Source organism: Myripristis murdjan, chromosome 24, assembly GCF_902150065.1.
Source record: "Myripristis murdjan chromosome 24, fMyrMur1.1, whole genome shotgun sequence".
NCBI lineage: Eukaryota > Metazoa > Chordata > Actinopteri > Holocentriformes > Holocentridae > Myripristis > Myripristis murdjan.
This window is the reverse complement of record NC_044003.1, coordinates 25,818,372-25,947,446: the sequence shown is the minus strand read 5'-3', so window position 1 is coordinate 25,947,446 and position 129,075 is coordinate 25,818,372. Positions and strand designations below refer to the sequence as shown.

The 129,075-nt window shown below is 40.9% G+C and overlaps 5 protein-coding genes across 6 annotated transcripts; 4 read left to right on the top strand and 1 right to left on the bottom strand.

Annotated features, from left to right (window-relative positions):
* Nucleotides 1-25,595: 25,595 nt before the first annotated feature.
* Nucleotides 25,596-47,234, bottom strand: med23 (mediator complex subunit 23). Of its 2 annotated transcripts, XM_030047173.1 has the most exons (31): nt 47,093-47,234; nt 46,046-46,077; nt 45,539-45,626; nt 45,327-45,451; nt 44,698-44,809; nt 43,699-43,797; nt 43,491-43,592; nt 43,274-43,343; nt 42,841-42,953; nt 42,103-42,198; nt 41,068-41,085; nt 36,288-36,494; nt 35,216-35,359; nt 34,881-35,026; nt 33,943-34,188; nt 33,613-33,755; nt 33,041-33,215; nt 32,610-32,773; nt 32,243-32,367; nt 31,842-32,047; nt 31,371-31,551; nt 31,076-31,246; nt 30,635-30,851; nt 30,363-30,472; nt 29,870-29,996; nt 29,314-29,479; nt 28,664-28,736; nt 28,340-28,554; nt 27,597-27,717; nt 27,234-27,365; nt 25,596-26,640 (listed from the first exon to the last, which is right to left on the bottom strand). In XM_030047173.1, the coding sequence occupies exons 1-31, from the start codon at nt 47,141-47,143 to the stop codon at nt 26,440-26,442; spliced, it is 4,176 nt and encodes a 1,391-aa protein (XP_029903033.1). In that variant the 5' UTR covers nt 47,144-47,234; the 3' UTR covers nt 25,596-26,439. The 2 variants fall into 2 exon arrangements, with proteins under 2 accessions (XP_029903033.1, XP_029903034.1); XM_030047174.1 differs by lacking the exon at nt 41,068-41,085.
* A 1,699-nt stretch (nt 47,235-48,933) lies between these two features.
* On the top strand, nt 48,934-56,998 carry il20ra (interleukin 20 receptor, alpha). The gene is made up of 7 exons (XM_030046541.1): nt 48,934-49,266; nt 51,749-51,872; nt 51,977-52,182; nt 52,927-53,102; nt 53,262-53,406; nt 53,927-54,063; nt 55,093-56,998. The coding sequence occupies exons 1-7, from the start codon at nt 49,218-49,220 to the stop codon at nt 56,224-56,226; spliced, it is 1,971 nt and encodes a 656-aa protein (XP_029902401.1). The 5' UTR covers nt 48,934-49,217; the 3' UTR covers nt 56,227-56,998.
* A 2,656-nt stretch (nt 56,999-59,654) lies between these two features.
* Nucleotides 59,655-82,741, top strand: ehd3 (EH-domain containing 3). Its single transcript, XM_030047056.1, has 8 exons — nt 59,655-61,036; nt 66,409-66,585; nt 68,107-68,204; nt 75,570-75,711; nt 76,966-77,065; nt 77,258-77,428; nt 79,568-79,732; nt 79,857-82,741. Exons 1-8 carry the CDS (start codon nt 60,810-60,812, stop codon nt 80,382-80,384), a joined length of 1,608 nt encoding a protein of 535 aa, XP_029902916.1. The 5' UTR covers nt 59,655-60,809; the 3' UTR covers nt 80,385-82,741.
* Nucleotides 82,742-96,156: 13,415 nt separating this feature from the next.
* LOC115356338 (C-C motif chemokine 4-like) lies at nt 96,157-98,151 on the top strand. The gene is made up of 3 exons (XM_030047456.1): nt 96,157-96,330; nt 96,898-97,009; nt 97,771-98,151. The coding sequence occupies exons 1-3, from the start codon at nt 96,228-96,230 to the stop codon at nt 97,907-97,909; spliced, it is 354 nt and encodes a 117-aa protein (XP_029903316.1). The 5' UTR covers nt 96,157-96,227; the 3' UTR covers nt 97,910-98,151.
* Nucleotides 98,152-103,647: 5,496 nt separating this feature from the next.
* Nucleotides 103,648-123,700, top strand: stum (stum, mechanosensory transduction mediator homolog). Its single transcript, XM_030047343.1, has 4 exons — nt 103,648-104,834; nt 117,701-117,883; nt 121,208-121,216; nt 123,021-123,700. Exons 1-4 carry the CDS (start codon nt 104,624-104,626, stop codon nt 123,053-123,055), a joined length of 438 nt encoding a protein of 145 aa, XP_029903203.1. The 5' UTR covers nt 103,648-104,623; the 3' UTR covers nt 123,056-123,700.
* Nucleotides 123,701-129,075: the final 5,375 nt, after the last annotated feature.

Genomic DNA, 129,075 nt, shown 5'->3' with positions numbered 1-129,075 from the left:
ATCTTGGAAACAATGTTTAACAGTAACTGTTTTTTGTTTTTGTTTTTTTTTCATAGTGAACATTGAATATATTGATATTCTTGAATACTTTATTTAAACAAGTCACTGCTAAAATTTTGTAAAATGAGTGACAAGTCAGGTCAGTGTAGTTAGGAACTACAGTTTCCACATAACCACTGATACGGGTTGGAGGTCTCCTTGTGCGTCTGATCGCCAAAGCAGTGGCAGTGATGTAAAAGGTCTTTTGCAGTGCCCCTATTATTAATGATCCATTAAAAGTAATGTCCTGCTCAGACAGTTGGGCTACAATCGCAAGGAGAATTGCCCTCTGGGCTTCCATACTTGTAACGCTTGCGTAATGCAACAGGTTGTTCAGAGCTTTATCGTTTCTGTTAGCTTGACGTTATGTACCAGTACGTCTGTATTGAATACCGCCTAGATCTGTGCACGCTCACATAAAAAGGGCGGTGTTTGCTGCATACGACCAATTGCAGACATGGAAAAATCCACCTGAGCCGCATAGCTACTTTACGACGGAGGAGCAGACAGTAATCTTAAATAAATACGAGGAATATAAATCCATCATCCAGGCAAAAAGCAACACAGCTGAATCCGCAAGAAATGCTGGCAAAAAAATCGCCGACTTTGACAGCACGAGTAGATCTGACTATAGTAACATTTGTGTGTTCCATAAATTTATGTGTTTATGAAATTTGTCGTTATGGCATGTGATTTTAGCCTTATTATTTCAGATGCAACCCCAGTGGAGCAAAAAGAACATGGGAGCAAATAAAAAATAAGTATAAAAACATACATCAAAGTGGTCAGAACGCTTATTATATATTACACATGTAGCATATGTATATGTACATGTTGTAGGCTATATAACCTACAACATGTACAAGGCTTTACCTCTTCACACTGTCTCATCAAATGGGCAGGCCATTTTCCAAGAGAGCTGATTGGTCAGCAGGTGGGGCTTTTATACCTGCTGAGCTCTTATCCTGAACTTAACCTGCTCTGAACTTAACCTGCTCCTCAAGCGACTTCTAAACCTCCTGACAGCTTGTGCTTGATTTCTGTCTGACCACTCCCCGTTTCTGCTGAATTTAACAACTGAGCAGAGCGGGCAACAAATTAAGCCTAACAAGTCTGCAACGAGGGATGGACCAGATCCAGATCCATAGTTTTAAGAATCTGTCTGGATCCACATCCTCAGTTTTAAAAGCAACTAAACCCCAAACTCAAATCTGTGTGGGTAATCCAGCCCTTCCTTTTATTTTAATCTGGCCGAGGTTATGTCTGTCAGTAAACTGCAGTCCAGTCCAACAGCAGCACTAACTATGAGCTCAATGCCAAACATAGAAGTGAATGAACACCTCTATTACTGTGACAACAAGAAAAGCTGGAAAGGAAGCTTTATAGCACAACAACTGGATTAGATTAGATTAGATTAGATTGTGCAGGTGGACCTAATACAGTGGTCGCTGAGTGTATATTCATATGTAACCTGCAAACATAAGCATCCAAACATATGCAAAACTCTATAAAAACAACATAACCTGTAATTGTGAAGTTATGTTTTTCCACGTTATCCACATTATCTGCTCAGCTTCCTTCAACCTTTATTTAAGGCCAGAGAGATGTGAGAGAACACAAACAGACTGCCAAATGGGAGAGGTACATTTTTTCTTTTGTGATTTAAAAAAAAAACAACAAACAACTGTGCATCAAGGGGAAAATTTGGAAGAAATTTGGAGACTGGAAATTGGCAAAAATATTTCAATCTAAAATTCAAGACAGCCATTAGAATTTGGACCAGGCTTGGACCCACTGATGTTAAATATATTTTACAGCTGAGAAAGCATACATACATACATACACATACATATGCCATATATATTATATGTTATATATATTATTACATTTAAATATTTTTGAAAATAAAGTTTCTTCCTTTGAGGTCTCCAGAATTCCCGTCACAGAGGAGCATCGGAACGCCGTCACAAAGCTTGGACGTCGGCGACACACAGCAGACATCTGGACCTGCGAGTGTGTCCGCACTTTCATTTCCAAACCGATCACCTGCAGAAGCATGTCACTGAAGGAGGTGAACGACCAGAGGAGGACAGGCTCCTCACAGCTCCGTCCGGCTCCACAAAGCCTCCAGCAGACTCCCAGTCTGCTGGAGGCTCAGAGGAAGCTGGCCTCGCTGGAGGAGAGACACCGGGCCAGAGAGACAGAGATGCTGGGCCTCAAGGACAAGCTGGAGCTCAGCAGCCACAAGATCGCTGAGCTGCAGAAAACCATCGAATGAGACACTTCATCCAGGAGCTCCAGGCTCCCATCGCCCACGTTCACACCAGGTATGGACATTTTCCCTGCTGTTTACACAACTTTCTAACGGACTTTCTGACTCTCTCTCTCGGGTCACATCTTGCTAAGTTGCTCATTGCCTTTGTTTCCATTTTTTGGAATAAATCAAGCCAGGTTGCTCAGGTTGCAAAGGGTTAATTAAATTTAAACACAGGAAACGTGATGCTCATCCAGGTTTCAGATGGTTAGATTTGATTTGAGGGCTGCAACTGAATCCCAGCCGTGCTGATGTTCAGAGTGACAGCGCTCGCTTTCCTGTGATGCTGCTTTTATACAACACTTCCACAAATAGCTTCCATCAAATAACGGAAACAAGACACAACAGATTATGATTTACTCATTTAGTGATAATAACAGTAAAACAGCAGAATGCTGTTATTCTGTATATCAGCACTCACTGAGCGCCTTTTGTCCAATCAGACTGAGCCACTAACAAACTGTTGTATCATGTCTGACATGTATGGTGGTATATTATATTTGTTCTTTTGCTCTAATTATGTTGTTGCTCTAGTTTGTGATGTTTGACCAGCTGTTGATGTATGACTCTTGACCTTCAACTTCACCAGAGCTGAGGAGACGCTGAGGGAGCAGCGTCAAACTTCCCAGGAGCCACAACAAACTCCTGAAAAGCTCCAAAGCTCCTTCGCCTCTCCGGAGCAGAAACAAAAAGAGAGGGAGGTCAAAAAACAAACTGAGGAGGACAAGAAGAAGGATGGTGATGATGAAGCTCCCAAACCAACCTTCATCCATGCTGACCCCCAGCTCTCCAAGGGAAGATTCAGCCGCCAAAGAGGGCTGTTCAGAGCCAACCTCAATAAAAGGAGGGAGTGGATGCTCGAGCCTACTCCTGAAGTCAAAAAGGCCCAGGAGAGGAAGGCGAGGGAGGAACAGCTCTGCAAGGAGAGACAGAGGAAGGAGGAGGAGGCCCAAGAGAGAGAGGCCAGAGAGAGAGATGCCCAAGAGAGAGAGGCCAGAGAGAGAGAGGCCCAAGAAAGAGAGGCCCGAAAGAGAGAGGCCCGAGAGAGAGATCCCCAAGAGAAGGAGGTGGAGGAGGCGGCGTCCACAGCAGCAGGACTCCCAGAAGAGGAGCTGAAACTTGGCTTCTGGGCGAAGCCCCAGGCCTGGACCTTCAGGCAGCAGAAAGAACGCAACCTGAAGAAGATCGCCAGGTCTCTGAAGAAGGAGCACGGCATCTGCTGCAGCTGTGAAGGTAAGTCAGTGCGCTCACTCAGCAGGAGGTGTGACGGCAGCGTGGCCTCCTTCAGAGCCGCTGCAGCTCCTTCACACTCCAACACTAACCTGTCCACCTGTCCCCCTCCTCCTGCAGTGGACGGCTGCCCGGAGGTCACTGAGCGGCAGCAGAGGAAAAGACGGGAGCTGCTGCGAAAGGAAGAGGAGAGACAGAAGAGAGAAGAAGAGTGGAGAGCAAAGCAGCAGGAGAAGGCCCGCAGAAAAGAGGAGAAGAAGAAGGAGGACTTCTCGGGCCGATCCTAATTTTTTTTTTTTTTTTTTCATTCATCTTGAAAAAAAAATCTCCTCATGATGAGACCTTTTGTCCTAAACTGAGGACAGGATCCTGGGGTTGAAGTCGGTTTGTGTTTGCAAACCAACTTCACCTTCAGCATCCTTTCTCATTTTAACACACAAACACACACACACACACACACACCACCACCCTACCCTTCACTCCTCTCCATCTCCACTTCCCTTAAATCCTATACACACACACACACACAAACACACCCACACACCATAAGGTCTCATCATGATTGGCAGATTAGTTTTTTTTTTTTTTTTTTTCAAGATGATTGTGCACTCTTAAAAAGGACGTCATCAGTTCCTCATCATCTTGGGGACGTTTATTTTCCAGCGCTCCACATGTCCCGGCCTGGGAGCCAAGACATCTTGAAAAGTGCCATGTCCTTTTTAAGAGTGCACCGCGGGCGGCACGGTGGCTCAGTGGATACACTGCAGTCTCACAGCGAGGGGGGCGGGGCTTGGACTCGCGGCCCCGCCCTCTCTGTGTGGAGTTTTCGTGGTTCTCCCCGTGTCTGTGTGGGTTTCCTCCGGGTGCTCCGGTTTCCTCCCACACTCCAAAAACACGACTTGATTTCCCCCCCATCAGTAAAATAATCTGTCTCTCCCTCAGCTGATGCTCCCTGATCGCTGCTTTTTAGTGAATAAGTCTCTTTACTGTCATTTCTTGGGTAGATGGTGTTATTTAATATTTATTTATTTAATATTTATTGATTTATTGATTTATCTATCTATCTATCTATCTATTTATCTATTCATTCATTTATTTATTTATTATTATGTTAATGTTATTAAATTTTGCTCAGACAAGGAAGGAGCACATTATTTCAAGAATCACACATGAAGTGCAATTATAAGGAAGAGCATTTGGGCCAACCAAACAGTAAATACATAAATAAATACATAATAAACTGAGTTCTGAGATTTATCTCAGAAAAAAAGTCAGAATTTTGACTTCTTTTTCTTCTGATGTGTGCACATCAGAATTTGATCAATAAATATACACATTCAGAGTGACTCTGCCTTATATTCTACCTTTAAAGAAACTTTATAATGTTCAGTTTGTGTTCACATTGTGGAGAATGTGTCACTTTAATTCTGTGTTTATCACTGAGGTTGTAGTTTGCAGAGGTCTTGTACTGGACTACATTATACTGAGAGGTGTTTCTAATCTTTTGTCCTCGCCTATTTAATTTACATGAGGTTGGACAGAATATTGGAAACAGCTGTCAGTAAACTGCAGTCCAGTACAACAGCAGCACTAACTATGAGCTCAATGCCAAACATTGAAGTGAATGAACACCTCTATTACTGTGACAACAAGAAAAGCTGAGCATTATAGGCAGCAGGAGAGGAAACTTTATGGCACAACAGCTGGATTAGACTGGATTAGACTGTGCAGGTGGAGCTGATGAAGTGGCCGCTGAGTGTGTGTCTTCATTTCCATAGATGTGAGATTATAGACCTTGTTCAGACTGCATGCAGAGCTGATCAAACCACGGGCCTGTACCATAAAGCTGGATTAAGCGATGAGCAATACAGAGCAATACCTTCTTGTGTGTTTGCTTGTGCGTAAGTTAATTTTCTTCCGTATTTAGATACTTTCCTTCTTGTTGACAATTATTTCTGTTGTTTGTCCATGAATGATGTTGCATTCACCATCTCAGAGTTAATTGGTCCTGCCTTGTTAAGCACCGCACGGTGGTCGCTTTGGCTTAACAGTGCTGACACTGTTGCTCTTGCTAGTGCGGAGCCAGTTTGTTTATTTACGGCGTTTACTGTGTGGTTGCTCTGTGGTGCTTAGACCTTATTTATGTTGTTGCAATAAGTGTGTGGATGTTCTTGTTCCCTTTTATGCCCAAGTGTTAGTTGCTGCTTGTTGTGAATTGCTGTTATATGTTGATATAGGAGACAGGTGTGTATAATTGGACTAGATTTTATCAGCCTTTGCCTTGTCTTTGTGCATATATCTATAGGTATATAGATATCAATAGAGATATATAGGTATATGTTCCAATCTACCCATTTTGTATCATTCCTTTCATCATCCTCTCTGACATATTCTCTGGCTGATATATCATCCATATCTGCCAACCCAAATCAGACACATTCTCCTGAGGCCCAAACCTCTAGTATAACTATATTGTAGTCTATATACCCTACAGAGTTGTGCCACCTTGATGACACAAGTAGCAACTTGTAAGTGTGGCAGTGCAAGAGGATCACAGAGATACACTGCTGCCTGCAGTATTCCTAGAATATTCCTTTAATATTTCTAGGATCATCCAGTAAAGTCTGTGCTGTTGAAAATACACCCCAGATCAAGATGGAGCAGGTAGTGTGACGGAGGAAATTAAGTTGCCCTGGCTGCACGGCACTCAGCTGCTACAGTTACTGAATTCGAGGTAAAGTAACTTTGAAACTACGGTGTGCTTTGTGTTTGCTCCTGTTGGGCCTGTTAAAAAATAACAAATCACCTGCTGTGTAAAAGTGTTCAGGTGACACACAGGACACGCAGGTTCAAATATTCACAGCACAGCTCTCAAGCAAGTGTGACATAATTTACAGCCTCTGACTCCTCACCATGGCCAACAACCATATGTTAACCATATGTTAAGCAAACAGTTCAATGACTGTTCTACTCCATTCAACTTCTGGGTCTTATTCCTTCCTCTTTTCAATCTGGAAATCTATTTTTTGATTTTCTCTCACACATCCCCTCTGCTGACATCCGGCTCCTTCACCTTTTTGCTGCTCTGTTTGGTGTTTTGCCAGTGGACTCCACGCTGCCCACCCGGTTTTAACAATTCGGTAACTTTTCTGAACTCTGTTGGCAAGACGTCTCATTTTGTCTGCCTGGAAAAGCCCCCACCCACCCTCTCACACCTCCGTGCATAAAGGATGGCCTGCTGGATAAGAAATGCTCCCTGTGTGGGTCAATACAGAAAATGTAAAGCATGGCTGCCTCTTGTTGAGACTAACAGCCTTCATCTTGAATTTACCTCCTGCTGAGTGTCTCCCCTCCCTGTGCTGCACTTTGGCATTATATTTGTACAGTATATATCAAACATCAGCAGCACACACTGTTTACTGTGTGTTTCTGTTCTTTGCACATCTTCTGTGTGCTTCCTGTTGCTAACATCACCCTGTTTGATGCCAGCTGTGCATATTTCTGCATTCTGTTTTTGTTTCACTTAATCCTGTGAAATACCAGATGAATCATAAATAAAACACTATCACCGACACCAACATAATGACATAATCGACGAACCTCCTCCTGCTGACATTTAGAAGGACTCAGGCAGCAGCAGTGAAGAAGTCCTTCTACCTGATTTTCTTGGCAGTAGTAAGACTTGAACGGATGGCCGGAGGCGAGTACAGTACCTCAACACAAATTGTAAGCGATGGGGGCAGTCAGTGATAATGACATTTACCTTGTTTCCCTCCTGCCTGCTGCGCGCAAGGCTGCTGAGCGGTGCCACGGCTGCTTTCTGTTTGACGCCACAGCCTTCTTCTGAAAGTCAAGATCATTAAAATAATGAGCCGGGACTGAACCAGGGTCACCGGTGGAACCTGGTCGCATTCCCTCAGACAAAAGGGTCCGTGTTGCCCTTTTATTTCACAGCTTTCATCGTGTGCGAGAGTGTGTTGAATTGCACTGCATAATGCTGTGTAGGTGGCGTGTTGATACTGTGATCCAGTCATCAGCCGACCTCTGCGACACTGCTGTGGTGGGTGCAGATTCAGCGTGATTAATTAATACTTGCACAGAGCGAACAGCTTGCCAACCGTGATTCTCAAAGGCATCATGATTTACCAAGAGACGGGGCTTGGACAGGGTGACAGGGCGGTGGGTGTTTTTTAGAATCAGCAGGCTGTCCAGACGTATTATAGCAAACGGCCAGACTGCAAATAAAGCTGTACTTAGGAGAATTTCCTCTTAGTAAAACTGGATGCTTCTTATTATGCCATACCTGGGAAAGATGGCAGATAGATACAAAGATGCCAACTTGAAAATCATGTCAGGTTTCTGTCTTTCTGCTTGGAAACTTGGGGTTTGATAATGGACTCAACTTTGACATCTCCATCGAGGAAGTATCTGCAGTCCATTGTGGAGAAAGCATGTGTTCATTACCTCTGCCAAAAAGGTTATGTTTTTGTCTGTTTGTTTGAATGTCAGCAGGAAATCTCGAAAACCTACTGGCATCCATGAAATGTGGTGAACAGATAAACATTGTGCCAAGGAACAATTGATTCGATTTTGGTGGTGTTTCATATTTAGGATATTCACCTTCAGAGTCTTTTTTCACTGCAAAAACGCAAAATCTTACCAAGATTATTTGTCTTATTTCAAGTCAAAAATGTCTTATTACTAGTCAAAATATCTCATTACACTTAAAATAAGACATGATCACCTCAGAAGTAACTTGTTTTTGGACAATTGTCTCTTGTTTCAAGTGAAAATCTACTTGAAACAAGTGAAAATTTGCTTGTTTCATTGGCAAAATTTGTTTCTTGTTTCTAGCTAATTTTCACTTATTTCAAGTGAATTTTCACTTTTTCCACTGGCAAATTTTGCCAATGAAACAAGCAAATTTTCACTTGTTTCAAGTGAATTTTTACTTGAAACAACTGAAAATTGTCTAAAAACAATTTACTTCTGAGGTGATCATGTCTTATTTTAAGTGTAATGAGATATTTTGACTAGAAATAAGACATTTTTGACTTGAAATGAGACAAATAATCTTGGTAAGATTTTGTGTTTTTGCAGTGTTGTCTTTGTTTTTTAGCCATGACTGTCAACCTAACAGATACGAAGACTTGTTTTCCAAATCTTTAGAGTGTTGTAGGGTCAAGAAATCGTTTAAATTATAATTCAAGTTATCGATAATAATGTGTACAGTCACCTAATCAGGTCACTTAAAAAAAAAGTAGCATTTTATGACTTTTCTGTTGTTTTTTTTCCAAGTCAGTTCTTTGTTCACCCTTTTCCCCCATATTTTCACAAGTTAATTTCATGTTTCAAAGGCTTTTTTTAAAAAAAAAAAAAAAAGAAAGTGAACTTTCTATCGTGCCTGAGTGCCTATGTTGAAATTTAAAAAAAATTCATAAATAAATAAAGAAGGTTATCACAACCATTCACCCACAACATTTAGACCTATTGTTGAATGCTAGATGTGTTTATGATCCATTTTTCCTTTAATGCTCTGAACTGCAGCTGAAACTGAGCTTCTCAGCACTCATGTACAGTAAATCAGCGGTGTGAAATCAGTCATCACAGCAGACAGCTGCCTGATGTTTTTCATGGTTCGCTCCAGTGAGGCTGCCATGGAAGCCTTCCAACTCGAGGAAAAAAAAGGAAGAAATAAAAAGACACAAAAAGAGCAAACATGCTGCAGACATAAACAATGATATACAGGTGGTGTTACATATAAAGTGTCAGTATGGTGTGTATATAATATATACTGTGGATGAGAGCAAAACAAGGCCCAACAAACCTGACACACTTCCCTCCTCGATGCCTGTGCACTGTCAAACAAGCAAGTGAACACCTGACTAATGTTCACACGTTTTTGCATGCGCTGTGTATGTGTGTGTGTGTGTGTGTGTGTGTGTGTGTGTATGATGCCTGAGGACTGCAGCATTGTTCTGTGCTTCACTCTGGAAGACAAAACATTTTCCTCTTTTTCCCTTTTCCCCTCTTTTCTCGTTCTGCTATTTTAGTCTCAGCTCTTGGCACCATCTGCTTCACTGAACACAGAATAATACTGTCCTGCATGTGTGTGTGCATCCATGTGTCTGTGTGTATGTGTGTGTGAAGAGAGTGTATGAGAAAAAGTGTGTGTGTGTGTGTGTGTGTGTGTGTGTGAGAGAGAGAGTATGTATGTTTGTGTGTGTCTGGCCGGTGTATTGTAGTTATCATGTCTGAGATCTCACTTCTTTCTCTGCCTTCAAATTCAGTCGATGCAACCCGAATGCCAAATCTACACCACAACACACACACACACACACACACACACACACACAATAATGCAATTAATCAATAGAAACTGTCTCACACAAATGGCTCTGCATTTTACAAAGACAGCGCGAGAGAGAGAGAGAGAGAGGGAGAGAGAACATTTATTTGTGTTGAACAGCATGTGCTGCAAGGGGATTCCAACATGACTGGAATATGAACAAGCCCCCTCCTTTTATTAACACCCACCCCCACCCCCACCCAAATACATAGAGACACATAACCGAGGTCTCTCAGAAAAAAACTGCTTCTCTCTCTCTCTCTCTCTCTCTCTCTCTCTCTCTCTCTGTCCATCTCGCTCCAGGAAGCACACAAGTTAAAATGACAAGTGTTGTTCTTATCAAGTAAGGATCCACAGCATTTTCACATAAGTAGATATCCAGATTTTATATTTGATGATCTAAACTCCTGTTTTTTTGTTTTGTTTTGTTTTGTTTTTTTCCCATGGGAGCATAATCTTCCCTGGAAGAAAGATCAGGCACACAGGAAATGATCCGGTCTACGTGCGTTCTACAGAAGGGGAAGAAGAACAACAGCCGTTCAAAAGTTCATCTTCATCAGAATCCATGGTGCAAAAGTGCAGTGCAAAAACTTAAAAAACACACACACACACACACACACAAAAAAACTCCATCGGATTATGCCTTTTAGAATTTAAAAAAGTGAGCAGATGCTGAAGAAACTGCAAGTCAGAGGGTTTCCCTGCAAACAAGATCTTGGATTTAAACACCAGTTCCTCCATCGCACTTGTCATTCTGGATTTTGTCTTGATCAGCGCCTCGCATTAAAATGCATCTCCTGCATATGAACTGAGGTCAGATTTCTCGGTCCCCCACAACATCCCTCTCCTCCCCTAACGCTACTTTCAAAGCTCCTGTTTAATTTGTGCACTCCTGGTTTGAATTGTAAAAATGATCTCCATTCACAGAGCTACAGGATGTGCATTTGTAGCACAATTTGACCTGCACTCTGCTAGCAGGGAGACCAAATCCATCGCCGGCCACCTCTGGAAGTCGTTTAGGCTTTCAGACCCATCCCACTGTGTGAATGTTTACCCTTGGATTTAATGCGATTAACTTTAAACACGATCTGATCACCCAGGATGCGTGTTGATGTTGGATGGAACAGAAATCCTGATCCTGAGCTGATCTTTTCATGACTCTGAGCAGGGAGTCCGTAAGTTTATTCTCTGTTTAGCCAAGCAGAAGATCAGTTTTTACGCACGCAGAACTGCAGAAGCTTGCTGTGAACAATACTGACTAACAGTCTGAGGGAACACAATTTCCCCCAATAACCCTGGATTAAATGGATTCATTCGCTAATTGGATGGGTTTACTCAGGCATATTTTATCAGAATGCACTTGATATGGCTTCAAAACAGGGCATATCTGCTGTTTTGTAGTTTTAGGTTGTAAGTCCATTCCTCTGTTGGTAAAATCAGCAGACGAGGCGCACACAGAGCAGCAGCAGCTACAGTGGAGCTTAATGAGAGAAAGACGTGAGCTCTCCTTCCTCTATGCTGGATTTCTCCCTGCATATTTGTTCGGCATCACTGCAAATCAGCGAGAGAAGCTCTTACTCCCACTTATTTTTACGGGCCGACGCTGAAGTTGTCATTGTCACCATGCTGCCTTTAAACACTACAAATGTCATCTGCCTTTAAAGGAATATTCCAACGTTTTCGGGATAAATACTCTTTTTCTGACTTAGGCCAGACAAAACTAATTTCTGGGTTCCGGTTCCCGACCGAGTGTCCCATTTAACCCCCGAGTCAGGTTATTTTATTGGCCTCTGTGTAAAAATAAAATTAAAAAAATAAAATAAAGGCACTATGCGACCAAGTGTGACCTTGTTGGCATTGGTCAAAAGTTAAGCAGGGCTTTTATTTTGATGTATGTTGCACTCGCCTTATTTGTGATGTTCTTGCGTAACTTCGGAAAATAACTTCATGGAATCACGCGCCACTGACAGCACTGGCTGGAAAGAATGGACTTCCGCACGGTGTGTGTGTGTGATTTGTCCTCGCAAACCACCAGCGAAAATAATCCGACTACAAGAGAAAACCTTTGCAGATGTAGTGAAAGAGGTGAAACAGTGCCATTGTAGATTTGCAAGGACACCCACCGTGGAGCTTGGCTCTATGGCGGTGGGCGTGATGGGTGTATTCGACTTCAGGTACCTAACACTGCGATGCGAGCCGGAGACACCTCCCTCTGCTAGTAATAACGCTGCTACATCCGTTAAAAAGGTGGTAACTTATGCAAATATTGAATTAATTATATTTAAAAAGCAACCCACGCATCGCTTCCGAAAATAAAAAAAGAATAAAGTAAAATAAAATCCCTACCTACCCATCCTTCCCATGAATAATAAAAAAAAATAAATAAAATAAATTCCCCACTTATTCATTCATTAAATGACAAGGAACCGGAACCCAAGGTATTTTTTTGTTTGGCCTTATCCAGACTGAGACAAGATGTTTGATACTACTGTCACCTGTGTACATCCAGTGTTTCGGTTCCTATGGGTAGCATTTCCTGTTAGCTTAGCATAAAGACTTCAAGTTTATAGGAGTCATTCACTTTGCCTATCAAAGCAGAAAAAAATAAACCTTACAGCAACTCCAAAGCTTTTTTTTTTTTTTTTTGGTGCAAATACACCAGAGCTGAATGAAAAAAGAAGTTGGTTAGCCTACATGATCAATGAAAACGAAAGACAGAGGTCGAGTTGTGCTATCCCTGTTCTGCTTACAAATGATCACCTGTTTATGACTGAGACAAGATGAGGGTGCTTGCATGACATTCATTATAATTGGATTTTTTGCTTTAATCGGGCTACGATCAGATCTTAGTGCATGTAAAACTTGACCAGCAAAAATCAGAGCTCTTGTGGTTTCACAGCTGTGGGAAGGAGAGGGCATCAGTGGGACACAAATCAGGGTTTTGTGTGTGTGGCTTACCGGTGGACAAAGTCATTACAATAACTGACAAGGAAAGAGGAAGTTGAGGATTTATGGATGGTTCACTTTTCCGTCAAAGAGTGTTGGTCAATAAATTGTCCCTCCCTTCAGTTTGTGCGTCTCCGTCTCTCCTGTCCAACTCTTATCTCTCTCTTTGTGTGTGTGATTGAGAGGCTCATATCTTATTTTCTAGCTCCAGGGATAACGTAGCTCTCTGTTGACTCAGTGTTAATAACCAGTGACACTTACACTGCGGTTAAATGTCACCAGCAAATGTTCTCTGAGAGTCCTACAGTACGTGTGTGTGCTCTGATGTGAGAGTGTGTACACCAGAGTACATGAGCGGCTCGGAACGGAAGAAATAGTCGCACCAAACTTGCGCAGTGACGGCAAGTCGCTCACACCACCCCGCTCCAACCATCCCTGCGGCTCGCACCTCACACCGAATCGCTCACCCCAATTCCTCTAAATACCGCTCCACAATCGATCTGCTCATATTACTATTAATGATGATTCTGGATTACAGTACAATAGGTGAACAGGCAGTCAACAATAGGCTAACCCAAAGCTAACTTAGCTTGCCCAGACAAGCTGCACAACAACATAAAACAAGTGACGTCTACGTTAACGTTAGCTAACGTTACCATGGTTAAAATAAGGCTAACAGTTACCGGTATTCCAACAAGACCATCAGATAACGTTAGCGTGACAACACATAACTTACCTGTTCCGCAGGCGAATGTGTGATGTGTCATCCAGATGCTTAAGTAATCCACTAAGGTCACAAGTCAGCAAGTGACGGCAACTGTTTTCCAAGTCTGTTCATAAATCCAGAGTGCACTGTAGCCTAGCTGGCTAGCTAGCTAGGTAGCTAGTGCTAACGTTAAGTTAGCTGGATTTTTTTTGCAAAATTATTATAGGCTGTAAATACGATCATTAACCTGGAAACATTGTACAGTACAGTGTAGTGCAGTGGCTCGGTTTTCATTTTATTAGTGGTGGAGAAGACTGGACATCAACCCTGGTTGAAGGAATTCGGCATGAGAGTAAAATTACCAGCAGGAGGGACCCCTTAGCTTAGGCTACTTTAAATGTTTGCTGCTAGACTAGTCTTAGACTAGACCTATCAGTACAACACTATAACGCCGGTATCTTGGGAATTTATTGGGGTAGCCTAGCGTTACAGACTTGGAACACAATTGCTGACTTGACAGTGGATTATAAAGCTTTTGGATGGCATTACCACCTATTCGCCAAACAGAACAGTCAGGTAAGTTTCAATTGTCTAACATTAGATGTTCAAGTTATTGAAAAGAATGACGTCGACTCTTGCTCTGTTGTGGATCAATATCCATAGATGCCGTGGTGGCTGGTAGCAGGGGCGCCACCAGGAATTTTGGGCCCCATGAAAAAAAAATATAAATGTATTTACTAGTTGATGGTTTAATAATTTTATATTAGTTTTTACCTATTTTTTGGGGCCCCTGTCAGGCAAGGGCCCTTGGCGCCCCCTGGCTGGTTGCCTGCTACAGTAGGCCTTCTTCTTGACAGATAGCTCTGGCAGAGAAACACTAGGCCCAGCGTTCAGGAAGGTAGGCAGTAGGGCTGGGCGATATGGCCTCAAATCAATATCACGATATATTTGAGCACCTCACCTCGATAACGATAAGTGGACGATAATTCCCGGGGGAAGGGGGGTATTGACGGTGACATTGACAGTATGCCTGGAAGGAAAGGTTTTCCCGTTCGCCACTAGATGGGGCAATGGCAGCATAATTTCTTGCTCCACAGGCAGTTTTATTGACAGTATGCCTCCTACTTGCTATAACTGCTGTATTTACAGAAGTCAGACATGTAAACTCCTCACAGTAAAAAAAGTGACAGTGTCACGGGGGTCCCCTCCTACAACGGGAGTTGCTAGTTAGCTGGAAGGTTAGGCCCTTACATAGCAAGCATATGTTTTGAGCTAAATGGCTAACGTTAGTTAGCAAGACAAGCAGACCATGCTGGAATTAACATTAGAACTAGCTAACGTTAGTCTAATTTAACGTAAGGCGGTTCCTTCAAACTAAAGTTAAAACTTTCCATCGGACTCGGAAGCCAGGCGTCTCTTCCAAACTACGCGATTCATGTGAATGACCCAACTGACAAAAAAAAAAAAAAAAAAACGGCGATTGTAGCCGAAAGGTGACAAGTTTCCGTGCCTGAGAAATGCGACTCTAACTCTGTGCTGTCTGAGAATAACTCAAGAAAATACATATTAAATACTTTTAGTTAAATTTATTGAACAACTGACAATCAAACCAAGTTTAAAAGTATAAAATACGACAAGCAAGTCCTCCTCGACTAAATCTACTTCAGCTACCTCAGCTGCAGCAGCAGCCGCTTCTACATTTGAGCCTTCCTCCGTTTCCTCATCTCTCTTTCCCTTCTTGTTGCAGACATAGACATAGAAAGAGGCTAGATTGGCCCCTCCCCCTTTTTCCACGGCAGAGTTGGCGGCCATCTTGAAGCGGTCGACTGCCCAAATGCACAGAGTGGGACCACAGCATTGTAGATGGAAAATGCCTCCACATTGTGCAGCCTACGATTGTAAAAACCGGCGTACTGCACAATCCAGACAACAGGGAATTACCTTTCACAGGTAAGACACATGTTTAGTTTAATTTGGTCATTATAACTTACCCATAGACATCTATAACGTTACTACTAGCCCCAAAGTGACTGGAGTCTCCTCTGTAGGCTGATTGTGTTGTGTTCGCTCGCTTGCCAACAATCTAACTAGTTAAGGCTGAATCAAGTCTGTTTTAAAAAATAATCAGTAGAACTAGGCACTCAAATGAGCTACGTGTCTGACTTTACGTGTGCTACAAGCGGAGGAAAACAGGCAATATTAGCTACTGGTTTGGGTTGGTTTGTGTGGAGCTAGCCAACAGGTTGTGGTTAACTGTTAGCTAGCTAATTTTCTTGCTAACGTTACTTTTCCCACTCCCTGAAGGTTTCCCAAAGAGCAGAACCTTAGGAAGAAATGGGAGGTCGCCCTCAAAAGAAAAGATTTTAGAGCCACGGATGAGTCTGTGCTCTGTTGCTAACACTTCAAGCCAGAGGATTTCAACAGGACTGTCGGGCTTAGATCTGATGTCATACCATCCATTTTCAACTTCCCAGCTCATCTCCAAACAGCAGGTGTGTCATTTAGGCTTTCTGTATTCTGTATATCAAATATGCTTATGACTATAATGTAAACACAAGGGCCTATTTGGCTTCATTCACATTGGCAATTTCAACCTGCCTTAGCCTGTTGTGAGTATCTGTACTTGATATATGTCCTAATCAGCTGTAAGCATCATGGCCTTGATCAATTGAAATCCTATCTCACTTGCTTTCTGACTCTCATTTTAGACATGTACACACCCACACTGCACACATGCACACTTCCTTCATTGAAACATGTTAGAATATGTGTCCCTGCCACAAACACTCTCATACTCATGGTGCTGGCAGTTGGATGCATAGATGAGATTAAGAATGACGGCCAGCCATAACCTATTCATCCCTTCTGCTAGGACCACACCTTTGCACTGCCCAGCTGTCCAGTTGCTCTAAAGAAGAGACTGATTCAGGCTACAGACAATGTGATCACACTGGAGCAGGAGAAGAGTAACGCAAGGAAGCGTGAACTGAGGGCAAAGAGTCATATGAAGGATGTCCTCCAAGAGCTGAGGGAGAAAAACTTGATTAATGAAGAACTGTATGTTTGTTTGTTTTGTACAAAAATGTTCATAAAGGCTGAAGTGTTTCGACCATAGTTGTCAGTGTCTGTTTTGTGCTGTAATTAAAATGACATGTATGTAGGCATATACTGCAGGTTTTTCCCAGCATGTATTTGACACAGGGGGTCTACCTAAGAGTCTTCACCCGCCACCTAAGCCAAATTAACATCTTAAGGCTTTTTAAGGGCATTTTAATTACTGTTAAGGACCAGGGACCACCTGAGCCCCCCAAAAAGCCAGGGAAAACCCTGTACTCCGTGTGCATTTTAAACAAATTCCCTCAAGCCGTTCCCACAGCATAGACTGTTTAATGTATATTTTGGGTCTAATGTTAATGCTTGACTTTCTGCTGAGCCATCATTTGAATAATAATGTGCGTGTGATCCTTGGTGGTCTGGCAGAGTGTTCATAGGTACAATAACTACATGAGAACCTCAGACGAAGAACCATTTTTTCACATGTTACATATCATCAATATTACACTATTTAGATTATCACATTAATGTGTATATATTTACCTTGATAATTTGATTATATCAGAAAGAAAATGATCAAATGAGGCCCTCTGACAAAGAACTATACATGCATGTTTTCACATTTTAGATAATCATCAACATTACACTATTTAGACTAGTATGCCTATCGTGCATGTATTTACCTTGAAAATTGATAGTGTCCTTATTCTACTGACAAAATATATTTCTTACATAGGCCTAATCTTAATATATGGCCATGAGAAATCGAAATTGATAACAAATGGACTGACAGGCATCTTAAATTTCGCCATGTCTAATGATAAAGTATGCTTTCTGGTGGGCATCTGAGGGGAAAAAACATGCTTCTAGCGAGAATTCAGCCCGGGTCTATAAATAATAAGTCTTGTGTGATAACAACTATACCACTACAACTTCAAAATATTCAAGGGAAATAGCTATTTATTTCCGAAAGCTTGTATTGGTAATGTACAGTGAATCGCGGGGTTGACCGTTTCAAGATGGCGCCGCCGTCGGACGTCAGTCTACTGGGATTCCACCGGAAGGCGTCCAGTCTACCTCTGTATGTCTGTGGTTGCAGACTGGAGGGGGTGGAGTCACGTGACTACACACACAGTACAGTGTCTTAAAGGGACATGAACAGGCCTACCTACACAGCCAAAAAAGACAAAAATGACTTTTATTTTGTTTTTTTTTAAATACCGAACATACCGACATGAGCAAAGTGACGTCGGTTATCGTCATAAATTTCGGTATCGGTAAATTTTCGGTATATCGCCCAGCCCTAGTAGGCAGCTAAGTTTATAGATTTCTAGCAACTTGGCAGTTTGAAGTGGATGATAAAAAGCGCTTACAAAACTTGCAAGGAAATATATATATATATATATATATATATATATATATATATATAAAAGCTGGGAGCGGGGGGTAATTCACCACTCACTCCGCACCGGAGCAATGGAACGGCAATAAAGAAACCCGCACCACCGCACCGCGTTAAATAACGACGCACCGCTCCTCCCTCACTCCAGCTCCGAACCGTTCACGAACACTGGTGTACACTCATAAAAGGCAGCATTACAAGCAACACAAGCCGTGTTGGCTGTCAGAAACTAGACACAAACAATTATGCGCGTTAATGATGTGTGAAGAATCCATCCCCATGTGGTTTGTCCCTGTTAAGAGTTAAAAGTCTGACCTTTTTTTCGGTGGAAATGCAGCCTCAAAAGCAGTTGGAGGTAGGCGGTTGATTTTGGCTTAATTTACAGAGACAAAACAGATCCGATTTCCTGTTTGTGGATCAGATCTGAAACGACACATCAAATCCCTCCTGGCTTGTGTTGTCGGGGAAATCTAGTTTGCAAAGGGAGACTCAATCACGCAGAAGGCTCCGGGACCCAAAGTTGCGGATTTATAAAAGCGGCTCAGAGTTTTTGTCCTTATTAGTAAGACACACACAGCCCTCGCACTACACTCACACACACGCGTGCAAATATCAGCTGCTGTCTAACTGCTGACTCTGTGGCAGAAATCCCCAAAGCCACAAATAAGCAGAGTGCAACCCCACTGAAGTGTTTATCTGAGTCGAGGCTGTTTCACACACAGGCGTCCAAAACACCCCCACCCCTTCTAAAGCTGTCATACACACCCCATCCAATTTTGTGGACCGTTTTCGAGCCAGTTGCTTTGTTTGGACAGATAACACATCAGCATCACAGAGGATGAGAACCACTGGCCAGCAGAGAATGGCCGATTTGACCATCATGATCAGCGGCACTTTATTTGATGTTTCTTCCTGTAATCTTGTTCTCGCTGATTTTGTCCTATTGACAAATCTCTGCTGAAAGCAATTTCACTATTGATCAAAATCTGTTCAATGGTAAGGGCGAATAATATGGATAATTTAAAAAAAAAAAAAAAAAAAAAAATCAAATTTCAGCTATTTTGACATTTCGGAGTTGTATTCCTTTAAGCATTGAGTGGCCTTAATCATTTGCTACCACATCATAACAAGGTAGGGTGCCCTCCCCTTTGAAACCGCACAGTCCGCCTTTAACCAAGAAAAACCTCAAGAAGAAAGAACAAAGTATTTCCACACACACAGGAAGAAACTCATCTTTGTTGTGTCACTTTCACTGTCAGCGTTTCACTCCTCTGACCTTATTTCACTCTTACAGTAATAGAATCTCTGTATGTTTGTGCTTTGATTTTCACCGACTGTTCATCAGAACAGCTTCAGACTTGCTGGGGGGAAAGGTTGTATTTTGCTTATGTTGGTAATATGATCAAATCCAGGATAATTGTATTTGAATTTGGAGAAATATTTTGTTTGGCCTGGCGGGAGTTTTGTGCATTCTTAGGAAAATTCTTGTGCAAATTTGCGGTGGTTGGAAAGTTGAAGAATTTGATGAAGTCCTGCTGTGTTTTTCCAGATCACAAGCTGTTCAAAATAACTCATCAATAGATTGACTCCATTACGAACCTGTGGTAATCTAAGCAGAGATCCAAAGCTGTCTCAGGGCTCCTGTCCCTGCAGTGGTGAAATGTTGAGTTCATCTGTGTGCAGCCTGCACCTCTGCCATGATGCGAAAATAGGTTGAGGGTCTTATTTTATTTTATGTTATTTATATTTTTATTTTGTGCTCATGTGGTTCTACGTTCAGGACAGAATGTGACCCTTGACCTGCTGTGTACATGCAGCTATGTTGTGATGTTTTCACCTCAAAAGATGCCAGGCAGATGCACTAATGAATTCCTTTCACTGGTTTCTTTTGTCACAGCTGCAGAAATATACAGTAAGAAAATTAATAAAATCAAACCTGAAAACAATTTGCATTAAATACATTTCTCCTCCTCTGTATGGCTTTTTATTTTGTTGTTTTCCAGCGATGCCCGACAGACATGATTTATTTCAAAAGAGGCGTGTTGGCACAGCTCACAGGTTCACTAAATGACATGCAGAGCCAGGTTCTTATGAACTTGGATTTCACCCTCAGCTCAGTAGTTGGCCTATAATCTTTGTCCGGTTCACCCAAACGAACCAAAGACTCCAGCTGCAGTTTGGCTTGAAGTCTATTCCAGGTAGAAGGAGCTGCGCACCTCAAGGCCCTCCTGCCAAGCAGAGACTTCAGATACAGAGAGTGAGAACAGGTCACAGGAACGTGAGCTGGAACTGCTCTGCTGCTGCTGTTGTTGATATTTATGTGCAGAGATGGAAGCGAGGTATGCCAGGAATCACCTTCAAATGAATGTGAGCCAGTGTGTTTGCCTCCATTAGATAATAAAGGCCAGTTAGTCTTGGCTTACAGAGCACAGTGATGCATGAGAGCTTTACAGCCACTCACAAGCCCAGATCTAACATATTCATAAATGATGATGTCATTTTTTGCTGAGATCTGTACCAAACAAACATGCATTTTTTTTTTTTTTTTTTTTTTTTTAGTATGATTTATAAGACAAGGCATCTCAGCCAAGGCATTTCTGTAGCTCCACAACCCTTTATTTATAAAAAAGTTATTTTGCCAACATTTTACTTTTAAAAAATAAATAAAATTGTGTCTCCTGTGATCTGGACACTGCACTTTGCCATACTATGATTTCAAGACTGCTTTGATCTCTCGTCCTGTGTACCTAGACCTTTAGGCAGTCAACTAAAGGTCAGACAGCACATCATGTTGTCCACTAGATTAATCATCACACTACAGATCACCATCTGGAAAGAAACACACACATACACACATGCACTCACCGCTGAGCAGGTGCAGCTGTAGCAAACTCCTTGAAAGTGAATTTAAAATTTATTACTCCCAGAGATATTAGTCGCTGGCACTCCCCTGAGTTTCTCTCTGAGTGTAACACATTTTAAATTCACTTTCAAGGAGACTGCAACAATCCCACCTGCTCGACAGTGTACAGTATGTGTCAGTGTGTGTGTGTGTGTGTGTGTGTGTGTGTGTGTGTGTGTGTGTGTGTGTGTGTAAAGATGGTAATGTGATCTGTAGATGAAGGTAGCGGTCATTGCATCAGTCCAAAAACAGTTTCCACTTGTTCTCCAGTCACCCTGGCTCAGAGTTGGGAAGTTATTGAGCTACTGATGGTTTAGCAGGCAGTTTAAATCCGGCATCAGTGCACTGAAAAAGAAACAGTGTTACACCCTGTATTGGCTTTGGAAGCTGTTTTTTGGAGACAGCAGCCCTAATTAGCTGGAGTCGAGCTGCTGGCAGTCGGCTGTCTGCACTCTGCACGGCACAACACGGCTCCGAGTAAACTAGCATGCATCTGCAACATGGATCTGTGCATAAATTATCTGCTCTCTCTCTCTGTTCTCCATGTGTGCACACCCCCAGATAATGGAACCTGAGACAATCCTGTAAATCGATTTATATCTGATAAATAGGCCATTTAAAGCTGAAAAAAACAACAACATTGAAACAAGAAAATCAAAGAGCAGAATGTAAAATGTCACATAGAGCTCTTTTGGCATGAAACTTAGTTTAACCCTTTCATTTAACCCTCATTATTACTGTTATTATTATTATTGTTACTATTATTATTATTATTGTAGTAGTAGTAGTAGTAGTAGTAGTACAAATAAATACATACATACATAGATAAATTCATTTATTTTTCAAATTTTCCATTTTTTTTTTCGTAATGTTATAGTAATTTTCTTGTTGCTTTGATTTTAAATATACCTAGCGCAGTATTTATAAATGTAGTTTCCTTATTTTTATTTATTTATTTATTATTTATTCTGATAATTTCTGGCTAATTAAGTAAGTAATTTTCTGGATTTTTAAAGCAGTTTGTGGTATTTTTATTTATTTCTAATTTGCTCATTTTTGCTACTGGAATCAAGTGAATTTGCTCAGGTGTCAAAGGGTTATAATGTATTAAACAACAAAACACAAAAAAATTAGGGTGTCTTGGTGGCTGAAAGGTCAGATACTTGTGACAAAATGCAGAGCTGCATACGTACACCCTCTCTCCAGTGTCTCCTGTTTGTCTCCACTCTAATTTATCAGACGCAGAAATGCCTTAAAATGTTAATAAGAATAATATGAAATAAATATACTGCTGGTGAATCAGTCCCTCGACTGTATAAAATCATTCTCTGGTAACCTGTCTTTCTCCATAGCTTTGTAAACGTCCCTCCTGCGATTAATTCCACTGATTGGTCTCGCTCAGTTGTTGTATTATGTATTGATCTAGTCTGCGCTCATATGCAAGGCTCCTGCATTAGTAACCCCGTTGGGCTAAAAGGAAGGAATAAAACATTAAAGGTTTCCATTCCGAGTTCGACTTCCATGGCTGCACATGCTATTTTCTAATGGCGTAACATTTGAGATCGATTTGTTAAGTGCAGTTAGGTGAAGACGTATGAGTGTTGTGTTGGCTGGGATGGCTCATTTCAGATGCAATGGGTCTGTTCAGGAAAATATGTTCTCTCCAAGGATGCTATCAGGTCTCTTATACTTTATTGTGTGTAGTTAAACAGATGTTGAACTGATGTTATTCTCCCCAGACAGCCTCTGATTGGACGAACTGTCTCTCTCTCTCCCTTGGTGTCCTTCCACAGTAATCCTAATTACTGCGGGGTTAAAGATTATAATGATGTTAATTGCTTCCTCTCTGGAACAATCACTCCATTCCACATAGTCCAAACACACACACGCACACATGTACACGTACACTTAACGACTGTCTTGCATGTGAATGTTCTTTTACTGATTCGTGGTAATAGTTTCTCAGACGAGTCCAATCCTAACCTGATTTCTGCTCTGATTAAAATCTTGGAACAGGTGCGTTTGTCACTGTGCGCAAGGACAAAACGCTCGCCCTCTCTCTCCGTTTCTTTGTCTGCCCCCTCTCTCTCTCTGCCACAGCTGTCCTCTCCATCCTCTCCTTCCTCTTCCTTGTGAAAGAAATGAGGCGGCTGAGCAAGATTCAGAATGATAGGGTGAAGAGATCACACACACACACACACACAAACACACACACACATGCGCTTCCAGCTCGAAAGGCAGGCAAATGCTGGGGACCACGCTCACTTCCCCCCCAGATGCACCCGGTTACCATGGCAACCCCAGATGACTTGGAAATGGAGCACTCTGTGTGCATGTGTGCCTGTGTGTTTAGCACACAGCAGCTCTCCATTTAGACATAATTGAATATGAGGGAAGGATTATGGGAGGGCAGCATGTGTGACTGTGGGAAAGCGATATTGTGTTTACAGGGGACACAAAGTGTGTGTGTGTATGTATGTTGGCTTGCACGGGCCTCTGTGTGTGTGTGAGAGAAAGATATCGAAAGAGCAATGAGCCAATCTCTCCAGAGCAAAACCTTCAGTGAGCCTAAGTTCAACATGAAACCAACAAACAAACCGATCCTTTATTAACGGCAAAGTAATTCAGAGCAGTTTCAGTATCGCAGCTTGAATGGAATCAGCACTACAACATATGGTGGTAAATCCTAAATGACCACCTCTACTACCAAAAATGACAAATTATTTGCTATGCTAAATTCACACCAGGATTTGCAGCACCAAACTAGGAATGAGGCATAACTGATTCAAATGTGAGTGTGCACTTATCCAGAATCAATGCAGCGTGACACATTCCCTCTATATACCAGTCTATTCACAGCTTAAAACCCAATATGTGCTGCCAGGCTATATTTAAACCTGGGTTTCCCACACAGAACCAGTAAGGCAGATACAAACACACATATATAAATATATATCGACACACTGACTATGCATGCTGTGATATGTAAATCCCCTGGCCAATCCTGAGCCCACAGGCCTACATGTTGCCACACTAAATTTAGGCCAGGGTTTGATAGGTTAGCTAGAGGCACAACAGTACACAACCTGACCTACATCTCTGTCATGCCTTTTAAGAGGAACATGTGATGACTCACACACACACATACAAAGCGGAACGGGAGTTACCACACCAAGAGCATGTGTGTATGAGTTGATTCCCAGTAAGCCTCTGATGTGAATTATCTCACGGTTGACCTAGCATGCATGTGATGTTAATAAAGAATAAGGCGAACCGTACGAGCTGGTATTTATTCCTCCAAAGATCAATATTTCTCAACACGAAGCGCTCTTTGCTAAAGCCACATGTGACAACACTACGAGGTGAATCTGCACTGTCATCATGGTGGAAATCACTGCAGGTTCTCAAGGCTGCAGTGTAATTAGCTAACAGCTTGCATAAAGCACATGTAATTAAGTTATGCTTGACCGTGTGTTGATGGAAAGTAATTGAGCGTGGGTAAGCAGCGTGGTTGTTCATCAGTTTTAACCTCGTTTCTTTTCCTCTGTGCAAACATTACAGCTTTACTGGGATTTAAATGACGGGAAAACGCATGAGAGGGTTCTTTGCTGAAAGTGGGTAGACCCCAGCAGAGCTTTCTTTCCACAAAATGTTAACTTTCGTACTTTGAGGAACCACCAGAAACAGACCCCCTACTGAGCTTGGGTTCAAAGTCATAGTTTTGGTGTTCAAACAATTTCTTTGAGGAGTGATGTTTTAAAAATTAATTTCCATGGAATATAAGCCCTCATTTTAGATGCTGCTCAAGACAAATTTAACATTCTTAAAGGTAGTATCTGACAGCATTTTACTGAGTGTCTTTCCCATAAGAAATACTTAGGAGAGGCTTTGGAAACGTTATCAGTAGCTTTGGATAACACGTCCTTCTGGACAATTCATGGGCCTTGTTTTAAATGTCCAAAGACTAAACTAGAAGACACTGAAAGGAAGCAAGCCTCTCACAAGTCAGGTCTCCAAATTACTGTTAAATCCACTCATTGTTCTTACAACTAAAATTCAGTACATTTGATTTCTTGACCTCAAACATAAATTTAAGCTTTGAAATCAAATTTCTATCTTCATAAGTTCTGTAGAAAACTGTCTAATAGCATAAATCCCATCTTAAATCCAACTCTGATCAGGTGTTCCTTAGTCCAAGGACAATCCGCACCATGTAGCCGACACACCAGCCATCAAAGTGTTATACAGCCTTGTGTTGAGATCATCCGAACGGCTATGACTCGCCTTGTTGCCTCCAGTTGTAGATGCTGCACTCCCCCTAGTGGCTCCACGCTAACATTACAGCCTCCCTGGAGAGGTATGGGCTAGAGGTTGTCAGACAGCAGACAGTGCAACCAAAGGATGACCAATGAGCATGACTGACCCTCTGCAATATCATGGCGAAGAAAAAAACAACAACCCATAGGTTAATCTATATTCTAGGCAGACAGGCTTGTCCTTTCAGTGACCAAAGTCAGTGAAACTCCACTTGTTACTGATGGACTCCCTGTAACACAATCCATGTCTCATTTGTCTCGGCAGAAACAGGTTTTCAAACTCTACTTATGTTCTCAGACACACTGTTCAAAAGCAACAACAGACAACCATCACAAAATATGAAAATCATTTTATTGAAGAAATAATAATCTACAAATACAATACGAAAATTGAACAGAAACAACTAAAAACTAAAAAAAAAAAAAAAAAAAGACACGTCATGACAGCCATGAAGAAATACTTTGTGATGGTGCTCTGCCTGAAGGCACCGGACAGAAAGTTTGTACTGATACAGACAATAGTTCTGCTACTTCTTAGTCACTTCAGAGACACTTTACAGGAATAACAGCTGCCTCCTGTTTAATTAAAACCACCTTTCAGGACTGAAAACCATCGAAATGAGACATCCATTTTAAATATGCAGTTAAAACATCACATTCATATATCAGACATGGTCATTTCTTTAAAAACATGCGGCATCCTTGGTATCGTGTTTATGTCAGTCTTAGGCAATGTTTCAGCATCTTGTGTTTTGGACAAATAGTTGTAGCTCCCCGGTGAATACCTCTTCGGCCAAAAAAATTGCATAATTCTCTTTATGCTGAGTTCACCTCATTACTTTAAGGCCCAGGAAACTTATTCAAAACAAAAACAGTCCATGAAACTACCTGTTTTGGATGCAGGAGGTTTACATTATCAGTGGGAAGACAACCCCCTCTCTGAGGTTTTGTTAATAAAAAAAAAAAACACAATATACTTTATTTTGTACTTGCAAAAAAAAAACTTCAAGAAGAAACATTAATTTGTTCCTTTTTAAGAAAAGAAAAACCAATTGATCCCCTCGCGATCTTGAATCTTAGAGCCTAACGTGAAAGCGTGACCAGTGTGTATAAGCGAATGTCTACAGGCCACCATCACTTCTTTGTACGTGTGTGTACACGTGGGTGTTTACCTTGGCCACCTACATGGGTGTGTGTGTGTGCTGTGTGGAGGGCGAGGAGGCGGAGGAGGAGAGGGAGGAGGAAGGCGGCTGAGAGGAGGAGGACGACGACGATGAGGCAGCGGCAGCAGCTGATGTTGAAGTCTCGATCTTGCTGCTGTGTGTGATGAAGCGCAGACGGAGCTTCATGGCCGGACGTAAGGTCATGATGATCTTCTCCACCTACAGAGACATCGACAGAGACAGACAGATGAATGAAGATACAGACAGACAACAAGCAGGGGCAGAAATATGGAGGGATAATTATTACTATTACTAGTGCCCTGATGATATTATCGGCTGATATTGGCCTATCACAGATGTACTAGTATCACTGAGCAATAGCGACCAATATATTTTTTACAGATCGTCATTCAGAAAAAGATGCTTTGGACAATTTAGAAATTAATATTTGATCCTTTTTATTAATTCAAGTTTAATTTACAAAATATCTAGTAAAAATATCTAATATAGATGCACAAGAGGAGGACGGACAGGTTGAAGAGTCAAGAGAAAAAGAATCACAAAATAACTTAAAAATATTCCTTCAGGTGTCTGTTCTAATGCATTTTTCAGAAAACATTTAACACAAAGCCACACTGACTGTCACTATATAAGAACCTTATGAAACACATTTATTAACTTTACCATTTATAGTTGTGTTCTGCAAAGAACCAGGTCACTTTTCTCCCAGGTCACTTTTCCTTCTCATCACAAACTACTGCTTGTTTTTCTTTTTTCCGCTGAAGTGCGCTCTATTGTATTGTACCACCTACCTGCTCCTTCACACTGTCTCCTGTGTACATGTACTTGATGTGATAAAGGAAGTCACAGATGGGGTCCATGTAGTGGAGGTGTTGGCAGTGTTGGTCCACAGCTTGGAGCATCTCATAGAAGGCCACACCAATCTGAAACACACATTTGACATTCATGAGAAAATGTATGTACATTTACATAAAAAAAAAAAAAAACTTCTAAAATTTCTAAAACATGAAGCTTGAAAGAATTATCTATTATATTAGTTATCTCTCAAAACATAACAGGACTTGTCACTAGAGCAGTCTACAGTACCATAAAACGAAAGGCTTATTTATTGTTTTGAAGAGTATTTATAATTATGTCACAGTGTGTGTGTGTACCTCCAACATGCATCTTGTCCTCTCCTGCTGGAAGCGCTGTAGGAACGGACCGACCAGGTGATACACATAGAGCAACTGGAACTCTGTTTGGACGATGGGCTTCAGTGTCTCTGACAGGAATCTACACACACACACAGTTGACAGTTTCAGTAATGTACACTGATCTCATTTAGTAGCAAAGTCCACTTTTGAAGCAGGTCATACAGTGTACATACAGTGTAATTATTAACTTTTCATTAATCTTTAATAATTTATGAATGACTAACGGGTGCACACTAACGTATCTAGGGCTATAACCTCACATGCCTGTGACGTGTTTTCATGTTGATTATGAACAGAGTGGCTTCAACACTCTCCAGTTAATGAATCCAATTACTTGTGCATATACCAGTTCTAAAACAATATAAAAACCAATCCTTACTGCACTATATTGCCAGTGCATTTTTAATCGAATATGTTTTTTGTTATTGTTATATTGCAATGCCCAGTATCTATACTAAAAAGAAATACATACATATATACATGTATGAATACATAAAATGACTGCTGGACTTAAAAAATCTCAAGTTGACTGTGGGATTTCCGATGGATGATTTGACTCACTGGCTTTCAGGGGGCAATTCTAAATGTATCCAATATCAGTGTGTCTGTGTTGTATGTGTGTGAGAGTGAGTGTGTGTGAGAGACAGACAGTGACAGAGAGAGTGAGAGAGCGAGACAGAGAGAGAGAAATAGGCCCTTACTTGGGAATCAGAGAAAGCTGTCCAATGGATGAGTGATGCCAGACAGCGTGTGCTAATGCTAGCACATAACTGCAGTTCATTTCACTGTAGCTCTGGTGGCAGGCTGTGAAGTCCAACAAGGCGAAGGGATAGCCTGCCCACTCTGTCTCTGACGTCAGTGCCGGAGAGCCAATCACGGACACGATGCGGTCGTGGAGAACGATCCAGTAAGGTTCCTAGAAGAGAAGAGGGGAAGGCAGTTAAAGTGAGCAAGTACGTGAAAGGAAATTTGTCATACAGTACAGGAATGTGATGTGCACGTGTGTGTGTGTCTGTCCGTCTTACAGGCAGCGCAGTGATCACAAGTCCAATGGCATTCATCCAGGCTGTGATATTCTCTCTCGGAACCAGAGGTTGGCTAAAAGTGGAAAAGAGCACATGGTTTGTTTCCTATATATTCTTGTGCATTTGTATGCCTTCATCTATGCATGCTGTGCAACCCAACATCACCACATGCAAGATTTACTCTTAATACTGAACTTGCAAAAAACAACAAAGCTACAAATTTGGTGCTTCAGTGAGGAAACAATCAGTATGAAGTCATCTGCGCACACACATACACACACAAAAAAACAGGAGAGCCAGGAATCTCCAAAATGATCCTGACAATGAAATCAATTATCTTTTAAATTTATCAAGGTTAGCAAGGTTAAAAAAAAGGACTTTCAGACTGTGTTACAAGAGTCCAAATGTCCTGAATGAGAGAAAAGTTTTGATTGTTTAATCTAGGTCATTTTTAGGCACCTGACCCTCGTGTTTGTTTGCAATTTTTAGCAGTTGTTTCCAAATTATCAAACAAGGTGACACTGTCCAAGCACTTAAATTATCTCTATTCTTCCCATCTTTAGCATTAAAACATAGCACTGCAGGCATTTTGCCAGATACAGCCTAAACTGGGAGCTCATCACAGAAGATGTGTTGTGTGTTTACTGTACCTCTTCAACACGACATTGAGCAGGGCATTGCCGACATCTTTTCCTGGGACGGCCAAGGCCATCAGCTCCACACAGGTGACGTGCAGAGCATGGGCTGCAGGGTTGGGGAACTCGTTGAACCTCCAATCACAGTTGGGGAAAGGACCGGGGGATTTTCCTGCCATGGGTGGAAGGAGTTAAGGGAGGGGGCAAATGTCACTAGAGGGGGAAGTGTGGTCTCTTGGATGTGTGTGATTGTGTCCCCATTTTATTTACATATATACATACTCCGTGTGTAAGCAGGACTTGATATAGTGCTGGGAAATGTCCAAGTATGAGTAAATGTATTAATAAATGGCTGGCGAGCCTGTCCACCCGATGAGGCACTTAAACAGGAGGCAGGCTTGTTTTCAATTAGTCTTTTCATTCATTTGCTCTTTTCATCTGCTTTGGCAGCAAAAAAAACTGGAATTTAAAAGAATAAATACAGCATGGATACACAGAATTAATACATATTTAATACCAACAGGCATTAACAAAGTCCATCTACCACTACTGTGAGATTAATAAAGGATATTGTCAACCAGGCGTCCAATCAGCTTGCAGTAGTAGGTGTCATCAGGGATCCAGACGTTGTCTTCTCTGGCATTCATGCCACACTTCAGATAGGTTTCACTGAGGCACCAACCTGGGGTGCGGTTTTCCTATAGGAAATATTTAACAGTCAATATTAGTGCTGGTGCTAATATTGATAAATAACAGGCCTTATAATAGCACAATAGCACATTAAAGCACTTCATCAACTGTCTCAAAAAGATGAAATGCAGAATAGTTGTTAATTAAAATATATACAATGGTATAAAACATTTAATGTTCCAGCTAGAAACTGACATTTCTGATGTGTCTTAATAAGACACCAACCAGGAGCATGACTTCCTAATCACATGTTGTATAATATATTATAAGTGATACATGAACACTAAACTGAAAAGTTGTTATAAGATCATGTATTTTCTGCTGTTGGTGTGCTCTCTGCTTGTCCAGCAGTGCAGGTTCCTCTTTCTACCTACCTTCAGTGAAGACATGATTGCGTGCACCAGCTTCCTCTTCAGGTTGGTTCTCTCTCTCAGATGTCGTTCATAATAGTGGAGGGTGTTGTAAAGGTAGGTCACTGGGCGGTCTGCTCACAAACAACATCAGACAGGGAAGTTTTTAGTGTTTTTAAAGCGCTGGTATGCAAAAATATTGGCTCATATATTACATTTATATTCCATATGACGGCTTTAGTCTCATATTCAGACACAAACAAACAGAGCTCTCGTAGCCTCTGCCCCCCTCTCACCATGAAACTTGTATAGTCCTCCCAGATGATCCAGAAGTGTTTCCAGGGACTTGGAGACAGGAAGTAGCTCCAGGAAGCGGTGGATGACAATGTCAAAGACAGGCAGGAAGCGCAGGCATACGTTGCCGAAGTAGATGGGCAGGTACTGAGACTGGAGCTGCATGGGAGGGTTGACCTGGTCTGCAAGACCCTCGAAATACAACTTCTCTGGGTATTTCTGGTAGGGGAACAACAAGTATCTGTTCAATATCACAATGATTTGATTTTTACCACCACGATTTGGAAATAATGCATTTCTTTAATAGATTACTAGTCTTATAAAAACTGCAATATGGATAAGCCTTTATAAATATGTTGTCCAGAACTGAAAGAAGTTTCTTTCTTTCTTTTCCAGAAGTTTCCTGTAACATTTCAACTTAAAAAGACAAAATAGTTATGTACTTTGTGGTAGCTCATGTGCTTGGTGTGCCAGTCACTCTGAAGCCAGTGCTCGGGGCCGTTCTCCTTGACGAAGTCGTTGACTCGGTTCCTGAAGTCGTTGGGCTTCAGCAGCAGCAGCTGGATGATGAAGTAGCAAACCTGAGCCTCATTCCCCTCATGGCTACGCATCGCCTGGAGGAGGCAGGGGAGAGGGGGAAAAGGAGGATACCAATATAAGAATGTACTGGCCTCTGACAGGAGAAGTAGTGAAGAGCTGTGCCTCATATGTCTCTGTTATGTTTGTATGAATCCTCACCAGACACAGAATGAGTCTGTCCAGTGTGACTATGTTGTACTTCCAGACCATGTCGTTGAGGATTTCAATGCACTTGTTGAGTTGCTGTCCACCAGCTGACGTTGAGAACTCATACACCAGGAAGTCTGCAAATGTGCGCACGTGGGCCACCAGCGCACGAGCCCCAATACGCTCCAAGACTCTGCAGGAAGAAAAGGCAACGATAAAAATGTCAATCCTCACATAAACAGTAGCAGTCCCCTCTGGGCCAGCTGGAAACAAATATGTTACTTTGTTTTGACTTGGAATTATAGCGCCACCATTTCAGCCAATTAGTATAATATTGTTCCCAAGTTTTGTCAAGATGCAATCACTGGTTTCTGAAAATCAAGGTAGTGAAGTACATCCTCTGTGTGTGCGAATGTGGGTCCGTCTATATATAATGTGTTTGTCTGAGTGTATAATCTAATTTAGTGCTGCAAAATGGCAGACCTGAAGCCTATCTGGTTGATGTGGTCGGTCTCCAGCAGCATCTTCCACAGCAGACAGAGGAAGAGGGGAGGCGAGCCCTGCATGGAGAAGTGTGTGATGATGTCATTTTCATTGGACATGGATTTCCACTTCCTGTATTCTTCCTCCACGTTCTTTTTCAGGTTGAAACGAGATTCCTGGGGAACGTTGTTCTGCTTGAAGAACGCCTGAGAAAAAGAGACAGAGAGAAAGAGTCAGAAAAGTAGTGCTGAGGAATCATGTTAAAGGAAGTATGAAACTTAAAAGGACAATGTTTTTTTTCCAGCCTGCACCTTACAGAATAAAATAAGTGGAAAATAACTAGAATTATCCTTTCACAGTTTTAAATTGAATTCATGTTAATTTAAGTGTGTGCATGACACCTGTAGTGGAGCAGGGAAGCAGGACAGTGTGTGTGAGGCCCAGTTATGAGGGGTGAAGGTCATGATGGTCTGGAGAATGTCTTTACACCAAGTCCCGTGGATGGAGTCAGACCCTGTGAAAAAATCTAGAGAAAGACGACGCAGGGTAGAAGTGGGAAAAAGAGTGTGTACACAAACTAGGTCAGAACATGCAAGGAAAAAATACTCAAGGTATAGAGACAGTTAATAATTTAGACTAAACAAAAGGATATAAATAAAGGAAAGAATGAATCAAACCAACAAAGACAAGACATTATGACAAAGAAGAAAAGAAAAAAAGAGAAGGAGAAGGAAAGACTTAAATAAAAGTAAATACAGTATGAGTTACCAGTAACATGCGTGGCTCTGGCCAGGGTGAGGATCAAGGCTCGGTTCAGCTCTTCAGACTCAGCAGACAGAACTGTCTTTGGATCGTTGAGAAAGCGAGTGAACTGGGGCTGGACCTCCGAACTACCCAACGCTGTGATCAACCGCAATGCTGTGCTTTCAACGCTGGGATACAGAGACAAACAAACACAGACAGAATTAGCAGCCTTATCCTTTCTCTGAATGCTTTTTTAAATAATGTTCATAAATTTAAATCAATGCTGAACTTCTCTGGCAATACTTTTTATTTTTGAGTTAGTCAGTTGTATCAGTAACTCTGAATATGATGCAAGAAATGAATCAACATCAGTATTATAATCTTTGGTACTCAGTACTATGGGCAGTAATGTACTATTAGTAGTAAAATAGTTTACATTTATGTGTCTACATTACCATAAATGGAGCTGATTCTGGTTAGTCTGAGGTACGGCAGCCAGACTGTGTAGATGACTCAGCAGCTGGACCCTGTAATGAGGCTGGATGTGGTGCATCCTGTAGCTGAACATCTCCAGCAAAGTGTGCAGGATCCCCCAAGCGTGAGACTTAAACACATTAGGCAACAACTGGCCTAAATGGACAGACAGAGTCAAATTATTTTTCATTTATTTGCTGGCCTTAGGAGACACAAATGTAATAAGTCACAAAAGTAATGTTAAACACAAAAGTCCTGGGCTTGTCTACCCAAAATGGGACCCAGCAGACAAGCAGTGATTGCTGAATACAAATAAGGCTGGGGACTAGACCAGTGAGTCATGCTCATGATCACACTAGATGATACAGCAAAGAGAGGGCATCACATACTTGAGGACTTACTCATTACAAATCAAATTTGTGCTTGTGTGCTACTGCTAAATGTTGCGATAATGACAATGACAACTATTAATCTTTGAGGAACTTAGTTAGTGATGATAGCCATCTAGACTATTATCCACAGCAGAGTGAAATAAAAAGTTGCAGGAACTCACTGATGAATCCTTTGATGCCCAGTGACTCTATCTCCATGTAGACCAACAGTCTGCTGTAGGTTTCTACCAGGGCAGGGGCCAGGGCGATGCTGGACTTGGCATGGGCCAACTTTATCACCCGAGTTGCTATACTGTGGATCAGACTGGAGACAAATGGAGGCAGGGAGAAAGTATGCTAGTCAGGACAGATAAAGAGGGAAATCCATTTTTTTTTTTTTTAGTACCTTTGTATTAATATCATTATTTCTATCTGTCTATACATAATCTCTAATTTTTTGTCTGTACTTCTAATTCTCTCTAACTCTCTCTTCATCCTATGCTCTGCCCCACCTCATCTTGGCATGTACAGTGAGAGAATCCAGCAGGTTCATGGGCAGTGGGGTGACAGATCCTGAGGCCATGCAATTGGTGCCAGGTAAGCTGATCCTCATCGATCCATTTCCGTAGATGGTCTCTACTAGAACACCCATTGGCAGAGTGAAACACTCTGAGTTGGTGCTGTAGGCGTTACACAGCAGGGCAATCTTGTAATCCGTCATACCTAATGTCTTATTACGCAGCGACTGCTGGAGGAACCTAGGAGGGAAGGAGGGAGGGAGAAAAGAGCGAGGGAGGTTGGGAGTTTTGCACAGCAGATCAAATCACACTTTGGCACATCAGTGTTATGAATATTAGCATCCGTCATTCAAAAAGATCGATATGCCAATTCAAAAGCTAGCCGGATAGCTTGATAGAAATAGTGGGTGGATTGGCTCTTTTTCTTAGCTCTCTTAATCCTTTCAAGGCTGTGAGATGCTGGAGCTTACCCAACATCTCACAGCCAGCTTTCTACCATTTTATCAATGAAGGTTACCTTTATCTTTCAAAATGTAACACCTGTTGCAGTAACTTTTTCTCCAAATGATGGACATCTCATTTTGGAATAAAACTTAAAAAATAGTTTTGGGTTTTGGGTGGAATGGTTGGTTCTGGGATTTTTCCAGGACGTTTTCAGTGACCTACAAACCTCAAAATCAATGAAGTGGTCAGATATCTCAAAGCTGTGAGAAACTGAAATCCCAACATGCTGCCAACACATTTTTGCATTGTACAGCATGTTGTTTTAGTTTAAGACACATACTAACAACAAGCTAACGACATACAAATGTGTTGATTTTGCAGACATGCCGTGTTTGAAATTTTCAAGATGTTTTCCATGACTGGGAAACTTAAATTTCTAGGATTTTTGTTGGGTTGAGGTATTTTCCAGGTACAGCAAAGATACGCACTCATGGTGTAGTTTCAGAGAGTGAGGGATGGGGATCTGTAGTTTGGAGTTGTCATTTTGGGCCTTGCGATTCAGATGGATCCAGATGCAGGTCATGGCAAAGGAATGAGTCGACTGGGGCTTGTTAATGTCTGGGACTGGAATGCACTGGAGAGGGAAGAGAGACGTGGATGATACTACTACAAGTACAACAACTACTATCAATAAAGCATTTAATCATGAAGTATTGTGAAATTAAAAAGATGCAGAAAGAAACGACACAAAAGTACAGTGATGATTAATAATAAAGCATTTAATAATCAATCAACTTTGTTTATTTTTTCAAACTCAGTGTACCTCTTTCTCTGGGTAAAGCAGGTCAAAGAGCTTCATGACAGGCAGGAAGTCAGCCAAGGCGTTCTTCTGAATGCTTCCCGATATAAACTGCAGCAAGACCCACATCAGGTGGTCCCTACCTTTAATGAGACCTCTACCTGCAAGCTGGAGAAAGACAGAAGGAGCAGGAGATTGAGAGAGGGAGAGAAACTCAGAACCTGTTCCTTTTAGCTGTGGGTTGCACAAGACTGGAGCTTGATAATAGATATTCTGTGGCTATACTTCATGTTATTAAAACAATCTGCAAGTTGGTATTCCTCCTCCATTATTAAAAAAAGAGATTGATCAGTGTTTGTTTTACTTGGCTGCTACATGAAAAAGGAAAAATTAACTACCTAAACAGATGAAATAACTGATGTTCTTTTTTTCTTTAGGAGGAAAAAAAAGTTGAGATGTTAAGGGTAGATTGCTTCCTTTGAGCCCCATGCTATACCGGGGGCCATGCCAAACTTCAAACCACTCATTACCATATCCTAAGCTTTTTAAGATCTAGTGCCCCTTATCAGATGAGGTTGCTTTATTCATGAACAAAGACAGCTGGCATTAATGTCTGGTATTCAGATTATCTGTTGATAAAATCTAGCTTCATTACATGTACCTAAGACATTAAAATGTGTCTCTGATATTCACACTGAAGTTGTATTTCTTTTCTTGGATCTTTGTGTCACCTGCATTTATACTCAGACATGGTGTGTTTTTGCTCTATAAGAACGAAGGCCGATTTATGATCTGTGTCAAAGTATCACCATTAGAACATCACAGCTGTCTACAACAACTCGAACATTTTTAGTTGTGTGAATGCTGATAAAATGCTGAATGGGAGAGTTGATTGTGATTGTGTTTACACTCTGTTTACATTCCCTGAAACAGAGAGTGCTTACTGTTCAACACATTCAGTGTTATCCAAACCAATATTCTGGTTCACTATGAATTCAGTAACAATGTGGGAACTACAGACACCTATGGCAGCATTTTGATGCAGAACCATAAATGAGCTTTAAGTCTCCCTGCCTCCTCTTCTACCTTCCCTTACCTTCTGGTGCAACGACAGCACCATGTGTGGGAAGCTGGCAAACTGAAACAACACAAAGAAGATGAGCTGAGAGGAGAGGTGCTGCCACAGCAGTTGGCTGGTTCCTCCAATGTCAGCGTCAAAGTGTTCCTCCGTCTCGGAGCGCTCCATGGCGTACACCACCAGATCCACCAGCTGCTCCTCTAGCACTGGACAACGCTGCTTATGCTGAGAGGGAGGAAGGGGGTGTTAAAGGGAAAATGAAGGAGAGACAGAGGAATGATGGGCAGGAGAAAGTGGCAGTTAAAAAGAGGGGAGGGAAAGGGGTTCAAGGACAAAAAGACAGAGAGAAACAAGTTTGAAGAAAGAGGGAGGGAGAAGAACAAGAAAAAACAGAATCATGTTTAAAATAGGTCACATACAAAGTTTCAAAGTAATTCATTTCCCTGCCACAAAAGTCATTTTATTTTGACAATATGAACTTTTTTCCACTTCTCAACAAGACTGTATCTCTCCTCTGCCTGTCCATTTGACAGAACTTACTGTGATGAACAACAGGAGGAGAAAAAGAGAAGGATGGATTGGAGTGAGAGGAGGGAATCAAGTGACAACTAGGAAGGTGGGTGAGGCAGGGTAATGGAGACAGATGAAGAGGAGGGAGGAGAGGATAGAGAGGGAGGAGGGAAGAGTGATGGGAAAGCAGGTTAAAAGGCATTCAACTATTTGCCTGAACTATTGATCTACATAATGTCACAAAGTGTCATTATATCTTGTTATCACTTAAAAACAATCAAATATTGCTAACTACACAGACATATCAATACAATTTCATGCAAAAATGATACATTAGTCTTCCATTTGTTTACCTTTCACAGAAATTAGTCAGCTAAAAAAATTCCATTCAGACAACTGTTTTAATTTTACTTCACTGCGGATGTTGTTGACACCGGCGTCATTTCTCAGGGTGGGAAACTAACTTCACTCACCGGTGACACTGGCAAACCTTTGAAAACCCACTTACCACGTCAGTTATTTACTAACCAATTAATAGAAAAGAGGCTCCAAAAGCTGGTTCGTTAGCTGAGCAAAGCCTAACCGAGTGCACAAATTCACCAGGCACAGCCAAAATGCACCAGCATTTTCCTAGTGTTAATTTCCCACTCTGTGAGTAATCATATTTTGAGCGAAGCATAGAACTTATTGTTCCACACTAGAGAGCCAAACCCCAGCACTACATGATCTAAGACATAAGGGCAGAAATACAGATGTAGCCAGTGTAGAAGTCAGAATTTTACACTAGGTTTTTACTCAAGGCTAGAGAGGGATTCTTTAGAAAATCCTCAACAGTATTGCAACATAGATGCAGGGTGGGAATCTCTACATTGGCTACCACTGTGGAATTTATGTGAGCCCTCATCACACAGCTGGGACTCAGCTCACACACCAGAAACACATCACAGATCACAGCACAGCAAGGAACTAAACAGCACCGAGCAGAGCAACATGGCACAGAACGGCACGGCATGGCACACAGCAGAGTAACATAGAACAGCACGACACAGCACCAGAGTCTACCATAATACCAAACAACGCAGCACATACAGACATGCAGGCCAACTGGGGTTTGGGTACGTGAGAACGGGGTGCGACTGGGAAGGGAAGAGGAGTTGTGGGGCTGAGCACTTTTCATTCCTCTCAGTACAGCCTCCTCTCCCTTGGTCCCAAACACACAAAGAGAGAGTGAGAAGAAGAGAGAGAGAAGCAGTGGAAGAGTAAAAGAAGCAAAGTTGCCCCCTACAAAGAAAAGGGCTCAGTAGCCTACCTACCTGTAGGGCCAAACCAATGCCCTACCAACAGTGAAACCATAACAGTGGCTGACTACCGACAGAGAAACCATACCAGTGTTTGTTCTGACAACATACTCAGCTGACATGGAATATCTAGTGATACCCTGAAAAGACCCTGCTGTCTTCAAACGATGTGCTTTGTAATTCAGAAACCAGACTATCAGCAAAAAGTAAACTTCATTATGCAGCACAATTACACCAGAAACTGGTAACCATGTATGAGTACCAAACTGTCTACCATTTATAATTCATTTATACAGATAATATTCAATCCAGCTTGATGGCTCTGACTGTCTGATGGATCAATAAATAAATTATGCTTGCATTTGCATTTGTTTTCAGTTAATGCTGATTGCTAATTTTCACTTGCTCCAAACTCCATACTTATTAATATCTCTAAAAGTAGAAAATTAAAGCCTGGATTATTTTTGATATTTTTGGTCATTTAATTAATAGCATGAAATCATTACAAAAATTTCAATAAAGGTAAACAGACTACCTGACATTTTCCCACACCGTGCGGGCAGAATGCACTTTATAATTTATTAAGGACTGCATCTCTGTAATACATGTCAATGATGCCAAACTGGGATAGTTACGTATAAATGTGTAAAATAATGACCAAAAACAAGTAAACAAAACCTCATGGCCAATTTTTGGAAATATTTCTCAGAAAGAATTTTGTGCATCATCAACCAACATCACACAACACAGGTCAAAGTTCACTCATCCAGTCAGACAGCCAATCAGAATCACTCATCTGCCGACCTGGGCAAAACACTAATCAAATACTTCCCAAAGACAAAAGAAGTGTACTTTGTCAAGCCTTATATTTCTGAAGCTGCTCATGCACCACATTTTTAATGCTAACATCTAAGGTTTTTACAATTCCATTTTTAATATATACAAAATTTGCTCTCTGAAGTACAGGGCAAATAAAAATGTAAAGGAGAGTAAACATATTACAATAACATTTTGTTTTTTTGGCAAATGCATATAGTTGACTGTCCGCCACATGCACCAGTTCACTGATGTACAGCAGCACACAAGCATAAAAGCTTTCACTTTCAGTTAAACATTACAGGTAAGCCGCTGAAACTTCTGAAAGAAGCTTTTTCACTTTGACTCAAGAAATTATGAGTTCGCTTAACATCTGAGCGCTTGCAAAGTCATTCCCTCTATTTACAAACCAGTAAACTACAATCAATGACTGACACGAATGACAAAAAGTAATTTTGAAACAGTTCCATCCTATCTAGGGCCTTACACCCTGACAGTCATCCACTGACTTCCTTCCATTTCTCTCAGTTAATCTAACGTCTTGTTTATTTGCAAGGTTATGTAGTTGTTTTATCTTTTTGCTTCTTGATATTTTGACTATACTGCATTATTGCAACTTTTCATTTCAATTTAAAGGATGTGCTCAGTTGACTTATAAAGATTAAGTATATTGTTGCCTTTGTCAGGGCTCACAGGTTGAGGATCCTGTTTAGTCAAACTATTATAGTTTTGCCCGGGTCAGCGCAACAAAAAGCAGGATAAGATCAGACACATGAGGACCTCGCTAACACCAGGCAAGGACCAGACTACATCCATGCATGCAGTGCATCAGGGCTTGAAATGCCAACAGCAGGGTTTAATGTTAAGAATACTTAATATCAAGTACATGTCTTGCTAGCCCTAAACAAATGCATTCAGCTTTCTGGTGACAAACAAACATAGTACACTTTGCATTCTGACAGAAGTTATAGTCATTTAGTTTCCTCAATATTAGCAGAGGTAAGATGAAACTTCAATGACCTCATTGTAAGAATAAATAAGGATGTCACATATGACACGTATTACAAATAAAGCAATCATCACACATTGCAACATACTGAGCAGAATGCATGAAAGTTTCATAACTGGGGCGGTAACAATTACACTCTTGTTTAATTAGTATTAATGAGGGCCACCTTGACCTTATCAAGAATCTGGTTTAATTTATTGTCAGCTTGAGACAGTATAATTGGCCAAGAGGTCTTAAATAGGGGCCAAACATCATAAATTTAGTCATTGCTGGGTTCAGACTTCATCAAACCATCAAACTGTTTGATCACATAACTAAGACATCTAAACAGTATCATCATCATTACCATATCATTAATTGTAGTAGTAGTAGCAGTAGTAGTATGGCATAAAGTTTTACTGGAAGATTATTTTATTCATTCATTTATTTATGTATTTAATACTGGACTGTCAGTGTAATCCACCTCCAGTCTGGGAGATATGTTGTATTTTTTATGCATTTATTTGTTATATTGACTGTGTAGTTGCTCTAATGTAAAAGACAAGTCAGACAAGTATTCATCAATCTTATGTTTTTCCTCATCTATTATTGTTAAAATGTTATTAAAATTAAATTTGATGTTTAGGAATATCAACTAAAAATACTGGCAATAGTAAATTCAAACTGCTGGTTTGCCCTTCAAAAAGTGTCAGTGTAACTGTCACTGTTATTAGTATCATGTTTTGAGATGTGTTGCTGTATTAAGACACTGTGAAAGCTGAAACTGAGATGTGAGGGAAGATTACACCCCTTTGTTAAAAAATGCAAGGAAAGCTAGTATGCTCTCATAAGTATTGATGTCGGTGAAAACAATTAATCTGCCCCCTACACTGGCAGATGAGGCCTATCAGCTCCAGTCAACCTATCATGTGTCTTGTCTCATCCACCATCCTGTCCATTTGTCTCTCTCTCTCTCTCTCTCTCTCTCTCTATTCAACCATATCTATAAACCCCTGCTGTGACCATTTCAAGCTCTGTGGTGTTTCCCTTTTCTCCCCCATTTTCTCTTCTTCCAGTTTTCCATTTCAAGAATGTGATGACATCATCAGCGTGCCTAAAAAGCCAAGCGTCCAATGGGCTGGTTAGTTGGTAGGTCAGGTGACCAGGAAGAGGAACAACGACATACCTGGGCAATGTTCAGAGTCTAGAGAGCGCATGGCAGAAAGACAGACAATACAACACAAAACCAGAGGACAAAAGAGAGAAAGAGGGGAAAAAAGAGAGAAAAACAGACAGAAAGAAAGAGAGAAAAAGAAAAAAGAAAGAGAGAGAGAGAGAGAGAGAAAGAGAGAGGGAGAGAAAGTAGTGACTAAGGAGCTATGTTGTTCACCAATGCCCTTTCAGCACAGTTAGTGTCAACTCAGCCGCCAATTCAATCAATAAACTTATTATTACTTATTATTTGCTCACAATTTGAACAAAAGGAATATATATGTATATATAATATATATGGCTATGGTTCTAGTCGGCATTGTATTCTGGTCACAAAATGGCGTGTGGCCCACACAAAGTTGGCCAAAGTCTACATCAGCGTGGTTTTAACTCTGGGCTGAGCTGAAACTGAGTGAACCCAAAAGGGCAAACTAACACCACTGCATTATGGGTCAGCTCACAGCACTGGCTGGCTTTGCATCATGGTCTATCATAGCTGTGTTACCAGGCCAACAATCTAGATGGAAATATAGAGGCACTGGATGAGGAGAGAAGAAATTAGGGTGGGGGAGCAAAGGATGGGGCAAGGGGAGGGCAGAGAGAAGTGTGAGGGAAGGAAGAAAGGAAAACAGAAAAGAGGAGGTGAAGGGAGAGAAATGGGGGAAAATGTGGATGCGGACATTAACTACAAAGGAGGAGGAGGAAAAAAACAGAATATAATTAAAAGATTAGGAGGGGAAGAGGCGGAGGGAAAAGGGCAAACTTAGAGAAAGAGGAACAAGGAAGGTAGAAATAAATAAATCTGGTATGCGTGAGGACAAGACCAGAGGGAAGAAAAACAGGAGGAGAGATGGAAGGAGCAAAGGAACAAAGGATGGGAGGAAAAATGAAGAATGAGGGGGAAAAAACTGAGGAGTCAGTAAACAGGAAGGGACAGGATTGATGGGGGCAGGGGAAGGTATTGGTAAAGAAGAGGAGAGGGAGTAAAAGAAGAATAGATGGGTGTTACCTGTTTGTTGAGTCCTAACATGTTGCAGACCATCTCCCGCGAGTACGGCTGCTCCAAAACATAGCGCAACAAGCCTGTCTGCGGCTCAAATAAGTCCTAAATACAAAAGACACACATATATATTCAATATTCAGGATTCACACAGGATTTGTCAAATGTAAAGGTTCCTGACTTTTCCATGACTTTCAAATGACTAAAATGTTGAATTTCCATGTCATATACAAACATAATAACATTTTTTTTTTGCCTTGAACAAAATTATAAACATAATCGGATTCAGAGGTTTATTCTTCTGTTTCATTCTGCTTGAACAAAAAAAGTTACTACATTTTCAATGTCTTGTTTTCAGAAGCAGATGTTCAGGATCAGAGGACAGGAAGAAAAATGAGGACTGAGGGAAGGTATGAAGGGACAAGATAATGTCAACACCATTGAGAATAAATGCTGCATTCAGTGAATAGCTAAATACTGATTTTTAAAAACTGATTTCTTTATTTAAGCTAAGTGTGATGATACTCCATGACTTGTTGCAAAAATGTATTAAATTACTTGATTTTCCAAGTCCGAAACACCCTTTTCAAATTTCGATGACTTCCCAGAAATTCCATAATTCGTGGGGACCTTGAATATAAACTAATACTGCCTAAGTTGTGTGTACAAAACTGTTCAAACATGTAATGTAACAGGTCTGTCTGAGGCCCTAAATGCAGCGTGTGTGTATGTGTGTGTGTGTGTTACCTTATCAAATGGCAGCATGCCCCTCAGTGGGAAGCGAAGAGTGGTTGGATCTAGCTTCCAGGAGTTGCAGATGGCCCCACTGTTATTCACTACAGGCAAAAGGCTGCACCTGCCTGTGAACACACACATCCACACAGGAAAGGGCAAGTTATGTATGCGTGCACACACACACACACACACACACATAAACACACACACTTCAATTTACATTATTTATGACATACACATCACAAAATCAGAATCCACTTCAATTAAGTATGATTTCCCCAGTGGTGAGGAATGACCAGAATTAAATAATAGCAGCACTTATGGAATGAAGACTGTATAATTATCAGTTTTGTTAATAAAGAAGTATACTTTTTTTCATTTTAACAATAACAGACAGACCTCATGATAGAGAGACTGGCAGTATGTTTGTTTAAGTGTCTCTTACCACAGATGGAGTTGATTCTGGCTGTGGGTCTGAAACTGTCGACAAAGTCTGATATCAAACTGCCAAGGAGCTAGAGACAGAAGAGCCGATGAGAGAGGAAGAGAGGGAGAGAGGAAGAGAGAGAGAGAAAAAAACAGGAAACACAAACTCAAGTGTGAGTGTCAAGAGCACAGCTTCATCAACAAATACACACAAACATGCTCACACATACACATACCCAGTGTGATAGTTGTCCCTCTGGATACAGTTTTCTGATTTCTGTGATGGCGAAGTAGGCTGGCAGGAGGCAGGCGTTTCTGTCTAGAATATACTCCACTACCTGGAATATAGACACACATCAGAACAGGGCAATAACACATTAAAACTGGCAGAGCTGGTGTGACAGCAGCAGGTATAGAGAGCAAGAAGGATAGATAGATAAATACCTCTCTGGCAGCTAGTAGCTGTTGGACTACAGCTGAGCTGACAATGGTCGGGATGGTCTGAATTTTATCGAGCACCGCTTTCAAAAGGTCTCGAACCCCCTGAGAGACACGCACAGGACAACAGTTACATGGTTTATCTGCACATGAAGACCTTTTTCACAGCAGCTATTTTGACATTTTTAAATAGCAGGATAAACACAGGAATTACTAATACACTTAATCAGTTATTTGAGTACTGTGCTTAAGTACATTTTTTGAGTATCTGTACTTTACTTGAATATTTGTTGCTGGGTTTTTGGAAAACTTATGACTTTTACTTCACAGACGAATATTGTACTTTTGACTCCACTACTTTTCTATGAAGGTTGTCATTACTTGTGACTTTTGAACACAGCTTTGAAGACAGCTGTTGGATTTTTTTCTTTTCTAAAATCTGATTGGCAACATGCTGTGTTCCTCACAGGAGAAAAACCAATCACAGGACCCGCGCTCCACTGGGTTAGGTTAAAGTAAAAAGAATCAATTCCATTTTGCCTGCAAACACAAATGACTAATCCAGCAGTGGTAAGTACATCTGTGTAGCATTGTTGTTTTACAAACAAGTCAGTGCATTCATTAGGTGGTTTCGGAGTTATGAGGTTCTGTAAATGCACTGTGAAAACAATACAGTAAGGCACTGATATTATAAAGTCAACAAACATGTCCTTCAAGTGAACTGTGAAATGACAGAGGTGGCTACTGCTGTCATGGTGTGAGCACTAGCAAACAATAATGAAGCTGATACCCTATCTTGAATTTTGTGCTCCTCTCAGCACGGACAGGAACACACATCTTTTTAATTAATGAAGCCAGTGCTGTACAAACAGGTCTCAACGTGCACTTGCTTAGTAATCAGATAAGGACTCCAGGAGGGACAGTGAAATCAAGGTTACAGAGCTTGTGACTGAGTAGTATTGTTTCAGTTGTGCAAGTATGGGTGTGAGTGTGTGTGTCAGAAACCTTATAGTCGACCCCTCCGATGATCTTGCGGATCAATTTGAAAGTTAACGCCCACAGCTGAGTCCTCTCCCACTCCAGACTATCTGAACTTATCAGTGCTACACACACCATCCTAGACAGAGACATATTCATTTAATGGATGTACACAATATACAGGTACCTAAATAGGCAAAATATTAAGATAAAAGAGTAGTGGGATAAAATAGTAGTGAGACACATGCAAAGTCTCTCTTGTAGAGCAGTTAGCTTGTGTGCACACCCTATATTCCAGCTTTCACAGATGTAGTTGAGGCTGCATTTTTATGCCCATAAACATTAGCTATGAAAGAAAAACTAACAACAAAATGCTCTTATGAATGATGATTACCATTTGATAACATGACTTCATGTTTTCTATAAATGAATGCTACAAATACAAATCAAGATTAAAAATCAAATATTTTAATCACTGAGTTATTACAACCCACAAACACAAATATCTTTGGGTATGATCTGATACTGATATTAGGTAAACACAAATATTTTGGATAAACAATCTCCTGATATATCTGTATGCTCCTAGTGTGTACAATTGTGCATACCAGTATGTCTATGTATGTATGTGTGTGTGTGTGTGTGTGTGTGTGTACCTGGGTGGTAGTAAGCTGGTCTCCACAGCCATGGCAAGGCAATCGTAAAGGAAGGAAATTCGCTTGGGACTGTGTTGGCTGTGAATAAATCGCACTATCCACTGCACACACTGGTCATGAGACTCCTACAGAGGCACAGAGACACAGTTACACACACAGATCACTGGAGAAACACAGTCAATCCCTCATCAACACCGTATTTGTGTAAGTACCTGTGGCAGTGTTCCCCAGAACTGTCTGAAGGCTCCCAGACAGCTGATCAGTTTCGTCCTCTCATCCTCTGGAGTGTCCATAAACATCCTGAAACACACAGAGCAAGAGAACGAGAGAGAGAGAGAGAGAGAGAGAGAGAGAGAAATCTGAAGTTTGCTCTCTTAATATCATATTGACTTTTCACAGAACCTTCCAGTAAGTATCCACACTATATAACTGTTCACACAGTTGTGTAAACAACACTCAGCCTTACACAGCCAAGAGACTTCCTTCAGCTGTAGATTTTCATAGTAGTATTCACATGACGTACATACTTAAATCAGGGTAGAGTACAAAATTCTTTTCGATGATCAAATACTGCTACGTTTTAATCTTTCAGTATACTTTCCTCTCAGAAGTTACAAACACAAAACATATCAGATAATAAAAGCATGTCTCCTCCTAGTCAACAGTGTCTTTAACAAGATAAGAAAGTAGGGCTGTATGTGTATTTTGAGACATCTTACCCAGCAAAGGCCTCTTCAATCATTTCAGTTTTCTGAGAAAACAGCAGAGGTGAGGTGAGGTCATGATAAAAATGGAGGCAAGAAAAAATACATAACATAAAGTAAAGCAAGACACTACAAAACCTCTACACTTCTCTTACACTCTCTTTTCTTTTGATATGCCACCACTGGCATTACTACAAATTATAGAATACAAGATTGTTTCTTGCCCAAGGACACTTGATCAGAGTAAATGTTACCAACAAGGAAGCTTAGTACATTGATGCCCCAGCTGACAGTCTTTCTAACTGTCACCCTGCCACCACAAACTAATTATATTTGCTCAGATAATTGCTAAGATAAAAACTGTTTACATTGGTGAAGTGGCGAGACATGCAAACTAACTCAGTCACAGGGAATTAATATTTGACATGTAGTATTTTAATAACTGGTAATGCCAATTTTGAATGAAAATGGTTACAGTTTACCCAATAAGTAAACATGAGGATGAAAATAACAGAATGCAATAGATACAAGCGTTTGTAATGGTCTGTCTGACTGAGGTGGTTTCTCAGAGGGAAAAGTTCAAGTTTATGTATAACTGTTAGCCCCTAATCAGTGTTTCCACAGTCTCACTGGGCTTTAGAGACTCAGGGCATTTACAGGAAAACGAAACTTTAAGTGATGTTAGTTCTTTAGTTTCCGCTCCCAGAAACCTTACTAATGGTGTATGCTGCAGATAATATAAAGAGTGTATTTAACCGTTTTGATCCAATTCAAGGCCTTGAGTTGGTACTCATATTCAAGGACCCGCAGACTGTGCAGAAAGCCTGCAACAGTTTGCGCTGTAAACATCGTAACATTCATGTTAATGTATATGATACTTAACTTGGCTTGTTACATCAGCCACGAAATGAATCTAACAATTAGCTACCTCTGTTGATGACATCCACCGGCAAGAATAAAATTATGAGCGGGCGACTTCACGTTAATTGAATAACGTTACGCTATCCAAGATGCTAACGTAAATGTGTGTTCACTTAAACAGTTAACCGAGGAGTAACTTACCACAACATCCTCAAAGATGCTCTGCAGCTGCGTTTCCATTGAAAGCGCCATGTTTTCAAACTCAAACACAATTTGTCAGCCAACCATCACACAAATAATCACGTTACTCCTGTCTGTAGCCGCCGCTGCAGCTACCAACAAGCTAAATGCTAATAACCGCCGGAAAAACGCGCAACCGCAAAAACAATCCGCTGACTCACTGAGGACACGAGCTGTATGGTTCCGCATCAGTTAGTTGTTTCATGTATTTTGTCTGTTGCCATTGGGATAAATGGGGTTGGAGTTGCTTTTTTCCACCTTTCATGTTTGAAAATGAAGATTAAAAATGTTTTCCACTTAAATGAGGGAGACAGGAATCTATAAAACGCTGAGTAGAAACATCAATTACATTTTAAATCACAAAAAGGGATGCCCTAGCAGACCTACTGGGTTCTTTTGTCAACAATGGTGTGATCTCTGACCATTTTGTACATTGTACAGCAAGACTGTCTCTTGTCTTTTGTAGCTAATAGTGAAAATATCCTGAAAGTGATTAAATTAAGGCACTGTCAATACGTGACAGGTAACAACAGGTAAAACAAAAGTAACTTAACCCAGAGCACCCAGGCCTACGTGTCCTATGTGCCCAGTGTCCCATATGTGTTTTTGAGTCAGCCGTGGGTCTGGGGACGTGAAATTTTTAGGACAAACGTTGGCCATCTTAATATTTAACAAAAAATATTAATAGTTGTTGCAGTTCAGGACCCCAGTGAAGTCCGAGATAGGCACGATCAGGTATTTGCATTCAACTTTATGCAGCGTTTTAAGTACAACTGTGGTCAGACAACTGTGGTCGCTCCAGCCTGTGTGTGGCGTGTTTATCACTGCAAGTGACAATAGGCCATATCAACAAGCAATGTCAAAGATGAGATAAGTGCACGTGTATATTGTAGGTATGCACGTGATTGCACTATTGTGTGTGTGTGTGTGTGTGTGTGTGTGTGTGTGTGTGTGTGTGTGTGTGTGAGAGAGAGAGAGAGAGAGAGAGAGAGAGAGAGAGAGAGAGAGAGAGAGAGAGAGAGAGAGAGGGAAGTGAGCGTTTGATATGAGCAGAATGATCAAAACACATACTTCAAATTCATGTCCAAGTCACTGTTCCAAGGCATTTCCACATGCACGTCCAAAATGTCTTGATGTCTTGCTTATGCGATGCTGCCACTTTCCTCCTTTTTTTTTTTTTTTTTTTTTGAATTTGTTTTAAACAGAGTATAATTACTATTATATGCATGTCTCAATAGCCTACGACAAAAACCAGTAGGCCTGTGGCAGCAGAAATTGACTGTCCTGAAGCAGCCTTCACCTGAGGGTTCAGAGTGACGCAGAGGCGCGTTGGCAGGGGGCTTCAGCTTCTTTTTCAACAGCTTGTGCAGAATGAACCTGCAGCCATAGGTTTGTCTTTGTGTATATCCCCCACCCCCCTCCAGATGAAAAATGTCAAAGAAAATGGCCCTGCTTTCTATAATTCTCTTGCATTTTGTCAAATTAATTAATTCATTAATTATTAATTAATTTGTTGCATTGAGAATCGGCTGCGGTCTGGCTTTTCAAACAACTGTTAAGCTCCCCTAATAATGTTTTACTTCATGCAGCCTAGTATTACAGTGACATATATGAACATGCATTTTTATTTTAGGCTATGTAAGCTACTATTGTAGCCCTATGTTCATTCACTGTACTTCAAGACGCAGCCTCGGCCTTGCCTCTGGGTAACACCCTCCCTCCCTGTTGTCAAGGTGTAAAGGTGCTGTAATGTGAACAAACAAGTGCGGTGACATTCCTTCCACCCGCACGGAAGCTTGTGAACTTGGTGTAGTTTTCCCCTTGATAAATTATTTACCGCACCGTTTTCCTGATAGACTGCACCTGAGCACTTTGCCTCCTCCAGCCCGTCAGAGGAAAGTTAAGTATTTTAAGTCGCCTTCTCACTCTGGGAAGCAGCAGAAATGCACAGACCTGAAAGGCGAGTAGGTGCTTAGAAAATGTGACAAAGCCCGCAGAGGCGAAAGCCCCCTGGAGGATTAGAGGAACTGCCGTGGTCTCGGGTGGAAATGTTGCTGTTTATGGAGAAACTGTGAGCAGACCGGAGATGCGGATTACTATAACCATTCTGTACCTCGGAGCTCTAAACTACACAGGCAAGCTGCATAAAACTCTCATCACTATTACTGTTATTAATGATTTTTGTCACTGTTACTCTCACTACCATGTCAGAACTATTGCCTTAAAACTAATGTTCTTACCGTCATTTACGTTTACTATTACCAATACTGTTGTTCTTATTTTATTAATTTTCCATAAACTTATTTCTCCAAAAGACTGTATGTATTTGTGTACATATAAATATATAAATACATGCGAGGAACTTTAAGTACAGCCTTGTATGTGTTGGTGTGTGTTTCGATGTGTAGCCCATGTGTGTGTCCCTGTACCTGGGAGAGGGGGTAGCCTCACACGTGTTTGATTGAGGTTTTTATTGCAGACCAAGGCAAATGCATGTGTTATGAGCTGCACCTGTTTCATTATGGCATGAAGTGATGTACTGCATGTTCATGAACTGACTCATGCATATTGTCAAAAGCAGGATTTACAGACTTACAGGCGACACTGATGCGAATTTCACTGTGGTTCAGATTTGACCTTTTCATGGTAATCTGAAACAGAGAGCACGTGTAATCTCTTCTTGTCTACTCAGAGTTTGGATGTTAATCACAATGAAAAGTGCAGTGTTATCATCAGGATTATAACCAGAAGTTGGACTGAAACAGGTATTCTGAACCTCGTAAGCCGCTCCCACAGGTGGTCATTGTTGCACAGCCAAGCTTTGTTCAAACCCACATAACTTTTATCTAAATTCTAGTGGGGATCTATTTCCAAAGATATCAAATATGTCCTGCTGGATTATGGGGAAGTGTGTACAAAACATCGAAATAGTTTCCTTTTAATGTAATGCTTCAGCCATAAGACAATGGCCTCTTTGGTTTAAATGTCTCGCTCAGTGTAAGTGTAATGTAGCCTCAAAGAAGCGCTGCAGCCAGAAGATACACAATATGAATGTGAAATTGTCCTACAGTGTGTGGGGAAAAATGTTTTTTGAAACTTTGACTCAACTTAACGACAGTACAAACAATCTATTGGCACATGCTGTGTGATGTAGCCACTTTAATAAAGGCTTTTTAACTATTTTTGCAAGAGGAGTTGCCTTGCAAGTTTGTTTAATTTGTGGCTTTGGGGATATCCGAGTTATAGGGGTTAATAAAGTATCAGTCTAATGAGCTGCAGCAGTTATAGATAACCTACTGTGTTGTCCCCTGTGTACAGCTCGATCTGACGCACCAGTGTGTTGGTGTGTTATCGTTCTTGTTCTTGATCTGAAATAGGCCGCATGGGAAACCCTATAACGCACAAAAACAAACCAATAAAGTAATATCTGATGCCGTCTGAACACGCACACCAAGTTTGAAGCACATTGCAACTTTGTTTCCCTCCTGTTCTATTTCATTTCCTCTACTTCATATGGGACCTGTTTTTTTCCACTGTCCACTGTAAGGATTAGTTGAGACCAAAAATGGGTCACAGGGCTATGTCTTTTGAGTCCCAATGTGATAAGAATAATGCGTGGAGCACTAATACCCAGTGAACCTGCTTCCCAAGATTCACTTTGTGTCTTCAGTTTGTGTCCCAAGCCAGAAATGGTTAATTAACACTACTCCTCTACACTGTTTTGTGCACACATGCCTTGAATTACATCAATTCAGATGTTTTGGTTGTATGATATTGTGTTGTAATGTATTTATTTGCTTGCCATGGCCCTCAGAGACTTGTTTTTTTTATGTAGGAACCCATAAAGAGGACATTGTTTGATCCTGGGTCCTCCTGAGCCACAGTTTAACAAACAGTGGTGTATAGAGGCAGCAGCTGCCAGTCAATTAGGTATTTATATATACCTAAACGGTCCCACAATTCCATCTCTGCTGTAATCCGGAAGCCAAGCAACGACATTTCGTTGCCAAAATCTCACTGCTGTGTTTTTTTGTGCAATGACAATAAAAGAAGTCTAAGTCTAAGTCTAAGTCTAAGTCTAAAAACAGAAATGTTTATGAGTGGCAGAAAACAAAGTTCATATGCTAGATGCTGTAAAAATTGACTCCCTGGTCAGTAATACTCTCAGTAAACCAGTCAGATAGTCTATGAATTACCCAGCCTGATGATCAGTAAATCACTCAAGTACTTTATATTGCTGTTCATCTGAAATGTCAACAAGATACTCCTCAAATAATACACGGAAAAAAACAGTCTGCAAACAGAAAACAGAGAAGTCCCCACATAGCGTGACCACACATTCTGGCCCAGTCCCAACTATCTGTCATAACCAGGAAAAAAAACTCCCAACAGAAACCAAAAAACTTCCCACATAGTGTCATCAGACAAGTCTGTCATCCAACCAGCCAGCCAATAAGTCATCAGTGAGTGTGTGAGTGTCTCCACTTGAGTTCAGCTGTTTATACATTAGCAATGAGCATCTTATCTCTCTCCCCTTTCGTCCTCTATTTGTCCGTCTCTCGCTTTTTTGTTTCTGTTCCCAGCTCATTCTCTCTCTCTCTCTCTCTCTCTTTCCAGTCTTCTCCTCTCCTCCAAGCCCAGTCAATGTCATCTTCTCCTCCCTGAACCTGAGGAATGTGCTGCACTGGCATCCTGGCAATGACACGTCACAAAACACACACTACACAGTGCAGTATGCCATGTAAGTGATGATGATAGATAGATAAATATATAGCCCTAATTTCCCCCCGCTTGTGCAGGGATTCAATCCATTTATTTGTGTGCATTCACTTTTTCTTTCCCCAGCTACGGGGACAGGGTGGAGGACGGAGGGAGACGGGTGCGCTGGAGACCTGTGCTGCATTGTACAGATACGACGCGGAGCTCGTGCGATCTGACCAATGAGACGTGGGATCTGGAGCAGGGCTACTACGCCAGGGTTCGAGCCAGAGGGAGCAGAGGATCCTCCAAATGGACGGTGACACAGAGAAGATTCGAACCGAAGGCTGACAGTAAGTTAGCAGGGCATTCTGCATAAAACTGAGATTTCACTGGCTGATCCATAAAGACTGACAGACACAGAGGAGGAATCAACCAAAGACAGACACTTAAGATGTCTCATTAACCTTCAAATACACCAATGTTTTCCCTACTAAAACTTTTTGACAATTTCCATTTACACTTACAGTTAGGTTACTGCCTGCAGTGCTGTGGTGCTTGTGCTTTGCCCACGTTTGTCCTGTTTGAAAATGACCTAAAAATGACTATAAATTCACTAAAGACACCAATCAATAGCATTATTTCACAAAGTATTACTAGTTTTACACACCCGCATTTCCACTACATCTAGCACCTGTTTTGCTGTATCCTTCCTGTTAACAACGGAGCAGTGCAATGCCTCACCCTAAATTTTGCTCATGGGCTTTGTGCTGGTGGACATTCTGATATTATAGAACAAACGACATTTTTTGCCATGTTTTCATAAGTGATTTTTACAGTATACAAATTATTAACATGCCAAAAGTATCCATGCTCACAGTCATAACATGGTAATGATAATAATGTAACAAATGATATATTCTGTAATTCTTGACCTTATATATGTAATGTACATCCAAATTTAACCTGATGTTGAGACCTGGTCATATAGACTGATGATAAGTATTCATTCATGCCAGTTTACAGCCCAAATAATTCATAAATTGTGCAAAATTGTCTTATTCAATGTAATTGTGTGTCAATATCCATCCCTATAGCGAGTTTTGGCCCTCCGCTGGTTTCTGTGGTGATCGAGGAGGACAGCGCCATCATCAGTCTGAAGGGGCCCTTGAGATATCAGCCTGACAACCATACCCCAGAGGTTTCCATGGCAACGCTTTACCCCCAGATGACCTATAACCTTTCTGTCCACAACGCCCGTCAAAACCAGACAGTGAGTAGAAATCCTGACTTGTCTCGCCCTCCCAGCATCTATAAACTGTTATAATCAGCTTATTTCAAAGTGTGACACCAAGTTAAGTGAATCTCAGTTATCTTGCCACACCATTGAACTAAAGTTTGTCTAATCTGTAATTTGTCTGTGCATGTGTAGCGTTATTTCCCAGTGGATTCCAGTCAGTTCAGGTATCGTCTGTTGGAGTATGACACAGAGTATTGCTTCTCTGCCAAGGCAAGATTCCTCTCCATGCCCGCTTCATGCCACCGCTCAGCTTGGCACTGCATCACCACGGCACCAGGTACAGCCACAGTGTGCATGTGTGTGTGTGTGTGTGTGTGTGTGTGTGTGTGTGCGTGCGTTTGTATGCGTGTCTTTCAAAGGAGAGGAATGTGCCTAAACACGAAACAGAGGAGCAAGAGATACAGCGAGAATTTGTGTGCCTGAGACACCTTTCTTGTGTGTGTATTGTGTTGTGCACACAGTTGTTACTAAATGGGTATGTCATAGTTTAATCTTTCATGAAAAAACGCTTTGTGTTTAGCTTCATGGCATTGCATTTAGACGTTGTTCAGTGGGTTCCCTAAAAGAGTTTCGATGCAGGAGGGCTCATGAAACCGTTTTCTCCACCCAAATTAAACACGAAAAACTCCAAAATTAGATTTACTGGCTTGTCACACAACATCTATAACTGCAGCATCTGATAATTTACAATTTAGCCTCTGCATTTGTTGTTTTGATGTTAGCACATTTTACATAGATGTATGTATCAACACATACTGTATCTTTGACTGAATCCTCACTCTTCTCTCTTCCTCCAGACCCTGTGGTTGGCCAGCTGCAGAGGGTGATTTTGGGTATTGTGATTCCGTCAGTGTGCATGTGTATGCTGGTGGTGGCCGGCTACCTGCTGTGTCACTCACTGAGGGGGAACGGACACAAAAGGCCGCATATACTGGTAACACATACACGATATAAATACACATTTCTATTTGTGCACATACATATTTGTCATTCTTCAGCTTAGTTTACACGAGCACAGAGAAAATGTGCACAAAAGTTCATAAATAACCACATACTGAGAAAACAAGGGTAGTTCAGTTATTTTTCATTAAATGCTTGTACTCTTTGTGAGAATATCTGATTTATTCTAATTTTGTCCAAACTTGGGATAATGCATTTTTGTACAAAAACAAATACATTAATTGGCCTAATGGGGGTGTAACTCAAAAATGATATCTTAGACACTCCTGGTCCGGTTTTGATGGAAGTTGGAAGAGCGGTGCATTGTGGTTCTGTGTTCTGGCTTTGAAAAACTCAAACTCAGTAACAGACACGAAACTTCCTACACAAATCCAGCTATCCTCACAGTCACACAAACTGGCCTAATGGGAGAATTATAACTTCAACAATTCTGGTAACACTTTACAATAAGAGTACAACAATTAACGTCAGTTAATGCCGTAATAAACATTAAGTAACAGGTAATAAACATTAAGTAACAGTTAACTAACCGTTAATTAATGTGTCTAAGAATCATGTACTAATGCTGTTCATGCTAAGTTATTAATTTATATGTTATTTAAGGGTTATTGTAGATATTAACATTAGTAAACGCCATAATAATCATTAACTAACAGTTAATTAACCATTACGGCATTAACTAACGTTAATTGTTGTACTGTTATTGTAAAGTGTTACCACAATTTTAAACTCAAACATATTTTCTCAGATGCTGGTGATGTTACTTTAGATATGCCTTAAGTGTTTGCACTGTATATTTGTGGTTTTACTTTGAAAGTGCATAACACAGTTTTGTCCAGTTTTGATTTGTTTTGTATGAGAAGTATGAGGTGCCTGTTTATCCATGAGGATGTACATGTTTCACTTGCTTTTTTTGTCTTCTTCTTTTGAGTTTTGTTGATGGAACTGTTTGAAAAGCTAACAGTTGCTCTGTTTTTTCTGCCATTCATCATCAACCTCTTAGGACCTGTCTCCAATCCACTCGACTCCTTTGACTTTCTGTCCGGAGAATCTCAACATCATCCTCATCCCTGTTATCAACAGCAAGCTCTCATCAGTCACCAAAAATAATCACACATGTCCCAAGCCACAGGAGCCAATCCCAGTTCTCCCACACTTTCCGAGCTATGCCCGCCAGATGCCCATCTTCCCGGAGCCTGAGGAACTCTGGGAAAACGAGTCTTTGGACTATGGATTTGCTGCAGCAGCTTCTGAGCTTAACGAGGAAGGAGGGAGAACACAGATGAGTGATGGAGGGGGAGACAGGGATCATTTGGTTAGTGGAGAACGCAGGGAAGATGAAGTGAGAGACAGCTGTGAGAGAGGGGAGAGTGATCACTCCACTAAAGCTGATGCTCCCTCCCTAAACCCATACAAAAGACAAAAGACGGCGCACACATTTGTACAAGCACACTCATGGTCGCATGTACAAACATTTATTCCACCTCAAACCCCTTTTCAAGGGCGGATAGAGGGACAGACAGAGGGAGGGGAGGACGATTCAGTGAATGCACGTTTAAGTATAAAGATAGACCCCCATACCGGCCTCCTCCATTTTCCTTTGCATTCACAAACACAGAAGGAGGGAGGGACGAAGGGGAGAACAGACGGGGTGATAGTTGAAAAGGTGGAAGAAGAAATGGAAAGAGAGCAGGTACCCCTCCTTTCTCCTCAGGACCAACAGCACACTGAGGCCCTGCCCCCCTCCTGCGCAGGCCAGTTGAGGTACTTTTCCAATGACTGTGCTTTTCTGAGAGTGGCTACAGAGCAGGATACGGAGGAAATGGAGCTGGAGGGAAGCAGCTTTGTTAATTGGGATCCCGAGACCAGGAAGCTTGTGTTGCCAGAAATGGAGAGAGAGATAATGAGGGAGGGAGGGTTGATACAGGGAGAGGAGATGCAGGAGTGTGGGATGAATGGAGGGGAGGAAGAGGAGGAGGAGGAGCAGCAGGGGCCGAGGCTGGAGAGTGTGCTCGTGAGGCAGGTTTCCGCGGAAGTGGAAGAGGCACAGAGAGGAATGGAGACAAAGAGGGAAACCGGGTGGCAGGCAGGCAACATGCTGACCAGCTGGGAGGTAGTGATCAAGATGGACCAGTAGGCGACATCAACTGACATTTTCTACATTAAGAAAAGACAGAAAATGCTCTCCCTCCAAAGTCATCCACCTTTGTGTTTTCTAAGAAATGCATAATGACCAGATATGTAGATGACATACAACACGCTGTGATCATGGACCCCTAGGGGAAGAAGTTGTGATAAAGTGATAGCTACTCACATGACAATTACAAAGACAACAGGATTACATTCATACCTCTGAATTTTGTTTCTTTATTACTATTTTTGAATTATAGTTTATGTGTACATTACCAAATCACACTGTAAGGATTAAATCACACCACTAGAAACTCTGAAGGAAATTATCTGAAGTTAGAGCAATAGGAAAAGTGTTCACTGCCCTATATGCAGTATATTGACATTAGATTGATGCATTAATGTGTATTTGTATAGCACTTATCAAAACCAGTGTTACAAAGACTACATAAAACAATATAACACACAAAAAATAAAGATCAAGTAACAAGAATAAAATGGGCAGGCAGATGAATTAAAATACTGGGAATAAAATATACATGAGAGACGAGCGAAACTAAAAACAGACCGCAAGGTTTTAAGTGCAGAGTCAAAACAAAAATGAGTACAATGCACTGAAATTCAAAAGTAAAAATTACTTTTAAAAAGCCTCTCAATAAAAATAAGATTTGAAAAGTGATTTTAAAAAAATGTCAGTAAAACTAAAAAAGTAAGTTTGTGCTTGATATGAAGTAAAGGTGTTCTGAGAGAGCATCCTATGACAAGTATTTGTACTGGTGACGGTGGGACCCACTATGGGCGCTCCACCTGTCAGATTTTAAACCCAACTTTGCACTTAGGAGATATGATAGGGCACTTTCTGACACGGTTTGCCAAAGCCATCATCAAAACACCAAATATTGGAGCTTTTTGTGGAAGTTTCAGACATCTACTTATTCTTCCTGTAGTTATTCTGCTGATCAGAATAACTTGAGCTGTGGCTGATCAACACCCTGATGAGACACGTTATTCTGGGTATTTCTTTTATGTCAAGTCAAGTCACTTTACTAATATAGCACAGTTAAAAACAACAGGAGTTGACCCAAAGCACTTTACAAATGTGGCAGAAGGGTTTACAATACAAATGCACAAGATTAAAATACATGAAAGCCAAGCCGAAAAAGAAGAACAAGCACAAAAAAAACAAAGCATGTGATGATTCATGACTGCATGTACGGTGTTTACCTGATGATGTTATGTGGGAGGCATGGGGATGTTTTGGTTTTGGTTCTATTAAGTGCCATTTTTTTTCTAATTCAGGTTGTAGCTCAGGACACTGGGCCAGTAGTTGTTTGCATACTGGGCGCAAACTGAATTATAGTGTCTTTCAATCAGTATAATCCTCTTAATTAATGCAGAAGGGAAGAAACTTTGTTGTGTTTACACTGCTGAAAATATAAATCGAAGAAATGCTGGTGCTCCAAGATATGAAGGATTTCTATGTGATTCATGTGTTAATATTAGATGAAGAAAAGGCTATAGCACTCTATATTGTGTAACTAATGTAAAGATGTTCTTGATTTTATGAAGTTGCCTGATCCAAAAATGAGGAGGATCATTTAAAATTTTAACATATGCTATCTTTTGTTTATTTTTTGTAAAATTGTGAACAAGCTACCATCTGTTGCGTGAAATGATTACTAGTAGCAATTTTGCCTATTTTTTAGATTTTGCCTATTTTAGACTATCTCATTAATATGTCACATCTATTCTTTCAGTGTTGTCATCACATGTGTCTTTTGTTTAGAGGGAAATCAATATTTCCCAGGTATTTTTATACATTGTTCTTATGTATTCTCTTGTTTTGCTATTATTTTTGTCACCATAAAGATACAACTGTACTCAAAATGTTATGTAGGAACATTGTGCTGACATTATAACCATGGCAGAATATTTATCTTTGAACATCCCATGTTTGGGAGTTTCATGTATTACTGAGATGGGACTCTTTAGACTGGAAACTCTTCACCTAACCACCAGTCATCTGCTCTGTGCCTTTGTTTTGGGGCTGTTTGGGAATTCCTCTGACTGCATCACACTAAAATCTCTTACTTTACCCTGGTGGGTGTGTAAAGCAGCAGGAAGGGAGTCACTGAGACTGTTTCACATTCATAGATTTATCCTACTTGGGTTTTCTTAAATGTCAAATCTGTCAGTGAAATTTTTAAAGCTGTTTGTGACGTCCTCAGGTGGTGTCCAGTTTACTAGTTCTGCAAATTGCAAACCAGAATTGTTACACGTGCAAGTTCAAATAAACAATAAAGAATAGTAAAACTCAACAAATTAACTGATTCTATTATTTTCTTTAGTAACTGCTAACTGAACGCTACATTATTAATGCTACTTCCCAGTTTTTTATTATTATTATTATTATTATTATTATTGTTGTTCCCTTCAAAAGTGTGGTCTCTAATAAGATTTTCAGCTTCAGACTCTATTCCAAGAGCACCTTTAACTGGAAAATGAATATTCATGGTTTCTCCTCACTTAAAATTATGGTGAAAGATAAACAGTGACACCTGGTGGTGAAATTGAGCACCTTTCAAATATTGACCATGATAAATTCAGCCTCCAAACCTTTCCAAGGAGCAGCAAGGACACTTCCATCTGCTTCCAGTTAGCCCACACAGCTTATCAGGAGAGATCAGCTTAAAAGTATGCAGGCCTAGTCCTTGCATCTAATTTATTGTGCCAACAAAACTTTCCCACCCGCTTAGATGGGCTTTGTGGGGAAATTACTGATGACTGGCAATATGTTATTATCTGATAGCTGTGATACATCATCACCCAGATATCATCAACCTGAACTCGTGAACTTGTGAAACGGCTTTTAATTTAATTACTGGCATCACTGCCTTTACTTTTTCCTCTTCATTAAAAAACAATAACTACAAGTCCAAATTTGGATTCACTAATGCAGTGGTTCTCAAACGGGTAGTCGGGATCCCCAGGTGGTCATGAGATAATTTTGGGGGGGTGGAAAGATGATTAAGACTTAGGTCAAAGACACAAAAAAAAAACATTTTTAATTATAATTACCTTTTTTTCTGTTTTCTTAGTACTTCTAAAACGCCTCCTCTGGTAAATAAGCAAATGAAACAACCTGAACTCATTCTTTAGGCGGACTGTTCACCACTGTGCACATGCAGCCTGCGACACGGGATCGTGACAAGTTAGTTTTAAACGGTCAAAAAGAGCCAAAACATCGAGAAGCACTGCATTGTTGGACACTAGATCGGTGACCGCTAGGTGGCGCGCTGTCATTCAGCCGCTGGTCCTCCACCACGTCCAGACTCTTTTCTCCCCTCATCCAACATGGCGTTGCCCTCGCCGGCTTCACGCTGCATCACTGGGTGGGGCTTGCCAGCAGTTGGGCACTTCCGGCCGGCTCGGGTTTCCATCATTTAAATTGAGCTGCAGATGATCAGCTGCGACTACATTCAGCACCTCGCACTTGGCGAAAACACCACACAACGCATTTTTATGTTTTTTTGGTCTCGATAACGACATAATTGTTGCTTGCGGTAAATTAGTCGGGGCCTGGCTGTTGTGTGGCCTGAAGCGGGAGCGGCTGAACAATAACGGCGGCGGCGGTGTGACAGCGGCTCGGCGCATCGTCTCCGGGATTCCTCCGCTCGCTTTTGGACTGAATTCCGGCTGGACGGCGGTAACGTGATGTTGTGCATGAGCAGAATGATCTAGGCTCGCCTCTGCGGTGTCTGTTTGCTGAAAAGAGCTGGGGAGCAGGGACCAAACTCTTCTTGAATGCATTATTTCTTTGGCCCAGAGCTGCTAAGTGGCCCGGTCAGACAATTGATGAGAGCTGAATGAGAGGGACACCTTTGAAGAACCGTCTTTGAGTTTTAATAGAAATACGGTTTGGATTCAGCTCTCGTCTGTAGACAGTATTGCTGATAAATTATTCTGCAATAGCTTTCAACAAGGCTCACTGAATTTAAAAGTCCAGCTAAGCCTCATTGTCATCATCAGGACCAACAACAACCACCCACAGAAGTGTAGCAGGACGGACAGACTCTGACCACAGTGTTACTTAGGTTTTATCTGGGATGGTTGTGTGATCAAACAACCGTTCATTTGAAAGATAAACAAAATTTTATCTCTATGCTTTGATTTCCACACTTTTAAAGCACACTATTAAGATCTTTTCTCATTTTCAAGAGAGTTTCCCTCAACTCAACTCAACCCCTTGCTTGGCTTAAGAAGCTGTGGGGTTTTCTCAATGACTTGCATAACTAATAATAAAGAGCAGTTTTTTTCTGTACTTTTCAAGTCAGACTGATCAGGTTATTATGATTTTGATTTAAAGATCTTAACTAGATCTGCCCTTGACACAGCAGATCCTCTAAATTTGAATTTATTAGTTAGGTTACCGGTTATTGTTATCATTGTATTACTGCTAGGACAGAGTAGGATTCAATCTATTAACCAGAGATTAAGCTAATCCAAGTATTCAGTTGATCAGCAAGCAGTGTTTTTGGTCGGTCACACCTATCGGAGGCTAGACTACTCTCCAATCAGCCCCCAACAACCATGTTCAGCTGGCTGGGAACCGACGACAGGAGGAAGAAAGAGCCAGAGGTCTTCCAGACTGTCAGCGATGGGCTCAAGAAACTCTACAAGACCAAACTGCTGCCGCTGGAGGAGAGCTACAAGTTCCACGAGTTCCACTCCCCGGCCCTGGAGGACGCCGACTTCGACAACAAGCCCATGGTGCTGCTGGTGGGACAGTACTCCACCGGCAAGACCAGCTTCATACGGTGAGCGAGCAGCACACACCCTCACACATACACACATAGACACACACACTATCTAACTAGTTTAGTATGGAAAGAGAATTAATCACACATGCAGACAAGCACGGAAAGCACATCAGTATGCATGTATGCACACCGAGTGAGGCAGGCGTACAAGCACACACACGCACACACACGCGCACACACATGCAAGAGGGAGAGAACACGAGAAAGAGAGAGTGAAACTGAGACACAGGGAGATAGAGAGAGATAGACAGAGATAGAGGCTGACACACCCAAACAGACATTGTCCTCTCTCAGCCTCAGCAGTAAAGCAGCAATAGACACAGCAATAGAATAGAATAGAATAGAATAGAATAGAATAGAATAGAATAAATCAGCATAGAAGCCTAAAGAGAAGAGGAGCACTGAATACAGTGGGATTGAAAATAATACATTTGCACAGCCATGTTGTGTTTTGTTTAGTCACATTTATTTCCCATTGTGTCCACATTATAGTCATATCTCCTGCAAAATACAATTACAGTTATAAACTTTAATAAGACCTCTGAATCTCTAGAACGTATAACATTTTGTTCAAAAAGAAAAAAAAAAACAGTTTGCGCTTAAACGTGTCAAAAAGTCAACATTATAGTCATGGAAAGTCATGCAAAAGTAATGGAAGTTGAATGTGGGAGTGGGAGCCCGGACACACAAACACACAAACACACAAACACATATGGGGGTGGAAATGCCTTTTCCTTTTCAGTGGGGAATCCAAACTAAATAAATAAATGTATTCTCTCCCCTTGGGACTGGCATTATGAAAACTTTTCCCGTCCCCACCCCAAACAGGCCCATTCTGGGTCCAGAGCCAGAGTTTTAAATCCCAGCCTGAGGACAACTTGTTGTTGCAGTTAAAAATTAGATAGAAAGCAGCGGATGTTGCTCTTATGCCTTGTTTAAATCACTGGCTCGAGTGGCACTTTATTACCAGAGCAGCCGTTATGACTGGCGGTCCAGCTGTCAAACGGTCAGTAATACTTTCCAGACAGACAGACGGAGTTATAGACAGGTACAGAGGGGACACAGGAGCCTGGCGTCTGACCTCATGCAGAGCTGTCGGGCCCTAAGGTGCAGGAAGTGCTGGGGACCCTGTCGCAGCAGGCAGTGACAAGCCCCTCTTAGCCCTGCGGTGGAAAAGCACCAGAGGCCACGTCAGGTTTACATGGACATCATCCAGCAGGAGGAGGTGGCTCGCCTGAGGGAAAATTATAATGTTTTGCAGTTTGTTTTCGCTTTTGTTTGATGTGACCTGACATTAGTGAGCCTTTTTCCATTCAGGTACAATCAAGGAGAGTTATTCTCTTCTTCACCTCCACCCATTTTCCTCCGATGGGACAAACCTAGACGCCTTGTCTACTTTTGAACTTATAATCTTGTCGTCTGCAGAGACTATTTAGAATATTTTTTCCCTTGGTTTCTTCCTCTCATTTCCGCCATCCTTTTTAAACTCTCATAAATAGCACTGAATCTTGTTTTCATCTAGTAATGAGCCTTTTTCTGTCTGGCATTCATTTTGTCACCTATATCTTCGCTATCATCCGTACATTTTTTTAGGGCCCATACAGCATTGTGTTGCTTGTATAGTCTCAGCACTTCTTCTTGTTTTCTTGTATTGCTGGTGATCCAGTAATTGTGAGTCAGTCTCTTATATGTCAGTTTCGTTATAGACTCTACTCTCTCTGTAGGCTGCTTGCCGTTCTGGGAGTCAGCTTATTATCCAGTTATTTTAAGCCATTCCAGATGAGGCGGTGGGATAATCTCCTGAAATGTAATTGTAACAAAAATTCACTCACAGGATGGACCAAAATATGCAAGTAACCATTATGCTGTGTATTTAGAGTTTTGTCAGAGCTAATGGAAAGAGCCGGGTGTTTGAGCGGGGTGTTTCTGGTGTGCGCGTGCATTTGTGTGGGTGAGTGGGTGTGTGCGTGCGCGCTTGTGTGTGAGATAGGGAGACATTAGCAACTGGGTGTCGGGCCTCTTTTGAACTGCATGGATAGTGCTAATGACTTGTGTCTCACACACACGCACACACGCACACACACACACACACACACACACACACACACACACACACACACACACACACACACACCATTGTATGTAGGCAATTAGTGGTTTAGGCCTTTGAAAGCTAGATAGATGCTGAAAGAGCATGCTGTTTGTGACTTCCTGCTGTAAGACAAGACAGTACACAGACATCTCTGCCCTCTCTCTCTCTCTGTCTCCCCCCCGTCTCTCCTCTCTCTCTCTCTCTCTCTCTCTCTCTCTCTCTCTTTCCATCCTGACCCCACAGCTCCGACATTGTAACAGGGAGATGCAGAATGTACAAAGTGCTGAGTAACCCTCGGTCAGAGCTACTGCAGACAGAAATACTTTAAGTTCTGTCAGTGTCTCTCTAACTCGAGGTGATGGAGCAGTGCAAGTGTTTGGGATGTTGCTCCATGCACATTATCCTTGTCATTTATATGCAAAACTAAGGTTTACGTTTCAGGCATTTTCTGCTGTAATTGTGATTGTAAACAGATATTAGTTGTAATGGAGCAACAAATGTTGCTCTGGGCTTACTGGTTGGTGACAGAATGGGGCTGCTGAAGGACAAAATTAAAATACTGTTAATTAGATACTTTTTTTTAGATACTTTTTTTAATACTTTAATTAGATTAAGATTTAGAGCTTTTTCCCCTTATTTTTGCATTTTGATGCATAGTGATGTTTACATAAGCAATAGGTGTGACTGACCAAAAACATAAGATATTAATTTTTTTTCAGATCTAGAAAAGGATTTTGAAGCCGATCTAGATCATGCAGCCATTTTACAAATACCTTTGAGGTTATATTTTTGTTAAATTTTTTATAAGTATTCTTATACAAGCAGTTGATCACATACTAATATAAATAAATAGAATTTCCAGTGTTGTTTTTTACTGTTACACCCAAGTTTAGCTTTAATACAGCAGACTCAGTTTTAGTTTCAACAGAAAACACAGCATGTTTAGTGCCAGTAGGTCAGCCATAGGTGTGTTTGGACACACTAATATTTGGCAGTTTATTGAATAACAAAGATGGTGTTAATTCCAAGTAGAGTGACGGTTGTTTATAGTCACTTTGTGTTTTCTTGCTGCATATTCAGCTTGGGCTGAGTCGTCATGAAACGAAAACAAATATTTGTCCAGGAAGTAGAAGACAGACAGACGTAGAAGGACAGAAAGGCAGATGCTGACGGAGAGTAATCCGGCCTCTGCGGCCCGGCGGTGTTCGTCCTCAGGACAGTCTCCGTGATGTAATGCGAGCACATCTTCCTGATTTTATCCACCTTCCTCTTTGGTATCTTTTTTTGACTTTTACACGGCATTTTGAGATTCTAACAAAAAAGCAACAAATCAATTAGTTTTTTGTTCTAGATGACAGGATTCCTCTGCTTGCCTCACAAAACAGCAAACAGCTGTTGTGACAAATGCTTTTCACGGGGAGGCTGCACTCTCCCATCCCTCCACTCATGATTTGACTTTTAAAGATACTTCATATCTCATAAAGTTGAGCTTTAAGGTTGTGGGTTTGCTTGATGCTGATGAAGCCGGTTTATTGAATGTTGGAGTGATCATTTTTGCATCATATTTTTCAATTTATCTGGAACAAAAAACATAAAATTAGAAATATGCGTTTCTTGCTGGGATCTGGGATTTGTTTATTTGTTTGCTTATTTGTTTGTTTTGTTTTTTTTTAACACCTTGAGATGTTTTGTAAGCCAAAAAGCTGCAAAGAAGTGAAGCTGCTTCAATTTGGATACTTCACTCATCCGGATATCTTGCAATTTCAATATGATTTCGATGAATTGTGCAGCCATATTATAAAGTCAGTGGTATAACATTATAGGATGGTTATGCTCATGCACTGCATACACACACACACACACACACACACACACACACACACACACACAGACACATACACACGATTTATGGGCACAGAAACACACACATACATGATCATTCACACTTATCTATGCATATGAAAACACTTGCTCACACTCCCTTTTGTAGTTTCACAGTTCATGTTTGATGATATATGTTGTGAATAATCTGTTACACAACTCCCATCTGTAGGAGTGAACACACACACACACACACACACACACACACACTACGCATGGATGTTAGCAGATGCACGTGGTTGTGCATATGTATTGCACAACCTCCCTAGAAAAATGCTCATGTGCAGCGAGATAGCTGTGCCAGGCACTGCTGCCTCTGTTGACAAGGTGTGTGTGTGTGCGTGCGTGTGTGTGAAGATGTATAGGAGGATGACCCTTACATCTGGTAGTAGTTTAAACACATGCACATACCACACTCACATTTATAATATATAGTCTATCATCAGATGTAAGGGTCATTTAGCTGTAAATCTCTTGCTCAAGTCTGTTTTATGTTCTTTGCTCACATTTGGCCTTCTATAGATAACACACACACACACACACACACACACACACACACACACACACACACACACACACACACACAGACACACACACAAATCTTAATTTATAACATGTAATGTCACTGAATAAACAAACTAAATGTAACCTTTCACTCTTATACAGATGAGTTTAAATTAACACAGTACGTGTAGCCTATTGATGTGTTCATGGCTGATTTATTGCCATCGTTGAATTGGAGCAGTGAGACGTGATGAAGAGTCATTTTTAAGGCTTTAATTGCAGGGCACAGCTCCATGTTATAACACTGTCACCGGCCAAATGTATGTTATAAGATCTTGGAATCATTTTAGTTAACTCTACTCATTTATCATCCAAGCTATCAGTCTGTGTCAGTTCAAACTTTGTTTGGTATAAAACTCAATACAATCATGTAATGGCATAAATGTTGTCTTTTCCTTGTTTTAAAGGCTGCATTATAGTAAAAAGATGCAAATTTCTGAACTTATTAGACTGTTTAGCTGTTCTATTATTTGCCTCTACCTGCTTGGTCATCATATTCATATTACTAATGACTGTTTATCAGATTTCTTGTGTGTAAAATTCATATAAAAGCTCCAATAGTCCACCCTACTATATCATCACAATATCAATATGAGAGTATTTGGTCATAAATACTGTGATATTTTTGTCCATATTGTTCCTGACGTTGACTTTTAAGAGTATGTGTATCTGATATCTGGATGGCCAAATAACTCATGCCTTCACACTACTGTTTTTAAAATCTTGTAATCTCTGCAGGGCTCCTCGGTAGCTGGAGAAGGATTTTTCCCCTCGCACCGTATCACATATCAGAGTCTGGCATTAATGGAATGTGCTGCTATCTCACCTACAGCTACCTGTTGGAGCAGGACTTTCCTGGCATGCGGATCGGACCTGAACCCACCACAGATTCCTTCATAGCTGTGATGCACGGCGACACAGAGGGCATCATCCCCGGCAACGCTCTGGTGGTTGACCCCAAGAAGCCCTTCAGGAAGCTTAACGCATTCGGAAATGCCTTCCTCAACAGGTAGACACACACACACACACAGAGCAGAAAGCGAGGGGGAGATGGAGAGGAAAAGAAAGAGAGCAAGAGTAAGAGAGCACAAGAGAGAATCCACACCGAAGCTCTACATTCCAGTCTGATTGAATTTCCCTCTGCTCACTGGGCAGGCTTCCCTTCGTTAATGGTGTGTGTGTGTGTGTGTGTGTGTGTGTGTGTGTGTGTGTGTGTGAGTTTGAGAGAGAGAGAGAGAGAGAGAGTGATTGAGACAGCCGGTCATCTTTGCAGAGTCATCCCTCTCCTGGCAGCTAAAATTCTTCTTCGTGGTTCTTTTTTCTGCAGTGTCCTCACGGCGGCGGCCCACCACTGCTGAAAGGACAAAGATGAAACACTGGTTTTCTATGGGGGGAGTCGTTTGGGGGGGGGTGATGCATTTAGGACAGCTAACCTGTTAGTATTTATACAGCTGGAGAAGGACAGAGAGGAGGGCAAGGAGACAGAGAGGGGGAAAGAGAGACAGAGGTCTGGCGTGGGAAGATGTTTGTTGTTAGAAGTTTTTGCACTTCTGTCCTGCTTCCTTTAGGCCTCGTCTCCTCTGCACTTTCCTGTGATTTCCTCTCCTCCTTTCCCCTTTCCTTCCTTTTCGTCTCTTCTGCCCTCTCCTTTGATATCTTCCTCTCACATACTCTCTTTTCCTTTTCCTCTCATCTTAAAGGATCAAACCAGCGATTGAACGTTTGGCCCATTTACTCCAGTTTCCCCGTATTTTACATTGCAACAAACCATTTTGCAAATCACGTGGGAGCACCAAAGATTTCACAACATATAATCAGAAACATGAGTTTTTTGGTTGAAACACCCACCTTATAATGTTCTGCCTCTGTGGCTAACAAAGGTGTCACCGTTCATAAACCACACAACTGATTATTGGCTATGTAAAGCAAAGGTTTCCGTGGGGACTATTTTCTGGTGAAGGCAGCATTTCACTCCACCCAATTTCAAGTCATCAAAGCACAACAGCGCTGTTGGTTTTGGGAAAACTAATGTAGATGACTTGATTGCAGTGATTTAATAAGTCTCTGAAAGTTCATTTTCATATCGTAGTGGAGTGAATGGAAACCAATGGCTGGATAAGAGGGAGGAAAAATGATATCAGTTCTAAAATATGACTGCAACATGAAGAATATACATTTTATAGACATTAGAATAAATGTACAAAATCACTGGTATGGTCCTTTGGATATATGAAACTGTCACATTAAAGGACAGTTTCACCCAAGGTCAACGTGGGCTTCGTTTTTCCATGTTTTCTAACCGTAGCAGACCAGAGTGATCGTTTTGACGCTTGCCCCATGTGAATACATTGTAGACTATGGGGGAGGCGAGCTACAGATGTCAGCAGTCTTGCATGTGGCGTTTGATTACACTTTGGTCACAACGGATCGCTGTAGTTGGAAAACATGGAGAAATGAGACACAGGTTGAATTTCAGTGGACTTGTCCTTTTAACCATTCTGTTTGTGTGTGTGTGTGTGTATGTCTGTAGGTTTGTGTGTGCCCAGCTGCCCAACCCAGTGTTGGAAAGCATCAGCGTGATCGACACACCGGGGATTTTATCAGGAGAGAAACAGAGAATCAGTCGAGGTAGGACATGCAAACACATACACACACATTGGTGTGTGTTTGTCATACTGTATTGTTGGTGTATGTGTGTGTGTGTGTGTGTGTGTGTGTGTGTGTGTGTGTGTAAAGTTTATGCTGGGTCAGTGTTCATTCAGTGTACCTATTCAGCTGCATCCCCTGCTCATACTCTGAACTCTGAACTACAGTGTCAGCATTTCCTTTGGTGTGCATGTGTTTGTGTGTGTGTGTGTGTGTGTGTGTGTGTGTGTGTGTGTGTGTGTGTCTGTGTGTGTGTCTGTGTCTGTGTCTGTGCTTGTTTTAGTTATGAGGATTATCCTGCATTTCACAGAGGAGGGAGCAGTGATAAAAGGATGACTTCTCGAGTACACGATTTCCCTAATAATTCAAAACTAACACTGTAAACAAATGTGTTTTGCAGTGCGGTGACCGCACAGTAATGAAAACAAATGACACAAAGCTCACTTGAACTCTCATGCATTGAACTTGTAATGAAATGTCAACAAACAAGGCCACGCATTTTGGTTTGGTCTCAGATAGTTAATTGAGTTTTTGGGTAAGTCCTTAAAAAGAATTTCCCAAAACCATCAAAGGCACCGTTATGTTTTCCATTGTTTCCAGTTGATCCTCTGTGTGACCACATGTAGCTGCTGCCGGGGGAAACTTTTAATTGCGAATGTTCAATAAAACCTTCTCTTTTTTTTGTTTCCGGTTAAATGAGAACTCAGGGATTATAACACAAACTTGTTTTTGACTGCGAAGACCTTTTAGTGAATGTTCAGACCGAACCTCCCCTGAGGCGCGGGAATGACTAAACTGACTTAACTTCAGTGGTATTCCCTCATGCATATTTTGTGCTCTAGCTCAGTTTTGGTAAGACTTGTGAATACACACACTCAAATCTTATCTCGACACAAATATTCTGTGGCACCTAATATCCACAAGCCATATGTTCTCCACATAGTGCAGACCACATTTTGGAGACATGTCAACGTCACTGTTTTTGTGAGAAGAGTTAACAGAGATAATCTATCTAGCTCTTGTTGAGATCATAGTAAAGACCTGTTTTTCCATGATGTGAAGGCAACAGCTGTACAGTAAGAATGTCAAAGACGTCTTCAGCTGTGCAAGTCTCCAGTTTTTGCACTTACATATGAAAGTGTTTGAGAAAGAGTGTTTGAGAAAAATCTAGCTCAACAGTTTTCATTATTTACTTGGTCCTGCCATTTCAGTACATCATGGTATGCAGGACAAGACAGAAATTTCATAATTACGCCTTTGGTTTGTTTCCCATTTAGAGCCGGTGATCTCTCATGAAAAAGTCCCCAAAAATCTCTGTGACTCTTGAATTCCCCCTCTGTCTGAGGGAACTGAAAGTGGAAGGGCCCCGGCCCTGTTGGGGAGGGATGACGAGATGTTTAGGTGTGAGAAGGCTTTTGTAAGCAACAGTTCTTCCCTTTTGTCTCAAAGCCTGGTGTGACTGTGACTGTGGGCATTCCCAAAGCTAATAGCCAACATCGCCATATCAACCGCTAACATTAACAAAAGAGCCGGGGTAATTAAAGTCAGCCGTATTTCTCCCACTCCCTCATTCACTCTTTCTTTCTCTCTCTGTCTCTGAATTTCTGTCCATGTCCCTCTCCCTTTCCCCTTTCCTCTTTGCCTTGTCTCTAACTTTCTCTCCCTCTTTCTGTTTGTTTTTCTTTTATACCAGCAGTCATAGCCAGTGCCAGTTTTGCATGTTGTGCTTGTTTTTATTCCCATGATTGTCTCCTTTTTGCCAAAACTCTATTGACATCAAAAATATTGACCCTCACAACAGAGGGGCATTGAATTCACCTCACTGTATCGGGATAAAGGATGCAGGTGTGATATGGGCATGATCTGGAGAAGTTATGAGCAATTTCTTTTTTTTTTAATGCACTTATTAGTTTGGATTGTAGTATTTTTGTGTTTGACTCCAAAGCAAAATGTTTAATCTCTCTTGTAATTGTCATTTAATTACTATCAGCAGATGAGTGCTTGGTGCCAGCTCTAGTCCACCAGGCCACTCAAAGCAGCTGTTAATTCAACTGTTACATCAACATTTTATCATGATACTGTTGTTCCATTATATAATTGAAACTGAGTTGTGTTCCACTCGACCAATCCTTTTCCCATGCTCGAGGCAATATTTTTCATCTCCATTGTCTCCAAAAAACAATTCTGCAATTCTCAGGACTAAAAAGCATGAAGAACAAGCCCTGGTCATGCAGTCCAGCACATTGCTGTTCTTAATTTGAGAGCTGGATTTCTTTGTTTGTCATGAGAAAGTTGTTGCGTCCACCCTGTTGAGAAACAACTGAGAAGACGGACTTTATCATTACCAGATGACCTGCACTTTCTGTTTTACATATTGAACTGGTTACGTTGAGCCTGAGCTGACCCTTAGCAGCCCTGCTCCATCGTCCATTTGGTAGGTCAGAGTGTCCTGTGTGTGTGTGTGTGTTGTCAAACCAAATAAACAGCACAGTGTAGAATGACCCTACCATTGTCCATATATGAAAAAATACAGGCTAAACTTAACCTCTACTGAGTCAGCACAGCTGTGTTTTCTCTAGGGACAAAGGCTGTGTGCGTGCATGTGTGTGTGTGTGTGTGTGTGAGTCTAGTTTTGTGTGGTACTTTTCAAAAGTGAAGTACTACCTGTGAAGTTTAGCAGAAACTCACTCAAACTTGGAGGATAATGGTTAATGATAGGTGCGCTCCATTTGGACATGCCGGTGTGCCGTTTCTTACATAGGAGGCTGAGGGCGGAGCTGTAGTAGTTGACATGAATTGTGTAACTGTAGCTGTGAGATATGGGACACTTCACCACGCCATACCTTAAAACAACATGTAGATGTAGATCACACAGATAATTTTTAACCACCAAAGTCCAAGTAAAAAGCATGTAATCCATGGAATCGAATTTTTCTGAATTTACTGAGTGAACTCCTGGGAGGGGTGAGCTCCTGGACGTTTTTTGGGCAAACAGCTGTTTTGTACTTTCAGGCGGAGCACGTCCCCAGTCACCGGTCAGCCTTCAGCAGGGCGGAGGCCGAAGATGAGTGTGCTTGACCAAGTTGTTCAGCGCAAGGCTGTATGATTATTTGAGTGTTAAGGATTCTAAAACCTGGATGCACACCCAAAATCTTACAATCTAATAAAATCAGATTTTTTTTTCAGCTTCAGAGCAAGTCATGAAAAGTAAACGTTTTGTGAGATTACAAAGCCATGGGGTTACCATGCACTAATGTTCAATTCAATGTCATTGTGGTTGCATAGGCAAAAAAACATTGAAGCATAATTCCATAAAGCCGGGACAGAAGCACCAAGGCGAGCGTAAAGAGATTAGTTTTAATGTTAAATAAAAAAGTGAAGGGTTCACAGTAGTGCTCAGGTGCAGTGTAAATGTTTCAGTTCTAGGATCATGTTCGGTGCATAAACATCACATCAAGCAAAAGGAACTATATGCTGTAGATTTTTTTTCACAGTAACTACTTTGAAATGAAATATCAGGGTAAACAATATTAATATTAATTAAGGTTCGGTTCCACTGAAGTGTAGCAGTTTCCAATGACTCGGCATGAATAACACCAGGACCCTGGCTCTGTTAGACCTAAATGGAGCAGGACCATAATTAATGTATATTAGTATATTATATTAGTGTGTTTACCCTGATATTTCATGTCAAAATGGCTGCTGTGAAAAAGTTCTATTCTCATGACGTTGCTGGGCCAGACATTAAAGTCACATGACAAAAATCATCGATAGAGACAACATGAACAAAACACAGCAATAGCCAGAATTGAACTGGCCCAAGTTATGTATGTTTATATTACAGAATATCAAGACTTCCAAATATTCAAATTTTAAGCCTCAAGGAGTACATTAATCACTCAAAAAAGCATATTGATAAATCCCACAGTGAAATAACATGACAACATCAATTAATCCAAACAGGCTGAGTACATACACAAGCAACACGCACAGGCCCCTGTTTGTCCTGGGCAAACCTGGGAACTCTTTGAACGCGCCCTGATTTTGGGCGGGATATCCTCAAAGAGTCAGGATAAATCCTGCCCTCAAGTGCTATGCTGGAAGCCCGTATTCCCAATATCAGATATCTTGGCCGGAAATATTGGGTAACCACAGCAACCTCGGAAAAACAGAAGCCATTACAAACCATTTTTACATGCATCATTGCCGTTGCAAAGAACCGTGGCCCTTGCTCACTCACTCACGAGATCATGTGGACTTAATAAGTGTGTGTGTCCTTGTTTGGTTACATCCATTTCCTTTCTCATCCCCACTTGTGTGTTGTGTTTTGGTTATATATATGCATCTCCTTGGATATTTCATGTGTGTGTTCATATATTTGTGTTGTCTCTGTGTGTGTATTCATCATTTTTATTTCCCCCTTTTCCATTCCTCTACCCATGTGTCTGTATTTATGTATGTGTATGTGTACATGTGTGTGCCCAGATGCGACAGAGGAGTTTTCAGGCTATAGCTGTCGACATAGATGTCCGTATGGAGGTATTGTTGATTAAAAATCTGGCCATCTGTCAGCTGTAAAAAGGCATAATAAAGCGATATTTTAGTAGTTATTTTTCTTCACCAGACATTTGCCACATGGTTGGGGAAAAACGTATATATTTGTTTACCAAGCTAGCTAGTTGGTTATTATTTTTGCTAAAGTTGCTTGCAAAGGATTGTTGGAGAACTTTACGTAATTTGATGGTCCAGTCTTCATGGCTGTCCCATTTTGCACAGTGAACCTTAAGATGTGTATATGCAGTTTTACCCCACACCATGTGAAAAGTGCAGCGTGGAAGAATAACCCACTGAAATTCAAAATATCTGTCACTTAACCCTCTGCAGCTTCGGCCAAGCAGCAGTGCACTCTCTCTCCGCTCTCGGTTCTGCTAGGCCTGTTCATACATGACCTACAGATACAGTCAAAGCATTTTACATCCTCTCTAGTGCTGCTGCTGCTGCTGTGGAACCGAAACTCTGCGCCTGTGAAGAATTACTGAGAAATTCCCACAGTCCTAAATACGGCTGCTAGACGAAAACCTGTTTTTGTGAGAAATAGCTTTACTTGAAGGTCGATGCCCGTGAAACCCGTGAAACTGCAGTAAATTTTAATGGGCTGCGTTGGACCTGTGGTGGTCAAAGATTTTGAACTGGAATGTGTACCTTGAAAAAGCCACAGAAACTCAAAACAGCCACTGCTAAACATACCCAGTCTTTTTATAGAAGTTGCATGTAACCAGGATCTTCCAAACTATTCCTCTTCTGGTTGGAGCAACAGTGTAGTGAGTATGTAAAATTTAGGATATGTATGACTTCTACGTATTGTAACAGTGATAATTGCCTCCCTGGCCCACACACGGACAATGTGACCCTGCTTGCCTCGTTAAATCAAACCACATTGTTTTGCAGAGTCTGGGTTTGACATCAGATTTAGGGCATATAAATATTAAAATGGGTCCCGTATTTATTGTTAGAAAGTCATTTGTTATGGTATGATGCCAGTGGTTGCCAGGCTGAATAAAAAAGTGAGTTCTTGCAGAAAAAAAGTAAATCTTTTTAGGGTAACTTTTGCACAAGTCTGGAATTTAGATTCGCAGCTCTCCAGAGAATTTGTTTGACTGCATTAACATAAAACTATTACTCACTACCAAACTTACAGCTATTTTTCCCTGGTTGCTGACCCATAGTAATCACCACTGTAACCAGTTCACCACTGCCTGTCTGCCGTTCTCTCTTCCTCTCTCATATATTCCTCAGTGTGGGTTGGAAACTTTAACTCACTAATCCTTCCATCCCTCTATTGTTCTTTGTTCTCCTCTCATATCCTGCTGACCCAAGCCAGGTAAGAGTGAAATGTGTCCTTAAGCAGCACAGAAAGTCAAAGGAGTCAGACAAGGGCTCCTGCTCACAGATTCAATCATTTATTCATAACCTCCATTTACTGTGAACGCCTTGTTTTCCCACACATGTAATTGTCTGAACCACCAAAGCAATTTGAAAGACCATGACCCAGCTTTTATTGTAACATTACATCAAACTGAGATGCAGAGTGGAATCACAAACTAAAATTCTTCTGCATAAAGACTCCTATTTAATAATTTAACCCTGCAATACCATGTATTCTCCAATATAACACAGTAGTAGTGCAGTGTGTTTTGAAGTTTTTTCAGTTTTTTTTTCATTTACATATGGAAAAAAATGGTAACGATTATTATCTGATTTTGGTATCTGATCAGATTTCAGGGAACCAGCGATATTTTTCTGTCCTATGTAAATGCAGTGTTCATGAGCATAACTTTTTTTTTTTTTTTTAAACAAGACACTTATTTTGAATCATTGCAGTGCCTTTTCACTTTGTAAATAGGCATTCTTTTTTGACCATATTTCATATATTTAGTTACACAAGTATCTGGACGACACTTAACTCCTATCGTCACATCCATCAGTTATCTAGACGTCTTGTGACTAGATGCTAGTGACCTCCTCACTGAGTGTAATCATAATCTGTCCAAATAGCTCTGGCAGCCTGAAACGGAGAAGACTTCAAACAAAAACGGCTGTAATCCTTTAACTGTTCAAATAAAATAACGCCGGATGAGAAAGGTTTACACTTTATATTTAGTTCACACACAAAGATTGAAGCTAAAATATCTTTGTTTTGCTGTCTGCTTTTGGAGGTTGTGGTATGTGCCCTTGTGTGTGTCTGTTTTTTTTTTTTTTTGAAAGCCACTTGGTTTAGATCTTGGCAACACCATCTCTCTTTATAAACCGACATTCTTTTCTCTCAACATGTTGTAATCTGGGCGTCCTTCATATTGACTCCTCGATTGACCTGCGGCAATAGATTGGTCTCGGGGGTTTTGCAACATCATAGCTCCGGGTCGTAATTCAGTTCTGTGGATTCTGGCTTTGGAAGAGAGCTGGGGACAGTGATTATAAACACAGTAGGGATGGCCGACATGATGAAAGTAGTATAAAGTGTGTGAACTTTTAAAATGAGCACTGGGCTATTTTTGAGAAGAGCAAAGAAATGTGTTACTGTATTTCTCCAGCAATCCAAATGCCTCTCCTCTATCTGGTATTTTGACAGGATTTATACAGGAAGTCATGAGGGATGAGGTGATACATAAATGACAATTCATTTTAATCTCCCTTGAATTCCTTCTGTGCCCTCCCAACACCTCCTCATCATCTCACCTTTGATTTCACACCCCAACACCTTCTTTCACTCTTGTCTTCCCCCCTTATTTGTCTTCCTCCCTTCTACACACCCTGTTAATTCTTCCCCACTCTCCTCTCCTCTTCCAGGCTATGACTTTGCAGCTGTCTTGGAGTGGTTTGCGGAGCGAGTGGACAGAATCATTTTGTTGTTTGACGCCCACAAGCTGGACATCTCCGACGAGTTCTCAGAAGTGATCAAGGCCCTGAAGAACCACGAAGACAAGATCAGGTGCTGTGAGAACATCGGCGTCTTGTAGATTCAGCACCAAATCCTTCATAATTAGCCGCACGGCAAAAACATATAAATACTCGCTCTTTTTTTGTATCTCAGCCTTCATTTGGTGTTCATGCAGTAGGGCTGTCACAATACCAGAATTTGGTAGAGTAAGAGATTGGGACTGCTGCACTGCGTCAAAAATAAAGAAGATGGTAAAGGAAACCGTGAAAACAATCGGGTGCACGTCCAGCATAGGGCCAAACAACATAAGACAATAAAAATGACTGTTAATCTGCCTCATGAATTAAATACGCAATGTAAGAAGCAATCTAAAAATCCAAGGTATTCTGATTGTAAAAAAGTATATATCCTGTATTCCACATGGAAGAGCAAACAAATGTGTTTTGATGTGAAAACCATGCAGACAAGTAAAATCACGTGACCAGGAAGTAAATAGATGGATAGATACAGAGATACAGATATAGAGATATACAGTAATTACCAGAAACCATAATTTGTTAGTTGACCAGCATCAACTCGTGAAATTCCACAATTCTCATTAACATAACTTCTCTGGAATTCTCAGTATCTCAATTCGATAGCATGGCAAAAGAGAAATCCCATTTAGCACACACTCTTTTATTGAACGGTTTTAACATTTAACATTAACAAGAAAGCAGAAATAGTATTTGTTTAAACATATACTGTAGTCTACATTAGAATAAGGACACTGAGTTACAAGTGTAACATTAGCCTGTAGCCTTCAAGTAGAAAACAAAGCAGCCCAAAAAAAATACACATTTCAAATTATAAGAACAGTATGAACTGTCCTGCTGTTACAATAAATAACAACTGTATGATTATGTGCTCCCATTTCCATTTACAGCCCTGAAAGCATGACATTTGAAGTGTTTCGTACAGGCTAAAGCCGCATTAGTGTAACAACACTGAGTTACACGGTCAGAGATCAAGTTGCGTCAATACTACAGTACTGAAATTTTGGTATTGACACAGAACCTAAATATAGACTCTTGAGACATCTCTGTCATGCAGTCGTGATGCTGTCTGTGCCACTGGCCAGCTGCAAGAGAAAACCTGCTGCTGCTTTGACACACAGCAGCGTGGAGTCTGACAGAAATGTGAAATGTAGAAGAAGATTGATGGATTGACAGGTTGATGCAGTGATTTCGGTACTTTATGTCAGCTGTTTTTAGTGTTTGAAAGCATCATGAAAAATGTCAGCATCTGTTCCATTCTGTTGTTCAGGGTTGTGTTGAACAAGGCAGACCAGATAGAGACCCAGCAGCTGATGAGAGTGTACGGCGCCCTGATGTGGTCACTCGGGAAAATAGTCAACACCCCGGAGGTAACCTGCCAGGCACACTGGTCAAACGACTAAAAAATAACATTCAGACCCTCTTAATGACTTGTTGGCTGACAGTTACTGAGCTAGTTTACCGACTGGTCTACTTGTTTAGTTCATTCATTTTGTAATTTGTGTACATTGTTTTATTGCGGCCCACTGTTGATTCCCTTTCCATCTCTCCCTGGCCGCCAGGTGATCCGGGTGTACATCGGCTCTTTCTGGTCCCACCCTCTGCTGATTCCAGATAACCGGAAGCTTTTCGAAGCAGAGGAGCAGGATTTATTTAAGGACATTCAGTCTTTACCGAGGAACGCAGCGCTGAGGAAGCTGAACGATCTGATCAAGAGGGCTCGGCTGGCCAAGGTGAGGCAAAGAGGAAACAACAGAAACACAAGTTCACTGATACAGGCTCTGGGCACTGCAGGAATTATGGTGGCTATTTTGCTCCACATGTAATTAACTTGTGACTCTGTGGCAGGTAATGTTATGAATGTAGGAGGGTACAGACAGTACAAAAGACAAAGACCGCACTATCTTATGTCTTGAGCCAGGAATTAGTCATAGAGAAGGAGTTGAAACAATGTCACTACTGTCCAACCTGATCAAGCACCTTGGAGTTTTATTGCCAGTTTCAGTGTTTGGGAGTAAATAACTTCCAGTAACTATATTATGGTGAATATTTCTCATGAATTAAAGCTGCAGTAAGTGATTTCTGACCACTAGAGGGTGTTGAGAGCTCAAACTCCATTTGTAAACAAACAGAGTCAGGCCTGCTTCCAGTTCCACAGTAGATTGCTTGTACAAAACTGAAAGTTAAAGTGAAGTGTGTTTTGGGGATGGAAATGAGGGATACAGTTCACTCTCACAAGGCTCCTGTTGGATTACTTGGATTGTTTAGTCTCTGGCCTCCAAGTTGAAAATGTGGTGAAGCTGCAGACCATAAATTATCTCAAGTACTTTTCTATTGCAGTTTGTGCTGTCTTTTTATTTACACTGGCTAACAAATACATGAGCACTGATTTGTTTGTGATGAGCCATCTAATATTTATGTTATTCCAATATTAGCTCCCAAGATTATGGCTGTGAAAACTATTAAGTGTTTGAATTCCACAAATGATTAAATTGAACTGAACCATTGGCCTTTAAAGCAAAAGCCAATTAGTGTTCATTGTCATGTTTTTAGTATATAAAGAAAAATAAAATTTTAAATAATGTCATCGTTCAGTATGGCATTTTGACTGAGACTAATGAGACTGATACTGGTTATTTAGCAGAGAAACGTTTGTGTTGTCTCCACAGGTGTGTGTGTGTGTGTGTGTGTGTGTGTGTGTGTGTGTGTGTGCGTGTGCGTGTGTGTGTGTTCCCTGTTCATTCTCACCCCCCATCATTCATTCACCTCCCCCGGTCCGTCCAGCTGTTAACCTTGACAGAGCAGACCCGCCCCGTCTCCTCCACAGAGCAAATAGGGTCTGACAAATTAGGTTGTCCCCCTCTGTGTCGATTGTTTCCTGTTTCCTGTTTGGACAGGAAGTCAAGTATGACAGGAGAGAGTCCACTTCCTGCGATAGTTCCAGGAAACACTAAAAAAAGGACGTGAACGTATATGCACACACACACAACACCCCTTCCCCTCAACATATATGCATAGATTTCTCAGTGTTTTCCTGTTCGATAGCTCATAGGACTTAGGGTGTGTGTGTGTGTGTGTGTATGTATTTTATGGTTTTATGATGACAGCTTCAAGGACAGGAGGCAGATTGAGGGAAACACACACACAGATTAACATAACAACTGCTGAACAGAACAAATAGGACTTTTCCTGTGACTTCCTCAGTGTCCCAGTGGGATTTAAAAAAAATGTCCCTGAAAGAAGTTTATCTGTGAGGCAGCTGGTGTACCACCTGTCAGGTTCAAAGAGGGTTAAAAGTGTCTTTATTTCTGTTCCCAGGGGTTTATGCTTGGAAAAGTTTGCTGATGGTGATATGACAAATTAGCAGATGCTATTACCCACAGTACATAATTTTTTAGTGCACTTAAAAAAATCGAAGGTCCAGTAATACGATGCAAAAAACATAAAGCTTGAGGGGGTAATTTGATCATTTTTTTGTCATGTGTTCATCATTGTTAGACACACCCTGATGATAGAAATGGCGTTTGAAGAAAATTAGTTTTTAACTTTGGTTAAAAGATCATTAAACAAACACCTACAGTTCTTTTCTCTTACATTCAGTTTCAAACATCATAAATGATTTAGGCACCCAGTTTAATCTTCCCATATCCAAGTAGCTAGTCTACCTGGCCATGGGTGCTCACAAACGCTCACACATTTTCGCAGTATTATTTCGCAGTGTTTAACTCTAAGTACCAATTGCAGACTTCAGCTCACTGCTCAAAAAAACCAGCTTTAATCACTGTCCTAGTGAATTTGTTGAATTTATCAAATTTATTGAATTTATTTCCGCTGAATTGCATGTGCATGTTTTGTTCGGTTTCCATATGCAGGTCCATGCTTACATCATCAGCTCACTGAAGAAAGAGATGCCCTCTGTGTTTGGGAAGGAGAACAAGAAAAAAGAACTGATCGGCAGTCTGGGAGAAATCTACAGCCGCATAGAGAGAGAGCATCAGATATCACCTGGAGACTTTCCTAACCTGAAGAAGATGCAGGTAAAGAGGAAGAGAGGAGGAATAAATATTTATAGAAAGAAACTTCTCATTGACTGTCAGACACCAGAACTAATTCAAACATGATTTGGCTGACTTGTCTTTCCACCCCCTCTGCCTGTCCCAGGACCAGCTCCAAGCTCAGGATCTCACAAAGTTCCAGCCTCTGAAACCCAAACTCCTGGAGGCAGTCGATGACATGCTGGCCAACGACATCGCTGGCTTAATGGTCCTGGTCCGCCAAGAGGAAACCCAGCGGCCCAACCCAGTCGTGAAGGGCGGCGCTTTCGATGGCACGTTGGATGGCCCGTTCGGCCACGGATACGGCGAAGGAGCTGGCGAAGGCATTGACGAAGCCGAATGGGTCGTCTCACGCGATAAACCTGCTTACGACGAAATTTTCTACACGTTATCCCCCGTCAACGGGAAGGTGACAGGGGCCAACGCCAAGAAGGAGATGGTGAAATCAAAACTGCCCAATACAGTGCTGGGAAAGATCTGGAAGCTGGCAGATATCGATAAGGATGGGATGCTTGATGATGAGGAGTTTGCGCTGGCCAATCACCTGATAAAGGTGAAACTGGAGGGACATGAACTGCCATCAGATTTGCCACCACACTTGGTGCCCCCGTCTAAGAGAAAAATACCTGAATAAATGTGAGATTAAAAGCTGACCCTGCACAGTTTCCATCCCTCAAGCAAAAAAAACCCTTTAAAAGAGTAATTGACCACAGTAGCATTCAAGCAAAAAATGTCATTGATGGGAGAAATAAAGAAAATACCAGAACAGATTAACAAGAATACCCCCAAACCAAGAGCGTAAACCCTTCTCTCTTCTCTACATCTGCTGCCCCATTTAAAAAAAAAATACTAAAATAGAGCAGAAACTTAAATTTGAGTTAAAAGTTACATTTTTCAGTGGAATTCTATTGAAGTCAAAGCAGCCTTTTCAGATATTTCAGATGTTCACATTTCCACAGTGCAACATTTCACCTGGGCCAAAAAGCTGGATCTAGATTAATTCCACTACTAACATGCCAAAAAAAAAAAAAAAAAAAAAGCTTTGAAAATCTTTGCCAATAGCTCCCTGTCCTGCTTCCTATTCTGCATAAGGTGATAAGGAGGGTTAGTGATGGGAGGAATGGGTATCTAGGGGTGGGGGACAGTTAGTGGGGTGATTAATCAAGATGGAAAAAGGCCTAAAACAAGAAACACTGGAACACAGACATAAAAGTTAGTCTAAACTACTGGAAGAAAATGGATGAGGAGGAAGAGGGGACACCGAGGAGAAAGAAAATTTGGGAGAATGGGGACTGGGATTTAAAGGTGCATATAAACACTGTGAACAAAGAAGGAGCAATTCCGAATAGCACATTAGATCAATGAAGTAAATCCATGTTTGACTGCGGTATACCATAATACCTTTCACATCCCTTTCAGGTGTAGACTATGGCTTCATTTTTATGTCCCAGCACCACTCAGCACTCTGGCTTTTGTGTCATGGCGTCATACAGAAGAGTTAGAAAGACTTTTTAGTGGGCACACAAAGAACACACAAAATGGACAAAATGAGCATTTGATGGAAACGTTGATTATGGAAGGATCTCAGTGATGAAGAGCGACGAGTCTGTCCCGCTCAACTTTCAAACAGCATCAAATATGATTACCTTGTTTAGAGATACTGTGACTATAATATAAAGCTATATTATGGGTATTGTTTGGATATGGGAGTGTGTGCTTGGAAAGTCCAAATATTATTGTATTGTATGGGAATTTGAGTGTGAATGTTGAATGCGCATGGTTCATGGTTCTGTGTGGGCTCGTAATTGTCACAAATATTGTATTGTATGTACACATTTGACCACACGTATTAGCGTTATTAGTTGTAACATGTACATGTATCGTTACGTTAACAAGTCTTAATTATTATATATGCTACTGATTTGGGAGGATTTTAGCGGTTATTGGTTAAAATTTAATGAGTTGTTCATCTTTAATAGATTACCTTTTGACAGTATATTAGAGCTTTCCTAACCTGACAGAAAGTGCAGACAGTGAATGCATATTCCTTGCATATTTTATGAGAATAAAACACTAATTCTAAGCATTCTTAAAACGTTTGTTTTTGTTTTGGTTGGAAATCTGGCTCAGTTATTAATGTATGTAAAATGATATACAATGAATGCAAATCTTTACAGTATGTGTCTAATATGCTACTGACACAATTAAATATTGTTTAGCTGACTGGAAGGGCTAGGAGCAATGCCAGTATTTTATTGTTTGTTTGTTTGTTTGTTTCTTTTGACTATGATTTGGGACCTTGTTTCTGATTGGTCCTCTGATGACTCCTATAATAACTAATGAGCCTTGATCACAAGAGGAGAGTCAACATGTATAGTTTGGACACCAGTGTGACAAAGGAGAAAGTATGTTTTAATAAAACTGGGTTTTATAGGGGGAGAGTTTGGGTTACTGGTGGACAAAGAGTCCTCGTTATGAGCCACAGAACCGATTTATTTTACATTTTCATTTTCATGCAAAAGATGCTCTTTATGGACATTCTGCTGCCTCCATTGTGTCGCCTCCCTGTCAGCATTGACTTTGTATGTGCTCTTACAGTGTATCTAATGTACATAACAAGACTATATGTCTTGTATCTGTTGCATTTTATGAATATATGACAGATTGGGAAATCATCATCATCTGACACAGATTGGGAAATGGCTCGAGTGTTTTCAGCAACATCAGCTCACTTTTTATAGACGAGCCAGGACAGACTCAGCGACACCGATGTGAAAATCACGTGGTTGCTATAAAGTGTTGAATTTGTTGAGTGCTGCCATTCCATGAAACAAAGATGAGGAAATACGTCTACAAGTCTGCAATACCAAGTCCTATGTGTTGTTAAAATTCAGTGCTTTTAGATGGTGCCACTGCTCAAGCTGTACTTGACTGCTCTTCTGTCAACATAAACAGTGCTAACATATAATAAAAATCCATTTATTCAGCTGTCTACTGCCTTACTTAGTGTTGCTTTAGAATGCAGAAAGGAAAATGTCCAATTAAAGTATTTGTGTATATACAGTATTTTCAGTCATTTACCTTTCGTCATTCGCATGGAAGATGATAAAATCCTAAGCACCATTGCATGCACTTCTCTCCACTATCATCACCATATGCATTATCAGTGTTATTAGTTAATGTAATTAATATTACTACCAATGGCCAGATTATGTGTGTGCGTGTGTGTGTGTGTGTGTGAGAGAGAGAGTGCTTCAGGGCTTCAGTGTCCAGGGTCCAGGACCCCTCCCTGGGTGTGAAGTCAGACAGAATGAAAAAGCACAAAGGAACGGAGGGAGAGAGAGAGAGAGAGAGAGAGAGAGAGAGTACCAACTGATTGCGAGAGCAGCTGAGATGTGCCTGTCTCTACTTATGGCTGGAGTCTTATCAGCTGGACTTGTCAGTGGTTAACAATGCAGGCAACTGTCAACAGTGATATATGACTGTTTGTGTGTGTGTGTGTGTGTGTGTGTGTGTGGTTACATGCAACGACATATTGTAGCCTAATGGATGTGTGTGTTTGCTGAGGAGGCACACATGTGGAAACTATACATCAGGATAAAACATACACACAGACACAAGGAAGTTATTATTTTTAACAAGTGTACACACATACATACACACACACACACACACAGGGTGAGAGAGAGAGAGAGAGAGAGAGAGAGAGAGAGAGAGAGAGAGTACCAACTGATTGCAAAAAATGTTACGAACATACTAGTGTTATGGGTAACATATAATTTTAAAGACTGCAAATGTATCACCGGAAACGACTCGTTTACATATATTTGATCTTGAGCCTCACATTAACATGGTAACTGTAACACAAAAGGGGAAAAAATTACTGACTAAGAACGTAGGCTTATTGATTGATTGATTGATTGATTGATTGATTGATGTTTTGACAGCCACAGAGCGCCAAAAGGAATGAAGGAGGGATTTACACTCAGGGTTGGATGAGATCCTTGCACCTGATTTAATGAAAGAAAAACACATCATTTAACGCAGTTTACCGCCGAGCGGAAGTAAGTTTAAAAATTTGCCATGGCTTTAAATGCATGTGTGTAATGTGTTAGATTCCATACAATTGTAATGTGTTGGACAAAGACTGTGGCCGAAAAATACACTGGCTACCTTTCAATTGCATTTGCGGATAACAGGTCTATAGTGTCATAACGGCCCGACAGGCCGCGCTCAAGTAGGCAAAATACGCCGCGGCAGGGCGCTCTTCCGTATAGCTCACCTGGTAGCGCGCCTGCCACTTCTCCAGGTTCTCCAGGCTGAGTCCTGAGCTCAGAGACCCGGGTTCGAGTCCAGCCGCAGGCGTTTGCTTCATGTCGCCTCTACTACTTGGAGGTGTGCAGTAGCCCAGAACGAGGGGCCTAAAGTTCAAAAAAGTTACCTAACTCATAGCTTGTCTTGAATTTGCTTTTATTTTGAGATGTGTTGCTCTCATCCGCCTTTTGCTAGTGCGGACTGCGGGGCCTGACAGCTGGAATTCCTGACATGCACAGCAACCGTTGCCAAGCGGGCTGCCTGCATAGCCTAGGCCTACAAGCTTTTTCAAAGACTTGTCATCGCTGCCAATGACTTTGTCAGCAAGGGAAAGCAATCACACAGTCTTAGGGTCCTTCTTCTAACGCCACAAGAGCCCATCAATAGCCATCCTGCCATCAATCGTGGTCAGTCAAGTTGAAATATTGCAAAACGGAACGTTGCAGGCATTACCCACAATGCTAGGGGGCAGCAGATCGGCCAGACAAGGCTGCCATGTCCAAACACAGCTCATTTGAAAAGGGAAAAATGTAGGATATCTGTGTCCTCGTTCTGTTTTTGTTGCTGGTGCTGATGATATAGGCCAATATTGCATGGGAAGGAAACGAGCTGAAACCATGAGTGTGTCTGTCCTGCAGAACCGCATCTTTAAATAGAACTCAACCGAACTTTATTACCGTGGGAGACGGATCTCAGCGAGGGGAGCGACCGCTCGCCGTGGTATGTACAGGTAAAGTTGACTTGGCAGCCGCCTACTCCCCTGGCTGATATCCGGCTCAGTGGCCTTGAGCAAGCCACTGTACCACAGCTTGTTTTTTTCTCTTTACACCTTGTTTTCTTGCTTTCTCATCGTGTGTGTCTGCGTCTCACATAGGCAGAGGCAGAGAGACAGAGGGCTGGATTTTTCTTTTTTCTTTCTTTCTTTCTTTTTTCTTTTCTTTTCTTTTCTTTTTTTTTTTTTAAGGAATAACCTAGCCCAAATCATTCAATATTCAAACTATTTTCCCATCCACAGCCGACATGATTCACATGCAATGTCAGCTGTACACTGGATTTTAAATCATCTCCTACTAATAAAATCAAATCAAAGCCCTTGTGATAGGGGCGCTAGCGCTGATTGATGGGGAAATGCCTTGTACTGCACTCGCTTGACGTCAGTTGACTTGGGAAAAACAAGCAGATTTTGAAAACACTTGGCATGCTTGCTGCTACTTTCAAACTTGCTTCAAAGCGTGTTAAATGATGTGTTTCTCTTTTAGTAAATCAGGTGCAAGGAGCTCATCTAAGCCTGAGTGTAAAGCCCTCCTTCATTCATTTTGGCGCTGTGTGGCTGACAAAACTTCAAATACGCCTAGTCATCGCCTCTAAGGCACTTCATCCCCCCCCGATGTCCACCTTCAGTTGTACTCGCAAAAACCATGCCACAGGCAAATCCTGCCTGTCATATTCACAGAAAATCCTGAGCAAACACCGCCCCACACTCACCAAGCTGGCGGCCTAATTGACTCTGGGCAGCAGCTCGTCAGCACCCCGGACAGCGCCCGGCATATAACCAGCGGCGGATTCCCATGTGCTGAAGGTGCGCTAACACCTCTGCAAGTCACCGGTCGGCCTGATGCCTCAAAGTCTGCATGCAGAACACAATTAGACCAAGAGCCGATCATCATCCGAGCTGACCAAGGAACCGTCCAAACTCTGACAAGCCAAGGTTACAGCTACTCCGAGTTTCACCCCCCCCCCCCCCCCCCCCCCCCTTTTTTTTCTTTTTTTTTTTTTTCCTTCCTCCCCTTAATAAAATCAACTTCATTTCTTCATATCCATGAGTCCTGCATGATCATTTTCCAGCTCATATTTTAAATGACTATTTTGGTTATTGCACCTTTTAATTGTCAAGCTAAAACGCATTTCTATTTGTCGAGGAAAACCTCCAAACATTTGTCACCGGGTCAATCAATCAATCAATCAATCAGTCAATCAATCAGTCAGTCAATCAATCAATCAATCAATCAATCAATCAATCAATCAATCAATCTTTATTTATATAGCGCCAAATCAAAACAGAAATTATCTCATGACGCTTTACGGGTAGAGCAGGTAAAGACCACGCTCTACAAATTACAGTAGAAAAAACAAACAAACACAAAACAAAACAAAACAAAACAAAACAAAACAAAAAAAAAATCAAGAAACCCAACAGATTCATGTGATTGAGTATTTGGTCGAAGGCTGGCATGTCCAAACACATGCCAATGTATTTCACAAATGATGCTTCTCTGGTGTGGAATCCATTTTCCAGACATGAAATATATCCTGCCATGGCTGTAAATACATGTGTGGAATGTGTTTTGAAGATTCCATACAATTGTAATGTGTTGGACAACATGAAATGCCTTAGAGGCGATGACTAAGTGTATTTGAAAATTCACAACAAATCAACCATATGTGCCACAATTTTTGCTCAAATGTCACCAAACTTGCCACAGTGCAGATTTTGGATTTATCAAAAATTGAGCCTACAGTGCATCAAAATGTAAACATACACTTGCAAATTCTTGGTAAATAAATCTTCAATGTTCATGAAAAAAATTTACAAAATTTTGGAGTCATGGTAGATGATGTGAGGCAAATTTCAGAATTTTATCTTAAAAACTCAATTTTTGACACCACTTTGAATTTTGCTCTCGTGAACAGTTGGAGCCAATGCAAGAATGGCATTTTTAAACATGCAGCAAATCAATCATTGTTAAAAACAAATGATCAACACCTCCATGCTGTCTAGATGCAATATGTGTATTTTCAGATTTTTGTCTTAATAGCTGAATTTTTGACAGCTTTTTAAAATCTGCCTTTCCATGTATGGATGGCTGCTGTCCTGCATGTCAGTGATTGGCTTAGTCCATTTGTGAAGCTACAAGTGACATTTTAGCTCAGTGAGATAGAGGCTGTTCCTTGGTGTCAAAGACTGTGAGTTCAAGCCTCAGCTTGGGCAACATTCCCATGTGCGAAAACTCACCAAACTTTGCACAAAGGTCCAGTCCCATGCCAGATTTCCTCAGCTGCAAACACAAGTCAATAGTTCTGATGGTGGTACTACAACAAGCCTCTAAATTTCAAAACTTTGAAAATGTATAATAAATCAACCATATGTACTACAGCTTTGCAACTTTCATCAAAATGTAGCGCCAATACCGAAGAAACGATTGTACACTTAAACATCAGTTTTTCACTTATGGAGCAAATCAGTCATTGTTAAAAAAAAAAAAAAGATCAACATCTCCATGTTGTCTAGATGCAATATGGGTATTTTTAGATTTTTGTCTTGATGACTGATTTCTTTTTTTTTTATTATTTCTTTTTTTTTTTTTTTTTTAACAGTGATTTGAAATCTGCCTTTCCATGCATAGGCGGCTGCTATCATGTGACTGGCTTAGTCAATTTGTGAAGCCTCACATGAATTGATGCTTACCAATTAGCTCAGTGAGCTAGAGCATCGTCCTTTATGCCAGAAAGTGAGTTCAAGTCTCAACTGATGCAAAATGCACATTAGAATGCTACCTTGCTTTTTATTTTCCTATTCTCCACTTGTTGCTCAGAATTGCCTAAAATTGCCCGGCCCTGAGAATTGCTGTGCAGCAGCTATAATTCCTCTTGTTCTGCATGTGTTTGGACCGCGGGAGGAAATCCACACAAACAAACCAACCCCACACAGAAAGCGCCAGGCTGAGATTGTTGTTTTGCAGCGATAGCCACCCACTGAACCGCCACTGCCACTTGTGACTCTGAGTCACACTGAGTCACAACTCACTGCTTCTGAGCATTTGTGTGTGGTGTGTTTGCATTTGCAGGGTTAACACCCACCCTGTTGTGTTTTAAGTCAGGTGTGTAATTGCTCACTATGTATAAAATCACCTTTGTGGGTGCTTGTGGATGTATGCCACACTTTTTTACGTGTGCCTTTTCATGCATGTGCGTATATGTTTGCATTCCCATGTGAAAGTGTGCGTCTGTGTGTGTGTGTTTGTGTTCAAGCTGGGTGCAGCAGTCACAAGACAGGTCTTGTGGTGCTGAAATCTAACACCCAACTGTTAATTAGCCTGTGTATCTCCATGGAAACAGAAAGCGTTAGAGGAGGACCTCTCTTCCTGTCAAAGTACCAATGCATCACAAGACTAGACCTCCAATTCAACAAGTTTAAAATCCAGTTTTTGCCACTTGCTGAAGGTTTTCTTCAATTTATTTATACATGGTTAGGTTTCATACTAGATTTCCTCTTGATCCATCCACACCAAGCATGTTCAGGACAAGTTTTATTTCAAAGACTTGAACCAAATGTCTTTACATGATATCTGAAGCTATCTAAACTGTTGGTAATATTTAGAGGTATTAATTCGCAAAGGTTTAATCAGTTATATTTATATATTCAAAAGTGTCACACTAATTTAAATGCAATCCAAATCATTTGCCAGGGTTCTTCAAACACAGAAGGATCTTTGTCATGAAACAAATACTGCGTCTGAAACAGGGCTGTAGAGAGAGATGGTGGAAAGAGGTGGATAGACTGTGACTTCCTACTGTTGATTATCATAAGCAAAAATCAGTCATAATTTCTGAATAAACACATTAATTTATACTTTCTTTTTTTCCCTTAAAGGATCTTATATTCGTAACTTCATTACATACATCTGTTTGAAAATGCTTCCTATGACTGGCTAAACAGGTGGGTAAACTCTTTCCACACTTCACCCAGGCGGACACGTCCAAAGTAAGAGCACCTCCACAACAACAGCTACATGCTTGATCTTGTGCTCTATGGGCAGATAATAACATCAAGAACATGGAGAGTCTCTTCCAAGTAATGTTGCAACTATGCCAGAGTTCAGATAAACCAAGAGAAAAATTTTGATTTTTATCTTCACCTAAAGTTTCACCTGAATTTTAAAGTGAAAATAACACCATCGCAGCAAAGGTCCCATGGACAGAGATGTTACTAATTCCATTCAGCAGCTCCCTGATGCTGGGCCTAGGCAGCCTCTCCATTCTGAGGTCTTGAACGCCCAGAGTGCCCAAAGTGTGCTTTAGGACACGACACTAACTGCATAATATATTTCCATTAAACTGGAAGCCATGATTGTATAATGCAAACATTTGCCATGGCATTTACCCAGCACAGAATAAAATCAATAAAAATCAATAAATAAATAAAAATATAAATAAAAACATTAAATTGCATCATTTAATCTCCAAATTGAGTAGTTTTGTGAGAAAAAAAAAACATTAATGAAACATATGTAGTTATGTAATCTGAATGTTTTAATCTGTAGTATTTCTCACTTGGCTAAAAATATTACTACTATATCCTGAAAACAACAGAGATAAAAGAGATTATATGTGGCATAGTTATAATGTGCAAATTTAGAATTAAAAAGCCTCTAAACCATGTTTAAGTGGTTTCAGGCTCCATTGCATCTCTGATTCAGTCCATACTTTAGGAAATACAGAAAATGAATGATAGTTCTTGTTTCAGGTTATTTTTATGGAGCCCAGCCCCGTTGTCATGTCGACCGTCCCTGCCCCGGTCGTCTGCGGTGACTGAGGAAACAATTTATCAGACTTGTACCAAGACATGTGCATGTAAGATGACGTTTGTGACCGATTTCCTGCACGTGCATGATACTGTGAAAAAAGATTATATGTTTTGTGTGTGTGAGTGTTTGTCTGTGTGAGTGTGTGGGAAGGTGTGTGTGTGTGTGTGTGTGGGGGGGGGGGGGTGGGTGGGTGGGTGGAGGGTTGGTGTTCTGACCCTGGAAGTCAGCAGCCATTCCTTGAACCTCTTCCATGGCAAAACAGAGGCCATGGACAAGGTCAGCATCCTGTCTACACATGTGCGAAGAGATGAGAACACATTTTAACACACAGTGTCCAACAGATGCACACACACACACACACACACACACGCAAATATGCACACATATATGCAGTCATGCATCGATTTGTAGGGGCTTAATTGTGACTAAATCATAACTAAATAGTGTGTGCCCCTCGCAAGTTGTCCATTTTCTCTGAGAATCTGTCATGGCTCTCAGACCCTGACCAGCCCAGTCTGACCATTGACCCTGAGAGTGGCCAGGATGTGGTGCTGTTCATCACTGTCTGGAAACCAGGAAGCACACATATCACAAATACACCACCCTTAGCTTTGGGACATATTCAGCTGCCCTGTTTACATTGTTTTAGTGCAAGTTGTTAGGTTTTCCATTGTTAAGCTACAATAAGATGCTGTTGAGGTCAAGGGTTGACCTGTCACTCATGGACTGTTGTGACTCATTTCTGTCATTTTGACTGGTCACGGACAAAGTACCCTGCTTATCTTCTAATGTAAATGTAATGTAAATTGTATGTAATGGAATGTAAAACTGCTCTGTTATCTTAGAGCTATGTTTCTCTTAGTTGCTCTAAAGCCTTGCAACATAAAGAAGCAATGTTAAACTCAAGTAATAAGGTGTTCTATTTGTTTTTTTGTTTTTTTTTCAGTCAAACAGTAGTGTTATGTAACAGTCCACATGAAGAGACTCTGGGAAACAAAACGCAACAGTCATATTTTACCTTAACACAGTAAGATAAGATAATGCCTCACTCCATTGTGGCTCAGCATTTCCTCTAATGCATCAAGGTTCAGCTTCAAAGACCTAGATATTTTCAACTCATGGAAAATATGGGGGAAATTAATAAAGTTGCCAAAATAATCTGTTAGTTAATCACACCATTCAATGCAAATCAGTTTTGGAAAACATCCTGAAACATCCTGTTCTCTTCCTGGGAAAGACATTTCATTTTTTCCCCTCCTGTCTGGAGCAACATGTTCATCACTTTACCACCACATCCTTTCTGGGAAAAAATATATAAAAATACATATCACACCATGTTGGAGTGCAATATTTCTTTCTGACAACATAATCAAAACGTCCTGTGGTAGTCATCATTAGTGAACTTGCTAAATAACCGTTCAAGAGGTTGATTAACTTTAGAAGGTGATGCAGTTTAAAAGCTGAGGGGTGTTTGCCTGACCTGTGGATGAAAGGTTGAAAAATATTTTCTTTGTGTCCTCAGATAACACCGATGCTGCATAGCACTGTTGTCATTCCATGTGTGTGTGTGTGTGTGTGTGTGTGTGTGTGTGTGTGTGCAGGCATGGGGGAAACAAGGTTTTCATTGAACGGCGTTGTTATGTAACAGCAGTTCATGTGAAATGCTGGTAAGTTATCAAGGAAGATGCTTTTTAAAGCAGAACTGGCGCCAGACCAACTGAACTATTGTACATGTGTACAATGGCTCTTGCTTAATCTTAATTTTTAATGCCAAATGTCATATTCCCCATTTACCATGTCCCACAACATCTACAATGTTGAGTTAAGCAGAAACAAGGAATCAGAATTGACAATCAAACTTTGCAAGAGGCTTTAAAAGGAATACTTTAATGTTTTGGGCAAGATATTATTTTGCCCAAAATGTTGGAGCATTCTTTCAAAGGTTGCATTTTGTTTTTTTGCTTGCATGTTTTTTTTTCAGGGCAGAGATTCAGCAGTTGTGTGCCATACTGTATTTTGCAGTTTTGCCCCTTTAACCTTCAGTAGCAGTGCTTTGGTTGTTATTTTACTGGGGGTGAGTGCATGTCATTTCACTATTTCACTTCTTTGATCCATGATTTGCTGCTGGATCAATTCCCACCATCATTTTCATCACCAGTTGTGGGTTAAAAACTGCTTTTATTGAGACATTTAGAACTTCATATGTGGACCAGTTGTACTGTAACTATTTTAGTTTGTTTTTGTCTGAGTGTTTTTACTTTTTATTTTTTCTGTCTCTGTCAGGCAGAGTAGCTGTCCTGTGGAGGAAACGTTGGACTGCTTGATGAATGAGGGTCTGTTATCTGCTCTGGTACAGGGCCAGGATGTGAGAGAGATGTGCAGAGAGGCAACAGTGGATATTGTTTGCAAAATATTTACCACTTCGACCGACAGAACGACTGTATTCTCAGAAAACGTGAATCTTAGAGAGACATCTTGGTTACAAAATGCAAAGCGTAAATGTTTACTTGGCACAGATGTCAGCTTGTCAGACTGCACCCCCCTCCAAACCTTTAGTCTCATATTCAGTGTTAAAATCTTGTTTTTAAACCAAGCAACAAAATCTGCTTGTGGGATGAGACAATCGCACTATCAATAAATAACTTAAATCAAGAGTTATTTTCTTGATCTGCCCTTTTCTACCTTGTTTCAACATATCTGTGCTTGTTCCCAGAAAAAATCCTGAAACAAGTGAAACTGCACAGAAAAATAAATGGGATTATCTCATTCCAGTGGCATTTTTTTCTCACTTGTTTAAAGAAAAAAAAAAAAAAAAAACACTTAGCCTAAGCCTAAATGAGTTGTTAAGATGGGGATTTTGCAGTGATGTGTGAAAATGATAAAAGGAGATGATAGCCCTGATTGTTGGCTTCTATAAAAACGCCTTTCCTTCCAAATTCAAAGCTATTAGAACATCCCTGTTGTCTTGTAAATTGACCCATCATGTCAACACATTTCAGATGGATATAAATTGTACCCTGAGTTCTTTGGCACATATGATAAAATGTAATTCTGAAACAAAATATTAGCCCTTCTCTTCTCTTCATGTGTCTCTGGCTCCACCCAGGGGTCATTCAGCTGAACACCAGCCTTGTCGATCTCCAAAATCCTACTGAAGATTGCAGAAAAAAAAACCTGATTTATGCTTTAGAGTGGACAAAAGCATATTTATCTTAATTACCACATCTACACAGCTGGAGATGGCCTCATAAAAGTCAAGCAGGCTTTTACCATGATGAAATCAACATTATGGTAAAAGATATCTTCAGCCACATCCAAACCATTGTACTTATAACCAGCAGGGGACTGGTTTGGCATGGTCATTTTCTGGCTGGGTCCAAATCAGAGGGGGGAAAAAAAAGCAAATTTAAAAGCCACTCAGCGAGCATTTTCATGAGAAACATCCATCAGTCCATCAGTTTTTAATGTGAGGAATAGAATAGAAAGTAAAGATCTTTCTGTTTGGTTTCTATTTGAGGACTGTGGAGGTTCTCATCTCAGTACCAGAGTGAAGCTGTCAGCCTGTTTCATGCTGGTAAGACCATTTTCATGAAAAGACTCAGCTTGGAGTAAATGATCACCTAACATGAGAGGTATCCTGTAAATGTGTAAAATCTGAAAGGTGCATCTCATTTCTTGTTTCAGACGTGGCAGGTGAGGGTCAGCACTCGCTCTTATGGGTGCTGAACTCAGGTACCAGCCAGTGACATGTTCATGAAATGTTAAACATGGCAGTCAAGGTGTGACAGTTTGGGGTGAGACGCCAGTATGAAGGTTTGACTGTCAGTTATATTTGCCCATATAGACGTCACCAATAAAATGAAACATCTATTTCATATGTTTGACTTAATATGCTGCTAAATAATGCTGATAATTTATTCCCAAACAGCTTTTACTGCCACTAGCAAGTAGACGCAGCCTGATTGTTGCTTCACTAACCCTTTGAAACATGACTCTTTGAAACCTGAACAAATTGGCTTGATTTCTTTCAAAAAACATGGGAAAAAAGGCAATGAGTAACCTATCACAAAATGACCTGAAAATTACATAAAAAAGAGGACAAGAAAGAAAGAAAGAAAGAAAGAAAGAAGCAAGAGATGAATATGACCTGAAAATTAAAAAAGAGACTGAGAGAAAGAAAGAGAAAGAGAGACTAAATTAAAACTAAAAACTAAACACTAAAACTAAAAATCCTACAAAACTAAATTTTATTATATATATATATATATATATATATATATATATATATATATATATATATATACATATGGTAATTTTCCTTAGTTTCCTTATATATATATATATATATATAAACTAAGGAAAATTACCAGAAAAATATGTATTTATTTTATAGACTTTTTATAGACACATTTTGGGTCAGTTGTTCATTACCTTTTTCCCCAAGCCAGTTCGCTCCGGTGTTGAAGGGTTAAAAGTAAAACAGAAAAATGTGTACCTAAGTTTTTCCCCAGTGGAACGTCAGTGGAAGGAGGTGCTTTGTAACGGAGACTTAAAAGATCAGACTAATTATCATCATCAGCAGCAGTTATAGCTGTATCACCATCATCATCATCTATTCTATTTATCTGATTTTTGTATGTTAGCTGAAGAATATGTTATTTCTACATTGGTGGCGTATATTAATTTACACACATGCATGCCCTCCCTCCCACAGTCATGCAGTCTTGTTGCTTTGTGCCCCTTCCTCTCTTTCAAACCACAGGTTTCAGTTTCAGACTGGTTGATTGCTGAAGTTTTGCAGTAGTCAGCATGTGCATGTGCATGGTGGGACGGGGTGAAAAGTGTGTGGGTGTCTCTCTATCTGTCGCTTCTATAGAGCTCTCGGCCTGTCTTGGTATTTATTACCTAAATATAGAAAGAAGAAGAAAGTAGGCCTATACATGATAAATGAATTTCCTAGAGTTGGAGTAATAAATTGCTGCTAAAGTACTATCACTGTTATGAGTTCTTTCAGAGAAAATCCCTTAAAACAGGCACAAACAGGTGAGATGACAGATGAGGCACAAATCCTTGATAATCATCCATGGCTCGATCACACTGGGAATAAACGCACATTTCAACGTCTCTGCGAACATCTTGTGAGGAATAAAGCAGCTTCTGTGTTAATTCAGTGTCGTCAAGTGACTGGTCACAGCTGTCCTTGAGGAAAGTACATATAGTGATATATATACATATCATATAGTAGACATGTAGTAGTCAAGGTGACTTTGACTGGAACTGCGTTTCCCCATGATCTTTCCTGTCTGTGGTCATCCTTTTTTTTAATTGGTTTCCTTTCCAAGAAACAAGGCATTACTACGCAGAAGATCCGCAGAAAAAATACAAAGAGAAAAGAAGAAGAAGAAGAAAATAAAATCAAATCAAACACATGTTACAGATATTAAAACCGTAGCTTTTTAAAGAAATTAAGCCTACACTTCTTATAAATGTGTATCGAGTTCTTCTTACCATGGTATTACCATTGACTGGAAGTACATAGTTGTTCACTAAGTCCAATATTTCATATGGACTTAGTGAACAACTCAATACTCTAGCACTTTGTTTTCTTAAGGCTGAGATTAAGATACCTTTACTCTCACACCAACCAGTCCTAAGTGTGCAAAATCACTCTCTAAAATATAAACGAACAGTGCTGCTTATAGGAATAAGAGAGAAACGCTATACCGAATATCAATAAACTAAATTACAATTTATTTCAATGATGATGACAAAATGCAGTAACACCTGAACAATCTAATTGTGTTATTACCAATAAATCTGTCTTGACACTGACTTAATTTTGTTTTGCGCCCCTTGAGAAAAGGAAATCATTTCTAACAGAGGAAATCTGACCTTGAGAAGAAGCCTGTGTGAGGATATTAGTAATATCTGCTATAAATATGTGGATGAGAAAGCTGTAATTCAATGAGTCTGGTCTGATTTGATGGAATATAGTTTGACTATATACATATAAATTTGTGAAGATTGATTTAGATTGCTTAGGCTTTACAATTATACTACCATTAAAATTCATTTAGCTTCAGACGTGAAATAAATTGCTGTTGTAACTCAATCTGTGTTCACTTAAACCACATGAAGCCACAAGTGAAGCAGCAACAAAAAAGCTCATTGCATCTGCACAATGTTCAAACACACACACACACACACACACACACACACACATATACACATATACAGAGAGAGAGACAGCAGTACTACAAATATGATGTTTGCTTTTCCGTCAAACCTTTTTCTGTTTCCGCCCGCAACACCATCTACCTCCCCACACTGAAACACCCCCATCTCTTTCCACGAACCCCAACCCCCCTCGCCCCCAGTTTCATGATGTGTGAATGTGTGTTTTGCAACGGCATATGCATGCATATGCAAACACAAGCACACACACACACACACACACACACACACACACACACACACGATTGACAGCATCAATAAAGTCAGAGGCTGAGGGGTCAACACACAGAGTGACAGTGAGAGCGAGACAGAGCGGCACGCAGACAAGAGGAACCGAACCCTGCATGATGATGATGATGATGATGACGATGACCACAATGAAGAAGCCAGTCATTCTGGTGGTCTGCACTCTGCTTTTCTCTTCTTTGGCTGTTTTGGCTTCTCAAAGTAAGTGCACCCACACGGCCTTGTCTCCCCCCGTCAGTGGGATTTTGTAAAATGAAATGTCTGGAACCTGGATGAGCACGGTTGCACAGCTTTCAGATTTAATTACCTGTGGCAAGGCGATTAATTTTGCAACTGTTTCAAGTGTGTGTGCCTTTGTGATATATCAGAAACACTGGCAAATATAGGTAGAATAGAACTGGAAAGGCCAAAAGCAAATCTAAAATAACCTAAGATACTGATTCATACAAAGAGGAGTGAAAAGGGCAAATACAGGGTGACCCAAAAAAACGGGAATCTTTGAAGTGCGTATTGGCAGACATGAGCAAGTGGCAGCACAATTTTTAAAAAATGAATATTCCATCATTGTTTCTTAAATGGCATGTTTTAAGGTTTCAGTTACTATGAATAAAATATTTTTCTTCCATCACTCTTGGCTTTATTGGATTGTTAAAAAGTTCCCATTTTTTTGGGTCACCCTGTATAATTATGAATGTCTTTGGTTTTTTATCAAGGGTCACTTTGCCTCAGAGGTTTTACATGTTTCTCTCTGTGTGTTCTGTTTCCCAGGCAGCTTTGGTCCAGAGGAGTGCTGCTTTAAAATGTACCCGAGACGCCTGCCCAAGGATAACGTGGTGAACTACCACTACACACACACACTGTGTCCCAGGCACGGTGTCTTGTGAGTGTCTTTGATTCTCCTCCACAACAATATAAAAGTGGCCTCATAACGCAGTTACCAGCCTTTTCGTGTTTGATTTTAAACAAAACCAGAGATTATAAGGTATGCGAAAGCCAGTGACCAAGTAAAAAGCGGGCAATAATAGGAATAATTGGTGGACATACTGCATAATTTAAGTTTCAGAATCAGCTGATAAAATGAACGATTAAATACTGACTAAGGAATCAAAAAGCGTAACTTAATTACATTTTTTAAATTCTTAATTTTAAATTTTATATTTAAAAAAATATATTTTAAATTTTTTACTTTTTTGATTTTTTGATTTGATTTGATTTGATTTGATTTTCTGAGTTTTGAATCACCTGGTGGGAGATTATTTCACAGAGCCTTAAACCATACAGAACAACTTGTAACAGGAAACGATCAATCCATGGTGCGACAGAGCAATGTTTAATTAAAAAAACTTCTCAGCAACACAAAAATAATTTAGCGTTAAAATCTACTGTAACAGCAAAGCATATCTGCTATCTGATACTAAAATAATCTCTCCGCACCATCAACTGCAGTGTGTCTTGTGGCACACTGAGGCACAGAAAAATATGAAACCCCCGAGGAGAGACTGCTGGGCCAATTCTGTTGCTGACTGGATAAAATAACTGGCTGACTTTTTAACCTGATTGATTTTCGGGTTTATTTGCTGACTGTAAATGCAAAGCAAAATCCAACAACAGCAATAATCTCCTCCTCTCTCTCTGTTCCAGCTTCACAATGAAAAATGACAAAGTCTTCTGTGTCAACCCGGCTCTGGGCTGGGTCCAGAACACCATCGCGGCTGTGGACTCACGACTCATGACCCAGCCTGCTAAAGCCGAGGGATCCGGGTCCAAGAATGTCAACTGAGAGCATGGAAAAAAGCAAACTGATTGGCAACCAATCGGTGTTGCAACCTGCGCCTGTCTTTCAACATTTTAAGCTTCTTTTTTCCTATCTGTAACACTGTTAGGTTTTGGATGCAAAATAATCCCTCCTGCTCCACTGTATGTTTTTACAATCACAGGCTGATTGTCCAGTCTGTTTGAATGTGTTAGATGTCTCACGTGATGTACTGAATGTAAAGTATTCTATTCCATAAGCTCTTTGTTTCACACATTTTAAAATAATGTTTTCTTCTGCAATAAACTAGATCATAGATGAAAATTATTCTTCTCAGGTGTTTTTTTTTTTTGGCTGTTAGAAAGCCACACTTTCCACATCAAGATGTTCTTTGTGGCTGTGCAAAGAGGCAAAATCAGTTTCTACGCGGTTTCGTCATTCAGCAGAAAACAGAGAGAATCAGCCCTGGGCCACAATAAATTAAACATCACAGCTTATGTGGTTTCTGGCCGATAAAGCCCTGAGAGGCTCAGGTCTTCACCACAGGGGTCTGACAGTCAGCCACAACAATATGATCTCAGCTTTGTTTTTCTTCAATATATTTAGTGTCATTTTCTTATGTTCTAACATCATATCAAATAAACAAAAACACACATCCAGAAAACACATAGATAGATAGATAGATAAATAGATAGATAGATAGATAGATAGATAGATAGATAGATAGATAGTTGCTCATTTATGGATCCCAAAGCAAACACTTAAGCAATATATGATCATCTTTCCAGGCCAGTACATCCTGAAAGCACCAGTGATGGAGTGTCTATACTCTTCCAATAGCTCTCCTGGCTTGGAGTATTCCTTAATACAGAGGCTTAGATGTTTTTATGTTGTTGTTTTTTTTGTTAAGTCCTTCAGATATATATCTGATTTTAACTTTGGTTTAGGCAAAAAAAAAAAGGTTTAGGCACACCTGAGAAAATGAGGCTGGTGGCATAATGCACGTTCTTGTGATCCTGTGTAAATGCAGCCAGAGTCTCGGCGGTTTGCTGTCTGCAGTGCCTCAGCAAACCAGCAGGTGCTGCTCTTGTCTTTTTTTCCTCACATTTGACAGAGGTCTGTCCATAGAGCGCAGTGGCTCCCTGAGTCAGGTGTTGATGGCTCCAGGAGGTCTGCTGCAAAATGAGGAAGGGTTTAATTTCATTTCCCACTCTTTATCTCAGTGAGGTAATGTACATTGGTTGTTTTGATTTTCCCATTTTCCCAACCTACAGTACAATCAGTTATGAACCAAGTCACATTTAACTGCAAAAATCCTTTTCACGGAGGCTTGTGATGAAACCTTATCAGATCAAGGTCCATACTCCAACCTGGATCTATCTGAGGCTACTTGATGGGGAAAAAAAAGAAAAGAAAAGAAAAGAAAAGAAAAAGTGTGTGAAGCCATGGCAACATTAATCAAGACAAAAGGTAGTGCTGTGGGGGACATGTTAAATTTCCATTATGCTTTATTTTTGTACAATTTCCTTGATATTTCAAAATAAAGTGCTCTAAAAATCATTTCTTGACTAGTTCCAGGAATGACAAGTGATATCTGATGTAGTGATGCAAAACTCTGCACTGCAAAACCCTTATTTTAGTGCTCACAGACCCAGACTGCCACTGCTGTGTGCCCCCACTATGGTACATTATGTTGTAATGGTGGATAAACAACACGAATTGATGAATAATAAAAAATCTTGTTCACATCTTAATGTGGTTAAGTTTTTGTCATGTAATTTCATGAGTTGATTCATGAGACAGTGGGGAGAATCCTGGTGATGCCCTATTCCTCATCTTTCAGTGTGGGCTACCTGCAGCCAGAAAGAAATGGGAACACAGGAATATAAAACAGATGAGAGAGAAAGAGGCGGCCTGTGTGAATACAGGCAGTGTCTCAAAGCATTTTTCCCCAAGAAATCATGTAGATTTGATTCTTTTTTTGGCTCGTTGGAGACACTATTTGTTTCCTGCACATGCATTAATCATATCAGAGAGCGTGTGGTTTTCCATATGCCTGTCCACAGAGATGTATTTGCCACCATCCACCACAGAAAGTGATAAATCAACGCTTGTATTGCATGGTGGGTCTATTAAACGAATCACTGACCTTGGACTGGAAGAGCTCAGATGTCAGATGGGCACACTGGGTATCTTTGAATCTGCAGGCTTAGCTTGTTGCTGCTGCTTTCTCTCAATTATAAAATGATCACATTATGAGAGGGTGTTGATTCATAAAGGCTGAGTGAAAACACAATCGACCATGATGGACTTGTGCGGTGGGGAATTATGTGGCATTATGGGAAATTACAGAGAGAGGGAGAGAGAGAGAGAAATAAAGAGTAGGAAGAGAATAAAAGGCAGCCAGAGTCAGAGGGAAGTCTGCTGATGATAGGAAGAGAAAAGGAAGGAGCAAATACAGCGTGAGCGGCACAATCACCGTGGTAATGATCCAGTCTAGGGTGAGGCACACGATGGGATGCCATCAAGAGCACACACGCACACATACACACACACACACACACATAGACAAGGCCACATCAACGCAAACAGATATAAATAACGTGTATGAAGTCAGCTTTTCCTGACAGATGGGATCAAAGAATATATGAAGCCTGAGAGAAAAGAGGGTGGTTTGGTGGAAGGAGGGGGGTCATAGAAATCATGGAATAGAGCAAGTGTAAGGGACAGGGGGAAGGAGAGAGAGAGAGAAAGAGAGAGAGAGAGAGGACAGAAAAAGAGTGATCAAGATGACAGGAGAAGAGCGGTTCGCACCGTCAAATGTGCAAAAATCCTTTTCTTAGCTACACAGTGTGATAGCATGTGCCAAGAACAACACCTGTCACTCACACACACACACACACACACACACACACACGCACGCACGCACGCACGCACGCACGCACGCACACACACACACACACACAAAACCACTGTACCAACTTTGGAGGGCATTAGAGAAACTGAGTGATTTTATCACTGACTCTTCTTCTTCTTCTGGCCCTTTGATGATGCGTTATTGTAATGAGCTGTAGAGTCAATCCGCCTCATGTTCAGTTTTAAAAACTTGTTTTTCTTAAAACAAGGGAATAAATCTGCCAGGTGGGACAAGACAATCCCATGTTTTTCCAGTCTGAAGATTTTTTTAAGGGGTTTAACAGGTTGTTTATTGTAATATTTACAAAATGTATATATGTCACATTTCTGCTAATCTTTTCCTCAAAGCAAACAGTCAAAGTCTGATATAATTTTCCCTCCCTTTTATCCAGTGACTGGTTTCTTTTCAGTCCTCTGTGATATGAAAATGAACTTTCAGAGTCTCTGAAAGTTCATTTTTCTCTGAATCAGAGACTTCAAACTTTCTTCACATCAGTCCTCCATCACCATAATAAAGTCGTCCACATTAGTTTTCTTAAAAGCAGAAGCACTGCTGAGTTCTGATGACTTGAAATTGGGTGGAGTGAAATGATTCCTCCGCCAGAAAATAGTCCCCATGGAAATATGTGCTTTACACAGCCAATTATCAGTTCTGTGGTTTATGAATGGTGACGACTCTGTTAGCCACAGAGGCACAACATTATAAGAGATTATAAGATTATAAGGCTGTTTGAACCAAAAATTCAAATATGAAAATCGAGGGATTTTGATTAAATAATGTGAAATCTTTAGTACCCTGCGTGATTTGCAAAATGATTTGTTGCAATGTAAAATATGGGTGACCTGCAGTAAATTAGCCAAGCAATCACATCTCTGGTATGGTCCTGTAAAGCTGAATATGAGACAAACAAACAGAAACAATATTAGCGAGATATATCAAGTGAGCTGCAGACGTAGCGTACTCACATTCAAACACACAGAAGGGATCTTACTATTAGTTATTGTAATGCTCACCATTAAGAGCAGGGTGGGAAATTACGCTATCGCCCAGCAGGAAGGAAATTTTCCACCAGCCACTTTTATCGCTTCATGCTGGTTAACTATCACTTGTGTAATGGAGGTACATTTCTGGGTCCCTGGTGAAGATGTTCTTCCGCCAAATGTCACGTGAAGCCTGCCGCAGGATAACTTAATCATGCCATGTTGTCATAGTAATAAGCACCAGCACATTTTATTAGCCTCTTTTGGCTGAATAATCCAGTGACTGCTCCAAATTTCTGCACCGTCGAACATGCAGAAACACTCCTTTCCCATGACTGCTTTTTTCTAAATGTATTTCTTTCTTTATTTATTTTGTCTCACATGCATCATGGAAGATTACAAGTAATTGAAATTGGGAGCTGAAATTGAGAGGGGGGAAGAGACAGAGAGAAAGAGGGAAAGGACAAAAACCTAGAGATCAATATCGCCAGTATAATTACCAAGAGCTTCCTGGGTTGCTAGGAGACGGAACAGAGATGGACAGAGAGAGAAAGAGAGAGAGAGAGAAACAAAGGGATGGCGAAGGAGGACAGAGAGACACCAAGAGAGAGAATCGCATGTGCTGATTTACATACTGTTGCTGTCGCTTTGTCATTTATGTTGAAACGGACAATAAAGTGCACAGAGAGAGGAGAGAGAGGGAGGGAGAGGCAGAGAGGAGGCAGGGCAGACAAATGAAAGTCAGAGTCTGAGTGGGGGAGATGACACACGAGGAGACAGAGAGACATATCTGATCGTTGGGGGATTGGGTTGTATGAATAATTACTGAGTTATTGACACTGGCTGTCTCTTCATCTTCTTTCCTCCCTCGATCCTCCTCGGTCTCCGCGTGTCTTCCCCCCCCCCCCCCCCTCTCTCATCCTCCCTCGCTCTCTGTCATTGGTTTCCTTGACCTCTCTCCCCCCATCTTCTGCCTCGTCCTTTCATCCCCTCTCCACTCCACCCTGTCCTCCTCTCGCTTCACACCTTTTTTGTCTCCTTGCACTTCTGTCTCCTTCCCTCCAGCCTATCTTTGAATTACATTTTGCTCTTCTCTCTTTTTTCTCCTCATTCGTTCCCCTCCTCCACTGGCACATTTCTTTCTTTCTATCTATCTGTCTTTCTTTCTTTCTTTCTTTCTTTCTTTCTGCACTGACTCTTTATGAGAAACAATACTGCCAAATCGATATTGTTTGTGACTGACATTTACAAAATGTCAGTTTTGAAAAACCAACAAACAACCATTTTTAGATATATTCAGCCCATACTGGGATGACTAATACTTTGGCTTGAATGCATGCACTCTAAAATTCTATGTAATTACCAATAACTTCTGGAAACCAGCCCAAACTTCAGAAGTTATGCCTCTTTGTCCTCTCTCTCTCTCAAAACATTTTCTCTCCTGAATATATAAACTCAACAGCTTCCATAATCCCACAAACTTCATTCTATAGCATATACATTCATCATATGGGCTAATTTGAATGTGAATTGAATGCATTCAGTTCATTCAATACATCCAGATCCAGCGCAAGGAGACATAATCACTGAATCCAATAGATTTAGTGCATTTCTGCATTCAGACGCACCGAAACGATCCGTTGAGTGTGTTTTCAGTGAGCTGTAACATTAGATTTGTGCACTGCTCCTTTAAATGGAAGGAGACTGGGAGGATGGGGAGTCGAGGGAGGGAGGGAGAGGGAGAGAGAGAGAGAGAGAGAGAGAGAGAGAGAGAGCCACTAGACACGCGTGTGCACGGTAGTAGAAAAGGGGGGGGCTGTTGTGTGCAGCTTCTCTTCTCTTGTCTTGGAGAGCAGTGTGTGGGCTGAGTGTGATTTGACTCAAATAAACGAAAGAAAGAAAGAAAGGAAGAAAGAAAGAAAGAAAGAAAGAAAGAAAGAAAGAAAGAAAGAAAGAAAGAAAGAAGTGACTTCTAAGGATATTGCTGAAAAGAGCCGGACATCTGAAAGGATTGTGGAGATAGATGAGAGATGTTAACAGTTTTAAGGGGAAACTGTCACTGATTCAGTATTCTTCAAAAACATCCTGGTAATTCAGTTTTCTGACAGGAATAAAAGTGGAAGACTGGAAATTTATTCCTGTTGCTGAGCTCAAACAAGACGCTGAAGTCACTTTTAAGGATATACTGTGTGTGAGGACAACTCCACAATCCTGGGAGAGGAGACTTCTGTGAGAAAAATCTGGGACCGCTTGGACTTTGACGACTGTGAGGGGACTTTCAAAGGAATTTCAGCTACCGAGAGAAAAAACACTGAAGAGAGAGCACTGCTATTCAGGGAGGACAAACCTAACTTGACTGTAGCTGAACATTACAGAATATTTCCAGCTGTTCCTCGGGAATAGTGCTGAATATTTTATTCTTTGGGAATATATTACTGAATATTTTTGATCATTTCAGAGGGATTTGCTCTTGAACATTTCAAAATTATCCCCTTTGTAGATTTTATTAGTCAGTTTGTGACCACTTTTAGACAAATTACTGTGAAGATTTTTGTTTACCTGCTAGTGTTTTAGTGGTATAATTGAATATGGTGTAAGTGGTGACATTTGAACCTACTGTTTGAGAGACACCGGTGAATGTTTTAACTGAAGCACTGTTGACTTTTTAAAATAATATTTTTTTATTTTTTATTTTTTTAAAGTTGTTTATCCTGTGGATCAGCGAGAGACACAAGGAGAAACAGGATTTTTCACTTTCTGTTGCAGAATTTTTCCTAAACCAGTTTTCTTGCTTATTATTATCGACTATTTTTCAAAGATATTTTATCATACTGAGAGGAAGAGATGGCAGAGAAAGAGGGGGGAGTAGAGCAGGGTCACATTAAGGCTGGGGACAACATGGGGGCCAAAGCCAGGGTTGGGGGCCCCACAGTAGGCGGAGGAGTGGTGGTGGAGGTCAGGGAGAAGAAGGGACCCCTACGGGCTGCAATACCCACAATGCCTTTCCCTCTGGCTGTCATCTGTCTGTTTCTCAATACCTTCATACCTGGACTCGGTGAGTTGGGAATAACTCTCTGCCTCTAACTCTCTCTCTCTCTCTCTCTCTCTCTCCACTCTTTCTGAAACCGTTTCTTAATCTGGACAGCGCCACTGGAGAATAAGTGTCTGTTTATCTTGCTTGCATTCTCATAGTCTGTCTTTTTAACTCATGATTTATCTGTGTTTATCTGTGTGGGTGAGTGAAAGTGACTGAATTGTTTTTTTTTCCCCTTATTTCTTTCATTCCATCACAGTTATCAGTAAGTGTAAGTCTCTCTCTCTCTCTCTCTCTCTCTCTCTCTCTCTCTCTCCCTCCCTCCCTCCCTCTCCGTCTTTCCATCAAGATAAATTTCACATCATTTCATGACTGAACAGAAAATCCATCCAGAGTCTTCAGCTGTAGAAACGTGCCTCTGTTTTACACATTGGTTTTTGAAAATATATTATTAGTTAGAAATAAGAGTAGGTGCAAAATATGTTGGGTTTTTTTGTCTGTGCAAAAGCAAGTGCTCAGTGAAGCCCCTGCAGGGTGTGGTCATGTTGATTTGTGATACACTTGGCAAAGCGTGATGTTTTCCTTAGCATGAGCCGAGTTGAACTGGTGAAATAGAGATTTGTCTGTCCTGAAAGTCATATGAGTGTCCCTTGGAGGCCTTTGAAACTTGCCAAGGTTTTAGCAAAGCAACAAAGCTGAGGACGCTCTAGGCACTGATGCCCAAAACATTGCTCTGGGTATCAATGCCTTAAAGTTATGCAGGTTTTCACCTCAAGGCAGGAAGTGCAAAGTTCGTCCCATCCTCCCCTGCCTCAGTAGATCAACTCTTGTCACTCATGTTGATGAGCTACTGTATGTAACACCATCTAGCCTGAGGATGAAGTATCAATAAAATGACCACAGGCCCTGAGGCACAGACAATCTGCACTAATAATATAAAGAAAATGCAATATTCATTTTTTTTGTCCTGTCTGTTGCACACTTAGCTTCACTGCACTGTACTTTTTTACTGCATTTTGTTGTTTTTGCGGTGACTTTCCTACGGCTGTTGATGTCATTGTGATAGGCTCAATCCAACCCAGCACCCAAACAACACTTACCCACAGCAAATGGTGCAAATTATCCAAAACATCACTGAAAGCCAATTTGAGACAGGGTTACATATGCATGTGCACACAGTGTCATTCTGATAGTGTAAGCGCCATATCATATTTATTCAGTATTATTTCAACGCTGGAAAAGATGCATATTGTAAGCTTAAGCACATGGTAGAGTCACAGTGAAAGAGAGACAGAAAGAAAGAAAGAAAGAAAGAAAGAAAGAAAGAAAGAAAGAAAGAAAGAAAGAAAGGAAGGAAGGAAGGAAGGAAGGAAAGAGTCACACTAGGAAAGTAAGTCACTAGGAGAGGAAACATGAAAGCAACATGAAAGTAAGTACGCATGCACAGTTGGAAATTGTGAAAGAAGAAACTCCGTGTTGGTGACATGGAAGATTGACGGTGTTGGTTATGTGACACAAGTGGGCACGCAAACAAACAAACAAACAAGAAATAAAAAATCACATGAAAACAAGGAAATAAAGAAAACAATAATGGGACAAGACAGCGGGCGATAGTGTGACTGTAATAGCTACATAGAAAGCCTGAAGGCGCTCTCTCTATGACTATAATTATCTTGGAGAAAGATCACAACCTCCTGACTTGGGCTGCAACCACATACGTTGTGATCCTCTCTCTCTCTCTCTCTCTCTCTCTCTCTCTCTCTCTGCACATTTGCAGCACAATTTAAAGCATTAAAGCAGCTCTGATTTTAACACTGAGAGCAGAACTCTTTCACAGGGGGTAATTTTCACTTGTGACATATGTGAAAGGGCTAATCACACATTATAGGAATCACTGTCCTGTAAATGTAGATTATTGGATGCGTAAATGGCATGTTAACAGGATCTGTTGGAAAATGTTACAGCTTCCTATACAGTGCCATTGTAATGACAACAGGAGCTCTCATTTCCACGTACACAGCTGAAACCTGCTCTTTTCTCTTCTCTTTGTCACAAAAAATTTAATCCATTTATGTCACTGCACACAGATTGTCTTTTTTTTCATGACAGTAAGCACGACTTTCAGAGTAATGGATTTCAATAGGAAGAATGATTCATGCCTATACCAGAGGCTATTGCTTATTTCCCTATTTTGTTAGGTTTCATAGAGTTACTGTTTTCATATTTTAGTTGTGTTGCCTATTCCTAAACATAACCAAGTTTTGTTGGCTGATGTTACTGGAATTCAGCAAAAATCATGTTCATTGCCACAAATTAAATTTATGTCCATGTGCACAAAAAAACGGCCAATTTCTGTCAAGGAGTACAAATTTGTAGATTAAATTTCAAGACTATAGCATGAACTACCGTGATACAAGGTTGTTCTCTGTGTGCTTTATGTGCTGTTACAGGATAGCTATACATATTGTATGTAGTTGGTGTTCATCTGGTATTAAAATGTGACCTGTATCTGAATAAGGAAAAATGGATGGCATAAGATGTAAACGTACACAGTATGCCTTTTGATTGCAATGTGATTAGATGTGCTAGACCTACCCAGAAAATAATGATTGGAATTTGACCGGAGTTAGCTCGCTTTTAGCGCCATCCATGTTGTGTTTGCATAGAAACATCATCACCGATGACAGATTTATCTGCACTACAGATAGAAACATCATTATGACAAGTGTAACGCAGTACTTGCGGTCATTAGAAAAAAATGTCATCATCATAGGCTGAAGCATTATCATCCCAAGTAGAAACATAATTATCACGAGCAGAAATGTCATCATCATGTGTAGAAACGCTATTATCAAGGGAACAAATATCATCCTCATGGGTAGAAATGTCATTGTTGCGGGCAAAAACATCATCATACGTAGAGATGTCATCAGCATAGAAATGTTACTGTAGATAGAAACATCTTCATCATGAGTAGAAACACCATCACGAGTAGAAATTTAATCATGATGGATAGAAACATCATTAAGCTGGATGTAAATATCATCGTCAGTAGAAACCTCATCATTATAGGTAGAAACATCCATCTTTCCAGGTAGAAACATCATCATCATGGGTAGAAATTTAATCCTGATGGTCATTACCATGGATCTAAATGTCATCATCACAGATAGAAATGTCAACCTCTAGGATAGAAACATCTTCATCATGAGAAGAAACACCAAAACTGCAGGTATAAATCTTTACGGGTAGAAATGTTATAATCATCACAAGTAGAAAAGTAATCATGATGGATAGAACCACCATTACTGTGGTTAGAGTTAGAAATAATCATGGGTAGAAATGTCATCATTGTGAAAGGAAACACCATCATCATGGGTAGAAATGTCTTTATTGCGTAGGGAAACGTCATCATCATGAACCGTCATCATCATCATCAAGTGCCATCGCCGTGGGTAAAAACATTGTTAGTGTAGGTAGAAGCGTTATCAAGCGTTATCACCGCAGGTGGAAATGTCATCACCGCTGGTAGCAACCTCATAACTGCAGGTAGAAACCTTGACTCCTTGGCTTTCTGAGAGCCTGCGAGGATAAACTGTCATTGCATCTGTTGCCTCCAGCCACACAGCCACAGAGGATGAGCCTGTGTGCAGCAGAGAAAATACATGCCGAACAGGGAATTTACCTCAGGTGACCCGACACCTGCCACATTTGTTCTTGTTTCCACCTCCCTGCCCAGCCGCCACATTTCGCGTTATGTGAAAAAAGAATGAGATCACAACGCAGAAAGAATGCAACAGCACATAGAAATACAGCGTGTAAATGGAAAACCATGATCTGATTGTTGCATTAGCCCGAATGTGGCCTGCAGATTGTATTTTAATGCCGGGTGTAAATGAGGTCTAGGAGTCACATGGTGAAATCCCGATGGACTCACTAATCATGCTCCGATGTGCTCTGACTAACTCTCATGCTCTTTCTCCCACTGTTCCTCATTTGTCCTTCTTAATTTTGTGTGAATGAGTGTGCGCATTAGTGTGTGTGTGTGTGTGTGTGTGTGTGTGTGTGTGTGTACATGTAATAAAATCTCCCCTGGCTAATGGCTCCAGGGTGTAATCACATAGGCAGCCAGATACACATCAATAATGTTCCATTGATCTGTTGAGGCTCCCTTGTACATAATGAAGCCTGTGGAGCCAGACAAACACACACACACACACACACACACACACACACACACACACACACACACACACTTACACGTCTTTGTTCAGTACGGTGTAGAGCTTGTCTTGTATTAGCCCTTTCTTCAAACACCATTGTTAGGCTGAAAGAAGGCAAAATGATAACACAAAGAGCAGAAGAAGAGAAAATAATACTTTGTAAGGGAGAGAATGTTGCGTGAAATTGCTGTATGAAAGGTAGACGGACAAAAAGAAAACAAGTGAGAGAGAAAGAAACAGACAGAGATTGACAGAAGTGCAGAGTCAGAAAACAAGAACAGAGACAGCGAAAGAAACTATTCCTCCAAGGCCATTATGGGATTGATGTTTCCATGGAAATCACTCAGAATTTATTCCATCCTCAAATCTATATGACGTGTCCTCTCCTCCCGTCTCCTCTGATGTTTTGGTCAGAACTCTATGTAGAGTGTATGTGTGTGTGCCTGTTTGCGAGCATGTGTGGGTGTATGTGTGTGTGTGTGTGTGTGTGTGTGTGTGTGTGTGCACGTGTCCTGTCCATCCCTTTTTCCCCATTCCTTCTTCTGTTCTGTTTTTCTCCTCTTGACGAAAGTAAGACACTATTTTCAGGTCTTCTCACTCATTCATTCATGCTTTTTCATTCATTCTCACTCAGAATGAATTCAGCGATCCAGTCACCGCCCTCTTTCTAAATGTTAAATTATTGATTTCTTGAAAATGTCACAAAACGCCTTGTAATTTAACAAGGCCACGAAACACACTGAGCTGCAGGAAGTGCAGTTTCACATTTGGCAGAAATGTCAACAAGATATCGCAGCACACTTGAAATTCATTACAGGGCAAATTACGTTTGCTAAAAGAAACCTTTTTTTTTTTTTTTGCTCTGTAACATTTAAATTGTTTTTGGCAATGATACTGCATTGAGATGTTGCCACAACATGCTACATACTGTATCACCAACGCTGTGCATCAGGCATCAAAGCAACACCTCATCTGCCTCTTAGGTGTGTGTGTGTGTGTGTGTGTGTGTGTGTGTGTGTGTGTGTGTGTGTGTCCATGCGTGTTGTGTTTGTTAGTGTGTAGCCTTGCCTGAATGCCTTAGCATTTCATTGAATAGCTGCTGCTAGTTGCCATGACAACACTGACTCAAATGAACACCGTGTGTGTGTGTGTGCGTGTGTGTGTGTGTGTGTGTGTAACTATATGATTGGGGACTAATTGGCAGAGATTCAAATCACCATCTTGTTCTGTTTAACCTTCAGCCAAAATGAAATTGAGAAATTTATAATTGAATTTAGACTCACTGCATAATACAGCCTCATGGTGACATGTAAGCATAGATGTATGAAAAACGGCAGGCATGAACACACACATGGACACAATATTCTCCTCTCCTCATCTTCTCATGATATCCTTGCATTAACTGTATAAACTTAATACTGCACTGTTGAGAGATCCCCTGGTGTGATGCTGCAGATTGCGGCAGGCAGATCAACAGGGTCCATCCAGGTCGTTTTGAGTTACACAGAACTGTCTTGCTGCTACCAGCCTGTTACTGTAGCATTTCACAGCATGCATCCTCAGAGACAAACACAAGCCTCTAAAGTAGCCTAAATATGGAAACACACACACACACACACACACACACACACACACACACACGCAAATAAGACATACGCGCATGTGCAAATATATGCACATGTAGGCTATATTCACACAAACACGCATGCACATCAACAAATGTGCTATAGTTCAGGAACAGTATGTGGGTCAGAGTATCTCTAATAGGCCTACAGTGGTTTCAAAATCTGGGTTATGCCTCAAAGGTGGGATGCTGGTCTTCAAATTGTTCTTTTGGGGAGAAATCACTATCAAAAACACAATGCAGATGCCAGAATAAAACGCTGCCGTTTTTACGTTTTTGCAAACCAACAAATATGTTGAAATATCAGCATTTCTTTACCAAAAATATGTTGCAAATCAACATTTGGACTTACAGCCAATGACTGCATGAACAGCAGCTAAGACTGTCTCGTTAGCCACTTTAGTCACTTTCATTTGCTTCGTTAGCTACCAAAGCTGTTTGGTTAAGGTTAGGAAAATGTTGGTCATCATGGTTAGGGTTAGGACAAGGTCATGGTTAATCTAACCCCAGTCTGCCGAAGTGAACTGTTGATTGTGCCACCACCCCACCCAACTCTTAATGCAGTGTTTTTTCTCTCACTTTATACTATGTCACCAAATTTGAAAACATGACATTTCAGTGTATATACCTGGCAAGTGGGCTTTGCTGAGCATTAGTTTTCCACTGTTAACCACTGATCAGTTCCACTGAGGCAGAAGGTAGTTATAAAAAAATAATCTCAAACAGTAATATATCATCAATATGTGATGTTTGATGCATCCCAGCAGTTATTCTGTGATGAAGGGCTTCCTGTGAGTGTACCTGCTTTCCCTCAACCTGCTTCTTCCCCTGCACCTCAGCTGCAGTGATTTTTTGTTTCCCAGAATGACTTCTGACCATCCCCAAAGAACTGGCGTGACCTTGCCGCGGGTTACACATGTAGGCGGAGAGAGCAAAAGTTACAGCGATAGTAAGAGGAATGGTAATTGCATCCCTGACTCAAAATGCATTACAGTGTACTGAGTTTCTCTTCCTCTTACACTGGATGAATGAAACGTGAAAAATGACAAATCTAGACAGAAGACTTTGTTCTTTGATTGTAAGAGGATACAGAGCTTTTCCTGCTATCTAATCCATTTTAGCTGCTCTGGAAATATGCCTAATAGTGTAATAGTTGTTGCCCAATAAGAGAAACACCAGCAACAACAACCAAAAAAAGAAACAAGTCCAGAAATGCCAGGTACATCACCAATAGCTGAATTTAAGTAGCGTTAACGTATATTAGGGTAGAGCTTTCCTTTAAACAAGGAAGGCGAGGAAGTACGTATTACCCTGTCACTTCGTCAGCCCACTTTTTTCAGATGACCACCCACATGCTTCTTTAACCTATAGGTTAATGGTGCCTTATGCTAGGTTGCCAAAGCCCACCCATGTCTGTATAAAATAAAGAAAAGTGCATAAAAATGTTCAGTTAATAGGTTATTAGTACTGTCTGCTGTAACACAGGCTGAGAAAATGAGAAAAAATTACATTACATGGATTACATTAAGTCTTGTCAGAGAGAGCTATAGTGTATTTACAGTTTGCCAAAAGTATGTCTGCGTGGGTGGTTGTGTGTGTGTGTGTGTGTGTGTGTGTGTGTGTGTGTGTGTGTGTGTGTGCGCGCGCGCGCATGAGTGATTTATGGTAAGCGATATTGGAGAGGCTGCATTGGTTTACTGTATCATGTTGACAACTAGCCTCTGGGTGCTTTGCCTGTGTGTGTGTGTGTGTGTGTGTGTGTGTGTGTGTGTGTGTGTGTGTGTGCGTGTGGGCGCACTTGCCCAGTGCAAGTATGTTTACTCAGGGCTAAAATTAGAAAACTGTTTTACCCCACAAAAAATTAGAGCAAAGTGACCGCCCCTTGCATGCATGGAGCAAAGCTACTTGCAGTCTTCTCTGCTGCAGAAGACCTGATGCATAACAGTTACTTCACTATATTAGTATTACTTTATTAAACCTTTATTGACCCAGTAAGTGAATTATTGAGCGCATACAATATGAATAAACAACAGCACACGTTCAAACATAACTGCATGTACACACTGCGAGCTATCTCTGTATTTTCAATTCTGATCTATTCATGGGCGAGAGTGTGTGAGGAGCTCTGATTTAATTTATGTAGTGGGTTCATGCAGCTAGCAAGTTTTGAACTGCCACATTATCAAACGTAAAAACAATGCTTTTGCGTAATTGCATGTTGCTGTGCCAATGTTATTGTGATGTCCATGTCAAAATAAACATAAGCACGTTTTTTGCTGCTTTGTTATGCCTGTCATAATGTTAACATGGTAAATGCTTTGATGAGGTAACACAGCCAGCGAGTAAGCAATAATTCAATAGTGAAAGTGTGAAAGTAAAATTAACATTATTAAATCATTTCTGAGACTCACTGACCGCAACGATGGATGCAACCTTTCTCCAGGCATTGTTTTGAAGAAATACTCAAGAAATACTTCAAGAAATACTCTTTCATGTAAAAGGATGTAGTGATCAATCAATCAATCAGTCAATCAAACCTTTATTTAAAGCCTCGAAGATCATTGAGGTTTCCCTCATTTACAATGATGTCGAGGTCGATATACAATATATACACAATACAACATGAAAATACACAATCAGATACATTCAGTGTTAAAATGGTAAATGTTTTGATAAGGTGATGGCAGATGTAGTCAGGCACATGTATGGCAATTTTCTATTCATAATTTGGGCATAATTGTATTTTTTTATTTAACAGGAAATGGTATGAACATGTTGTACATTGTTATCAGGAAAACCAAATCCATCATTTTCATCCATGACACAGAGGACAATTTTGCACCAAAACTAACTCGGTGTTTAAATACCATATGACTTCAAAATGCACCCAGAATCTTTAGTTCTCTAGTTAGTTTGCGCTGCATGTTGTTCATGTCCTGTCCACTAGGCTTCCCAGTCGTTCCCACCACAACACACCTGCTCCCTATCTGCAGTCATCCCAGCCGCGCCCCCTCTCTGCACCGGCTGCTCCACATTACTAACCAGCTGTCAGCACCAAACAGACCAGTCATTACTCTTCACCAGAGTGCCTAGTTTGATTCCTCTGTTACTGAACTCTGACTTGCCTGACCCCCGTCCGGTTTGTTTGTTTTCTGTAAAGTATTTACCTCTGCCTCCATTTGGGTCCAAATTACTGTCCTCCTCACAGAAGCTTTGAATAGCTGAAATTAGCTTCTCAACCATTTTGCACTTTGACAAGCAGAACTATTGCTCATGAAACTTCGTCATAAACGGTAAGGAAAGGAGGGAGCCTAGAAGTCTGATTGGCTGCCCACAGCCGGCGCGCATGAGAAGTTCAGCCGGGGCCAGGCTCGGCTGAGCTTTCTGTGTTATTATGGATCCTACATGAATTCTGGGCGAGATAATGCCCACAAGTCCAGTCATTGGTCATAAAAATTTGTTGGCCGGCTGCCTATTCGCTGAATAGGCTTACCTTAAACCATGTGGGTGTGTTTTGCCCAGAGCTCTTGTGAGATTCATAACAAAGATTTGTCCTGGTTGCTCTGAATAAATACTGTTCACATCCAACATGGAACTGATGTTTAAATATTCGGTCACCAGCTTGCTGTCAATCATCGCTCATGTCTGGACGTGGGCGGCACTAGATAAATGCCGTCTGCCAATAGCCAGAGCATCTGCTGGTAGGCGTGGCCTCTGTGACCTGATCATTTTGTCTGTCTGATCTTGTCATTTCTGTGCGGTTTGGTCTGCTGGATATGAGCATCAGCTAAATACATAAATGTAAAATTTAATATTCATCATTTATATTTTACCTCCAACTGTTTCATTGTGGTCTCTTGCACTTTATTGTAAAATTCTAGTTATTGTAAACAACTCCAAATAAGAGTGTAGCTTACATTCCTCAGTGCATGTGTGCGTGTGTGCATGTTTACTCCTGAGTGATTCATTTTGACATAACTCAGATTCCATCTTGGTTTGCTCATTATTAATCTCCATTCATCAATGAGGGAGAAATAGCAGAGATACAGAGAAGAAAAGAGACACACAGAGAGACCCAGAGAGAGGAAGACGAAAATACGAGTGGTGCTGGCTTCACTATTATGAGTCAATATTGGTCCTTTTTGTCCTACCTCTCCAAGAACAAAATGTAGCTGAGAAGTCCTGCTGTTCATGCTTGACCCTCCCCCCCTGCCGGTTCCGCTTGCTTTATTGTTTGAATTTGACAAATGTGACAAGGAATCGAGCTAGCAAAGAGAAAAGGGCCAAGGCCATGATGCACACAACACCCACCAGGCATTTCTTTTGAGTTACGTTCAGCATTTGCGAAGGGTGCAGAAAGCCTGGGAGACAGACAGGCTGAGATACAGAGGAGAGGAGGGAAGCTCAGGCAGAGAAAGTAAACAGCTGTTTGAATAATTTGGTGAGGAAATGTAAGATTTGCTCATGTAAATACTTCTTAGCCTTGGCCTCTCTGACCACAAATCAATTTACATTTGCACTGTGAATGCTCTTGAAATGATTTGTAGTGAGATTGCTGTAATCTTTTTTAATGTAATCTCCTTCTTCCCAAGCCTGATCAGTTCATCCAAGCTCTGAGTGGGAGTCCTGCCGAGATGAGAGACAAAAAAAACAAAAGAAATACCAATGAGAGAAACTGGTTCTTCCAATACACAACAATATAACAATACAATAATCAACACCTCGGAGTGGAAACATATAGAAACAAAAATGGCTTGGCTGGCTCCGTAATTTGTGTTAATGTTACAAAATGGTAACTGCTGGAAAACAATCATAATACGTTTAAGGCAATCAGTGTTTAAAAAAATAAGCAGGGCAGGTGCTGGTGGCCGATGGCTAACGTAATTAGCTTAATGGAAAAGACTGAGTTTGTTGCCTTTGTTATATAGGTACACTGAAAACTGGTTCAATATGCCTGCCAGTGCGTGGATTTTTTAAAATCAAACTGGAGCAAAATGGCATGTGCTTTAAAAGTTTGAAAGTGCAACCTCCAGCTGATCATCCACACCATGGTATGATTTGCTATAGTGACCAGCTGGCTGTAGTTACAGTATCCCTTACATTGGATTTGCTATAGGTGGCAACTTCCCTGGGTCCTATGTTTCCCATACATGGCACATAAAGGGCACATGACGGGTCGCATGTTCCCAGGGTCCTGTGTTCCCCAGCCCTACATAGCACCTAATGGGAACCTGAAAAAGATGTTCGCCAGCTCTGTTCGGGGGGGTTAGGGTTACGGTTAATGCGCGTTAACAGAATACTGAACAAGGGAACTCAGGACCTGGAAACATAGATACGCTCACAACTTACCAAAAGATCAATCACAGACACTTGGCTCTGAATTGTCCTTGGTCCATTCAGTGCCACGTTTCTGTGATTGTAAACACAGTCCATTCAGTGCCAAGTCACCAGTAATACATTTCTGGAGTGTTTCTGTAGTAGTTACTTGATTGCATCTAGGTTTAGAAAGAAGAAAATGGAAAGAAAATGGAAGAAAACACCTGCATTTTAGACACGCCCCAAAATTTCTCAAATCATGTTTTTACGGGAGTAAAAGTTCCCACACTCCAGGTAGTGTTTCTATTCATTGAACAGCTGCTTTATAGCCGATCTGCACTTCAGTTTGCATTTGATCCATCAGCTGACAGTTCAGGTCAGATATTTTTGCTGTTGGAAAAGTGATGGTCTGGCCGGTGTCGGGGGTGTTGGGCTGGACCTGAGCTTAAGACAAAGGACGTTAAGTGAGTAGGCGGTCCTTAAATGCGTCTTGGGATATATGTCTGTTTACACCTCTAATGCGATGCGGACACAAGCGTCCCAGGCCACCTCCGAATGCAGCCCGAGCGATTGGATCTCAAGATGCATTGAGGGCACATTGGTGCTGTCACGGCCTGTAAATAATAAATGCAAATAAGTTAGCATGTTGGTAGTCAGTATAAGATCACAAAAACACTGCTATTAGGTAAGCAGTGAGAGCAAGGTAGGCTTGTGTGTTGATAGTCAGCGTGCAGTGGGCTGAGCAGGTTTGGTGGTGGTGCAAGGTAGATCTGGGAGCGGGACTGGGACACACAGAGTTAAAAATCAGATTTTTCCATTCCAGAGGAAATGTTGTCATGGAAACATCCTGTAATGATATAATCTGATCAGAGTGTGGTGACATAGTGCAAGCACACACACACACACACACACACACACACACACACACACACACACACCATAGGACATTTATGACAAATTGGGTCTGAGAGGTTCTGAGTCTCTGGGATAATAGAACAGGGAGAGATATTCAGTTTCATACAAGAGAACATGAATAGCCACCGGTCATAGATTCAACTCTGTTTTCACTTTAGTAACTGTGTACGTGTATTTAATTATGTATGCACGTGTGGAATTGTGCTTTTTAATTGTTGTAAGCGATGTTTGACTGGAAGATGCAAGACAAGGCAGAGTCTTCTCTTAGAATTATAAATGAGGGGAAAAAAAACGATGCACCAGAGTCTGCACCAAGGTGTTAAAATTTCATACTGAAGATCACAGGTGCATGTGTCATTTTGCAAAATGTTTTTTAAAAAAAAATAGAAAGGGGTTGGGGTGTCGGGGGCTTTGTGAAAAATTCTCAGAGCTCTATTTCGCAAATGGATTTCTCAGATGTTTTCATGACAGAGAGCCCACAGCTGATATGGCTTTTGTCTCAGAGCCGCTCATCTGGGTTAGCTGAAGGTTTAGTAAAAAGAAGGAAGGAAATAAAGATAATATCTTCCAATAACATATTTATGCACTGTTAAAAGCAGCTGATGATGACCTATCATGCATTTCTGTGTCATTTTGTTGGTAGTGTATTTTTTTATTTGTTTATTTCTCTGGATAACTAACCAAAACATTGTGATGGCACATTGAGATGTTTCCAGCAGAGCCTCGTTGGATGGTTTGATGTCAGAGTTATTTTTTCATATCTGTTGTGTCATGACCGTTGATGTTATTTTTCTGTTTCTGTCTCACAGGCACCTTCATCTCAGCATTCACAGTGCTGTGTGGCGCTCACAGCGAGCTGGTCTCAGAGCGAGGTGTATGCTGTGTATTCTGGCTCAATGTGGCGGCAGCCCTCATCCAGATACTGACTGCTGTCATCATGGTTGGATGGATCATGAGCATCTTCTGGGGAATGGACATGGTCATCCTGGCCAGTGAGTGGTTGTCTCTTTATCTGTTGGTCTGACAGCCTGTCCCTTCTCTTCATTTTTTCATTTTCTTTTTTTAACCTACCTGTATTTCAAAGACGATTACATGGAGAGGGAGGTGACCAAGTTTAGCATCAACCCAGATAAAACTCACATTTAAAACACCTTTGAAAGATGTTCTGAAGTGATATGAGAAAGACAGGCAACACTATCCTACTCCAGCAACAAGGGATTTGATTAGAAATGTGACTTTCAAATCCACGTTTTGAATCCTAAATGTGTGTTTTGAGTTGCCCATGTAATTAAACTGAAATGCACTGAGCTTTACAAAAGCACGGTATATTATATCTACTACCAGGACCAGCTGTGAATTCTGTGCTTCACATACATCATGTGTCAGCAAATGTGCTGCACTCAGCAAATTAAAAATCTCTGTTCTAAAATTTGCCTGAGCTTGACAAAACAAGACAACCGTAATGTAAAATGAAATATATGCACCAACAGGAGGAGGCACAATCACATTTGCTTCCACATGGCATTATTCTTAAGGAGCCCACCGTTTTTGAAGTCTTATAGTCTTCCACAGTAAGACCCCAGTTGCACTAACACCTCACACTCTGGGAACATTCATGTTACAGTGACAAACTGCAGACTTCCTCCTTCTATCCTGCAAGACAGCAAATTATATTTAAGACACTTGTGTTGGATGGGAGTTGACAGAGCTCTAGCTCTACTCCTCCACCTTCATTTAACCCTCAAAGCCCTGGCAGTGTATTCAGCTAAATCTGCAAATAATGGGACTAGCTTCTGTTCACATCTGCAATGGTTTGATTTCTTTTTGTCCCATAAATAAGAATCAGAATCAGGATGTGATAGGGGGAGCATATCAGTGTTCCCTCATCTTCATGTTCAGCTAATACTGAATGCTCCAAATTCTTGACCAAATGATTTTACCAATTTAATCAGTTATTAAAATGGTTTAAGAGAAAATATATTTTTTAATCCTGATCCTAATCCTAAACCTGAACTCTATCCGAATATAGGGGTGAGAGATAAAGGGCTGAGGGAATATAGGACCTAATTTATACAGGAATTCTTTTCTTAGCGGGCTGAGCTCTTGACGAGGAATGGAGTCAGAATCCATAAAATCCCAATAATATATCCAACCCTGTAGGCAAGTGGTAACTATGGACACTGTAGACGTCCTCCCAACTTCCATCTGCACACTAAATGTACACAGCTGTTCAGTGCTGGTCCAAGCTGTTAGAGCAGCATCTGTTCAGCACCTCTCTCTCTCTCTCTCTCTCTCTCTCTCTCTCTCTCTCTCTCTCTCTCTCTCTCTCTTTTTCTCTCTCCTGTTCACCAACAACAGGTTTACAAGCCTGGGGCTCATTAGACCCAGGTGGCGCAATATCAGTACAATTGCAATATAATACAATATTAACAGTGAGATGAGACAGAGTGACAGAGCAATGGTGGTGTTCAAACTGATTGGCAAGACAAAAAGATGGGTGGAGAGAGGCAGAGGGGAAATGAGAGAGACGGAGATGAAGACAGATAAGCAATAACGAAAAGAGTCTAAGAGATTGAAGAGAAAGAAAGACAGAAAGAAAGAAAGACAGACAGAAAGAAAGAAAGAAAGAAAGAAAGAAAAAAGGTAGATGCAGAGAGTGGACTGACTGGAATGGAGAGAGGGAGTAGGAGACAAAGAAGTCTGTTTTTTTACCTCCTACTCTCTGTCAGAAAGTAGTGGCTTCTCCTCAGGCACTGATTCATGAACATGTACACACACACACACACACACACACATGCACACACACAAACACACGCACGCACGCACACACACACACACACACACACACACACACACTAACTGCACAAACCCTGTCTCTTGTTCTCTCATTCTTCCAAAGAACCCTTTGAATTACCAGGGTTTCTACCACCTGATGTGTGTGTGTGCACGTGTGTGTGTGCAATTGTGTACATTTATGTGTGTGTGTGTGTGTGTGTGTGTGTGTGTGTGTGTGTGTGTGTGTGTGAGGTAATTGACACATGCACTCATACACTCGTGCGTGTGTGTGTGTGTGTGTGTGTGTGTGTGTGTCAGTACATCCATGTTAGAGTTGGTGTGTGAGGTAATTGTGTGGTGCGTGTGTGTGGTGTGTGTGTGGGAGTAAGCTGCCCCCCTGGTGTGTTTTGTTCACTGCTCCCTGCTGTATTCCTAGCCTTTGGCCACGGGTCTTATTCATTGTGTTGTGTTCATGTCTATATTGTTGGAGGCCTGTGTCTTATTGAATATTTATATTGAATATTAAGGCTATTTTCCCTCTTAATGAGTGAACTATTAGCAATAGCACCATGGCTTGCCTGACAGATTATTTATTATTCAAGTACTCGCTGATAGAATATTTATTTCGGGTTATCTTCTTATTCAGTCACTCTCCGCTCAATTCATGTCATGGAATGGAAGCTGGAGTTGTTCTCTTTCTCTTTCTCTCTCTCTCTCTCCATCCCTCTGTTTCTTTGCCCTTTTCCTCTCCCCCCTCCATGCAGCAAATCACTATGGCAATGTGACGTATTTATCATTGTTTTCTCCCTCTCTCCCCCTCTATCTAATGAGCCCATGGCGCATATGATCAATGTGCTCCGTCTTTTCCATACCTCTATATATAAACACCCTCCGCTCCTTCTATTTCTCCCTCTATCTAATGATTGTGGTATTATCATTCCCTCCCTCTCAACTTCTCTCTTCCTCCTACTCTCCATCTCCTCTGATCGCCCCACTCCACCTCCCCCCTTTTTCCTTCCTCTTTCTCTATCTAATGATTGTACTCTATTTGATCTTGGCATATTCTTGCTCCCCCTTTTCTCCTGCTCACGTTATTCCTCCCACTCTCTCTTTCTCTTTCTCTGTCTCTCTCTCCCCGCTGGCCCCTGTCTCCTTTTCTGCCTTAGTTTCTCTCTGCTTCACTCGCACTCCCTTTGTTCGTCTCCCTGTCTCTCGCTACCTGTCAATCTAACAGGCCAGGGTTACGTTACTGCCTTTGTGTGCATTTGATCATATAATCTAATCGTATCAAAGAGAGGTTAGTTGTCATTGAATCGTATGTCGCTTGCCTTGTTGAACAATTTTCCTCTTGGAAAGTTACTAGAGTGCTCTACCTGTGTTGTGTACCTTGCCAGTAACCACATTTAACTTCACAGATATATGGGGGGGGAAATATTTCTCTTTCTTAAAAAAGGAAAAATAAAATGAAGCATATGGTTTTCATCATTAACTGTTGTTTCTTCTCTCCTCTCTCTCTGTTCTGCTTCTCCTCTGAATGAAAGTTTCAGACGGTAGGTGTTTCTTTTTTTACTCTTCCACTGGGACTGACTTCTCAGCGTGTCAATGAATTGCTTGATGATGATGTACAAGCAGGCAACAGAAATAGTAGAGATTCAACTAAACTAAATTGAAAATAGATACTGGGTTATCCCAACAAATGACTACTTTTCCAGTGTTTGGAAATACAACCAAAAATTCTTTTAGTATTTACTAAACTCTGGCGAAATGTATGTTGCCTTGGTTGTACAGGTGCATGACATGTGGGTGGCATATGCATGATTTTCTGCTTTTATATATAGTGAGTTTGTCAGGTAAATTTACATTGATCATCCATGACACCATGACATTAGCTGAAATTTCAAATTGATTTGGCGTTGCACAAGCCAGACTGTGCAGCAGGTTAAAGGAATAAACGTGTTTTGAATTCATGCTAAACTAGAGCGACCTCTAGGAGGCAGATCAGTGTTGTGTCACATTCATAGAAAACCTGATTCAAAATAGCAAAGAGCTGTTGTGTGATCCTTAACAAACTGTGGGACTGCACATTGGTCTGACGGCCTATTATTCCAAAAACCCAGTAGTCCCAAAAATGGCTAAGTTTAGGCAGGGGTTTCCTCAGATTAAGGTGAGGGTAAACAGGAGTTCATACATTTCCAGTTGAACATTCTTCACACTTTTGGGGTTTTGATGGGCTACTGGCCCAATGACATGGCACCACACAAACAAGATCAACAAGAAACTGCAGCTACCTTTTTACAGATTACCAGAACCAAAAGAGAAAAGAAATAAATGTTTATGTAAACAATGTTTATGTAGCTTGTCCTCACATAAATATCAGAGCGCAGTGTACTTAGGAATTAACACCTTGAACTTGACAGGCACAGAGGTCCATAGGAGGGCTTGTCGTTTTTCCCAACCTTTTGTCCTTTAACCCTATAAAGCCTGAACTATGAAAGAATTGGCAGAAAATTCCAATTTTTTGAAACTGAACCCTTTATTTAGTCCTATAACAAAAAAAAATATATAAAAAAATTCAAAAAATATGTTATTACACGACCTTTCTGGTGTATGATATATGATATGTACTTGAAGTGCCAATGGTATGGTCCAGGGTGAACAGGGGAAGTGTTCAAAGGTATACAACAGTATTTTGGTCAAGTATTGATTAAACTGAAAACGAAAAACGGAATTGAAAATGTGTATCATATATGATACGAATGGCTTTATAGGGTTAACAAGATACCTATTTTAACTATATGCAAGTTACTTGCCATGAGTGTGTGTCAGGAAAATGCAAGGTCGAAAAAAGTCTCATGAAATTCCAAAGTGAACAACAGACACTTTGTTGCTACTTTATTCGTGTTAGGACTTTTTATGGATTAAAAGTTAGCGCTGTATTCCTTGAGCTTTCCTAAAACAAGCTTGAAAACCTCTCTTCCTTGGTTCAGAACCAATCTTTATACAAAGTTTCATGTAAATCCATTCAGAGGTTTCTGAGATATCTTGGTGTCAGACAGATAGACTGACAGACAGGCCTCCTTGGCAGACATAAACTAAGCACTAGTCCTGTCTGGCTAGTGTCATCCTGAGTGCTTATGTTCCCTCCTATTAAATGGAAAAGTAATTATTTTAAAGTAAGTGCTTTTCAAGGTGAGTAAGCTCACAGTTTCACAGTCTCAGCTGGGGCTGTAAATGTCATGTAAACAAATGTGTGATGGGAATTTACATACGTCATCATTCTCTCTCTCTCTCTCTCTCTCTCTCTCTCTCTCTCTCTCTTCTGCCTTCCTCTTCCACCTCCTCCCACCCTATCAGGCTGTAGAGACCAGAGTGCCCCCCAGGAGGTCTGAGGTCTCAGGTTAGCTGATGGATTACATGGACAGTTTCACCTCCTCCACCTCTGAAGCCTGACTGCGACCTTTGACCTTTATGATTACCAATAACTCTGCCAGTTTCCAGCAGGCGGAGATGGTAAGGCAGAAACAGACAGCATATGAGAGAAGAAATACAGACAAATCCAACAAAAAAGACAGAAAAAAATGACAAGAAAGATAATCTTTCCCTCTAATTATCAATCAATCAGCCAGTCAATCAAACATCTTCTCCTTGAAGAAAACCCTCTAGTCGCTGCTGATGGGCTGACACCAGGCCTCATTCAAATGTAAGGCTGAAGGAACAGGATAGGAAAAAAGACTAAATCTGTACAGTCATAAAACAAATTTAGAGGATTTAGGGATAATATGGATATCTTATTATTTTGTCACATGATAATGATAGTGATTTTTGGAAATTTGTCCTTTGATATTTTTCATTTGATTTTTGAAATGTGTGTTTTGTTTTTTGATCAAGACTACTACTCAAACCATAAGTCAACTGTAGGCTAGGCGACTTGTTTCTTCCATGATGTAATGATTTAACGGATATGGGAAACAATTTCTTGATGTAACTTTGTAAGAAAATGACGCAATTAATTTGTGGATTTTGTACAGTATTTCAGTATTTTTGTGAATTCTGCTAGAATACAGTTGAGACTGTGCAGAAAACAAAGGAAAAACAGTCTGATAGAATGTCGCAGTACCAATACAATTCAATATGTTGTATATTATTGGGTTCAGTGTTTCTCTTTCCGCTAAACAGGTGAGAGGCCTTGCTACCAAGTTTAGTAGGCCGATCTGTTTCAGTGGCAAATTTCAGTGTCTAAATGCTGTTTCAAAGATTGTCATCAGTATTAGCTTTAGTAAAGAGTTTTGGTGTTGCATTGTTTTAGTTGCCTTTCAGTTCCATTCTGTGTGATCGTAACTACATTGCTATAAGTCAGGTCTTATGTCCCAGGGTCCTATTTTCCCCAGCTCTGTGTAGCAGATAATTGGAACCTGAAAAAGATCTTCCCCAGCTCTGTATTTTGAGGGTTATGATTAATGTGTGTATCATGTATTGAAATGGGGAGCAAGGACCTTGGGAACATAGGATCATGGGAACACAGATATGCTCCTGCAGCAATGCTGGACAAGAGCAAGTTACACTGAGGCCAGTACTAACAAAGTTTTCAGTTTGCCACTCATTTCCCTACTGTCATCCTCTCCCTACTTTGAAACTCGGGATTTGCTATTTCTCCATGATTTATCCCACTTTGCCACACAACGTCATCATTATCAGTTTGAATGAGCGTGTCATCAACATAGAGGATTTTGACAAGCCTGAAGTTCATCATGGAGGGGTTGCCAGTAATCACAGGTGATATGTCTGCTTCATTCCATTCATACGATAGACTACTGTCAGCTTTGGCATTTGCTATCATCCTATATCCTTAGTGTGGACGTGACATCAAGGGCTCTAGTTTCCCGGCGCAGCGCGGGGTGGCGCAGTGAGGCGAACCCCGCGCAGAGCTAGTTTCAACCGGCGAAGCGGCAGAGGCGGACAGTTTCCAAGTTTCGCAGGCGGAGGTTCGCCGAGATGGGAGTGGCGGCGCAGCGGGGGGAGGTGCCGACAGATTGGCGCAGTGACAGTTTCGTGCCAAAAGGCTTCGCCGAGGTGCGCCAAAAGCTCGCCATCTGAAACCACGTCTACTTTCAGCGCAAGGCGGAGCGGAGCCGGCGCAGTCGAAGTTTGGCTGACTGGCGCACATCACCAAAACCTCACAATCAGCACAAACGGTGCCAATCTCCTTTGATCTGACATCAGTTGTGACGGGACAGTTGATATGGAGATATATGTATGTGCTGATTGTGATCGTAGCATTGAATAGTGTTTTTTTCGGTATTTATTGCATCGTTCATGTGCCTGACATTCCGGAAGCCTGCCTGTGAGGTTTTGGTGACGTGTCCGCACAGCTCGCCGGTCTCCGCTCCGCGTCTGTCTCCTGGGCTCCGCTCCGCCTGCGGCAATAGACCTCCATGTCAGCTGTGTAAACTTTCATTACGCCGTGATTCACGCAGCGCATTTTAAAGGCAAGGACAGGGGCTCATTTGATTGGTTAAATGTGAATCGGCTGTGTCAAACCCACTCCATGCCTTCTCTCCTCCCCTCCGCCGGTAGGAGGGACGGCGGAGTACTTGCGCCACCGAGAACGGCGTGCCAAACTCAGCCACACTCAGTTGGCGAAGCGCATCTGCGCTACGCCCCTGCCTCGCCTGGTCTGCGAAACTAGAGCCCCAAGAGTTGTCAATGCAGACTTCCGATTTCTTAGATATGGTGTGAGCGCAGTACTAAAGGATATCCTGCACACTGAAGGAACCATTGAGGTGTTTTTAGAGTTTAGCCAAATCAAGGAAGAGAACCAGGATGTGGCCTATGCGTCCTACTGTAATGAGACAGTCCTAAGCAGCCATAGATTCTAAAGATGTTCCTTCCAAATAAGACAGACCCAGTCGCTGTGGAGCAGACATGACTCCTACTGGAACATGTGATGCTTAAGCTCCTATACTTATGGCTCAGGGGTTTATTTGTCAAAAGTGTAGGAGGTTTGAATGATTGAATGATAATTTCTTATAAGGGAAGTGCAAAGTTCAGCACATCCATCACTCCAATTGCGGGGTCAAACACACCCTGTGTGTTTTAACAGCATGGGCATCTCACATTTAATTTAACACATCACAAAATATGTCATGCTAAATTACACTACTGTGTTGTCAAAAAGGATCCATTCTTCCTTGCTGTGGTAAAGGGACATTCCATGTGTTTTATCTAATTAGCACATATGGGGATGTCAAGCGCCAATACTGGCCACTTTGGGCCCCATTAGTCACCACCACTCAGATACAGATGGCCTACTTGTATTTTAAGATCCTATTGTAAAATAGTGCTTCTAACTCACTCGTAGTGAAGTAGATTCAGGTTGCCAGGTAATATTCACCCACTCCGTGAGCATGGTCCTTCTTTTCAAAAGGCTGTTTGGTCTTTTTAGTAATTACAATGGAGGTGTTTATATTAAAAAGAGACAGTGGTGTAACACCGTGAAATATCCCCTTGAAATCTGTGTTTTTGCCAAATGTGTGTGTTCAGTGCCTGTGTGCGTGTGTATGTGAGTGAGTCTGATGTTGTGATGTTGTGTGCCTGGACATGGACTAGAATGAATAGAAAGTTAATCTCTTTCAGAGCATCTTAAAGTTGCATGGAAATGGTCTTTGATTCAGTTCTGGATGAGCAGTGCATGAGGCTCGGAAAGGCTGGGTATTTCACACAGCTGCCACAGAAATGTTCATCCAAACGAAGGCTTTGCCATGGCACCATGTCAAACTTCTGAGTCTCATGTACTGTAGCATTTGGTTTACAACAGTATAAAAAGTCCAACAGCATCATAACTCAGCCAGACTCACTGCCAACATGTTTGTGAAAGTGTGTCCAGCTCAGTCACTGCTCGAAAATCTGAACGGGACCCAAATGGGCCCTTTGACAAGAACGTCACATATTATACACCTCAGAAACTGAAACTGAAAATGAATTCTGGTTTTATTTCTTGCTCCTAAATTAGTAAGCAAGCGTCATGCAGTGGTTTCGGGGAAAAAATGGGCCTAATTATTAATGGTGAAATCCGAGTCTTTTTTTTTCTACTGGTGGCTTTAACATGTTTTTTGTTTTTCCTGGCATTTAAATGATCTGATGTCTTTATTATGCTAAAAAAAAAAATGCCTTATGTGTGTATGTATGCGCCTATCTGTGTGTATATGTGTGTATTAGAGAGAGGGAGAGAGAGAAACAAAGAGAAAGAGAGAGCTGGAGATGGAGATGATAATGATGATGATGATTATGATGATGTCCATAATAATGATGCTATTTTCTGCCTTACAAATACACCAGTGTTTCCCCTACAAGTGTTTTTGTAGCAGTGGTTCTCGGGGTTCAGTTTCACCTCCTGAAAATGACCTAAAATACTTAAACTTGTTGTTGTTTGTACACTTTATCATAATAAAACTGCCAGGTATAAACAGTGAAAAGACTGAAAAAATGAATCTGGGCCAAATCTGATCTTGGAGGAAACACTAACTCTGTACAGTACTCTGCATGCATATCTGTGGTGTCAATTATTATCTGTATATAGAACATACATACATACATACATACACACACAAACACACTAACACAAAACACACACACACACACACACACACACACACACACACACACACACACACACACACACCAACCATCACTCCTTGGCTTGTAGTTTTATTTTTTAGAAGCAGTTGAGATGTAGTAGAGTCAGTAGTGTCAGAATTGAAAAAAAAAAAAAAAAAAAAAAAACCTCTTTGGCTGTAATTACCGTACACTTGTGATTAAATTGTGCATGTTTGTCATTTGAATTGATACTTGCTTTAATTAGATGCAATGTTTTCACACATTTTTTTTAAATTGACCACAACAGTCACCACAACTTTCTTTGCATTTTTTTTTTTTTTTTTTAATGAAACCCAGGATGTTTTTCTCAGCCTGTGTGCCCTTTTTTTCCTACCACACACTCTCACCTGGGAGCGGTTCAGCACACCCACGTCCCTTGAAGATTTGGTGTGCTGCTCTAGGACTCCTCAGCAGTTATGGCACGAGAGTGTTTTCTGTTTCCCAGCTGGTCCAGACAGCAAACTTTGATTCAAATAGACATTAGCAGATTGTTTACCCTGCAGAACGGAGGATTTCTGCAATGTCAGTCACTGTTTTTCATGGTGAAACACTCATGCAATCGCAGAGTAGCGCTTATCCCCTTGCACTGTTACGTGCAAATCTATGTGTAAATAAATTACAGTATGTGTGAATACATCTGACTCATGAATAAACATATGGAGACTGAGCTTATATAGGCCATGAAAGCCAGCAGTAAATAGGATAAAGTGAATAAATGTTTCTGGATCTGAGATTACATAGTGGCTATAAAAAGTATTTGCCTCTGCTACATTTTGCATATTTCTTAATTAGCCTTTTCTTTACTTTTTTCCAGTTCCATTTCTTCATTGACGTCTACAGTAGTAGTCAAACGTTTTCAACAAATTCAAACCAAATGATGGAGGGTAATATTATGTTGGTGAGAACAACTGCTCAACCCAAATGAATACAGGGGATTTGTTTGTTTCAATTTTTCTCATAAATTTCTTGAATTTTTACTCTGCAGGGAGAGAGAGAGAGAGAGAGAGAGAGAGAAAGAGAGAGAGAGAGAAAACAGAACCATGTACTTTGCATAGGCATTAAACCAAAACCCCAGAAAAAAATGAACTGATTTTGTGGTTCAGTAAAATGTGCAAAAAGTCAAATAGGGTCAATACTTTTCATGGCTGACATGATATGGATCTCAGGTACCTTTTTCAGTTTTTTTTTTTTTTTTAATGATGAGCATTAGAGTTTAGCCCACTTGGATTAAATGTTTACATACTGTATGCCAATTCAAAAGTGCAATTGTTGAGTACTCCAAATAAAAATCGTATCAAATCTGTTTCTATATTAATATTACAAATGTTCTATTTATTCTTGCATGCAGGTGGTGAAGAGAAAAAACATTCCTGAATAAAATCGTAACCAGGTTATGAGCCATTATCGACAATATGTCCACACAGTTAGTGGCTGTGGCCGAGGCTGGCTGGAGTGTTTCTGACAGTGTTTGCCCTAAGATTGGTGCTGAGACTTCACTCTGTGTCGCTGCGCTGGCTCTCCAAATAAGGACTTGTGTCAGCTTGCTCTCTCCGACCGGACAACTTGGGTACACAACATTCCATCTCTCTCTCTCTCTCTCTCTCCCTCTCTCTGCCTAGTGTAAACATGGCCAGAACTGAAGCTGTTTCCATCTCAGCTCAGCAAGTTTACAACGATCCAAAACATATTCGGGTCACCAAGACTCAAGCTGCAGCGACAGTCAGCATTATGAAACTTTCTCAGCCTGGGAGACAAA

Bases quoted from the DNA above. Each gene is read 5' to 3' on its own strand.
- LOC115356338 (XM_030047456.1), top strand. From the start codon at position 96,228: ATGATGATGATGATGATGATGACGATGACCACAATGAAGAAGCCAGTC. The intron at 96,331-96,897 runs GTAAGTGCACCC...TCTGTTTCCCAG, and splicing joins GGCTGTTTTGGCTTCTCAAA to GCAGCTTTGGTCCAGAGGAG. The intron at 97,010-97,770 runs GTGAGTGTCTTT...TCTCTGTTCCAG, and splicing joins TGTCCCAGGCACGGTGTCTT to CTTCACAATGAAAAATGACA.
- ehd3 (XM_030047056.1), top strand. From the start codon at position 60,810: ATGTTCAGCTGGCTGGGAACCGACGACAGGAGGAAGAAAGAGCCAGAG. The intron at 77,066-77,257 runs GTAACCTGCCAG...CCTGGCCGCCAG, and splicing joins AAATAGTCAACACCCCGGAG to GTGATCCGGGTGTACATCGG. The intron at 77,429-79,567 runs GTGAGGCAAAGA...TTCCATATGCAG, and splicing joins AGAGGGCTCGGCTGGCCAAG to GTCCATGCTTACATCATCAG.
- il20ra (XM_030046541.1), top strand. From the start codon at position 49,218: ATGCGGATTACTATAACCATTCTGTACCTCGGAGCTCTAAACTACACA. The intron at 51,873-51,976 runs GTAAGTGATGAT...TTCTTTCCCCAG, and splicing joins TACACAGTGCAGTATGCCAT to CTACGGGGACAGGGTGGAGG. The intron at 54,064-55,092 runs GTAACACATACA...TCAACCTCTTAG, and splicing joins ACAAAAGGCCGCATATACTG to GACCTGTCTCCAATCCACTC.
- stum (XM_030047343.1), top strand. From the start codon at position 104,624: ATGGCAGAGAAAGAGGGGGGAGTAGAGCAGGGTCACATTAAGGCTGGG. The intron at 104,835-117,700 runs GTGAGTTGGGAA...TCTGTCTCACAG, and splicing joins TACCTTCATACCTGGACTCG to GCACCTTCATCTCAGCATTC.
- med23 (XM_030047173.1), bottom strand. From the start codon at position 47,143: ATGGCGCTTTCAATGGAAACGCAGCTGCAGAGCATCTTTGAGGATGTT. The intron at 35,027-35,215 runs GTACACTGAGTT...TTCCCTCTCCAG, and splicing joins TGCTTTACCCAGAGAAAGAG to TGCATTCCAGTCCCAGACAT. The intron at 31,247-31,370 runs GTGAGGATTCAT...TGCCTCCTCCAG, and splicing joins ACAGACTCATTCTGTGTCTG to GCGATGCGTAGCCATGAGGG.